The following is a 144,179-nucleotide window of genomic DNA, read 5'->3' as shown; positions in this document are numbered from 1 at the left end:
ATAAGTCGATAGCTTGGCAGAAATAAAGCTGGTGAATTTGGAGGTGGGCTGTAGCAACACTACAACACTTACATAGGCATTACTTCTTTTTCTGGGGGGGTGCTTTCTATTTTGCTTCAGTACACTTATTTTAGCCTCACTAATTAGTTTTTCAAAACATCAATACCTGTAGGTTTTTTTGGTGGGGAGAAAAGGTGTCTTTCTTTTTTTTTATTATTTTTATTTTTTTATATTTTTGGCTGCATTGGGTCTTTGTTGCTGTGCACTGGCTTTCTCTAGTTGTGGCAAGTGGGGGCTACTCCTCATTGTGGTACACGGGCTTCTCATTGTGGTCGCTTCTCTTGTTGTGGAGCACAGGCTCTAGGTGCGCGAGCTTCAGCAGTTGTGGCATGTGGGCTCAGTAGTTGTGGTTTGCGGGCTCTAGAGCACAGGTTCAGTGGTTGTGGCACACGGGCTTAGTTGCTCCACGGCATGTGGGATCTTCCCAGACCAGGGCTTGAACTCCAGTCCCCTGCATTAGCAGGCAGATTCTTAACCACTGTGCCACCAGGGAAGCCCTGAAAAGGTGTCTTTTCACCCTTACCTTTTCTAGGGGTAAAGGCCAATGTGGGACATATATTTGGAAATAAATTTGTACACTTAGACTCGGTTATGTGAGACACTAAAGTAATAAACAAAATTCCAACAAATTACTGTGCATCGAAGTTACAGTTTCAATTTCTAAAAGCAATGTGATATTAGAAATAACAAATGCAGATGTCGTTCGTGATTGACCTACTCAGCCAAGGAAAAAAAATTTAGGTTTTTGGAATCATAGTCAATGTCAAGGAATGGCATTTTCCCCTCTTTTTTTCTTTGTTTTCAGTTAAGGTATAACTGACAAACAACATTATATTAGCTTCAGGTGCATAACATGTACATCAATGATTCAATATTTTGTATATATTAAGTCTAGTTAACATCCATTACCATACATAGTTACAGCTTTTTTTCCTTGTGATAAGAACTTTTAAGATTTACTCTCTTAGCAACTTTCAAATATGCAATACAGTATTGTTATCTATAGTTGCCATGCTGCATGTTACATGCTTATGACTTATTTTATAATCAGAAGTTTGCACATTTTGACCCCCTTCACCCATTTGGCTCACCCTCCAACACCCCAACATTTTAAATTTTATCTTGAGATTTTTTTTTTCCTTTCTCTTAGGAGCAGTTATTTGTCTAACTTTAAAACTAACCAGTTTGCTATTCTTTTTATTTTAAGACTCCTAATGTATTACAATTATTATCAATGCTACTAAATGAGTATATTTTCTAATTAACAAAATGTATTCTCTGTTATGGGGTACATCCAATTTCCTTAAACTCTTGACTTAACAGAAGCTGCTTTATATGGGTTATTTCTGTCCTTTAAAATAAAAAAACTAATCCTGGGTGGCAAAAATAATCACTTATTTTGTAGAATTTTGAGGATTATCATCCAGTAGCAGTAATATTGTATCCTCATTACTTATTCTGTTTGAACTCATAGAATAGATCCTAACACTGCTCCTCTTGAAATTTATATCAATTTCCTCTACATTATGTGATTTATTATGCAGATTTGAGAACATCAGATATACATGTAAGGTTTTCCTCATCTCTATAGTTATTCATGAAAATGGTCTTTCTTTAATAAAGGTAGTATACAGAGTGTCTGTCAGGCTTTTCATATTGATTTATAAGCATTATTCCATTAGTCCTCCAAGCTTACCAATACAGTAGGTAAAATGAACTAGGTGAGACAGAACCATATTAAAGGTAGCTATTTCAGGTTTTGCCAGTGGGTGGCAAGAACAGTAGAGAGATTTAAGTGCCTTAAAATATTCCTAAAATGACAGTATTAGGGTATCTGGAAAATAAAATTTGAAGATAAGGTGAAGTACTAATAGAGTAATGCTCTTACAACTTTTGGTACCATCCTCTGTCTATTAGAGTATTATCTATGTGGAGCCTCTCCAACTTTGCCCATTTCTGTGAAAATGAAGGCATGGCTGTCATATAAGCAATTATGCAAAACTCTGGAACAAAGCTCATAGGTCATACTCATTTTTTAGTTGATATATTTAAAAATGTACTTTGGCAGTGATTATTTTCTGCTTTTGCCACTAAAGATCAAACTTAGTTGTTTAAACTCACATTTTAGAATTTGGAAGCAGAGTGGGCATACAGAATATGTACTAGGGTGTGATGCCCAAAATAACAAATTTGATGCTAATTCTTTCTTATCTGAATTATATATAATAATGCTAACCTATTTATGGTTAATAAATATCACTGTATGACTTATTAGAGAATAAATTTAGGTAAAATCAGTGTTACTAAGAAACAGAGAATATCTGTGACAGAAGATAAACACAACTTGTACTTATTTCTTACTGGTTGAGATCAGTCTTCTACCGTGATATTTATTATTTCAAGATATGTTAATTCAAGATATGTTGTCATATCCTTAATTACTTCCTGGCTAATTTGCTAAAGTAACTGGAAAATTAATTTTGGGTCAGAGTTACAGAAAAGTATTTGAATACTCTATATCTTTTCTGCAATAATTTATGGAGATTTCTCTTAGAGTGAGTAAATTAGCATTTTTAAAAACAGGGGCTGGCTTTTAAAAAAGTTACTAAAACCTAACATTCAATCATGAAACTTTATCAAGTCTGTATTACAAGTTATAATTGATCAAAAAAATTTTCCTGCCAGCTAGAAGTTCTTGCTGAAGCAAGAACTTCAGTAGCAAGTGTTTTCATTTATTAAGGGATTTTCACATTCATTTCTCTGGAATATTTATTTTTAGATGTCCATCTAATAGCGAGTTTACATCCTTCAGCTCCCCCCTTTCACTTAAAGCAAATTCCTGTGTGGTTAATAATTATTAAGAATACAAGGACTTAGAAAGGCCACGGATGCTTCAAGTTGGAGCTATTCCTGGCTAGCAGAGCTGTACTAACTGAATACATCTTCCTTCCAGATCTCCAACTATGTCTTCTCAGTTTCTAACCATGCCTTTCTATTCCACCCTTCCTCAATAGTTTTCATCTTTCCACTCCCACGCCCTTTCTCATTGGCATCTTATCTATTCCCACAACTCTGACGGCCATCTGTTGATATCTTCCTAATCTGTATCTTCAATAAAGACTTCTATTCTGATTCTCAGACTTATAAATTTAATGCTCACAAGCACCTCGGATTCAATGTTCTGTTCCCAAGCTACCACTTACTTTGGCAACTCCCTCTTCCAATACTACCTTTCTTGTACTTTTGCATGTAAGTACCATCTACCCACACAGCCTCCCAATATCCATGTCTAATATCCATTATAAGACCACTTAATTTCTTTTTCTAACAACATTTAATTAGTCATTGAGTTTGATTGATTATATATCCTAAAAATATTTCTGTTTCTACATTCCACATCTTTGGATCAGCCTTCTATTATTTCTTGCATGGACTAATATAGAATTTATCAACCTTGATACTACTGACATTTTGGCCTGAATAATTCCTTGCTGTCACAGGCTGTCTATGCATTGTAGTATGTTTGGAAGCATCTCTGGCCTCTACACAATACATGCTAGAAGCATCCCCCACTTGCCAGTTGTGAAAACCAAAACTGTCTCTAGATGTTGATAACCGTCCCCAGTGGGGAAAATCACTCCCCCCACTGAGAATGACTGGACTAATATACCTGCATCCTAACTTGTTACCGTGTTGTTAGCCTTCTTCAATCCATCTTCCACCAAAGGGAATTTTCCAAAATTAACTTACAACCCAAACTCCCCTGTTTAAAACCCTTTTGTGACTCCACATTGCCTAAGAAAAGTAAAAATATTTTCAAGCCATTTATTGCCTCACTAATCCATTTGCTTTTGGCCTGTAAGTATTTCTGAAAGAGACAAGAGTTAACCCCCAAAGCTTTGTATTTAATATCTTCATGATGTAGACAGACACATTCTAACATTCTCTTTGCTAATATTTAATCATAACTTCTAGGTAGCTTTAAGTACATTTGGAAAGATATTTAATGACCCCAACTCTTCCTGTCCTTGATTTCTCACATTATATTTCTATATAGTTGGACCAGACAGAAAACCTTGTACAGTAAGAAGGCCACACATTCATTTAAATTACTGTTAATGAAGAAGCTTACTCAGAAAAAGGAAATCAAAACATGGGCTGCAAGCTGTTAATTTTAATTTCTATTCTTCTTCCCAAATTATATTGAAAAAACAGAGAAATAAAAACAACTGCCCTACAGAAAGAACAGGATATATTTCAATGCACAATTCAGAAGCACCTGCATTAGTCAGAAATGCCATGGCAATAACCTGACCTATTGTTAGAAATATAGCAAGTACATTTTTCATTGTTCCCCAGTGGGACTTTATGCCAACCAGTATTGATTGTGAGAGTTCCAAACTTCTATTAGACTTTTCTTGTCTTTTAGAAGATAATTATTTTAGCCCAACAATAAGACAATTTGGAATGTGAAAATAAATTGATGTAGGCTGGGTCAAATGGCGCAACACTTGGGCAAACCTTATTTGAGTTACGTTCTTTCTCATTTGATGTCAGAGCATAAAATCTCAATACAGGTATCTATGTAAGACTTTACTTTGCTTGACATGTTATTACATATGATTTCTACTTGGTTTTGGAAGTCATGGGTTTTTTTTTAGAAGTATCATGTTCAATTTACTGTCAGGACTTAATATGACAACACAATTGAATAATATCAAGAGTTCACATGGATATATGTGAAGCAGGATTCAAGGTAGATGCAAAAGAAGGAGCAAACACTGGCAAAGGTTGTATGGGGAGGATTGTAAGTGGGATGTAACTTGGGCTTGATAGAGTTTTATTTCTTTGAGAGAGAGACTAGTATAGACTGTTTTAACTCGTTTCCTCTAATGCAGCATCTGTAAAAAGCTACAGCAAACTATCAGTTTCTCAGAATCTGGAAGCTTCACTAAAACTTTGATAAATATAGTGTAGTAGTTTAAAAGTGGACCCTGGAGTCAGACTGTTTAGGCTCAAGTTCCAGCTATACAACTTGCTAGACATGTGGTGTTGGGTAATCCAATGCCTGAGTTTTCTTATCTGAAAAATGGGCTGGATAAAATGCCACTTAACCCATGAGGCTGTGATATAAAACTTATAACCCATGTAAAGTACTTAGAAAAATGCCTGCCATTGAGTAGCCAACAGTAAACGTTGTCTATTATTATCCAGCACATAATAAACCTCATAAGTCTAAAAGACGAGGATAAAAGTAGGTAGCATCTCAGTAAGTCAATCTCACGTGGTTGAGGAAAACACTACCTAATAAACAAGCTGCAATGATTTTCTTCAAAGAAATGTTGTCTTCCCATCTGTTTTATCTTTTTTAAGACCTGTTTCATCTCCATGTGAAAAGTTCTAGTACTCAGTTCCTTCCCAGTTTACCTATGGTTATGGTGTCTTTAATACTTGGCCTAGTTTAGAGCTTGAAATAAGAGGAAATAAAAGCAGTTACATCTTTTAATTCTGAAAGGTCTTCTGTGATGGTTTTCAAATATGACTAACATGCAACATGTCCACATTTTTCCAGAAAAGTTTGGCCAAAGGAACGTGGATTTGTTTCCTATGAGTACTTACTATTAGCAGATAATTTCTCCTTTTGCTATTTCTATTTTGCTTCGTTCTAAATCATCTCTTTCTCCCTTGTTTCCTATCACAAGCTAATTCTTTTTCACCAGTTTGACATTTTATCATGCTTATTAGGTAAATGCTATTCATAGAATTTGGAAACCCTTGCCTGATGTCCTAAAGATGTCAGGAGAAAGGTACTATGGAAAATAATACTGTTGTTATTATTAACAATAGCAATAATAGCAGACTACAGCTGTGAAGGAATTGGGAGAAAATGGATCCAAGTGTTTTTGCAGATATTTTAAGGTTCACACAGCAAAAGCTTAGAAATATATCTCCTCCTGTATTTTGGGCCAAACCAAACCTGTCTCTTGATTTATGTTAATTGTGTCTGAAAATCCAATCTCCAAGGCCTTGGTCTTTTCATTCTCTCATTTAGAAATCATTCTCTTGCGCTGACTGGTAATTACTGGCCAATGTCCTGACCACCCAAGCTGCGCTCCGGGGATGGTACCTAGCTTTCGCATTCCCATCTTCTGCTGAGGTGAGCACTCCTTCCTGCTGCTTAGTGACCATTAAATCATCTGCAAAGATGCAAATACTCTGCTCCTTAGTGCAGAAAGAGCTAGCAGCGTAAGTTTTTTTTTTTTTTTTTTTGCATGATGCAAGTAAACATGTATGAATAGGAAATGAATTAAACTTCTCTGGATGCTTATTTTTCTAGACTAAATTTTAAGGTCCAGATCAAATGGCCAGGGAAGACATCTCTGCTGCTTTCCACAAATTCTTCTACATAAGGCTCTGAGCAAGTGCTAAATGGCTAAAGGCAGAGATTTCATCTTCCTTAAATAAAATGAATGAGGGATAAAAAGCCAATTATAAGTCACTTTAAGAACCACTTAATGGTAGAGTCTGAAGTTCTGTCTTTGAATTGACACCTTCCCTTCACTCCACCATCTGTAACTTATACACAAGCATTAGGTAGACAACAAATCACTAACGTTCAGCATGACCTACTGGTAACAGGCGTAGTTGTAAAATCGTGCTAAAAGTATGCCTTTAAAGGCCTAACTTCTTCCTTTAATTTATAATTCTTTTTCATCTTTGAAACTTTTTCAAGGAAAAAATTAGTTCTCAGCTAGCCAGAAGATTGGGAATTTAAATGAATGGTTAAGCTCACACAGAGCAAACTATTAATGTCTAAAAATAAAACTTAGGTATCCATGTTTTGAGATTGGTCAGTGGAGCCACTTCTCATGAAATAACATTTTAGCACACAGTAGATATTGTCATTTTTGACATAGTTATTGATGAGAAATTTTGAATAGGAAGAACTTTAAATTCTGCTCTTCAAAGAAAATCACCAAGGGACTGAGCTGCTTCTTATAGCCAAATATGTCTCTGTCTTATGACTCTGGGACCTTGAATTTAATATATTAATATTAATTATAGATATAAAAGATGATAGTATGAGTGAGAAAGTGAAATATCCATTTATATAAAGAATAAAAGTTACATTAAGTGATAATTATTTACTGTTATTTTCCAAGAAATTGTTCAGCTATTTCAACCTACGTAAGTCATAGTTTTGATGGGAACATAATATTTTTTAAGCATCTACCTAAGGTGGAAAGAGGATCCTGGCTCTTTAGAGCTGCATTGTCCAGTATGGTAAAAGTAGTCATGTATGGCTATTGAGCACTTGAAATGTGGCTGGTCCAAACTGAGATGTGCTGGAAGTATAAAAGAGACACCAGGTTTCAAAGATTTAGTAAAAAAAAGTGTAAAACATATCATTAATATTTTTTATATTTTAAAGGTTAAAATAAGACTTTGGATATAATGGATTAAATAAAATATATTATTAAAATTAATTTCATCTGTACCTCTTTACATTTTTAGGGAAAAGTGAACAGTTTAAAAACTAAAATTTCAAACTACATCTCTAACTCACATTCCACGTCTATTGGATTGTGCTGCTTCAGAGAATTAAGCATCATTAGCAGAGGGGGTGCCAGGAGTATGGAATGAAGAGGACACTATGTGGTCTGCTCTCAAAGCTGTCCCCTTTTTCTGATATCTGAGCTGTATGGAGAGAGAACTATGGATAGGAGCAGAAGGTCAAGTTTTCACAAGGAACTTTGAGGACATAGTCATCCTTGCTTGGGAACCACTCTAAAGACAAAATAGGAGTGAGGAGAATTTTCTCATTTCACTTTAGAGCACCTGAGATTCTGGATGGCTTCTTTCAGGTCTTCTGTGCAGCACCTGGGGGAGCCCATTGGGTGTGGTAATCTCCCCAGATGCCTGGAGGAAAATGGGTAATGCTAGTCAGACAAAACAAAGTCCCAGGCACGTGTCAGAGAAGCAGCAGCACCTGGGGGAAGCTGACTTTGTGTATTTACCCAAGAGCCTGCAGAACAGCATCAGACCTTATGGAGGACTGCATGAGTGATTTGGGAGGATGTTATCAAGAGCCAGATTCTTATTACCATTGCACCTTTCCATTTGTACCTGTAAACTGGTGAAGAAGGGGAAAAATTGCATTCCCCAGATTTATTCTTAGTGACCAAAGTTAGGAGAAATATTCAGATTTGAATTTTAATCACCCCCAATTTATAACCGTGTTTTAAACAATTTTGTTCAATTATCATTGTTTTTCACAACTACCAGCTTATATTTTAAAATCAACCTTTAATTTTGGAATACATATCAATGTTTTTCAATGTTGGAAGGTTTATTTTTGTATAAGTGTTTGGGAAAACCCGTTTCTCTCCATGGATTTATTCGACTTCATTACATTTCCCAGTGCTGGGGCTGGTTTGCAGACTTTTATTTTTCTTTGTGTAAGACCCAATTTTTATAATAAATTCCCTACTCTCGAATATTCATGGTGGTTCTGTTTCTGTAATTGAACCCTGACTGTTGTAAGTAGCTCAGTTAAAGCCACTCCATGCAGCCGTTCCAAATGCTGCCTTTCTGAATGAAAGGGAGACAGTAGTTGGAGGTGCTGACTGTCTCTGTGGGTATGGTTGGGAGGAATCAGGAGATGGGGATATGGCCATATTTTTGCGAGTCCTCTAAATCTACAGCTTCAGTTGTGGCTAAGAACTTGGAAGCCACCAAAGGAGACTATATTCTCAAGAACAGAAGTAAAGTTTCCACTGAACTTACAAAGAATAAACCAACAGAATAAATTTACTGAAAAATACAAGTTGTCTACTGTGTTTTTCTTACTTTTGTGTTGTTTAATCGTGTTTATTTGAAAATTGACTATTATGTGACAATCCATTCTGTCGAGTTTATTGTTAAGAAAGCAGGAATGATTAATGACTCTAGTGAAATTATGGATTCCTATTGTTACTAAGCTAATAGGGTAAGTCCCAACTAAACCTTATAATGTATGATACATATGTGTATGGCCTTCTTTGGGATATAAATGCTGATGCTACAAAGTTTGCCTTCTGGACTAAATCAACATCAGCTCACAAAACAAATAAAAAGGTAAATACTTTGAATTTAGTTATGGCCTTTCTCCAAAGGAGAAAAAAGGAATAACTTTAAATATTGCCTCTCATTAAAACAAGAAATGTTGGCTAATTTGCATAAGTTGAGTAGTATTGATTCAATCTGGGCAAAATTACTGCTTTTTAAATAAATATAATTATATTGCTCTGACTTGTTATCATGTATTGACAAGAAATTGCTACTCTACAATCTTTTAAACTTTTAAATAGGTACTTTGTAATGGATATATTTATATTATATGTATATGTATATTATTTATATATCAATCATAATAACAACTAAGAAGTATAAATTCCTTACTAGGTACCTGATATTGGGCTAAGTCTGAAACCTAAGAGATGAGTAATATTATTACCCTGATTTCACAAATGAAGAAATTGAAATACGAAGAAGTTAAGTAATCTATCCATGATGACATGGCTCATACAAGAAAGGGCCAGAATTTGAATGCAAATGGGTTACCTCTTTTTTTCTTTATAAATGTATTTATTATTTATTTATTTTATTGGCTGTGTTGGGTCTTTTTTGCTCTGTGCAGGCTTTCTTTTTGGTTGCAGTGAGTGGGGGCTACTCTTCGTTGTGGTGCATGGGCTCCTCATTGCCGCGGCTTCTCTTGTTGTGGAGCATGGGCTCTAGGCGCATGGGCTTCAGTAGTTGCAGCACATGGGCTCAATAGTTGTGGCTCACGGGCTCTAAAGCGCAGGCTCAGTAGCTATGGCACATGGACTTAGTTTCTCCATGGCATGTGGGATCTTCCTGGAGCAGGGATCGAACCCATGTCCCCTGCATTGGCAGGTGGATTCCCAACCACTGCACCACCTAGGAAGCCCTGGGTTACCTCTTAACTTCTATCTTGCATTGGTAAGTTATGTAGAACTATTTGAAGATAGATGGCTCTGGTTGACATTGGTTGTTTTGGATGATCTGTTTCCTGTTCCCAGGAAAATTTGTTCATTTGGTAAGAGTTCTTTGGCAAATAACTCTTCCATTGTAAACAATCAAGTTGGGACTGTCAATCCAGGTTATTTTCTGCCTTCTCTACAACTAAATGATAGCCAAATGCTCTTTTTTCCAAGAACAGAGTTCTTAAATAGAATGACACACGGCAGAGAAGTGATTGGACCTGAACTATGTCCATGGTAATTCCTTGTAGAAAACCCTCCATTACTTCTCAGGACACATCCTCCTGAGGGTGTCCCTGGTTCATCCTTCCTGAGGACTAATTTTTCAGCTTCTCTTTTGCTGTTTGCTCTTTCATGTTTTTATTTTATCCTTTTGTTTGTTTGTTTTTGCTGTATTTAGTTGTAGTTGCTTTCAGCTAATGAAGAATTCTAACAGAGAGATTTGAATCCATAACTTTGGGTATTCCAGAAGAGTTATGTTCTAAACATTCTGCCTGGCTGTGTCCTTACGTGCTTGAAATCTGCATGTTCCAGTTTTGACAGCTGGATATCCAATTGTATTTCCAATATCATGTTGTACATAAAGAACCAGGGCAATCATTGTACTTGGTTAGACTGCCCTCATTTTTGTTGTTGTTTTGGAAAGTGTGATCACTTTGAGTAGATTGTCCTTGAATCATGAGTAGCCACATTAATTGTATTATATTAATTTATTGGGCTTCATGAGCTTTTGTTTTGGTAAGTTCCCTTTATTGATTCCAGCTCCAAAATTCTCTTCCTGTGACCTGTCCTGCCTTTCACATCTAAGGGCTCCAAATTAATAGAATTTTTGGCATTATTGAAAAAATTGAAATACAATTTACATATCTATGCATTGTTTACCCTTTTAAAGTGTACAATTCAGTGTTTTTTAGTGTATGCAGAAGGTTGTGCAACCATCGTTATTATCTAATTCCAGAATATTTTCCTCACTCCAAAAAGAACACTGCTCCCGTTAGCAGTCACTCCCCAGGCTCCTTTCCCCCCAGCCTCTGGAAATCACTGTTTCATATTCATCTATACTGTTTAAATATCCAAAAGAATTCCTTTCATAAGATAACTTTTTTATTGACTCAATCTATATTAAGTGTTTAGTATTCTCTATTTTTATCCACTGACCTTAAAATAAAAAGAAGACAAAATGTATTTGTGTCCTCATAGCTACTGAGAGAAAATAGCTGTAAGACATTTAACCCATATGTTTTTCAGACTTCCTTAATTCTCTCTTTTTTAGCATTAATTTATTTCTAAGTCTGAGAAATTGCACAGTCTTATGCTTACATTTTATCCATATCTGGGCAAATTATAAAAGGCAATAGATTGAAAGGATATGCAAGGTCAGATTCCATAATCTTCCACAGAATCATTTGTCATTTTTCCATTCTCCAATCACACTTCCTTATCATAAATAGATAAGAAAAATCTCATCTTTAATTAAACAATTTGAAGGAATTTGATATTCCTTTGAATATATACTATTTCTCATGGTCTTCCTAATATATCTGAAAAAAGGAACAGTTTTCTTATTATGTGCTTTGCACTAAAGATACAGTTAAAAACCACTACACAATGATGTCTATTTACCCAAGAACAGATATTAAGTAATAATTAATGTTTTTATCTGTCTTACTCTAGAAAAGATTTTAAGTAGCTATATTTTTCAATTTAGTAATTTTGACTCCAGTGACCATTGTTCTTAGGCAGTATATCAACTCCTGCTTCTCAAAAGACCTCCAGAGGTCTTGGGAAGTAGAAATCTGACTGGTTAAGAACTCAGGCTCTGGAGTCAGGCTACCTGGAGTCAAATCCCATCTTTATTCTTACTAGCCACATGAACACAGGTAAGTCACTTAACTTCTTTGTGTCTGCTTCCTTATGTATAAAATGGGGAGAACACAACCTACCTCAAACATTTTTTTTTTAATCAGAGGATGAGATAATAGAAATAAAGTTCTTAAAAGAGTGAGTGATACATTCTTATGATTCATTTAAAGTTAGCAATTCATATGAACTGGAGCTAGCCTTCCTCATCTCACCAACCGAATTATTGAGACAGCAACAGTTTAATTAAAATACATCCAAGCAGACTCTCTATGAAAGATTAATGAAAGATTATATCATTGAAATTGTAATCATAATAATAACTGCTCTAAATTGTTGAACTATTCAGTGTCAACATGTTACGTCCTTTACTTGTTTGTTTTTCTGTTTAATTTCTCAGCAACCCTCTGCGTTAGGTATTCTTTTCATCTTATACAGGAATAAACCACATTGCAGACTGGCTAAGTAACCTGCTCGTGACTTGTACATTCTTTATATTGTCTTTCTAAAAATTCATCTGTTAAAGTGACACCCAGTGACTTTGTGAGAACTCCAAGAGCTCAAATAAATAAATTTTCTGTAACTTCTGAAGTGTTACTTTTAAGGCAATCTATTATTAATATTTGGCCTTGTCATATCTTCTTGGGATGTTTAATTAAGAAAGCACTGAAGAAACACATGTAGCAGACATACAAAGAACAGAGAATAATCATGGGCAGATTTCACTTGAGTAAACAGAGCTGATGTTTCCAGCAATTTGTCATGGGGCCAGTGGTAGGGTTAAGATCTGAATGAAAGGTCTCTCCTTCAAAATGTTATCTCTATGTCCATTTCCACAGACGGAGAAGAACGGCTCCATGAAGGAGAACCAAAACATGTCCTGGGAGTTGCTTCTGCCAACAGGAAAGTAGTCTTTGAAGCTCCCATGGGAGAACCTCATCTATTCAAGCTTACTTAGGACCGTCAGTGGAATCTGACAGCCAGGGTAACAGTCTCCTGCAGTCCACATATGTATGCCAGGGAAATAAACTTCCCATGATACGCATCACAGATCATCCTAAGGTGGCAATCTTGATAGATATAAACAATTGAGAACACTATTTGTATATATAAAATATATTTAAGTTTTTAAGGTGTACTTTATATTAGACCTTATGAATATCATCAGAGTGCCAGGAAACAGAAGTCACATTCTAAAGTATTTAGCTAAACAATTAACAAAGGGACTGTTTGTCGAGATGTAAGCAGAACAACAAACGATGCCGAAGCAGCCACGAACTAGCAACAGTGGGAGGCCATTACCACAGTCAGAGGAATGATTACTTCTCACTCATCTTTTAGTCTCTGGGGTCTAGCACAGTAATTGCCACAAAGCTGTCATTATGCTTAACATCATTATAGCTGTGTTTCATGAAGGCTTCTCACGTGCTGGCCACTAAACTAAATTCTATACACTACTTAATATGTCCTCAGTCATCTCGTGATTGGAAAACTACTGACTGTATTTTACATAATGAAGAGTGAAATTCCGAAGTCAAAAAATGGGTAGAAGGTCACACAGGTGATAGGTGTGAAGCAGAATTAAAATCATGCCTGACTCAAAATATAGTGTCATCCAAGTTATAGTGAATGAAGGTCCATGTTAGACAGCTAATAAAAGATTTCTACTTTGTTTACTATTAAATTTCTGCTACTTCAAAAACCAGCCAATCAGTAATTTTCCACCTAAACTCCAAGGAATAGTTAATGATACAAACTATGTCATTTATTGCTCTTTTGCCAGAAATGTGTTCATGTTTTGTCCCCCAAACAGATCACAAACTCCTCAAAGGAAGATTCCTTGTGTTATACAGCTTAATGTCTCTCAGAGACTCTGGTGCATTGCAAATACCAGTTCTTTCTTATTTAAATATGTATTTTTTTCTATGCTTATTTCTGTAGTTCTCCACCTGGCTACAAGCCTGGTTCTCACAGGGTTTTTATAATAATTAGGTTCTAGAGCAACAGTTTCCACATCCTGAATGTACAATGTCACTTATGTTTAGTTTTCAGATCAAAATTAACTTTGTTTTCCCACTGCCTCCACCTCTTTTGAAAAATTTGAAGATGTCCAACATGGGCTTTGGAAAACTACGATCGGAAATTATTCTTATAGAGGGCAAATACTGGGCCTGTCTGACTCCTATCTCTTTCATAATGGCTGTCATAATCACATGGATTCCTGGGAAATGTTTCTGACCTTGGTAGCTAAAAGTGAGAGAAGGAATCCTTACTGCCTGCTGACCAGTGTAAGTGACCTTGAAATCAATGAGGCAGATTCGTTCAGGACAGTCTTGCAAACTGCTTAGCAAAGCACTGAAGCTCTTCTGTGACTTGGACTCAATTTAATTTAAACTTGAATTTTCCAGCCTCTCCTCCTATCAATCTCTCCATCCATGCATCAGAGACTCCAGCTGCAGAGAATGTTTAAGGAAAATTCTGTGCCTTTATGAGAGCCCCTACTTTATATTGTTCATTGCCTCTTCCTGGAATGCTTCACACCATATGGGACTATGAAATAAACAAGGATGCAGCTACATTTTGCAATAGAGCCATTGGTTAATAGTACATGTTCTAGAGGCAACCCCATTTTTCTAGTTTTAGCATGTCAACTAGATATCTGACCTTGAACTTGGCACATGATCACTCTGAGAATTAGTTTCTACATCTGTGACATGAGAAAAACAGCACCCACCTCAATACAGCTGTTGTGAAGATTAAAATGAGATTATGAAAGTAAAATGATCCACACAATGTCAAAATCAGCAAAATGATAACACAGTAAATGCTCAACAAGTAGTAGCTACTATAATTTTTATCCAGGTCAAATATTTTCTCTCCATGAAGCCTCATTCTTCCCCAGCTGAGATTACTCACTTTTTCTTTGCTCTCTTACCACATTTTAGTGACCATCATGATGGCACTTTCTTCACTACTAATTTATATGCCTGTATTCCATAATTAGAACATAGGTCTTTAGCGTCTTTATAATTTTAGCATACTTGCTTCCTGCGTGCTTATTAGGTATTGGAATGAAATGAGTGAGTGAATGAATGAATGAATGAATGATGAATGGATGCTAAGATACAAAATACTTTTATATAAAGATGTTGATTATTCTAAAGTGACCAAGTTACTTTAAAGTTGACTAATCTGGGTAATGAGAGACTGTCTTAGGATATACTTGATAAGACGTAGCCAATAGAAAGGCTTGGCAATATGACCGTCACGATTCATTTAATCAATCATTTATTTCCTTCTGAAATTGAAAAGTGGAGAGCCCTTCTCATTTCTGTATTTTAATAATCATGAGACAACAAACCTGTCCCTAGGATCGATGCTTAATACCATTAAAGTGGTGTACATTTCGCAATTCTTAATTAATTTGTGGCAAACACATTGCAGTCTCTATGGCTAGCTTCATCTGCATACAGCAGCATAATCATTTTTCCCCTTATAGTAAAGATTTTTTATGAGTCATAAGGCTTCTCCAGAGGGTGTGGTTATCATCTGATAATCACACCCTTGGGAGATTAAAAACACTTATCTTTGGATCATGACTTGCAATGCCCCTGGGGTGTGATTATATCAGGAAACTCACACTCTCTGTCATCCCTAATTGCTTAATTATTATAACGGCAAGTTCACACTACCATACAGGAGCTAAAGTTGTGTCAGCATTTCCACTACAAATTCTTTTTCCAAGAGTCTATAACTCAGCCATCAAAAAAAAAAAAAAAAAATCTATGTTCCATAGAAGCACTGCACTAAAGGTCTTATTCAAAGAAACATATTTCTTCAATAGATTATTTTTATCTCAAAAATTGGGTCCCTGTCCCCCTAGTGAGTTGACCAAAGAAATAAGTGCTAATTAAATGTCTTTAAATCATATATTTTTCTGGGCAGCTGGGAAAATAATACACATTCTGAAGATATAAATATGATTTCATCTATCTAAATAGCAAGAATGGCTCATGCAATTTCCAGTTTCCTTGGAAATACACTCACACTTTTTAGAATCATTCATAAAAGATTTTTCCCTTTGTAAGTTGAATAAGCTAACCCATAGTTGGAAAATGTCATATATAAGTAAGATCCAAACCTCAGCTAAATATTTTCTTAGGTCACATAACTGTTAACTTTCCAGAGAATTGAGTAAAGGGCTGTTAGGTAGAAAATGGGAAACAAGGAGACGCAGGCAAAATACTGCATAGCTGCTTATAATAAGGCCTCTCGGTCTTCTCGGTGTCTCAAAGGTGACAAGTGTCTCAAAGCCTGGAAGAGGCTGATTCACGTAGATCAAATTCATGAGAGATCAAAGATTATAAGCTACTTTGCTAATGCTTAATGTACAGGATACATATTAAATCTAGTAGCTGTAATTCACCTGAAGTAACACCTTTCCAATAAAAGCATTCCTGAAATATTAATAAAAAATGTCCCTGCAAGTGCATAATTGGATAAAATAGGAGAGTGTTGAGTGGTGTTTCAGACAGGATGTGCTGAGGGCTAAACATTCTTGTTCCTTGCATTAGAGGATACCCTTCCTCTGTTACTGACAGTTACTAAAACTGGATGTAGGATCTTTTCTTGAGGCAGTATTCTAGAATTTGACCTTCAATTTTCTATGTTCTTGGCTAGTATGCCTCAAAGTATATATTTGGAAAACTTATATCTTGAACCATCCCTCCCCACAAAATAGAATCTCTCCATTAAATGTCACAGAACTGATGAACATCTGGCCCTCCAGAAGAAACTATATTTCCTAGAGCATTAAACTGCTCTTAAAAAACAAACAAACTTCAAAACAACAACAACAACAAAACCCACTAATTCTATGGAATCTCAAATGAAATATAAATGTCATATTTTCTTTAAAAAATCAAAACAACATCTCCAGATAATGAAAGTGTGTGTCCACTCCTCTCCACACAAAATAAAAGTGGTTCACCTCATTTCTGGTCAGGATGTCTTACACTGATTAAAAAGAGAGCAATAAATGCAAATATCTTTCCTGGTTTTTCTTAAAATTTTGAAATGTTGAATAATATCTTACTTTCATAAGATATAAAAATGTGTTCCAAATATTTTGTTGTGTTTCTGATAATCAACAATGCGGGCACTAAGTGATCAATCAGTAAAATAAAAGGAAAAATAAAAATCAAAACAGAAACTAAAAACTTTTATGTTTTTTATCATTTCACACACAAATTTCACTGTAACTCCCATGTGGAAAGTTTATAATCATTTTACAGACAGGTGTTAAGAGTATCTACTACACAGTTACCAGTCATGAGGTTACAATAGATGAAATACCTGGTGCTTCATGAATAAGGAGATCAAGATGGCTGATTAAAAGAAGAAAGAGTAACAGTTGCTAAATAGAATGATATTCAACATAGAAGCCAAAATGTATACTCTATTGTGTTAATGCTTTACTTTACATGTTATAAAAATGAAAAAGAAAAAATAGATACGTAGATATCTGAAGATGATTTGGAGATAGACAAATGAGGAAAATGAGGTCCTAAAGGGAAAATACATTGCAGTGTATTACACAACTATTCTACAACAAAAAATTTATGGCTTTTTTTCTATCTTGTTCACAATTCTTATTTATACATACAAACATATCGAGTTGATAACAAAGTTGATAACAGGCATTTGTTAGGTTAAGTACGATAAAAATAGGTTAGTTACTACTAGTCTGTGAGGCTATTAACAGACCTCTACCTTATACCACTCACAAAAATTAACTCAAAATGAATTAAAGACAAACACAGACATGAAATCATAAAACTCCTAGAAGAAAACACAGGAAAAACACTCCTTGACATTGGTCTTGGCAACAATTTTTCGGCTATGACACCAAAAGCAAATGCAACAAAAGCAAAAATCAACAAATAGGACTATGCCAAACTAAGACGCTTCTGATCAGCAAAAGAAATAATAAAAACTTGAAAAGGCAGCCTATGGAATAGGGGAATATATCTGCAAATCATGTATCTGATAGAGCGTTAATATCCAAAATACACAAAAACTCATATAACTCAAAAGCAAAAAAAAAAAAGGTTAAAAAGTGGGCAGAGGAACTGAACAGACTGCCCCCTCCCCTCCAAAAGACATACAGTCGCCAACAGATAAATGAAAAGGTTTCAAACATCACTAACCATCAGGTTAGTGAAATGCAAATCAAAATCACCAGATATCACTTCATACCCGTTAGGATGGCTATCATAAAAAAGATGGTATTACAAGTGTTGGTGAGGAGGTGGAGGAAAGGAAACCCTTGTACACTCTTGGTGGGAAAGTAAATTGTTGTAGCCACTGTGGAAAAAAGTGTGGATGTTCCCAAAAATTAAAAATAGAACTACTGTATGATCCAGAAAGCCTATTTCTGGGTATATACCCAACAGAAATGAAATCAGGATTTCGAAGAGATATCTGTGCTCTCCATGTTCACTGCAGCATTATTCTCAGCAGAAAGATATGGAAACAAACTAAGTGTTCATCAATGAATGAATGAAGATGTATATACATCATATGTCATAAATATATAAATATTATTCAGTCATGAGAAAGAAATGAAATCCTGCCATTTGCAACAATGTGAAAGGACCTTGAGGGTATTTTGTTAAGTAGAAACAGAAGAGTTGAATGGTGGGGGTAGGAGAAATGGGGAGATATTGGTGAGAGTCTAGTTATAAGAAGAAGTTCTGGGGATCTAATGTACAGATGGTGATTATAGTTAATAATACTTTATTAGATACTTGAAAGTTACTAAGACAGTAGATCTTAAATGTTTTCAACACAAAAAGAAACTGGAATTATGTGATGTGAATGAGGTGTTAGCTAATGATATGGTGGTAATCATTCTGAAACATAAGTATCAAATCAGCAAGTTGTGTACCTTAAATATGTTATCAATATACCTCAATAAAACTAGAAGAAATAAATTTCCCTATGAATTTTAATATCACCTCAGGACTCTCTAGAAGAAAAATCCCTGTTGGAATTTTTATTGGAACTTTATTGAATCTATAGATAAGTGCAAATAGAATTGACATCTTAATATTATTGAGTCTTCTGATTCACCATTGAAGATGGTCCTCGGTTATCTTCTGTTTAGAGGTTTTTAATTGCTAATTCATCTCATTTATTATATGTCTGTTCTGCTTTTCTGTCTCATTTTGAGTCAGAATTTGTGTTTCTAGGAAGTTGTTCATTTCACCTATGTCATCTAATTTATTGGTGTATAATTATTCATAGCATTCTCTTATATTACCTTTATTTCTCTAAGGTCTGTATTAATGTAATCACTTTAATTTCTGATTTGACATTTCCGTTTTTGCTTGGTTGGTCTACATAAGAGTTTGTGAATTTTGTTGATTGTTTCAAAGAGCCAAGCTTTGGTTTTGTTGATTCTCTCTGTTGAGAGATAAAATTGAGAAACACTTAGAGAAAAAAAAAAATAGAAGACTCAAAATCAGAAGAAGAAATAAAATCATAAAAGAGAGAAATCAAATCAGATATTTCTTATAATCAGAACTGATGCTGCAGAAACTCTTTGTCTTTATGCCAGCATTATGTATTGATTACTGTAGTTTTGTAATATATTTTGAAATCAGAGAAAATTATGCCTCTAGTTTTGTTCTTTCTCAGCATTGACTTGGCCAACCATGGCCTCTTGTGGTTCCATAAAAATTGTAGAATTTTTCCCTATTTATGCAAAAAAATGCAAGTAGGCTGTTGATGGGAATTGCATTAAATCTGTACATCATTTTGGGCAGTATGGATATTGTAATAATAAGTCTTCTAATCCATGAATAGGGTATATCTTTCCATATACCTGTGTCTTCTTTCATTTCTTTCACAATGTTTTGCAGTTTTCAGTATACACGTCTTTTACATAACTAGTTAGGTTTATTCATAAGTACTTTAGTCTTTTTGGTGCCACTGTAAATGGGATTGATATCCTATTTGTTCTTCAGATGTTTCATTGTTAGTGTATTGAAATACAACAGACTTTTACATGTTTATTTTGAATCCTGCAACTTGTTGCTGTAATTTTTATTAGATTCCAGGGTTCTAAAAAAGTTGATCTTGTCAATTTGTGCCTGCTGAATAGTTGCTTCAGTGAAGAAATGCTTCTTGGAGCACCCTACTCCACCATGTCTGTGACATCATCCCTCCAAAACCATATATTTTGGTGTCATACTTTAATTTTTATCCAATTCAAAATATTTAAAATTTTTCCTTGTATTTTTTTGACCCATGGTTTATTTAGAATTGATATTTACATTTCAAATACTTACTAGTTTCCCAGATATTTTTCTATTATTGGTTCCTAGTTTAATACTGTTTCAGTCAAAGAAAATACTCCATATGAGCGATTTTTAAAACATTTATTGAGACTTGTTTTATGGCCCTGCATATGGTTTATCTCGATGACTGTTTCCTGTGCACTTGTGTATTCTGCTGTTATGAGCCATTGTGTCCAATAAATGCCAATTAGGTCAAGTAGGTTGAATGGATTTATAGGCTTATTTACTTCCAGTTTTTCTGTTTGTTCTGTTAATTATTAGATGAGTGTTGAATCCTCCAAGTATAATTGTGGATTTGTCTAATTCATTTTCATTATGTTTTTGCTTCATGTATTCTGAAGCTCTCTAAGCAGATGTAGACACCTTTAGGATTTCCATGTCTTCTTTATAAATTGATTCTTTTATCATTATGAATTGTCCTTCTTTCTCTCTGGTAATTACACTTGTTATCTTTATAATGTCAACGATCACTATATATTAAATTCAGCTTTTTATAATTAGTGTTTGCTTGGTATGGCCTTTTCCATACTTTTACTTTAATATACTCTATACTATCATCTGTATTCTTATACTTAAAGGTATTTCTCACCAACATATTTAGGTCTTTGAAACAGGATGTTAAATAGTTTATTTTTAATGTAATTATTGAAATGTTTGAGTTTAAGCCTACTGTCTTGATAGTTGTTTTCTATTTTCCCCATCTGTTCCTTCTGTCCTTTTTAACTGCCTATCTTTGGGTTGAGTAATTTCTAGGTTGCTATTTTATATGTATAATATTATTGACCATGGCACAGGCAGCAAGATACTCATAGATAATTTTAACTTTTTTTAAGATTGTTTTTGAACCTGTTTAGGGAAGCTGTAGGGTAACCTTTATTTCATGATAAAATACCACTTTTCAGTGTTTTAAATAGTTTGATACTTTTTTTCCCACTTCCTACTTATTTATGGCAGGATTTTAAGGTTGGTCCCTTTCACTCTATCAAGGTTTGTATTAGTTTTCTAGAGCTGTTATAACAAAATACCACAAACCGAGTGGTTTAAGTAACAGAAATTGATTGTCTCACAGTTCTGGAGGCTAGAAGTCTGAACTCAAGGTATTGGCTGGCCCATGCTGCCTTAGAAGGCACTAGAGAAGGATCTGTTCCAGGTCTCTCTCCTAGTCTCTGGCAGTTCCTTGGTTTGGGCAGCCTAACTACAATCATCACGTGACATTCTCTCTTGGTGCACATCTCTGTATCCAAATTTTCTCTTTGTATAAGGGCATCAGTCATATTGGATTAGGGGCCCATTCTACTCAAGTACGACCTCATATTAACTCGTTACATCTGCAACAACCCTATCTGCAAATAAGGTCACATTCTGGGTTACTCGGATTTAGTACTACAATATATGAATATTGAGGAATGCAATTCAAGTCATAACAAGGACAGAAGCAGAATGCCCCACATGAGTTATTTATGACATCAATCAGAAATTCTGCCATTCATAAGTTAAGAAACATTATACAGACTGCTATTGGATATAACATGATTTCAATTTGAGATTAGCCACTGGAGAAAATTACTGTCACACAGAAAATATTGGGGTGCAATTAACAGGTCTGACAAGATACGTCCTTAAACATGCATTTTCTAATTACTGTTGGCTGATTGTAAACCTTCACTGTAGCTTATTGTGATTTTGTGTTTTTCTTCATTTCCTTATTGCACTTTTATTATCATATATTCTATTATGATAAATATGGTGAAGAAACTTATTTAATTTAACCGGGATTTACATAGTGCCCAGGAGTAGCTAAGTAACTTTGTGTTATTTTTCTATTTTTATGCATAAATTATTCTTGATATGCAATTCCAAACTTTATATATTTAAAAATATCAATCAAAATTTCTACTTGAAAAATAATTAGTATGTGTGACTCTCTGTAGAGTCTAAAACATTTTCTGCCCTTGAAAGAAACATCTTTTCTCTATGTCATACATTTAAAATTTTTTTCTTGATGTGAAGATTTTCTAGAAATAGAAATATATCATTATATATTATTCGACTGCATTCATTTACAAAATGTCTTTATTGATTTTCTTATAATTTTCAATATTTTCTAGTTACGAGTAATTTAAATGGATCAGACTTATTATAACCTTTACTAATAAAGCACTACTACTGATGAGCCTTCTTCTATTTTTTATTTTCATCTGTCAGAATTGAGATGTTTAATAAAGATATGTTAAAATTTTTTTCTTGTATGCTTTTATAATTTCATTCATATTTTTATAGTGTAATTTGAGTATACACTGTTAGATTCATAGGTCCCCCTTTTAAAATGATTATCCATTTTATACTAATTTTAACCTTTATTCCTAAAAACCATTTCTTACTAAATTTTACTTTTGTCTTTTATTAGCACTACTTCAATTGATTTCTGGTATGTATTTTTTAATCTTCCCATTTAAATACGTTCTGTGCCATTTTCCTTTAGGTGTGTCTCCTGTAAGCAGTGTATAGGGACATCTTGCTTAATTCTTCTTTAAGCCTATGGTGCCATGGTTTTCTGAAATTGAAGAGTTTAATATGTTTATGTTAATTTTTATAAACAATATAATTATTCCTGTTCTATGACATTTGGATTTTTAAAAATTTTCCATTTTTTTCCCCTTTTTCTTCTTGCTTTCTATGGAATTAAAAATTTTTAATATTTCTATTATTTTCAAATTCTCTCTTTTGACTAGGAACCTCCATATGTGTTTTTATTCTTATAATGATGACACAACTTGTTTATGTATGTATTAAAAATTTTTTTTATTAATAAAGCACATTTAGTTTGTTTAGAATCTCAGTCTTCCTTTCCCTCCCGTACAAGATTATTAGCATGCTTTCAGTGCATACTGAACAATTCTACTACCTCTACCCCCATGAATCTCCATGAAGGTTATTTTCATATAAAGTTTTATTCCATCCTTAAAAAATAGTTAACATTTTTTAGAATTAACAGTTTTTTCAGTATTTAATTTTTTTATGTGTTGATTAAGGTCACTTTCATACCACTCCTCTAAATTTATGTTTCTTTTTGTTTAAGTATATCCTTTAGTGTTTTTAGATAGGCTCTTTAATTTTTTTTCCTTTTTTTTAAGCTCTTTATTGGAATATAATTGCTTTACACTGTTGTGCCAGTTTTTGCTGTACAACAAAGTGAATCAGCTGTATTTATACATATATCCCCATATCCCCTCCCTCCTGTGACTCCCTCCCACCCTCCCTATCCCAGCCCTCTAAATCATCACCCATCATGAGCTGATCTCCCTATGTTATGCAGCAACTTCCCACTAGCTATCTATTTTACATTTGGTAGTATATATATGTCAATGTTACTCTCTCACTTTGTCCCAGCTTCCCCTTCACCCCCACCACCCTGTGTCCTCAAGTCCGTTCTCTGCATCTGCATCTTTATTCTTGCCCTGTCACTGGGTTCACTAGATAGGATCTTTAAAACTAAATTGTTATTCTTTATATGTCTCAAAATGTTTAATTATTTCTCAAGTTTGAATGTGGTGACCAGAAATTTCTAGATTGACTGTAACTTTATCAGCATTTTAATAAAAGAAATTCATTTTTAAAAAGGGATATAAAGATGGTGGAACAGGTAGAAAAATATTGCAGAATGATAGATAAAATTATAATGTTTCGGGTACTTTCATAAAATGTAAATGGGCTAAATACTTCAATTAAAAGACTAAATTTGTTAGATTGCATAAACACACACACATACACACAATGATATACTACTTACAAGAGATACATAATATGTTCATCTATTCAGAAATGGAGTTTGGTAAAACTGAATATCTTATCTACAAACCTAGAAATGTAGGTTCCAGCCAGTATAACAGGTCATGAAAGATAAATAAAAGACAAAACAATTAGACAAAATAAGTAAAATTTGTATAGAAAAATAATCTAAAAGAATATGTTAAGAATTATAATCAATAAGTGAATTAATCGGGGTATGGGATATGAGTTAAAACTTTTAAAAAAATCATTTGGAATTCCTATGAACTACCAACAAAGATTTAAAACAACCAAAAATTACTTTTTATGAAAGCAACCAAAAATTAGGAATTAATCTTTGAAAAGACCTTCAAAGTCTCTATGCAGAAAACTATAAAACATTACTGAGAGGAATTTAAGACCTAAATTAATGGAATGTTAACATACCATGTCCATAGATTTGAAAAATCAGTCTTATAAATTTGTCAATTTCCCTCAAATTGATTTATCAATTCAGGGCAATTCTAGTTTAAATCCAGTAATTGTGTGTGTGTGTGTGTGTGTGTAACTTTACAGGCCAATTCTTAAATTTACATGGAAATGCAAAGGACCAGGAATAGCCCAGGAGAAGAACAAAGTTAGAAGGAGAGAGAGAGAGAGAAAGAGAGAATATAGTGGGCCTTGATTTATTACAGAAAGATCATTGAATGATCAAAGAAAACAAGGGTAGGCTTTAAAGAAGTAGTGTTAGGTGAGCTAAATCTCCATTTGGAACAAATGGCATAAAAGTCAATTCTAGATTGATATAGACTAAATGTGAAAGATAATATAACACATTTTTTAGAAGATAAAATAGGACAGTATCTTTATGATCTTTGGGGATGGGGTAAAGATTTGTTGCATAAGACACAAAAACATTAAACATAGAAGAAGAGATTGATAAGTTGTACTCTATTTATTAAAAATAAGAAAATTTTTGCTCACCAAATGGCAAGAATAAAATCATGGAAGGCTATATCTATATACCACTAAGTAGTTGCATGCAAAAGGTATATAGAACTTCTGTGAATCAATAAGAGAAAGATAAGTAACTCAAAAACAATTAAAAGAATTGAACAAAAATATCCCAAAAAGGATTACCATTGGCCAATAAGCACATGAAAAGATGCATAACATCATTCATGACCATGGAAGTGCAAATTGAAACATATTGTGATAGCATTACAGGAAAAGATGCTCAACATCACTAATTATCAGAGAAAAGCAAGTCAAAATTACAATGAGGTATCACTTCACACTGGTCGTAATATCCATTATCAAAAAGTCAACAAACAATAAATGCTGGAGAGGGGATGGAGAAAAGGGAACCCTCCTACAATGTTGGCGGGAATGTAAATTGGTACAATTATGGAGAACAGTATGGAGGTTAAGAAACTAAAAATATAGCTACCATATAATTTGGCAATACCACTCCTGGGCATATACCCAGACAAAACTATAATTCAAAAAGTTACATGCACCCCAATGTTCATTGCAGCACTATTTACAAGAGCCAAAACATGGAAGAAACCTAAATGCTCACTGACAGATGAATGGATAAAGACGATATGGTACTTATATATACAATGGGATATTACTCAGTCATAAAAAAGAATGAAATAATGCTATTTGCAGCAACATGGATGGACCTAGAGATGGTCATACTGAGTGAAGAGAGTCAGACAGAGAAAGAAAAATATCATATGATATTGCTTATATGTGAAATCTAAAAAAATGATACAAATGAACTTATTTACAAAACAGAAATAGAGTCACAGATTTAGAAAACAAACTTATGGTTACTGGGGGGAAAGGTGGGGGAGGGATAAACTGGGAGACTGGAATTGACATACACTACTATATGTAAAATAGATAACTAATAAAGACCTACTGTATAGCACAGGGAACTGTACTCAATATTCTGTAATGACCTATATGGGAAAAGAACCTAAAAAAAAGTGGATATATGTATATGTATAACTGATTCACTTTGCTGTACACCTGAAACTAACACAACATGTAAATTAACTGTATTCTAATAAAAGTTAAAGAAAAAAAATATTGTGTAGCATTAACACCCATAAGCTAGACTGAAAAACAAAAATGTTTATTAATAAAATGTATTTAATAGACATGATCACTTAAGCAGATAACATACATTTTTTAATATGCAAATAGTGGTTTATAAAATTTAATAGTATTTCTATATTCTTATCATCTTCCAAAGAAATATAAATAACTACTTTGACCAAATTATCAACTACTTAGAAATTAAGAAACACACAGCAGGACAAGCCTTGTATCTAAGATAACTAATAATAATGATATAAAATACTTTATGCCTATTAACAGACTTGTATAGTAGTGGGTTGGCCAAAAAATTTGTTCAGGTTTTTTCTATAACCGAACAGACTTTTTGGCCCACCCAATACTAACCATAACCCCAGAGGTAGATATAATTATTCCCTGGAAACTGAGGCAACAGGTATATTTAGTGACCTGCCTGATGTTTTCTTCTTGTCCTCCAGAATCTGATGGCTGTTCTGGAGTTAACACAGCAGATCAGTGATCAGTTCACCTTGATATCAGACCTCTACACTCTCTTTCAAATAGGTTCGTTCTGATGATGCTAATGGCATCATCAAATGCTGCAGTGTGTAGTCATCTTTTGTATTTTCTTTGCCTCTATTCTGTTGTCTATCAGTTCTAACCTATTATTCGGCATTTTCTCAAATATCCTATTCCAGGGCTTTTCCCTTGTCTTCTTTATATATCTAGCAAGGTTTTGTTTTTGTTGTTTTCCTTGGGGGAGGGTATATTTTCTGTAATTCTAAGACTTTTGGTGGAAGGTTAGTGATCTGAATATACTCACTCTTTTGTCCTGCATCCAGAGGTGGAAACCCCTAGAAGGATTTTTCTTTTTCCCTAGAAGGATTGTAAGCAGAGATGTATAGGGTACTAATGACCACAAAGACTATTTAGGATTTTTTTTTTAAGCCAGAGTCAAAGCAGCCTTTTTTACCTATGAAGCTGGGAAAATGGTTGTGTCTATAACTGATAGATTTCCTTCTCAATTATAGACTAAGACAAAAAATTCCACATTTTTTTTTTTTGTGTATGACTCTCCAGTCTCCACTTCATCAAAGCAGGTTTAAAAACAACTTATCGGACACTTATGTTTACACTTGCTAAATGAGATAACATTTATGAGAACTCAGGAGTGAAAATACCTACATAGGACAATATAGCCTTAGTTTTTAAGAAAGGCCACTTCAAAGGCTGAAAAACAGCTTACTTCCACCTCCGACTTTTTTTTTTTTTAGTATAACATCTATTCCTTTAATCTTATAGATTCAGCTTCTTTAGTTCATGGCTCATTTCTCATTTAATTAATAGAATTTTGGTGTCCTCCACACATTCTTGGGATACTTTAAAATAATAGGATCCTGGCAAAATATAAAGTACCGTCATATGTACTGATCACTGGTAAATTTAGAGGACACATATAATATTTAATATAATGTAAAGACGAGAAACTAAAATTTGGGGGATTAGGTAATAAGGGTTGTGAAGAGAACTGATGTTTATTTAGTGCCTGCTATTAATACTAACTTTTAACCTTTTTCAAGAAATTACTATTAGTTAGGTACTATGCTAAGCATGTAATGTTTATTAGCTCATTTTCTTTTCACAATAATCCAAAAATGAGTTTCCTCATTTCAGAGGTGATGATACCAAGACTCATAACATGAGGAGTTGAGGGGTCCAAAAAAGATTGTCTAGTCACTAATCGTATGAGAATGAGAGGGCAAATTATTCACACAGATAGAAATGGCAAAATCAGGCAAAATATCATGTCTCTCCGTTTTTTTGCTTTTCTCCACAAATTGTTTTCCTTACAATGCCAATGTCAGAATACTGACTGTGTAAGCTTATTCCCTAGTCTTACTATTTTGATAATAATTTTGGAAAAATGCAAACTGCAGATAGGATATGCAACTTTGTTAAGACACTAGCTAATGTAAAATTGGAATACATGATTCCTGATCTCAGGGGACTGTCATTTGGCCACATGTTCATGATTCAGTTTTAGAAACTTGGCCAATTCAAATTAAAACATTCCAGTTTGCTAATCACCCTCCAGAAATGACTGCCCAAGAGAAGCAAGAGCATATGTTGGTATCTGATTCAGCCTTATCTTTCTTCAGCTACATTTTTTATAAACAAAATAATTTATGTGTGAATTACAATGATCCCACCTACTACTTTCAGAACAGCTTTGCTTCCACTAAATATAAGGAACTTAATCACTTACTTTATCAAAATTACATGTCACTGGTACAGAGCTAATCTCACTTTGTAAACTCACTTGTCAGATAGTTCTCAGGATTAATGTATTCTGAGTGTAGATTGTGCAATCAAATTAACTAAAATTTAAAATGCATTTTTTGCTATTTTAATTTTCTTTACATTAATAATATTGTATTTCCTTATGGCTGATGTACCACAGGCAGTATAAAAATAACTTGTTTTATGAATATTTAACACAAGAATACCTCTTCTTGAATGGTGTAGCCTCTTTTTAATACAAGAAGGAATTAAATTTGTAGAAAGATTTCTTTTGAATTATGTAGAAGTTTTAGACAGATGTTTCACACTGATTTTAAGCATCTTAATATTTGAAGGAAACTTAAGAGAGTATTGTTTCTTTTGAGATATGAATCATGATATATTCTCCCATTTTTGAATAGACTTGCCAACCATCTAAAGGTCAGATAAGCAGTCCGAAGTCATACATGAAGGGTGAGTCACAGAAGGGAGATAAGAATGCAGGTTTTTCTGTTTTCTGGTATATATTTTTGTTATTAAAAAAAATCTGATCAAGTATAGTTCTAGTTATCTGCAACTAGTATGTTTAAGATTAAATTAAAGGGAAGTGGTAACTCTGGCCATTTCCATATCGTCCTTACCCAGTGGTATATAGCATACCACTATACACACACACACACACACACACACACTATATATGTAATTATGAGGAATTGTTGAACATTGGATGATTGATATGAAGGAATATCAGATTTTCAAATACTGAACATTTGGCAAAACTGAAAAAGACATCATTTCTGCATGCCAGATGAAACTTACTGGCTTCTCATATACATCAAAATGTTTTTCTAGGAACAAAAATTATCTCAACCAAAAATTAGAACTCCATGTGTCTTTAAAACACATATAAAGTTTTTATACAATATTCTTCAATAAGTTCTATTTTAAATTCTCTACGCCAAGCGTTTTCACAGCCATTTGGTCCTTACAACATCCCTTTGAATAGATAGGAAAGTATTACCATCATTTTAAAATTTATTTTATTTCACCATTTCCATTTTAATAGTTAAAAGAAAAACTGAGGGTAACTGATTTAAATTATTTCCCTAAAGTCACATGCATTGGAAGTGATGGATTTGGAACATCTCCTAGGTCTTAATTCACATTATGGTTATAATCCACCATCTTCTTATGTTAATATTCTTGGTATACAATGTCCTACTTGCAAGTCAGCTGCCCTTGCCTAAAATTTTCTACCTCTAGCAGTGAAATACATGTAAATTAAATTGCCTCCAAAAATAGTGAAGCTGGAACTTACTATCAGTGGGTTTTCAGTGAACCACTGGACTTCAAGCAGACATAATTTCCAAATAATAGTTGGCAATGATTTATACTTAAGCTGTTAATATTTTAAAAAGAGTAAATAAGAAGACAATAAGTAATAAATAAATACATAACATAAATTGTGATACGGTGATACAGTGAACTTAATATTACTTAAGAAAGAATTGGTAAATATTTAAATTCATAATCTTGATGAAGAAAATGGTGGTTTTAAAGGCTGTTTGAAATCTGTGAAGAGTTCTGACTTATATGATCTTGTTTGAATAGCACAGCTGTTTGATATAATTTTAGAAGACAGTTATTTTTCTAGGATGTAGTCTTCTTACATTTTATCAAGGTAAAAATGCCAATTGGCGTTTAAGTAAGAACTTTGAAATTTCATTCACATATAGTGTCACTCCAAAATTCTAAGTAGTTCTTCTAATTGTTTTAAACTTTTGCTTTAAAAAGGTATTGGGAAGGTAAGAGAGTATGGAGAGGCTGGAGTAATTTTATTTTAAAAATAAATCAGCACTCTGGCATCCAGGTGATTCATATATTGGTTCACATTTTTTTCACTGCAATAGTAGTAAAGACCCAGTGTTTTTTATTTTTCAGGAAGCTTTATAAATATTTTATTCTAAATTAAAAGAAATGAAAAGTATCCCTAAAATCTCAATACCTTAGAATCCACTCTTCCAAATGTAAACTGAATATCTGGATATACAAATGTTTTCATCCTACTTGTTTATTTTCAAAAAAGTAAAAAATGTATTGTGTGTAATTTTTAAAATGCCATTGAATGAGTGAAGCTAGTCTTTTCATTCACAAAAGCTTGGTTTTTCACAACTTTGGACAGTGTATGAACTCTATTAAATTAATACTAGACTCTGGAAATCTATTAGGCCTCTACCTTGCCAGTTCTGTCCAAAGCAGCACAGGTGGCCATTTCAATAAGTGGCTGTCACTATCTATTTGTGACATATCATTCTTATTCCCTATTTTCCAATCCATGTTATTATGAACTGAATTCCCTCAACCCCCAAATTCATATATTGAAGCCCAAAACCCAATGTGACTATAAATCAAGATAAAGTCTTTAAGGAAGTAATTAAGGTTAAATGAGGTTAAATGAGGTCATATGGAGCTGTAATCCAATAGGACTGGTGTCCTTATAAGAAAAGAAGAGACATGAGCCAACTCCCTCTTTCTTCAGGCACAGAAGAAAGGCCATGTGAGGACACAGCAAGATGCAAATCAGGACGACGGACCCACCAGAAACCAGTCCTGAAGATGCCTTGATCTTGAACCTCTGCTCTCTAGAAGTATGAGAAGATACATTTCTGTTGTTTAAGCCATCCCCTCTGTGATATTTTGTGATATAGCCTGAGCAGACATATACACATTTATACCTACTTTTTCCTAACTTGTGTGACTTGTATACCAAGTCTTTTATTTTTCTCCTTATGCTATCCTTGTCAGAAGTGCTACTTCTTGCTGCATGGCAATATCTTTATCACTCTACTGCCCACTGAGAAATAATACCCAAACTAATAAAATTAGAAATGACTGTAATTCCTAACAAGTATATCGGAAAATAAAGACTAGAATAACTATCCATTAAAAAAAAGATAGTTATGCAATCTCTATCAAAATACCATGGTTTATTTTGGCAGAAGTAGAAATATTTATACTAAAATTCAATGAATCTCAGGGAACCTCAAATAACTAAGAAATCTTAAAAAATAAGAACAAAGTTGAAATTCTCACACATCCTGATTTCAAAACTTTTTACAAAGCTATAGTAATTAAATCAGTATGGTACTGGAGTAAAGATAGACATATGGATCAATGGAATAGAAAAGAGAGCCCAGAAATAGATTCTCCTATATAAGGTCAAATGATCTTCAATAAAAGTGCCATGACCATTCAATGGGGAAATGAAAGTCTTTTCAACAAATAGTGTTAGGAAAACTGAATATTCCCATGCAAAAGAATAAGATTGAACACTTACCTTACATGATATACAAAAATTAACTCAAAATGGATCAAAGGCTTAAATGTAAGAGCTAAAACGATTAAAACTTTTAGAAGAAAACATAGGGGAAAAACTTCATGACAGACATTGAAATGGCTTCTCTAATATGACATCAAAAGAATAGGTAACAAAAATTAAAATAAATTAGATTACATCAAAGTAAAAAAATATGCACCTCAAAGGACACAATCAGTGGAATGAAAGATAAGAAAATATTTGCATATGATTTATCTGATGAGTTAATATTTGGAATACAGAAAGAACTCCTACAACTCAACAGCAAAAAAATCCAGTTAAACAATGGGCAAAGGACTTGATTAGATATTTCTACAAAGAGGGTATACAAATGGCCTACAAGTGCATAAAGAGATGCTCAACATTAGGAAAATGCAAATCAAAACCACAAGGAGATGCCACCTCACACCCATTAGGATGTCTACTATTAAAAACCAAATATAACAAGTGTCATCAAGGATGTGGAGAAAAGAGAACACTTGTGCACTGTTGGTGGGGATGCAAAATGATGCAGATGCTATGAAAAATATAGAGAGTTTCTTAAAAAAAATTAAAAATATAATTACCATATGATCCAGCAATTCTACCTCTGGTTTACACCTATTATGGACTAAATTGTGTTTCTCCAAATTCTTATGTTGAATTCCTAACCTCCAGTACCTTAGAATGTGATTGTGTTTGGATATAGTGTCTTTAATTTAAACTCGTTTTAAATTAAAATTTAAACTCATTTTAATTTAAAATGAGTTTGGCCCTAATCTAGTATGACTGGTGTTTTTGAAAGAAGAGGAAATTAGGACACAGATCTACCCAAAGGAAAAGGCCATGTGAAGACACAGGGTAAAAATGGCCATCTACAAGCCAAGGAGAATAGCCTCAGAAGAAAGCAATCACTATGGTTTGAGTTTTTTGGTCCTTCCAATATTCATACATTACAATCCTAATGCCTAGTGTGATGGTGTTAGGAGGTGGAGCCTGAGATAGATAGGTTGTGGGTAGAATCCTCATGAATGGGATTAGTGATCTTATAAAAGAGACCTCACAGAGCTCCTCAGCTTCTTTCACCATGTGAGAAGACGATGAAAAGTCGGCAACCTGGAAGAGGGCCCTCGCGTGAACATGCTGGTACCCTGACCTCAGACATCCCACCTCCAGAACTGTGAAAAATATATTTCTGTTGTTTATAGGCTACCTGGTCTAGGGTATTGTGTCATAGCAGCCTGAAGGGACTAAGACACCAATCCTACAGCATTATCTGCAATAGCCAAAAGGTGGAAGCAACCCGTGTGTCCCTCGACAGATGAGTGGAGAAATAAAAAGGGAATATTCCTTTAAAAACTTAGGAAATTCTGAGGAGACTATGCTAAGTGAAACAAGCCAGTCACAAAAAGACAAATACTGTATGATTCCACTTATATGAGGTACCTAAAGTGATCAAATCTATAAAGACAGAAAATAGACAGGTGGTTGACAGGGGCTGGATGGAGGCAGGAATGGTGAGTTGCTCAAAGGGAATAGAATTTCAGTTTTGCAAGTTGAGAAGAGTTCTGGAGATTGGTTGCACAAGAATGTGAACATACTTAACACTACGGAACTGTATACTTAAAAATGGTTATGACGATAAATGTTATGTGTGTTTTACCACAATTTAAAAAATAGGCTTCTGCAATGTAATGATGCTGTTTAGATGTTAGTGGTTGCCATTGTTTTGAACATCAGTATGCGTATTGTTTTAGCTGTAGTATTAGAGATATAGAAATTGGAGTTGCCAGATAAAACACAAGATGCCCAGTTAAATTTGAATTAAATAAAAAAAAAGAATACTTGTTATTATACGTGTGTCTGAAATACTGCATGGCACATCCTTATATTAAAATAATATTTCTTGTTTCTCTGAAATTTAAATTTAATTGGGCACTGTTTTTTTATTTGCTAAATTTGGCAACTCCAATAAAAATATGCATTTTCATGATACTTTGCCATAGAAGAGTGTATGCTATTCTGTATAAAAGAAATGTAGTACCTTATATTTGAGTATGTGGAATTGTAAAGTGAGAAACCACCTGAGATGTCAAATTACCAGGAACAGTGACATTTTGAGAGCTATAGGTGGCCCTGGTAAAGGCGTTCCTTCCATAAATAGCAATTCTAACTTCCAGTTTTTATTCTAGTTTCTTACCCTCTATGGCACTTTAAATATTTCTACATTTAAACCAATTTGACCTCTTTCTGAAATATAATTTTTTTCTTTATTGGGGGCAACATCTTAGAAGTATTTGCTGAGATGTAAAATAATTGTTTTACACTCATGCACACACATTTATTTCTGTGACCAAATAAATCTATTAAATGTTGACTCAAATCAGTTAAATTCTGCATTAATTGATTCTTAATCATTATCATCTTAACTTAGACATATGCAAGATAGTCATATACGAATAAGGGACAGCATAAAGCACAGGTAATTTGTAATCAGAAAGTCTGTGTTTAAATCCTGAATCTGATATTTTTTTGGTTTAGTGATCTTGGACGAGTCATAAGCCTCCTTTGTAACTTTGATATAATAATAATACCTACTTCTCAGGATTATTGTGAAAACTTAAAATGAGTGTAAAAACTTTATATCAATTTTTTGATATGAAAACATGTAGAAAGCTATGAGGACATGAGGAATTTGAGAGGAGTAAATGAAAATGGGCTTGACCAGAGTCTGAGTGCTGCTGTTGGCAAGTGGGAAGAAGTAGAGATTGGGTACTCTGGAAGAAAAAAAGAGAAATAGACACTGAAAGGTATAAATGCATTAAAGTAGCAATGAAGGCAAATCACGGACCTTCTATGTATTTCTTGATTTTTCTCACTTTGGACAAAACAAGTAAGCAGAGAAACAGAATCAACTATTTTTAGAGTGAAAGAGTTAAGTAGAAGAGAGATTGGGGGTTATATCCCTCTTCTAAATTTATAGATTAATATACTGAATATACTCTGGAACAAAAGGGAGAAAAAGGAAATAGTATATATTGAACAACTAATAGAAGCCAGGTACTTTATTAAATTTCTAACACACAGACACTTATTCAATACTTATCTCTTTCTTACAAGTGAGAAAATTTAGATGTAATGCAGTTAAGGAGCCTAAGATCACACAGCTCATTAAGTAGCACAACACAGATCCAAACCCAGACTATCTAAATTCAAAGCTTTAATGTATGACATATGTAGCCTTCCTGAATGTTCTTTCTCCCTATTTGACCCATAGAATTAGTAGGTATACACATTGTATATGAGTCAAAGTATCACAAATCTCATTTGTGCCTAGTGTTGGGAGACACAGTATATTAAATATACAGACACACACACAAAAATATTGGGTTGGCCAAAAAGTAACACAGAAAACCTGAATGAACTTTTTGTCCAACTCAATATGTCAAAATATATATGTTTATATAATATATACATAGACATAAAGATATATGTTCTCGTATATGTATATATGTGACAAAAATAATTAAAATGCTTGTAAAAATGAATGATTTTCATGGTTGACAAGGGCTGAAATACTAACCTTATAGAAATACTGTTTGTTTACTATACACATCAATTTCAGAAGAATTGTACTCATGTGGCAAGGAGATGGAATTTTGAATCCCATCTTCACACTTACCAACTTGCATTAGTACATTAAAGGACAAGCAATATTAAATAAACAAATACTTTTTGAAAAAACAGTTTTAAACACTGTGTTTTTGGATGCTATATTATACTGAATACCTTATCAAAATAATGATGTTAATACAAATGTATAGATGCACTCAATGAGAAAAAGTATGGTCTATTTAATAAGCAGTGCTTGAAACAGCAATGTATCAACCTGGAAAAATGGATTTAAAATGGATCTCTGTCTCACGCTATTTATAAAAATTAACACCAGTTGAGTAAAAAAACCCGAATCTTTTCTTGCAATACAGCAAGAAAATCTAAATAGTTAATGTATAATAATAGAAACCTAGAGTATCTGGAAACTCAGAGTTTTACTAAATAAAATTTAAGCCATTTGTATGGCAAAAACAAAATAACACACAAGATCAATAGACACATGATATATCTGAAAAAAACAGCAACGCAAATAGCAGGCAATGAGTTTCAGTAATACACAAAGAGTTTTAAAAAATTGACAAGAAAAAAGACAAAACATACAATATAGAAATAGAAGATATGAATACACAATGTACCAAGAGCAAATCCAAATGACTAACACTGGGAAAAAGGAAATTCACTAGTAACCAGGGAAATAGAAATCAATATAAGAACAATTTAACCTGAGAACATTTTAAAATGCTCTAAAACTTAATGCTGGTATGGATATGAGGTATAAGATACTGTCTTAGATTGCTGGTTGAATGGTAATGTGATTTACCTTTTTAGCCTTCTGTTCCAGAGGTCTCTATATTAATATGTAATATGGGAATCTGATTATATCTACTAAAATTTTAAAAAGCTATTCCCTTCCTAGAAAGCTATTCTGTAGAGGAAAAAAAAAAAGAAAACTCCAACCCAAAGACAATTTGTAAGAGCTTATCCATAAAGATACATATGGCAGAGGTATTCAGGGTAGTGAAAAACAAAAGTAAAAACAGTATGAAAAATTCAACTCTGAATACATGTGTGTGAGTATATATATTAATATATATGATCTATAAAGACATACATTAAGTTGTTAATATGGATTGTCTAAAGGGAAGGTTAAATAAATAAAATTTAAAAATAAATAAATAAATAAATAAATAAAATTAAAGGGAAGGGGTTAGAATGGGCTCCTGCAATTAGGAAAAAGAAAGTGACAGATGAGAGAAATGTGTCCATGCTGAAACAGTGTGTATAATTCTACTTACAAGAAAGAAAGAAAAAAAAAGGATAAGGTAAAATATGCCCTTCGTTATAGCAGTGGAAATTAAAAGGTGATTTTTGTTTTGTTTTGTTTTAACCTATTTTGGATCAAATAGAAGGATTATATATTGGTATTTAGAGAATTCCTATTTATGACAAGAAAACTAAAAATCAAATTAATTAAACCGCATCATAAACTAAGTTATTTTTTTAAATACAGCTGCATGTAGAAGCAATAACTAGATTTTTTTAAAGCTTATTAAAAATAAGCCCAACAATATAGAATAAAATAAATGAAATAATGATTCTGGAAATTAAGTAAGCCACTCATATTTTCTCATAGTGAAGCTTTTACATTAGTTGAAGTAGGATGAAAGCCAGGAAACTTGTTTCGAGCTAATAATTAGCTAACTGATAGTGAAGAGTCTAGGAATTTGTTCATTTAAATTAGGCTGTGGTAAGTCTTAAAACTAGAAATTTTGAGTAAGCTGTTAAGCAAATTTTTAAGTTCAACTGTCCTTTTTTTTTTTTTTTTTTGGTAGTTTGCTTGACTTCACTTTAAACTGCTAGAAGCTGACCCTTTTTATGTTCATATTTAAGGAAGTGCTGAAGGTCACATCACTCAAAGCCAACCCCATCAGGCATCCTACCAAGATAATCTGTGAAGAGGTCAGAGGTGGGAATGACACAGAGAAGAGGCAGATTTTACCAGTCCAGTTCAAGGAATTTCTCACTCTCCTCATAGAGGACCTCTTTTCAATGGAAAAGGAAAGGGCCGCACTATGAAGAGAATGGAATTCCCTCTATTTTATGTAGATTTATTTTTTCATGAGATAAAAGTAACAAAGCATTTATATTCTTTACACAAAATATAATGTTTTATTGAGAGCAACTTATTTATTTGGGGTTTACTAGTGCTCAACTGAACTGTGTCCCCTCCAAATTCTTGTTTTGAGGTCTTAACCCCCAATGTGACTGTATTTGGAGACAGGGCATGTGAGGAGGTGATAAAGATTAAATATCATAAGAGTGAGGCCCTTTCCAATAGAGATGGTGGCCTTATAAGAAGAGGAAGATTTACTGAAACAGGAGGGAAGGGGGCAGGGCACAACCTTTAAAAGAATGGCATAGCCTGAGGACATGACATAAACTGATTAGAACCAAATCAGTCCAAAATGGCAGACAAGTCAACTGCCACTAGACCTTGGGCCTCAGCGTATGCTCATTGCAACATGTCCACAAGCTAAATGACACACCCACAGGCACCATGACAGTTCCAAGGCTGACCATAAAGGTCAAAAGTGGGCAGTAGCCCAATTCCTGGAAACCCCCAACCTTTCCCCAAAATAGCTGGAATCCTCCTCCCACTCACTAGCCTATGAAATTGCCCACCCCTATAAAAACTGACAACTCCATACCCTGAGACCACTCTCACCTTCAGAGATGGTTCACACTCTGTCTGTGGACTGTGTTTCTCTCTAAATAAATCCACTTCTTACCTATCACTTTGTCTCTCACTGAATTCTTTTTGTGATGAAACATCAAGAACCTGAGCTTCATTAAGTCCTGAGACCAGGTATGTGATTTCAGATAAAAGACTGTGGGCTCAGGTCCCAATCTGAGTTGCATGATTTCAATACCAGAGCTCTCTCTCTCTCGCTCTCTACCTTGTAAGGACATGGAGAGAAGTTGGCCACATGGAAGCCAGGATGAGAGCTCTCACCAGAAACCGAACACTGCCAGAAGCTTGTATTGGACTTTCCAGCCACCAGAACTGTGAGAAAATAAATTATGTTTAAGCTATCCAGTCTATGGTAATGACAGCCTGAACGGACTAAGACAACTAGTGAAACAATGTGTCTGTCTGTTTTCATTTGTGGTTGCTTTGATTCCTTTGATATCTAAAAAGGATGATAACTATTCATTGAAACAACAGTTTCATTATAGTCACTATTTTTCTAATTTAATGAGTACATTTAATATCAAATTCACCATGTGTGAAAACTACTATGATTTTATATTACAATTTCTTTTTAAATTTTTAGTGAATATTTGGAAAGTAAGAATTTGGCATTTTCTATTTTTTATATTTAAAAATCACATTTATGCAATTTTTCCAGTGTGGTGTTTGAGATGATGATAGTTAAAGCTGAGTGGACACAAAATCTAACTGCTCCTTTATGTCTAAAGACAGATGCTTAAAAGTTAGTCTCTAGACTTCAGTATTTCAAACTCAGAAGTATAAGGAGTTTGTTGAACGTCAGCTCCAAGATTTTTCTTTTATAAACCAAAGTATTGATTCAAGGGGATTTAAATGACTTACATTCAGTTATAAATTTTGTCAGTGGTGAGAAAAAGGAAAATTTGCTGGCATAGTGGCTGTGGAGGAATAAATGAGAATTGAAACAGAAACCACAAGTTGAATTTGTATCCTGAATCACAAAATAGATAAAGGGTGCCAGAGAAAATTACGATGTTTATCACGCACTGCCAAACTCATTCTTTTAGCACTGGTTATTTAGACCCTTCTAGTTTAGATAAGACCACAAGTAAACTGATCAACAATAATTCCACATGGATTTGTAAATCCTAAAGATAAAGACCTCCAATAGTGTCAGCAACTTCCTAGGTTACACAATCTGATCAATTTCGCTCAAGGTCACCCTATGAACCCAGCATCTAACACTCTACTAACTTCACCTTCTTCCCTCTGAGGCATTGTAAGCAGATAGGGCAGTGGGTCCCCAGAGAAAGAGAACCAGGCATGGGCTTTCTTGACATAAGAGAAGCCATTTTTGGCCTAAGTTATTTTGTAATCTAAGTTTGGCCACAATGCTTGCCCTTGAAAGAGTCTCAGTAATTAATGATCTTAAGAGAAGTGAGGGAAGGCAGAAACAAAGTAAAAGCAGTCAAGAAACAACAGCTCAGGGATAGAACACTTCTAGTTCCTCCTCAAGGGATATATGTAACAATTGGATACATATCTTTGAGTTCTGCAGGAACTAAGGCCCCCACAAAGGTGTAGGATGGAATGATAATGAGACCCTTTCTGACTTCAATCAACTGAGGTTTGGACTCTGTCCATCTTTGCCCCAAATCTATGCTGAATTTTTCTCTGCTCAAGCCCCTTCATGAACATGCATGCATTGCTCAAGCCCCTTTATACTAAGTATGCATGTACGCTTAGCTTAAAAATTCCAAAATTTTGCTATTTGGGGAGACACTGGTTTGGGAAAGATCCCTGGTGTTCTCCTTACTTGCTGTAAGTAATAAATCTTTCCTTCTCCCACTCTTTGGCTTGGCTGTATCTTTTGGCTCCACACCCACCAAGAGACAGACCCAGTTTTCAGGTAACATTTTGTATAGATAAACTTATTTAATATAATAAATTATACCTGAGATAATTATATATCATTATAATATAATGCATGAAACATGGTACATTGTACATATTCATGTTATAGTTTGATAGGTCCATTTAAATGGTTATTCTTTTTCTATTTTTCTTTTTATATTCAGTTAAAATTAGAAGTTCTAAAATCATAGAACAAAGTAAGTAATACATTTTTAGAAGTTAAAATGTTACATGGTAAAAGTATCTTTCTCATGAAAATAAATACTTTTTGTCATGTAACTATCATGTCAGATTAAAAATTGCTTGACAAGATATAATGAAAAACACATCTTTGTCACGCAGAGATTAAATGATTTTAGTAAAATAACTTCACCTCCCTGAGTCTTAGTTTTCTCATTTGGAAGTTTGGGATAGAGAAGAAGAGAGCAGAAAATTGTAATCAGGTGAGGTTATTGATCTTAATGTCTGAGATGGTAAAACAGTACCTGATCCCTTCTACTGTTTCTTCAATTGTCTGGTGTGAAATAAAATTCATATTTTATGACAAGGTAAAGAAAAATTTAAACATAAAAATTTCTTCTCTGTCCTTTGGCCTCCTCTCTCCCCACACCGAGCACCATGTATCTGTATTATGTATGGCCCAAACCTCCCTCATCAGCAGGAAAACCTGCTCGACCGTAAAGCTCAACATTTTCCTTGCATCAACTAGACAATTTCTTAAAAGATAATATTCCTTCTTGACCTTGTAAGAGGTTACATGACCTACCACGGTAACACTTAGATCTGGATTATGTAAACTGTCAATAATACGTCATTTGATGTACAGCCTTCTGTCTCAAAAAACTTATGAGGGTGAGTCAAAAATATCTGCACTCTGGTTATATTCAAACTTCCATAAATTCTACAGCCAGAATGTGGATAAGTTTTGACTCACTCTTCTACATAACTGTGCCTTGGACTTCTAAGGGGCAGAACCGTTCTAAGAGCTTTCTGAGATACTCTTCCCAGGTTATAATCCTCAAATTTGGCTCAAATAATATCTTCCATTTCTTTCTTAGGTCAACTGATTAATTTTTCATTGATACTAGTTGGTCAGTGTTTCCCTATTCTGTTTCTGCACCTCCCCTTTTCTCCCCATGAATCATTTCCCAAGGCTAGAAAACGAAACTAAACAAAAAAATCAAGTTACTTCCTAGGCCTCTAGGCAAATTCTCCTTACTCTTTCAATATAGTTCAGGTTAGGCATACTTACCTTCCTATGACAGGCTCTACCTGATAAAGAATTATCATCAGCTTTTCCTTGCTATGCAAACAAATTAAAGGTATAAAAACAGAGAACATAAAGAGATAGCTTAACTCTAAAAAATATTATCTTCCCTAGATTTTTAATACATGCCTTCTCACCAAATGTTCTTGTTTATTATTTGGAAGATTACAAAACACTGCAACTATATATTTTCACAATAAACTTGTTATCCATTTTCATTCAAATGAGACTTCTTTACTACTCAATGTAATATTGACTTCTGGAAGCCCACCAAAAGTGATAAACCAGGGTTAGCATATATTATGTTGTTCCCTTACCTGAGAATCAAATGAATCTTCTGCATTGCTGTTGATAGAATGAATATTCTTACATTGCCATGTTTTACTCAGAAATCAGATGCATTATTATCACACATGACAAAATATCCTTTGCTACTCTTCAGTATTTGGTCTGAAATGATAAATTATAAAAACATTCTTTTTAGGTTTTTAAAAATCATGGCTAGTATGCATTACTTTTGCATTTTTCAACAAACTTTGATAGAAAAGGCTTAAAAAAAGTCTTCATAACTTATCTATTTTAAAAGATAGGAAAACACACCCAATTAAGTAAAAATTAAGAGCATAAGCACTGAGTTGACAATGATAAAGCCAGATATTTAATTATGTGATAAATTCAGATTATGCAGGCAATATTGGAAATTATGAGAAAAAAATTTCAAAATATTTTCCCACTTTTGGTGACAATTTTTAAGTTGTGAATTAATGAGATTGTGTTTTTATCTTTCCACTTCTTATTGCCTTCTTTTAAATTTCCATAAATCATGTCTAATTTTCTCTAGCCAAAAATGAATGAAATGACAAAGCTTTTAATAATTTATAAACCAGTAAAGGAACGAACCTAAAATTGTATTCAGTCAGCAGAGGCAGAAACTCTGATTTATTTTTTTGATTGACATTCACATTTTTATAGTAATTATAAAATAAAACATATGTCTAGTTCAAATGGATTATTTAGTTTTAAGTATTTTATAGAGGCTCTGAGTTTGTGCAGACATGTAGAACTATAATTCAGATTTATGTTGGAAAAAATCTTATTATGCCAAATGTTTTGATTGGAATGAGTAGTTCAGTTTAAATAAATGTAGTTTATTTATATTTATATTCTATCACAAATGAAGATTTCTTTAGAATTCATTTATTCCTTATTCTCAAATGAAACTCCATAGATAACTGCACAATCATTACCTTTGAATCTTAACAATAGGCTATGTCATATTTGGCTCCAAGCCTACTGGAAGGCAATCAAGAAGTTCTACTGATTTTAAGGAAAACTGTATGAAAGTTTCAGATGTCACTCTCCTAATTTAGGTTTTCATGTCAATGGCTTCCTAGTTCTAACTGAAATGAGTCCCAAATTCTCAGCCTGCACTGAAAAATTTTCACTTTGGGGACTGTTATGAACTGAATTGTGTCCCTTTAAAATTTGTATGTTGAAGCCCTAAGCCCAAAGTGACTATATTTATAGGTAAGACCTTAAAAGAGGTAATTAAGGTTAAATGATGTCATAATATTGGGGGCCTAATCCTGTAAGACTGGTATCCCTATATGAAAAGAAAGGGACACCAGAGCTCACTCTCTCTCCCTCCACATGGACACAGAGGAAAGGTCATGTAAGGACACAGGAAGAATGTATACATTAACAAGCCAGGAAAAGAGGATTCACCAGAAAACAAATGTGGAGGCAAACTTGATCTTGCATTTCTAGCCTTTGGAACTGTGTAAAAAAATTTTTTGTTGTTGTTTAAGCTACCCAGTCTGTGGTATTTTGTTATGGCAATCCAAGATGACTAATTCAGAGACCTAGTCTCCCTGTGAGTCTTATTGCTTCCTTCTGTTGTAATGACATTCATATTAGTACTTTTCACTTATAGTCTTGCTTCTTACTTATCTCCCACATTTTTTTATTATATAAATTTCAGGTGTACAGCATCATAATTATACATCTGTATGCACTAGAAAGCGATCACCACCACCAGTCTATTTGCCATCCATCACCATATAGTTGATCCTCTTTATCGACTTCATCCATTACCCAAGCCCCTTCCCCTCTGGTAACCACTAATTTGTTCTCTGTATCTAAGAGTTTTATTTATTTATTTATTTATTTATTTATTTATTTATCTGTTTATTTTATTTTTTAAGATTCCACATATGAGTGAAATCATACAATATTTGTCTTTCTTGACTTATTTCACTTAGCATAATACCTTCAAGGTCCATCCATGTTGTCACAGATGGCAGGGTTTCATCTTTTTTTATGGCTAAGTATTTCATTGCATAAAGACCACAACTTTATGCATTGATCCATCGATGGACATACCTTAGTTATTATAAATAAAGCTGCACTGAACATAGAGGAACATATATCTTTTTGAATTAGTGTTCTGTTTTTCAGATAAATATCCAGATGTGGAATAGTTGGGGCATATGGTAGTTCTATTCTTAATTTCTTGAGAATTTCTATACTGTTTTTCACACTGGCTGTACTATTACAGTCCTAATAACAGTGTATGAGGGTTCCTTTTTCTCCACAAGCTCTCCAACAGTTGCTATTTCTTTTCTTCTCAATAATAGTCATTTTAACAGGTGTGAAGTGATATCTCATTGTAGTTCTGACTCATTTTCCTACTAATTTGTGCCATTGAACATCTTTTTAAGTATCTGTTGACTGTATGTCTTCTTTTGGAGAAATGTCTGTTCAGATCCATTGTCCATTTTTAAATCTAGTTGTTGTTGTTTTTCTTGTGAGTTGTATGAGTTCTTTATATATTTTGAATATTGACCTCTTTTCAAACATATGATTTGCAAACTTCTTCTCCCATTCAGTAGGTTATCTTTTCATTTTGATAATGGTTTCCTTCTCTGTGCAGAAAATAGTCTCATTTGCTTTTGTTTCCTTTGCCTTTGGAGTCAGAGCCACAAAAAAGTCTTTAGGTCCAATGTTAACTAAGTTACTATTTATGTTTTTGTCTAGGAATTTTATGGTATCAGGTCTTACACTCAAGTCTCTAATCCATTTTGAGTTAATTGTTATGTATGGTGTAAGATAGCGGTCTAGCTTCTTTCCTTTTTTTTAAATTTTTTTCCACATGTGGCTATCTAGTTTTCCCTGCACCATTTATTGAAGAGACTATCTTGTATTCATTGTATACTCTTTGCTCCTTTGTTGTAATTTAATTGTCCATGTACATGTGAGGTTATTTCTAGGATCTCTATTCTGTTCCATTGATCTGTGTGTTTTTGTGCCAGTACCATACTGTGATGATTACTGTAGCTTTGTAGTACAGCATGACATCAGGAAGCATGATACCTCCAGCTTTGTTCTTTCTCAAGATTGTTTTGGCTATTCAGGATCTTTTGTGATTCCACACAAACTTTAGAATCATTTGTTCTAGCTCTGTGAAATATACCATTGGAATTTTGATAAGAATTGCACTGATTCTGTAGATTTCCTTGGGTAATATGGACATTTTAACAATATTAATTCTTCCAATCCATAAACATGGAATAGCTCTCCATATATTTGTGTCATCTTCAATTTCTTTCATCAGTGTCTTATAATTTTCAGGGCACAGGTCTTTCATCTCCTTGATTAAGTTCATTCCTAGGCATGTTAGTCTTTTTAAAGCAATTATAAATGGGAATGTTTTCTAAATTCTGATGGTTCATTACTAGTGTACAGAAATATCACACATTTCTGTATATTGATTTTGTATCCTGGAACTTTACTGAATTCATTTATTAGTTCTAACAGTTTTGTGGTGGAGTCTTTATGTTTCTTTATATATAGTATTATGTCATCTGCAAATAGTGACAGTTTTACTTCTTTTCCAATTTGGATGACTTTTATTTCTTTTCTTGCCTAATTTCTATTGGTAGGACTTCCAATACTACGTCGAATAAAAGTGGCAATAGTGGTCATCCTTGTCTGGTTCCTGATCTTAGAGTAAAAGGTTCCAACTTTTTACTGTTGAGTATGACATTAGCTGTGGTTTGTTATATATGGCTTTTATTATGTTGAGGTATGTTTCCTCTATATCCACTTTGTTGAGAGTTTTTATCATAAACGGATGTTGAATTTTGGCAAATGCTTTTTCTGCATCTATTAAGATGATCATATGATTTTTGTACTTCATTTTGTTAATGTGTCATATTGATTGATTTGCAGATGTTGACCCATCATTGCATCCCCTCAATAAATCCCACTTGACTGTGATATATAATCCTTTGAATGTTTTGTTAAATTTGGTTTGCTAATATTTTGTTGAGGATTTTGTATCTATATTCATCAAGGATATTGGTCTGTAATTTGTGTATGTGTGTGGTGTCCTTGTCTGTTATTTTTTTTTTAATCAGGGTAATGCTGGTTTCATTAAATGTGTTTGGAAGGTTTCCTTCCTCTTCAGTTTTTTAGAAGAGTTTGAGAAAGATATGTACTAGCTCTTTTTTGAATGTTTTGGAGAACTCACCAATGAAGCCATTTTAATAATAATATGTCTTAGGCTGTGTCTCTTTGGGTTCATTTTATTTGGAACTTTCTGGGCTTCCTATACCTTAATGTCTATTTTATTCCCCAAATTAGGGAAGTTTTCAGCTACTGTTTCTTCAGACAATTTTTTTCTGGCCTTTTCTCTCTTTCTTCTCCTTCTGGAACCCCTATAGTGCAAGTCTTATTTTGCAGATGTTTTCCCAAAAGATCCTTAAGGTATCTTCCCCCTTTTAAATTCTTTTTTCATCTTTCTGTTCTGTCTGGGTGAGTTCCATCATTTTGTCTTCCAGATCACTGATTCATTCTTTTATTTCATCCAGTCTGCTGTTGAACCCATTCAGTATTTTTTTTCAGTTCATTTATAACTTCTTTTTGGTACTTTCTCATATTTTCTGTCTCTTTGTTGAAAATCTCACTGTGTTAATCCATTCCTCTCCTGAGTTTGGTGAGAAAATTTATGACTGTTACTTCAAACTCTATGTCCAGTAGATTGCTTATCTCCACTTTGTCTAGTTCCTTTTCTGAAGTTTTGTCTTGTTCTTTCAATTGAAACACATTCCTTTGGCTCTTCATTTTGCCTGATTCTCTACATTTGTTTCCATGTATTAAGCATATCACTTATCTCTCCCAGTCTTGAAGAAGTGGCCTTATTTAGGGGACAAACTGTGGGGCTCAGAGGCACAATTCTGCCTGGCTACCAGAGCCAGGCGCGCAAGAGGTGTCCCCTATGTGAGTTGCTTGTGCCCTCCTATTATGGTGGAGCTGCAGCTGCTGTGGGCACTTGTGGGGAGGGTTGGGCCCTGGGCTTGCTGTAGGACCTAGTGGGGGCTCCCATGGGGTACTATTGGGCAGAGCTGTCACTGGGCCAGCTGTGAGGCCCAGCTAAAGTGTAGCAGGGTATGCCCACTTGTGCCAACAGTGGAGAATTCCAAAATAGTCTCCTCCTATGCTAGTATTAGTAAGGTAGCCTGACATTGCATAAATAGCACCAGCCAGTGACTCAGTTCTTAAAGAGTGTCTCAATTGTTTTCTGCCTCAAGTTTAGTAAGTAGGCTCCTTTCACCTATGGTCCATGCATTTTTCAATCACGTATTTCTGTGCTGGTTTTTGGGTTGTGAGATCTGCTCATGAGCTCATTAAGAGCAGGTTTTCTCTTCCCTGCAGTTCTACTGTTTTCCTGGGCATATTCCCCAGTGGTTTTTCAAAGTCAGGTGTTTGGGGAGCTCATTTCTCCTGTGCAGGATATAGTGCCTGGGGTACCTGATGTGGAATTCAAATCCCTTGCTCCTCAGGGAAAAGATCCATACCTTTCTGATGTCTCCTGATTGTGGACTGCCACAGCTGGGGTGTGGGTTTTTCCTTGGCAAGATCATATCCTACCCATCTCAGCTCTGTTCTTATATCCTTTGTTTTGGAGCTTCTGTTCAGTTTTCAGGTTCTTTTGTGGGGGGAGGGAGTTATTCCATATGTAGTTGTAGACTTGTGTCTGTGGGAGGAGGTGAGTTCAGGATCTTCCTACACACCACCATCTTAAATCCTCCTTCCACTTATCTCCCACCTTTAACTGCTAGAATTGTCCCTAAACTTTAAAGCCTATGTCAGCTCTGCCTCGAAAATATTTTTGTTTCCTCTTTTCCACATATTCCTCTCCCCGTGAAGCATATAATCTCTCCTGCTTGGAGCTCCATTAATGCTTCCCATATCTCTAGTATAGATATAATATATTGACCAACATTTTATTTATTTGGACATCTGTCTCATCTTCTCTATTAGATTAATTACACAGTATATAAATTTGTTAACTCTTTTTTGAGGGTGTACTATATGCCAATTTATGATTACCTGTTAGTTATTTTTCTTTTCAATTACTGTCTACAGAACATTGAATACAGAAAGTATTAAGTAATATTGAGTTCTATTTATTTGAGTTGGTTTTGTATCAGGCTAGGTAACTAGTATAATCCACCTGCAATTATAAGAAAATATCAATATATGTAACTAAACAAAGGTAAGCAACACAAACTAATTTACTTCTCACTACACTGTATGGCTTCTTCTATGTTGAAATCCTTTATGTGGAACTCATGTGAGCTCACTATTGAATTTTTGGGGACAAGAATCAATTCTTTCATTTAGAAAGAAGAAGCTATGTAAAATTTTGCCCCAGATTCTTTACTTAAAATAGTTCCCAGTAGAGAACATTTTCTTTCTAATTTTTCTTCTCACTCCAGCTGCCTAAAAATCCTTTTTTTCTCTTGCTATCATTTTATGAATTATTCTGTGTCTGGCCTTAATACAAAATTTCATGAAACAATAGGATATATAGACATATCTAGATATATCTCTGTCTCTTATAGATGTACCTATATTCTAATGGAGATTTAGAAATGGAAAGTAAAACATTAGTAGGCTGAAAAGTACAAGCCTGAAGATAGTTTTATAATATTTATTTTAAAAATTTAAGTTGATAACTAACATATATTTCAGGTAACTTAGTTAACACACCATTTTAAGTTAATTACTGGTTACTTTTATCTTTTAAAGCATATGTGAAAAATTTTACAACATATTATAAAGCTATTTTTTGCCTAGATGAGGTTTGCATCTTTAGTAAAAAATATTTTTGATACATTCTGTATTTTAGAATGTATATGAAATCAATTTGCCTACCTCCTATGAAAGTAGTATACTTCTCCACCCAGTTGGTTTTAGGTTTGGTCATGTGACTTACTTTCCCAGTAAACTGTGAGCAAAAGGAACAGTGTACCAGTTCTGAGCAGAAGCTGTAATAGTCATTGTGTATGTCTGTCAATGTCTTATTTTTGCCCTTGCCATAAAAGAGTAGCATATACTGAGAGAGGCTGCTCCTTTAACCTTGAACCCAGAGTGAAAAAACATGAGGAGCAGATCCACAGTCCCAAATAAGAAAACCTAAGTCTAACACAGTTTAAGTAGAACCAAACACACATGAGAACCATTTTGTAAGTGAGACAGAAGTTTGCTCTTGTAAGCCACTGAGATTTGGGATTATTTGACTAAGAATTTAGATATTATAATGCCCATTATTATATATCTACCAAACACAATCCTTATTATTTAAAACCTGACAAATAATTGACTGGGATTCAAGAGACATCCAGGTCTAGCTCATATTTACATATTTATCTCTGGTTAGAATGTTTAAGAATTTAACAAACTATATGTTTTAGGCTTACATCCTTTAAAATTTGTACCAGAGACTTCTACTTGGTAAGATGAAGCAGGCATACTTTTAAAATTCTTACAGCGAAGTTCATCTAAAAGTCAGGACATACTACATAAAACAAATATGAGAAGACTTTGAAACATGCAGAGAAGATGATAAGTTTTTCAGGGACCTCAGAAACTGAGGAACAACAGTGATTAGTACCCTGGGTTTTCTTTTCATCTCATATATCCCAGACTTGAAGCTGAAGAAACAGGCAACAAAGAAATACCAAAGAGCACAGACAAAAATTTCACAACAAAAGCATATTCTCTTTCATCAAAGGAGGAGCGTACCAAGACGCAACTTTTAGACAATAACTGCTTTTCTTTGGCTGAACATCACAGGAAAAACCGTGGCCCCATTCCAATGACACCAGCAAAGGCTGAATGAGGAACCTCAACTTCCATATCTGAAAGGCTGCCATGAGGCAACTCAACATCTCCACTAGGATGATGTCAGAATGCCAAACAGAGAATGCCATCCCTGCTAGATGGTAACAAAGTAACCCCCTTGCCCCCTCTCCACTATAATAGTGTCAAAGGAGGCCTAGACGAGAGTTGGAATGTTTTCCATGGACATTCTCACCATAATGCCAATGGAGCCCAAACAGGATCTGAAATTCCCACCCCACACAGTAGTAATGAAGAACCCTCCTTGCCCTTGAATATTACTTTAAGTACAACAGTATAGACTGACTGAAAGTAAAATGATGGAAGAAAGATATTCAATGCAAACATTTATTAAAAGAAAGCAAGAATGGCCATATTAATATGAGATAATGTAGACTTCAGAGCAAAGAAAATTACCAGAGACAGAGAGGAACATTATATGATGATAAAAGGATCAATCCACTCCACCCAGAAAACACAGCCATCACAATTGTGTATGTACCAAATTGTTATTAAGTTGCAAAATATGTAAAACAAAAACTGAGAGAACTGAAAGAAAAAAATGAACAAACTCACAATTATAATTGGTTACCTCAACACCCCTTTTTTAACTACAGCAAGAAAGAAAATCAGCAATTATTTAGAAGAGACAAACAACACTATCAATCAACAGGATCTTATTGACATTTATAGAACATTACAAGTCCCAATAACAGTAGAAAACACATTTTTTTCATGTGCTTATGGAACATATACCAAAATAGAACATATCTTAGGCCATAAAATGAACCTTAACAAATTTCAAAACTTGAAATCATACAGAGTGTGCACTCTGACCACAATGGAATCAAACTAGAAATCAATAATGGAAAAATAAGAAAATCTTTGAACACTTGAAAATTAAGTCACATACTTCTAAGTAATCAGCAAATAAAAAAACAAGCGTTAGAAGAAAAAAAATACATTAAACAATGAAATATCAAACATTTCATATCAAGTTTGATAAACAAATTTTGTTGATCATAGCTAAAGCAGTGCTCAGAGGAACTTTATAGCACTAAATGCATTCATTAGAAAAGAACAAAAGTCTCAATACAACAATCTAAGCATTTACCTCAAGAACAGAGAAAAAGAAGAGCAAAATAAACCTGATGAAAACAGAGAAATGAAATGATAAAGAGAAGAAATCAATTAAATTAAAAACAGGAACACAGTTGAGAAAATCAATGAAACTATGAGCTAGTTCTTTGTAAAGTCCAACAAAATTGACAAATCTCTAGCAACAATGACAAAGAAAAAATAGAGATGACACACATTAAATATCAGAAATTACATGGGATATTATTACAGATGCTGTGGACTTCAAAAAAGAAAATAAGGACATGTTCCAAAGAATTCTACTTACATAAGGTACATAATATACATAATTCTATTTACTTACACAAAATAGACCAATTCCTCAAAGAACACAAATAACCATAACCCACCTGATATGAATTAGATAAACTGAATATCCCTATGACTACTAAGGAAATTTAATTTGTAATTTTAAAACTTGTAGAAAAGAAACTTTAGGGTCCAGATGATTTCACTGGAAAATCCTACATAACATTAAAGAAGAATTAACACCAATTCTGTAATCTCCTTGCAGAAAACAAAAGAGAAGGGAACATTCTCTATTCATTTTATGAAGTTTTGCTCCCTGATACCAAAACCAGACAAAGAAAGTATCTTCCCTCCATTTCCCACCCCCACCCCCCAAAAAAAGAAAGAAAAAAAAAAGAAGAAGATCAGTAGCTCTCCCAAATATGGACATAAAAATCTTTAAAATATTAGCAAATAGAAGTCTGCAAAATATAAAACTATTATACACCATGACAAAGTATCCTGGGATAGCAGTCTAGTTCAATATTTTAAAATCAATCAAATATAATCCACCATATTAATAGGCTAAAGAAAAATAATTGCATCATGTTCAATCCAAAAAAAAAAAAAAAGCTGACAAAGTTTAATACTCATTCATGATAAAAGCTCTCAAAAAAGTAGAAATAGAGGGGAAAATCCCTCAATTGATCTAAAAAAAATACAGCTATTATTATCCTTAATAGTGAAAGAGTGAGTACTTCCTTCCTAAGATTGGGAACAAGGCAAGGAAGTCTACTCTCACCACACTCATTCAACATAGTGCTGAAAGTTTTAACAAGTGCCATAAGGCATGAAAATGAAAATAAAAGGCATAAAAACAAAAGGAAAGAAATTTGACCCTATTTGCAGATGACATAATTTTCTACATAAAAATCATAAGTCCAACAATTACTCCATATTGAATCCTTTATTGTCATCTTATAGGTCTTATTCCAACAGGTTTCTTGAGAACATGATATGAGAGTGCTAACAAAAGACATGGCACTTCAGAGTTTTCAATTATCTTCATCTGTTTCGTTCCTAGCATATTCAACTTTATTTGGATAGGATATTTAGTTTTACAATGCTTTGAAGTTAGAATAAGAGATTATTTAGATCTCTCTACTGTTGTTGTTTAAGATAGTTGCAGGGTCAAGCCTAAAGAAAAGGAGGGGGTGGTGGTAGACTAGAGAGAAACTCATGGAGAGGGGAAGAAAAAGAAAGATAGATGAAGTCAAGATAATTTTAAAGACACATCGAGGCCAGCTTCCTAAGAATTGAAAGGCCACCCAATGAGAGGTGTATGGAAATGTTAGACTGCCTTTGGAAATTTGAGCATCCTTTGGAATCCAAGCCTGTTTATGATTAGCCATAAGGCTTACCTGATAATTGATTATCTCTGCATAACTTTCTAGATGCTCATTGAGAACAATGAAAAGTTATAAAGTACAACTTTAAGAAATATTGAAATGAGGATTAAATTTTGCTGCTTCCCATCCTTTTATTTCAAAGAAACCTTTCATCTCATAGCTTTAAACTCGGACAATCTAACTTAGCGTCTTTCTTTTGAGTGAAGTCATGACATTCTCTTGAATTGTATGCCTGAAAGTTAGACTGGTATTTTTTCCTTTCAGCTAAACATTATTCTGGGCCAAAGGCATACTGTGCAAATAAAACTGTTCTGACTAAGTCTGGAATGTCCATTTCTCTCTTCTTGTAAAATTGCATCCAGAGAGCAACTTAGATTCTTGGTATGATCTGAAAATATTCAGAAATCACATTTATAAATCCTCACTGTAATTTGTATGCCGATTGATTGGGTGTAAGTTCAAGCTGGGGAGCAAAATTATTTAGTATGCTACATCAATTATCTAAGGCAAATAAGAGAAATATATGTTTGTTTTAGATAAAATAGGAAAATGATGACTTGTTAAATGGTGTCCCCTTGGAGTCTTAAAAAATTCTTTTCATTAAAGAGCTATTTTGGATTATACATTTATATAAGGTGAGAAAGTGAGAGAAAGAGAGCGAGCCAACAAACAAATGTAAAATGATATCATTAAAAGGAGACTGATGAAATCTTGGTGAAGGGTATATGGAAATTCCCTTGTGTTATATTTGCAACTTTTCTTTAGTTGTTTAAAATTATTTACAAATTTTAAAAAGTGATATTTTGGAAATGAAACTTCATGAAAACTCTTCCAAATTAAGATTTATTCTGGGGCAAAGGAGATGGTATCTCCAGTGGTGTATAGATATATAAGTAGAAAAATGCTTATGATATTAATATTTATTAATACTTAAACATAGCTCCATGAAGATGAAAATTTCTAGCATTTGAATGGTAGGGACAGTCTTGCATATAAATTACAGAAAACAGCAGAATTACTTAGCAGAGTAGAAATGTCATGCTTAAAGGATAATATTCATATAACAAAGACAGCATATCATTGGCAGTTTATCCTTCTTATCCATCCAAGACCAGCAACAACATGAATCACTTTGACATAACATCGAGTCTTTTTCTCTTCTTGCAATGACTTTCTCATGTGCCTGTAAGTAATACTATTTTTGGAGGGATAAAATGGATATCCCAATAAATAAAAACAAGGTTATAAACTGCCTACTATATAACTGACATTGATTTAAAGAAACCAGGTAACTATAACATACTTTCTGAAAATGAGAAAGCTCATTTCCTAAGCCAATTTAGGAAAATTAAAAGTGAAAATGATTAATTCTGGTGGATTTGTCCATTTTAAAATCCAAGTAAAATCCAAATAAGGAAAACACATTTAAGGGTTAGGCTTCTTTAGTAGATTCCAATTTTTAAGGAAAATTTATGAACTAGTAAATGAATGAAATTTGATAATGTTTCTCCAACTTGAACATAGGCCACCAATTTCATTTTTGGATCCTGGAGAGAAATGAAAGAAATGTTTCTTATTTATTTTAGTTTGTTTACTTTTTATCACAACTCCCTACTCTATTCAGAAAATTAAGACCTTTAAACTTTGAGTTCAAAATATAGTAGAATTAAATAAATTATCAGTAGTAAATAAATATTTTCCATAGAACAGTTACTCCATTATGTAAAGTTTAGACTCTGGAACAGATAGAAAAGCAAACTGAAATCTATAAGTACTAACCATTTTAATAATGTTTCAGTCTCTTACATATCAATTGACTTTAGGGAATATTGCTTTAATTTTTAACAATATTCTTTTTCTAGAATTTATCTCACAAGCAATTAAATCTATCCCTTTTTATCTTTATCAGAAGCCATTTCCATGTTAAACAGCTTAAATTATTTTCATTCCAGACTTTACGTGTAGTTTTGTACTTACCTTAAAAAAAATCCTAACCTAAAACAAACTGGACCACCACTCCAGCCTTGATTTATGTTTAGAGCTTTAAACAAAAAAGTTTACATCTGTTACCCTCAAAGTCTGTAATTAGTAGTTGAACCACACAAAGAATCAGCATGATGTCATGTCTAGACAACATGTAAATTAATATGAAAGCAATTGATTTACAAACTCTATACTAATACAAATTAATCTGAATTAAGTTTAATCCTCAGTTATTAACTGATTAAGTGTTGCTGTTGGTAGCTACAGAATGGTGATTTCCATCTGTGATTTTTAGGGACACAACTTAATCACTGACTCGTATGGAGAAATAGTGAAAGCATACACCATACACAATGATGCTCCATCACTGTTCCCTGCACAGAAGAGCTAGAGAAGTAAAACTGAAATACACAATTTAAAAACATATAGGAAGCTTTTCTCAAGTGTCATAATTAACTTTTGGCAAAGGGGATGTTTCAGGCGTGTTGACTCTGGCTGTGACTGGCACACCATCCCTCTTAGAAAGTGCATTCATCTGTTCTGAGGGAGAATTTGCTCTTGCTTTGAGCAAACATGAAATCAAAATTGCCAATATGTTCTTTCTTTTTCAGTAGAATTATTACAATTTACTGTGGACAGGAAAACACATCATTATTAAGTACTGACCTCTGTGAAAGACCCTTGGACTTTGTGGTAACAATATACTCAAGTCTTCAGAGCAAATCAACAGGTGCATACTCTTAACCTAGAGCAGGTTATTATTCTACTATCTCACACATACTGGGGGTGCTAGAAATGTCATGTTTATCTCATTTACTAAAATATATATTCATTTGTTTTTAAATATTATGGGTCTTCCTCAAGTTTTTTTTTAAGTATCATTTTTGTTTTGTTTTGCTTTCTTTTCAGGAATATTTGTTCAAGTAAAATTAGCTTTTGCTCATTTTACAGTACTAAAAACTCAGCAAGAGTATCATCAGACTATAAGAAAATATAAGAAAAATGTTAGTTTTGCTTCCATTAGCTAGTTTCCACAATTACATAGTATTTTTTTTTGAATAACTAGAAATCAAGAACAGTCCTATCAAATTATGAAAAATGTTTTACGCTTTTTAATTTGGTGGTCATGTTCACTTAGTTTGCCAGAAAACTCTACACCTTATGTTGGAACAAAATTCAGGAGTGTTTTGTGACTATAATATGCATAAGTTTGATAATTAAAAAGCAACTACGTTATATCAAAACGAGGGTCATTGTATTTATATAGACTCTTTTATAGACATCCTACTCATTGTCATAATAACTGAAGCTGTCATGACCATGGTCTGCGCCTCACATGAAGCCCTAAACAATTCTGACAGGCTGCAGCTCATTAAGGGACAGTCATTTTGTTGAAATGTCTATCAGCTCGCAGGGATGCACTAAGATGAATAGGCCCAAAACAATAGGCCCATTTGTTAGAGCAGTAGCTTCTCTAATACATGATGAGACAATCAAGCCAAGCTGCCTTCGGCACAAAGACATAATTAATCAAATGGACAAATGGTTCAAAAATTGCTCTAGTATATTCTGTAGTGGACAGAGGTTTCCATGGAAACATTGGCGTTTGCATCACAGTTAATGACCATTCTGTACAATGAAGTCTCCCCCTTTGCACACACTTCTTCACTCCCTCTCCACTATGCCTGCTCTCCCCACTCCTCCAGCCATTAAAAAACACAACCTGGATTAAAACAAACAAAATAGGGAGAAGAAGGAAGCAGTAAAGAGAACCCTGAGTGTCTGATTTCCCTAACAGAAAATCTAATAGTTCTATATCATTCTTTATAAAACTAATTGCAAATTCTTTATTGTGTTTTCAATACTTAAAAAGTGCATATGTAGAAAACCAACCTTAAATTGTGACTTTTCATGCTATTAAATAATTACAGTGACTTCACTGAAGTATTTAAAAATACAAATTAGGTTACTGTAATGATTTAAAATGTATTCAAAAAAATTAAATTGTAACGTGTCTAAAATATTAAATGAAAATTTATTACAGCCTTGTGTAAAGGGAGACTTTAAATTTGTCTTCAGTCTCTGGAAAAGGATACATAAATATTTCTTCAGTATGACTGCTTTTTACCTTGAGTTCTAAAGCATCACTGATTAATATTTAATCAAGTTAAGGGCTATCCCTACTTTGGCACCTAATAAAACATATTCCCTATAGGTAACTGCATCTGCTCTTTGAAGGTAGTTTCCTGTTACTATATGATGGCTTTTGAGTTTGAAACATTGCTGTCTACTCTCCCTCCAAAATGAAGCTTATCAGAGTGTTCTTTTCAATCACAAGAAGGACAATTGTTCAGAGGTGTCCTGACAAACGAAATATGCTCCATCTTGGTAGTTTAACAACCAAAAAAAAAAAAGTTCTTTCATGCCTATTAAGCAGTCTTCTGTAGTACTTAAAACAAGAGTTTGATTCTTTGGGAAAGATACGTCAGGGTAGTTTACTGAAATATTTGTTTTTTCCCCCCTTCTAGTTGTTTTTTTCTCTTTTCACTTTCTCCAAAAATCTTCTTTTATGTCTTTGTATGATTAGCTGGATTGCTTTGTAGTGTCCCTTGGAAACATGTTTCCATATTGGTCTTCAAATATTTTTAAAAGCCTGTGTCAGTGGAGTCTTTTGCAGGTGGGAAGCATGAGGAGGAGAGAATCCTGAGGCTTTGGAGTCAGGGTAGGCTGGGGGACAAATGAAGCAAGGGAGCTGGTGGCAGTTTTCAAAAACTGGAAAGGAGGGAAAGGCCTGCTAGTTCTGAAAAAATGAAGGGCCCAGACCACTGCCCTGGGTGTGAGAGAGTTTTATGTGTCAACTTCACTGGACATTATTTGTGAGTGTGTCTGTGAGGGGGTTCCTGGAAGAGATTAGCATTTGAATTGGTAGGCTGAGTCAAGAAGCTCACTCTCACCTATGCAGGTGGGCATCATCCCATCTATTGCGTGACTGCACAGAACAAAAAGGCAGCAGAAGGGCAGATTTGCCTTCTTTGTTTAAGCTGGGAAATCCATCTTCTCCAGCCCTCAGACATTAGCACTCCTGGTTCTCAGTCCTTTGGACTTGGTATGAATTACAACCACTGGCTTTCCCGGTTTTCCAGCTTACAGATAGAAGGTCATAGAACTTTTCATTTCACTCTTTTCTTGCTTGCATTTATTTAAAAAAATGGGAAGTCCGCTGTAATTCTATGCACATTCTTCTGTATGGAAAGTGTTCAATTCCTAGATTACTGCAATATTTTCTCTTTATCTTTGGTTTTCTGCAATTTGACTATAATTTGTCTGTGTAGTGTTTTGAGTTATCACCCTGCTGCTCTTCTCTAAAATTCCTGGTTATGTGGTTTGGTATCCATCATTAACTCCAAAAGTTCTCAGCTATTATTTCTGCAAATATTCTGACTGTTTCATTGCCTTGTTCTTTTCTTTTTTACTCCAATTATATGTATGTTGCAGCTTTTGATCTTGTTCCACAGTTCTTAGATATTCTGTTCTATTCTATTCTATCTTATGCTTTTCTTTCTTTGTCTTTATTTTCCTCTTTGCATTTCAATTTGAGAAGTTCCTATATACTTATGTTCAATCTCACTGATTTTTTCCTCAGCCATGTCAACCTACTGATGTGCCCATCGAAGGCAGTTTTCATTTCAAATACTGTCTTTTATTTCTAGCATTTCTTTTTCATTTTTTTCCTTAAGTTTCTATCTCTCAGCTCACATTCCATCTGGTCTTGCATGTTGTCTACTTTTTCCTTGAAAGCCTTTATCGTGTTAGTCATTGTTATTTAAAATTTGCTGTGAGATAATTTCAACATCTTTTTTATATTTGTGTCTGGTTCTGATGCTTGCTTTGTCTCTTTAGACAGTATTTATTATTGCCTTTTGGCATGCCTGGTAAATTTTGTTGAGATCAGCCATATTGTATAGGGTAATAGCTACTGAGGTAAACAGTCCATCAGTATGAGATTTATATTAATTTGCCTAAGAGTTGGGGTACATTTAATATTATTTTAGTTATAGGCACTAGAGGCTTTGACTTACTCTGGTGATCTTGTTTTTTCTCTCCTCTTGGCTTTCAGTTTCCTTGTGTACTCTTCTCTACAGAGTGTCTGTGCCTTACAGTTTTAAGCTTTAATCCATTGTCATTATTTTTGGATGCTTGTCAGTTTGTGACAGGTTATGGTAGAAAAGAGGGTGTGCTTTAATCTTCATATTAAGCCTCAGTCTTTTAAGGGACCTGTGTCTCAGGGGTTTGGCCTATGAAATATTTCTGCTCCTCCTCCAGGAGTAAAGCTTTTGTCTCTCCTGGCCCCCAATTCCCTCTTCAATACCAGTGTTTCCAGTATATTTCCTTGAAACCGTCTTCCATGTTAACTGTAGCTCCCTCCCCCCCCAACCCCCCACCTCCTTACATGAGATGTGAAGGCAGGATCAAGTGAGAGTTAAGGTGGATTTCCTTTCTCCAAACTGAGATAAATTCTCAGAATTGCCCTCTGGTGTTGTCCTTTATCCTGGAGATTAGGTCTTATCTAGGAGGGCTTCACAAGGACCACTTTTTTCTTCTCCCTGTCAGGGCCAATTGAGGAGCCTTCTCAGCTCTTCCAATGAAAACCTGTTGGTATTGCTGGAGGAAAAGTTGTGAAAGTTGGGGGTCCCCTCTGCAGCCTCTGGTAATTCCTAATTCTTACTAGATAAGTGATCCTTAACAACAGTTTCTGCTTCAGGTAAGCAAATATCAAGTACTTTTCCTCTCTGGACTTGGGAATGCAATTTGTTCTGTGCACTTAGTTCTCTGATGGGTCTAAGTCATTGATTTTCCTTCTCTAGCATTTTTCTTATTGTAAGGGTAAGAGTAATGATTTCCAACCAGTTTACATGTTGGGCTGAAAGCTGAAGTCCTCAGATATATGGATATTTATTTTATTTGTGGGTTAAAATCCAATACTACTATTATTTATTTTGTTGCTCAAATTATTTCAGCCTTTGTCATTGAGAGCTCTTTTAAAATGTGGATTCTGTGTCCTTTCAACATGCACCCCCATTTTTCTCCACTAGTGAGATATCCGCAATTTATTTATTTGTTCAAGCCTAGTATTCACATAAAGCAGTTTGATAATATGTCCCATACACATGTAAAACAAGTTTCCCAACTAGACTACAATGTTTCTTTACAGTTTGTTGTGTCTTAAGCCTTAAATTATCCAGCCAAAATGCAGTTTTCCAGAATTACTTAGGTTGGCTTTTTCTTCCTCACTCACATCAGTTGTTTATTTCACTGATCTGTAGGTTCCTTAGCCATAGTCAGCATTCCATTTTGGGTGATTTCTATAGACCTATCTTCAAGTACACATATTCTTTCCTTGGCTGTACCCAGTTTGCTATTAAGCCTATTGAAAATATTTTTTTTCATCTCTATCACTGTATTTTGGATTTTTGGTGTTTCTATTTAAATCTTTCCTTTATTTATTTATTTGTTATTTTTTTGGGGGGTACACCAAGTTCAATCACCTGCTTTTATACACATATCCCTGTATTCCTGCCCTCCCTCAAATCCCCCCCACCCTCCCGGCCCCAGTCCTCTAAGGCATCTTCCATCCTCAAGTTGAAGTCCCTTTGTTATACAGCAACTTCCCACTGGCTATCTATTTTACAGTTGGTAGTATATATATGTCTGTGCTACTCTCTAATTTCATCTCAGCTTCCCATTCACCCCCCGCCCCCCCAAACCTCGAGTTCTCCAGTTCATTCTGGGCATCTGCATCCTTGTTCTTGTCTTGTCACTGAGTTCATCAGTACCGTTTTTAGATTCTGTATATATGAGTTAGCATACAATATTTGTTTTTCTCTTTCTGACTTACTTCACTCTGTATGACAGACTGTAGGTCTATTCACCTCATTACATATAGCTCCATCTCATCCCTTTTTATAGCTGAGTAATATTCCATTGTATATATATGCCACATCTTCTTTATCCATTCATTTGTTGATGGGCATTTAGGTTGCTTCCATGTCCTGGCTATTGTAAATAGTGCTGCAATAAACATTATGGTACATGTTTCTTTGGGGATTATGGTTTTCTTTGGGTATATGCCCAGTAGTGGGATTACTGGATCATATGGTAATTCTATTTGTAGTTTTTTAAGGAATCTCCAAACTGTTTTCCATAGTGGCTGTACCAACTTACAGTCCCACCAACAGTGTAGGAGGATTCCCTTTTCTCCACACCCTCTCCAACATTTGTTGTTTGCAGATTTTGTGATGATGGCCATTCTGGTTGGTGTGAGGTGATACCTCATTGTGGCTTTGACTTGCATTTCTCTGATGATGAGTGATGTTGAGCATCTTTTCATGTGTTTGTTGGCCATCTGTATGTCTTCTTTGGAGAAATGTCTATTTAGGTCTTCTGCGCATTTGTGGATTGGGTTATTTGCTTTTTTGGTATTAAGCTTCATGAGCTGCTTGTATATTTTGGAGGTTAATCCTTTGTCCATTGTTTCATAGGCAACTATTTTTTCCCACTCTGAGGGTTGCCTTCTAGTCTTGTTTATGGCTTCTTTCGCTGTGCAAAAGCTTTTAAGTTTCATGAGGTCCCATTTGTTTATTCTTGATTTTATTTCCATGATTCTAGGAGGTGGGTCCAAAAGGATCTTGCTTTGATGTCCTAGAGTGTTCTGGCTGTGTTTTCCTCTAGGAGTTTTATAATGTCTGGCCGTACATTTAGGCTGTTAATCCATTTGGAGTTTATTTTTGTGGATAGTGTTAGAAAGTGTTCTAATTTCATTCTTTTACATGTAGCTGTCCAATCTTCCCAGCACCACTTATTGAAGAGGCTGTCTTTTTTCCATTGTATACTCGTGCCTCCTTTGTCAAAGATAAGGTGCCCATATGTGTTTGGGCTTACTTCTGAGTTCTCTATTCTATTCCATTGATCTTCCTTTCTATTTTTGTGGCAGTACCATACTATCTTGATCACTACGACCTTGTAGTATAGTTTGAAGTCAGGAAGTCTGATTCCACCAACTCCATTTTTCCTTCTCAAGATTGCTTTGGCTATTTGGGGTCTTTTGCATTTCCATATGCATTGTAAGATTTCTTGATCTAGTTCTGTGAAAAATGCCATTGGTAATTTGATGGGGATTGCATTGAATCTGTAAATTGCTTTGGGTAGTACAGTCATTTTCACGATGTTGATTCTTCCAATCCAAGAACATGGTATGTCCCTCCATCTGTTTGTGTTGTCTTTGATTTCTTTCATCAGTGTCTTAAAGTTTTCTGCATACAGATCTTTTGCCTCCTTAGGCAGGTTTATTCCTAGATATTTTATTCTTTTGGTTGCAATGGTGACTGGGAGAGTTTCCTTAATTTCTCTTTCTGCTCTTCCATTGTTAGTGTATAGGAATGCAAGAGATTTCTGTGCATTAATTTTGTATCCTGCTACTTTACTAAACTCATCAATGAGTGCTAGCGGTTTTCTGGTAGAGTCTTTAGGGTTTTCTATATATAATATCATGTCATCTGCAAAGAGTGACAATTTTACTTCTTCTTTTCCAATTTGGATTCCTTTGATTTCTTTTTCTTTTCTGATTGCTGTGGCTAAAACTTCCAAAACTATGTTGAATAATAATGGTGAGAGTGGGCACCCTTGTCTTGTTCCTGTTCTTAGAGGGAATTCTTTCAGTTTTTCTCCATTGAGAACGATGTTGTCTTTTGGTTTCTCATATATGGCTTTTATTATGTTGAGGTAATTTCCTTCTATGCCCATTTTCTGGAGAGCTTTTATCATAAATAGATGTTGAACTTTGTCAAAAGATTTTTCTGCATCTATTGAGATGATCATATAGTTTTTATCCTTCAATTTGTTGATATGATGTATCATGTTGATTGATTTATATATATTGAAGAATCCTTGCATTCCAGGGATAAACCCCACTTGATCATGGTGTATTTTTTTAATGTGCTGTTGGAGTCTGTTAGCTAGTATTTTGTTGAGGATTTTTGCATCTATATTCATCAGTGATATTGGCCTGTAATTTTCTTTTTTGGTGACATCTTTGCCTGGTTTTGGTATCAGGGTGATTGTGGCCTCGTAGAATGAGTTTGGGAGTGCTCCTCCTTCTGCAATATTTTGGAAGAGTTTGAGAAGGATAGGTGTTAGCTCTTCTCTAAATGTGTGATAGAATTCCCCCATGAATCCATCTGGACCTGGGCTTTTGTGTGTTGGGAGATTTTTAATCACAGTCCCAATTTCCGTACTTGTGTTTGGTCTGTTCATATTTTCTATTTCTTCTTGGTTCAGTCTTGGAAGATTGTATTTTTCTAAGAATGTATCCATTTCTTCCAGGTTATCCAATTTATTGGCATAGAGTTGCTTATATTAGTCTCTCATGATCTTTTGTATTTCTGAGGTGTCCGTTGTTACTTCTCCTTTTTCATTTCTAATTCTGTTGATTTGCATCTTCTCCCTTTTTTTCTTGATGAGTCTGGCTAATGGTTTATCAATTTTGTTAATCTTCTCAAAGAACCAGCTTTTAGTTTCATTAATTTTTGCTATTGCTTCCTTCCTTTCTTTTTCATTTATTTCTGCTCTGATCTTTATGATTTCTTTCCTTCTGCTCACTTTGGGGTTTCTTTGTTCTTCTTTCTCTAATTGTTTTAGGTGTAAGGTTAGGTTGTTTAATCGATATTTTTCCTGTATCTTAAGGTAGGAACTTGCTGTAAACTTCCCTCTTAGAAGTGCTTTTGCTGCTTCCCATAGGTTTTGGGATGTTGTGTTTTCATTGTCATTTGTTTCTAGTATTTTTTGATTTCCTTTTTGATTTCTTTAATGACTTCTTGGCTGTTTAATAGTGAATTGTTAACCTCCATGTGTTTGTATTTTTTGCAGTTTTTTTCCTGTAATTGATATCTAGTCTCATGGCATTGTGGTCTGAGAAGATACTTGATATGATTTCAATTTTCTTGAATTTGCTGAGGTTTGATCTGTGACCCAAGATGTGATCTATCCTGGAAAATGTTCCGTGTGCACTTGAGAAGAAAGTGTATTCTGTCGTTTTTGGATGGAATGTCCTATAAATATCAATTAAGTCGAGGTGGTCTAATGTGTCATTTAAAGCTGTGTGTCTTTATTTATTTTCTGTTTGGATGATCTGTCCATTGATGTAAGTGGGGTGTTCAAGTCTCCCACTATTATTGTGTTGCTGTCGATGTCCCCTTTTATGGCTGTTAGCATTTGCCTTATGTATTGAGGTGCTCCTATGTTGGGGGCATAGATATTTATCATTGTGATATATTCTTCTTGGATGGATCCCTTGATCATTATGTAGTGTCCTTCCTTGTCTCTTGTAATAGTCTTTACTTTAAAGTCTAATTTGTCTGATATGAGTATTGCTACTCCAGCTTTCTTTTGACTTCCATTTGCATGGAATATCTTTTTCCATCCCTTTACTTTCAGTCTATATGTGTCCCTTGGTCTGAAGTGGGTTTCTTGTAGGCAGCATATAGAAGAGTCTTGTTTTTGTATCCATTCAGCCAGTCTGTGTCTTTTGGTTGGAGCACTTAATCCATTTACATTTAAGGTGATTATTGACATGTGTGTTCCAATTACCATTTTCTCAATTGTTTTGGGTTTGTATTTGTAGGTGTTTTCCTTTTCTTGTGTTTCCTACTTAGAGAAGTTCCTTTAGCACTTGTTGTAAGGCTGGTTTGGTGGTGCTGAATTCTCTTAACTTTTGCTTGTCTGTAAAACTTTTGATTTCTCCCTCAAATCTGAATGAGATTCTTGCTGGGTAGAGTATTCTTGGCTGTAGGTTTCTCTCTTTCAGGACTTTTAGTATATCCTGCCATTCCCTTCTGGCCTGCAGAGTTTTTGTAGAAAGGTCAGCTGTTATCCTTATGGGTTTTCCTTTATATGTTATTTGCTGCTTTTCTCTTGCTGCTTTTAATATTTTTTCTTTGTGTTTAATTGTCATTAGTTTGATTAATATGTGCCTTGGTGTATTTCTCCTTGGGTTTATTCTGTATGGGACTCTCTGTGCTTCTTGGACTTGGTTAATTATTTCATTTCCCATGTTAGGGAAGTTTTCCACTATAACCTCTTCAAATATTTTCTCTGACCCTTTCTTTTTGAAATCTTTCTTATAATTTCCATATCTCTGCTGAATTTGACCACCTATCTTGCATGTTGTCCACTTTTCCGCTTAGAGCCTTTTACATATTAATCATATGTATTTTAAATTCCCTCTCAGATACTTCCAGCACCTGTGTCATATAACAATTTGGTTCTAATGATTGCTCTGTTTCTTAGGAATGTGCTTTTTTTTCTTGACTCTTTAAATTTATTACTAGAAGATACATACCTTGTGTAGGACAGAGGAGATTAAGTTTTTATGCTTGGAAATAGGCATGATTTTCTTTCTGTCAGGACTTTGGGGGGAAGAAATTTATTTCACCTATTGAAACCTGGTTTTCAGGCTTGTTGTTGCTATGGTTACTCTCAGGGTACTATAGGTCTCAAATTCCTCTAATGATATTTGTGTTTCAGGTAGGGGCTTGCAGAGGGCTTTCTATTTCATTTCCTATTCCTTGCTAATCTTTTGTTTTGTCTTCTCTCTACACTGGGCCTTGCTGAAGATCTGTTTTTTGCAAATTGTTACTTGATGTTTCCTTTCCTGGGGTGCGTGCTTTGGGCAGGGCATTGGGATGGGCATGGTTGTTCTTGATTAAGTCTTTGTTTTAGGCACTGTGTTCCTGGTTCTCAGTTCTGTAACTTGCTTTGTAGTTTTGAGCCCAGTACTTCTTTATGTCCTTTCTCCAGAGTGTGACGTTTCTTTTTTTCCTGTTTCCTTCTCCTAGCTGCAGTGGTTTATCACCAGAGCCCTAAGAGCACCCGTGGGTGCTCACCTTCCCCCTCCCACCCCAGGCACAGGGTAAGGTTTTTGGTTTTGTAAGGAAGATAGAGAGGAAATATCTCCGTTGCGCTTTGTGACACTTCCATAGCAGCTGCTATTTTCTTCCTTTAGTTCTGTATCACAAGGGAGACTTTCTCTGAAATCTGTCAAAATTTTCTGAGTCCTCAGTTGACAGACTCCCCTAGTATTTGCAGTTCCCAGGGCCTTCAGTTTCTTGCCAGTGCACATTCAATCTCCACTTATTTGGCCACAACCCCAGCTTAACCCTTCTTGTCCAGCTGCATCCCATCTTGGTAAGCCACTGCTCATATCATATGTTTTCCTGCAAGCTCCAGAATTTTTTTAGATTTTTGGGCTAGTTAGCTGCCTTGCAAGCTCCACACTCCAATGGGTTCAAGAAACGTTGTGAACTTGCTATTGTGTATATACCGTTTTATATCACTGTGAATTCTGAACCATGCAAATGTATTATATATTCACAATTTTTAAAAAAGAAAGAAATGCAAGACAAAGTGGTACCTACTCAAAACTCTTGCATGTAAGAATCAATCTGCTCAAAAAAGGTAAACTAATAGGTTTTCATAGTTTATTAATCTATGTGACTTTATAGGAAAAGCTAATACTAAAATTCCCCATGTCTGAGTTTAAACTCTAAAAACCTCACTTTTGCTAAAAATAAAAACTACAAATAATCAGTAGAACACATATTCAGATAAAAAATGATGCAAGGATACAATTGTTTCCATGTGCTAATGGAATTTTATGATGCTCTTTGCTTTCAAAATTTGAATTAAGCTTCACTTCTGTACTGCAACTTCACTTTTATTTATTACATAGTTATGCACTAACAGCCTTCCTGCCTTTGGTGGTAATCTTATTTGCCTGGCCATATAAATTGTTCTGTTTATTTTTGATTTTTATTACTTTGAAGATTCTTTCATTGAACTTTGTAACTAATTTATAACAAATTTGCTTTCCTTCTAGGAATTTATTCTTTTCTATATATATATTCACACACATATGAGGCCTTTATTGAAACCAGTTCATAGGTATGTGTATACATAATATTTATATATATGTCTAATACATTGCATGTTTCTCCTACTTGTGGTACATTTTAGCCACTCTAAAATGATCATACATATATTTTTTATATATTTATATATCCTTAATAACATTTATCATGTGCAGAACCTCACTGTAGATGCTGGAAATTTGGCAGATTTCTCTTATTTTACAAATGAAAAATGTAAATAAACAAACTAGACATAAAGGAAGTGCTTTGTGCCTTATTTACTAATGGATTGCTTGAGAGCTAAAATTTGAATGCCAACTTTGATAAATAAACTTTTCTGCAGTTTTCCTCTCATTGGGGATCCAATTGACGTGTATTCTGATCACTTTCTGTCTTAGACTAATGCATTTAATTTGGAATAATATACTTTTGGTTAGCACTGTGATGCCCATGATAATACTGTTTTGTTCCTGAAAGAAAGAAAGAAAGGAATGCACAGGCTAGCTAGAATAATAAGCAGTACCTGCCTGCCAAGAGCTTGCAGTCAAGTGGGCCAACCTTAAATAGCAACATCCTGTGAATTAGATCTGTTTGTGATTCCTCATGATTTTCTGACTTCTAAAATCTTTTCAATGGGCTAAAGAAATACATACTTAGAACTCTTAGATAAGTTAAGAGCTGTGAATTTGCATTAGTGTCATTAAGAAGAAGGTGAGCCTGCCTATTTCCAGATGCCATGGAATATTCTATGGTCTCCTTCATCCTGGCTTTCAGACATCAAGCACAGACAAGTCACAGGGCTTGTCAGCTGATGAGGAAATAGCCATCTAGACCTTTTCACAATGGGGTTCCTTTGCATCCAAGCCAGAAACTGAGTTCAACTTTACTGAGAGATAGTATGAAAATAAAATTCAAGAAGTGCGAGCACTGTTTTAGTGAATACTTAGATTTTGTGAGGTATAAGAATAAAGCAACGAAACAAAACAGAAAGAAGCAATATTCACAGAGGGCTAGAGAGAGGACAAAACCAGCTCAGGGATATAAAGAAGAAAAAACTTTCAATCGGAAAACAATATTCAACATTGCAAATGGAGCAGAACTGCTAGGATAGATGAGAATGAGTGTTAGAAAAGGGCCTTTACATTTTAGTAACATGGTATAGATTCCAATATTTAAATAAGATTATAGAGTTCTCTTTCAGTTAATGAAAAGGGGGAAGGTGCAGTTTATCTTAGGTTGAGTAGGGGCAACAAAACGTATTCCCTCCCCCCTCCCCCCACGGGTTATTGAATGAACTGTGAAGAGCAGTAAAAAGTGTGAGCTTTGGATCCAGGGTGCCTTAGTTAAACTCCAGTTCTGCTGCTTACAAGCTGTGTGACCTTAGGTTAGTTTATTTAACCTCTGCCACTCACTTTTCTCATTTGTTAAATAAGAATATTATTAGTATTTATTTCATAGTATTGTTGCAAGGATTGTATAATAAAACATATTATTGTTTAGTGTTTGCTTTAACAAGTCCTTTACAAACCCTCAGAGTCATAGGTACCATGGAATTCAGAATTTGAAGTAATAAGGATCATATATTATATGTCACCTAAAACCCCTCATGGGTTCTGGGAAAGTCCACATGAATATTTCTGCAGCAAAATGTATCAATCTTAATACTAAATGGAAAAAAGAATATAAACAGCTTCTTATAAGTTCATTTTAGGTGTTGATAGCAAAAAAAATTCTGGTCAAGAGAGGATTTGACCACCAATTGAAGTTCCAAAAAATGTTCAGTTTTCAGAGCTTTTTGGATGTAAGATTTGTCTATAAAGAATCATCATTATCAATCATCTAAAACTATGCATGAAGGAATGGTATTAGGCCTCAAGTTTACCTTTGAGAAGGAGAAGAGCCACTTCTCAGATACCTTGATGCACTTTGAGCAGTTACAATGATGCAGAGCCCCTTGTTTTGGTAAGCATTGTTTTCTTGTCTTATAATGCTAGTCAAGACCTCTGGTAAAAGGTTAATAAGTATTTGTAATAGCAGAATCTTTGTCTTATTCCAGATCTTAAAGGTAATGTTTTTTTTTTTAAGATTTATTTATTACTTTATTTATTTATTTTTGGCTGCATTGGGTCTTTATTGCTGTGCACGGGCTTTCTCTAGTTGTGGTGAGTGGGGGCTACTCTTCATTGCGGTGCACGGGCTTCTCAGTGTGGTGGCTTCTCTTGGTGTGGAGCACTGGGCTCTAGGCGTGCGAACTTCAGTAGTTGTGGCACATGGGCTCAGCAGCTGTGGCTTGGGGGCTCTAGAGAGCAGGCTCAGTAGTTGTGGCACATGGGCTTAGTTGCTCCGTGGCATGTGGGATCTTCCTGGACCAGGGCTCAAACCTGTGTACCCTGCATTAACAGGCAGATTCTTAACCACTGTGCTACCAGGGAAGTCCCTAAATTTCTTTATTAAATATATTACATAGCAATGTAATTTCCCTAGTTAAAGTACCAGAAAGCTTGATGGAAATTTAGTATGTTGGTTAATTGTTTTATATGACACATGACATAGTCATTTATGTAGCTTTCTTCTGTAAGTGGCTCCATATAATTTTGGACTTACAAATGATTTCTATGTTTTCTGAATTATTCTATACAAAAAACTAAGTGGACTTCTGGTTTCCAGTTCTGCATGTAAGGAGCTCAGAAGTTGCTTCTCCATCCTAACAGCAAATAAAAAGCTGAATAGACTGAAAAATCAACAAATCTTCTTGGATCCATAAGAGAGGGAAGGACAGAGACTGGAGAGACAGACAGGTAGATACAGGGAGCAGATACTGGAGCAGAGATTCAGAAGAGGAATAACCACAGGAACTAGGGCTGTGGTAGGAAAATCTAAACTGTAATTGAGGAATTGCTAGAGGCTCAGTGTGGACAAGTATGAGAATTTAAATCTCCAGGAGAATAGTCATGGGGGGGGGGGGCACAATTTTGTGAGACTGGCCAGAATTCTGCAGCAAGTATCAGAGAAGATTCCCCTTGTGTTTTTGGCAGAGTAGGTGGGAGGCAGGGGGAGCAACCGTTTTGAAATAGTCCAGAACACTCTGTTCTTCTTAACAAGTCCTGCCCTCAGGGGAAACCAGCTAAGCAAAGCGCGAGCTGCCTGCCTATTAACAAAGCCTAACTAACCTGGGGATGGGAAATACCCAAATCCAGCTAACTCTAGCCATCCTCTCCTACCTAAGTGGTGAAAAAATCTCTAAGAAACACTTGTGAAGTTCACAGTTCAGAGGCATAGGCTCACTAAAGGACTGGAACCTAATTAAAGGACTATAGAGCATTTTCCCTCTCTGCATATCTTACCACCACATTACTAAAGACCTATCACAGCAGTTCCTTTCACTTGCTACATCATGGATCGTTATCAAGAAAAAAACTACAAGGGATACCATAATTTGAAGAGACAGAGCAAGCATCACAACCAGACATGGCAGGGATGTTGTAATTATCAGACTGGGAATTTAAGACAACTATAAATTAACATGCTAGGGGCTCTATCCATATGTAAACAACAGGCAAGAACAGATGGACAATGTAAACAGAGATGGAAATTCTAAGAAAAAATCAAAAAGAAATACTAGAGATAAAAGGCAGTATAACAGGGATTTCCCTGGTGGTGCAGTGGTTAAGAATCTGCCTGCCAATGCAGGGGACACGGGTTCCATCCCTGCTCCAGGAAGATCCCACATGCCATGGAGCAACTAAGCCCGTGTGCCACAACTATTGAACCTGAGCTCTAGAGATCGTGAGCCACAACTATTGAGCCCACGTGCCACAACTACTGAAGCCCACATGCCTAGAGCCCATGCTCTGCAACAAAAGTCACTGCAATGAGAAGCCTGTGCACCACAACGAAGAGTAGCCCCCACTTGCCATGACTAGAGGAAGCCTGTGTGCAGCAGTGAAGACCCAACACAGCCAATAAAAAATAAATTAAAAAAAAAGCAATATAACAGAAATGAAGAGGGCCTTTGATGAGCTTATCAGAAGAATGAACACAGCTGAGGAAAGAGGCTATCTGAGCTTGAGGATATCTCGATAGAAACCTTCAGAGCTGAAAAATGAAGAGAAAAATACTGAAAAACAAACAGAATATCCATGGACTGTGGAACAACTACAAGAGGTGTATAACATATCGGTAATGGGAATATCAGAAAGAGAAGAAAGAGAGAGAAACAGAAGAAATATTTGAAACAACATGACTGAGAATTTCCCCCAATTAACATCAGACACCCAATCACAATCTAAGAAGCTCAAAGGATGTGAAGTGGGACAGATGCCAAAAACTACACCCAGGCATATTCTATTCAAACTACAAACAATCAAAGATATATTTTAAAAATTCTGAAAGAAGCCAAAGGAAAAAAGACATCTCACCTATAAAGAACAAAGATAAGAATTACATTCAACTTCTCAGAAACCATGCAAACAAGAGAGTATAGTGAAATATTTAAAGTATTGAGAGAAAATGCCCACCAACCTATAATTCTGTACCTTACAAAATTATCTATCAAAAGTGAAGGACAAAGATTTTCTCAGATGCACAAAAATTAAAGGAATTTGTTGCCAGCAGACCTGCCTTCACAGTGAAATTTCAATAAATCTCGTTTGTTAAATTATAGCAATATCAAGTAAAAATCAGTAAGAATATTAAAGATGAGAAAAATTATTAATCAAATTGATATTTTAGAACATTATGCTCAATAACAACAAAATACACATTCTATTTAAGTGGACATAGAATGTTCACTAATTGTGGACGCATTAGCAATAAATTTAAATGGATGAAAATCAGACAGTATTTCCTAACCACAGTGGAATTAAATAGGAATGTACAATGTAAAGATATTTGAAAAAATCTCCAACAATTTGAGAATTAAAAAAACACTTCTAAATAACTTTAAAAGTTAAGACAAAATCATAGGGCATATTAGAAAATATTTTTAACTGAATGAATATAAAAACTTGCCATGTCAAAATGTGTGAGATGTAGCTCAAACACTCTTCATGGGGAAGTGTATTACTTTTAAATATTCACATTACAAAGGAACAAATAATCTAATGTTCTTGGATTTCTCTTTTGGTAATGGTTGATTAGCTCTTATTGGACCAATACTTCCACAAATAACAGCTATAGACTAAAGGGGAATATGTAAAAAGAAACAACTATCTAAGTTCACTGGAGACTGAGAAAATTAGTTCGGTATTTTAGGTGAGTTTCAACACTTGGTAGAAGGGAATGATAATGGGTAAGCTTCCTGGTTTCACCACTTATAGCCTGAGGGCCAACACCAATAGTGCAATGTGAATATGGTGCAGCTAAAATATGAAAGGGAGAAGACTTTCTTATTGGATTGATAAGCCAAAGGGCAGGGTTTGGGACAACTACACAGCTGAAAAGTTAAGAGGGGGTGAAGTGGGTTGGAAAGAAGATTTCTAAAAAGAGAGATAAGGTTGAAACACCATGGCATATTAAATATCTGGCTGAACTCTAACCAAAATACATGGATAAACAGCATATTACATATAGAAGAATAAAATTTACTTGAGTTCAGTCAAGTATTATATAATAATATGTATTATATAATAATATTTCATGTTTTAAGATACACTTTAATTTATGCAAAGAAAGGTCATATTTCATGTGTTGTTTGTCTATACAGATGGTTTATAGACTAAAAAGAATTGCCCAACCTAAAGGCAAATAACCCTCTGACATCCAGAAAATGACTTAAATCTTGTCCATATATCCTCTTGATTTCTAGCATGGTGATAGGAATTTTAGTGTAATGCTTCCAGTTACTGATCATTTATAACTGGCCATCTACCAGACTTTCCTTAAATAGACTTTTAAAAATATTTGTTAAGATTTCTACTAAATAAATTGAATTTAAATAATTTTCTTCAATTTCTTTTCCCATTCAATTATAGTTGACTTACATTACTTTCAGGTGTACAACAGAGTAATTCAATATTTTTAGAGATTACACTTCAAAAAAAGTTATTATAGAACACTGACTACATTCCCTGTGCTGTATATTACATTCTTGTAACTTATTTTATATCTAGTAGTTTGTAGCTCTTAATCTCCTTCACCTATTTGTCCCTCCTCTCACTCCTCTCCTCTCTAGTAACCAGTAGTTCATTCTCTGTACCTGTGAGTTGTTTCTGTTTTGTTACATTTGTTTATTTTTTAGATTCCACATGTAAGTGAAAATATGCAGAATTTGTCTTTCTGTGTCTAACTTATTTCACTAAGCATAATACCCTCCAGATCCAACTATGTTGTCACAAATAGCAAAATTTCATTCTCTTTCATGGCTGAGTAATATTCCATTAGATAAATATATCCCATCTTCTTTATCCATTCATCCATCGATGGACACTTAGGTTGCTTCCATATCTTGACTATTGTGAATAATGCTGCTATGAACATTGGGGTGCATATATATTTTTGAATTAGTGTTTTTTGTCTTTGTTTTTTGGATATATACCTAGGAGTGGAATTGCTACATCATATGGTAGTTCTATTTTTAGTTTATTGAGACACCTCCATGCTGTGGCTGCACCACTTTACATTTCCACCAATAGTGTATGAAGGTTCCCTTTTCTCCACATCCTCACCAGCATATGCTATTTGTATTCTTTTTTGAGAATAGCCATTCTGACAGGTTTGAGGTAATATCTCATTGCAGTTTTGATTTGCATTTCCCTGATGATTAGTGATGCTGAGCATCTTTTCATGTGCCTGTTGGCCATCTGCATTTCCTCTTAGGAAAAACGTCTATTCATTTCTTCTGCCCATTTTTAAATTGCATTGCTTGTTTGATATTGAGTTGTAAACTGTTTAATTTAAATTTTCCAAATTAATTTAAATATTTTCATTTCTTATATGAGATGGGCTAAAAATATTATGACATATGTTGTTAATTATTGTATTAAAGATTTATGATTGACTCCCTCTTGCAAGAGCACCAGAATTACAACTAACTACTGAGCAATCATCGACAGAAAGACGCTGGAACTCACCAAAAAAGACACCCCACATCCAGGGACAAGGGAGAAGCTGCAATGAGACGGTAGGAGGGGTGCAATCGCGTTAAAATCAAATCCCATAAATGCTGGGTGGGTGACTCACAAACTGCTGAACAGTTATACTGCAGAAGTCCACCCACTAAAGTGACGGTTCTGACCCCCACATCAGTCTTCCCAACCTGGGAGTCCAGCAACAGGAGGAGGAATCCCCAGAGAATCAGACCTTGAAAGCCAGCAGAATTTGATTGCAGGACCTCCACAGGACTGGGGAAAACAGAGACTCTGCTCTTGGAGGGCACACAAAAAAGTGTGCTTACCAGGACGCAGGGGGAAGGAGCAGTGACCCCATAGGAGACTGAATCAGACCTACATGCTGGTGTTGGAGGGTTGCCTGCAGAGGTGGGGGGGCAGCTGTGGCTCACCAAGGAGGCAGGGGCACTGGCAGCAGGGGTTTTGGGAAGTGCTTATTGGTGTGAGCCCTCCCAGAGTCCGCCATTAGCCCCACCAAAGAGCGTGTGGGCTCCAGCACTAGGTGGCCTCAGGCCAAACAACCAACAAGGTGTGAACACAGCCCCACCTATTAGCAGACAAGCAGATTAAAGCTTTACTGAGCTCCACCCACCCAGCCCTACCCACCATCAGTCCCTCCCATCAGGAAGCACACAGGAGGCTCCTAGATACCTTCCTCCACAAGAGGGCAGACAGCAGTATCAAGCAGTATCAGCAGTATTTCTTCTTGTGGAACTGAAAACCACAGCCACAGAAAGACAGAGAAAATGAAAAAACAGAGGACTTTGTACCAGATGAAGGGACAGGATAAAACCCCAGAAAAACAACTAAATGAAGAGGAGATAGGCACCCTTACAGAAAAGGAGTTCAGAATAATGATAGTGAAGATGATCCAGGACTTTGAAAAAAGACTGGATGCAAAGATCAAAAAGTTTACCAAAGACCTAGAAGAATTAAAGAGCAAACAAACAGGGATATGCAACACAATAACTGAAATGAAAAATACACTAGAAGGAACCAATAGCAGATTAACTGAGGCAGAAGGGCGAATAAGTGACCTGGAAGGCAGAATGGTGATCACTGATGCAGAAAAGAATAAAGAAAAAGAATGAAAAGAACTGAAGACAGCCTAAGAGACCTCTGGGACAATGTTAAACACACCAACATTCGCATTATAGGGGTCCCAGAAGGAGACGAGAGAGAGAAAGGACCTGAGAAAATATTGGAAGAGATTATAGTTGAAAAATTCCCTAACATGGGAAAGGAAATAGCTACCCAAGTGCAGGAAGCACAGAAAGTCCCAGGCAGGATAAACCCAAGGAGAAACACGCCAAGATATAGTCATGTTGACAAAAATTAAAGACAGAGAAATGTTATTAAAAGCAACAAGGGAAAAACAACAAATCACATACAAGGGAACTCCCATCAGGTTAACAGCTGATCTCTCAGCAGAAACTCTGCAAGCCAGAAGGGAGTGGCACGATATATTTCAAGTGATGAAAGGGAGGAACCTACAACCAAGAATACTCTACCCAGCAAGGATCTCATTCAGATTCGATGGAGAAATCAAAAGCTTTACAGACAAGCAAGAGCTCAGAGAATTCAGCACCACCAAATCAGCCCTACAACAAATGCTAAAGGAATTTCTCTAAGTGGGAGACATAAGAGAAGAAAAGGACCTACAAAAACAACAACAAAACAATTAAGAAAGTGGTAATAGGAACATACATGTCGACAATTACCTTGAATGTAAATGGACTAAATGCACCAACCAGAAGACACAGACTGGCTGAATGGATACAAAAACAAGACCCATATACATGCTGTCTACAAGAGACCCACTTCAGACCTAGGGACACATACAGACTGAAAGTGAGGGGATGGAAAAAGATATTCCATGCAAATGGCAATCAAAAGAAAGCTGGAGTAGCAATACTCTTATCAGATAAAATAGACTTTAAAATAAAAAATGTTACAAGAGACAAGAAAGGACATTACATAAAGATCAAGGGATCCATCCAAGAAGAGGAGATAACAATTATAAATATATATGGACCCGATATAGGAGCACCTCAATACATAAGGCAAATGCTAACAACTATGAAAGAGGAAATGCAAGGCAGAAATAGAGACAGAGATGTAGAGAACAAACACAAGAACACCAAGTGGGGAAAGTGGGGAGGGTTGGGGGGGATGAACTGGGAGATTGGGATGCCAAATTGTACACTCTAAATATATGCTGTTTATTGTCTGTTAACTGTATCTCAATAAAAGTTCTAAAAAAAAAAAAAGATCTATGATTGTAGATAATAAATTTTTTGCTCTATATTACATTGTGAGAGATTATATTAAGCCAAGTTGATGATGTAATCTTTAATACTAGAAATAGAAACAGGATATTTTCTCAGTGCTAAGGTACTTTTTCTCTTTCACATTTTAACTTTTTCGAAATTGGGATGCAAATTTCTCTGTGTCTTCTTGGAAAAATGCCTATTCAGGTCCCCTGCCCATTTTTTCAATTGGGTTCTGTTTTTTGATTATTGAGTTGAATGAGTTTTGTACATATTTTGGATATTAATTCCTTATCAGACATATCATTTGCAAATATCTTCTCCTATTCAGTAGGCTGCCTTTTCATTTTGTTGATCATTTCCAACACTATGTAAAAGCTTTTTACTTTTGATTAGATCCCATTTGTTTGTTTTTGCTTTTGTTTCCCTTGGCTGTGGAGACAGATCCAAAACATATTGCTAAGACAAATGTCAAAGAGCATACTGTATATGTTTTGTTTTAAGAGTTTTATGTTTTCAGGTCTTATATTCAGGACTTTATTTTGAGTTTATTTTTGTATGTAGTGTGAGAAAATGATCTAGGTTCCTGTAGCTGTCCAATTTTCCCAAAATCATTTGTTAAAGACATTATCTTTTCCCCATTGTATATTCTTGCTTCCTTTGTTGTAGATAAATTGACTATATGTGTAGCTTTATTTCTGCACTTTTTACTCTGTTCCATTGATCTCGGTGTCTGTTAGTGTCCAGTACCATTCCATTTTAATTACTATAGCTTTGTACTACACTCTGAAGTCAGGGAGCACACAACCTTCATAATACCTTTTTTCTGAAGATTGCTTGAGAGATTTGGGGTCTTTTCATGATTCTGTACAATTTTAGGATTATTTGTTCTAGTTCCGTGAAAAATGTCATGGGTATTTTGATAGGGATTACATTCAAATTGTAGATTGCTTTGGGTAGTATGAACATTTTAACAATATTAATTTTTCCAATCCATGAACATGGAATATCTTTTCATTTAGTTGTATCGTTTTCAATTTCCCTCCTCAGTGTCTTATAGTTTTCAGATGTCCATTCTTGTCACTTCTATTTAACATAGTATTGGAAGTCCTAGTCACAACAACCAAACAAAAAAAAAGAAGTGGAAGGCATCCAAATGGGAAGGGAAGAAGTAAAACTGTCACTATTTGCAGATGACCAACTGCATATGGAAAACCCTAAAGTCTCCAAAAAACTATTAGAACTAATAAAAAATTCAGTAAAGTTGCCGGATACAAGATTAATGTACAGAAATATGTTGCATTTCTATACACTAATATTGAACTATCAGAAAGAGAAATCAGGGGAAAAAATCCCATTACAATCAAATAAAAAAGAATAAAATATCTAGGAATAAATTTAACCAAGTAGGTGAAAGATGTGTACTCTTTAAAATTCTTTATGAGAATTTTTTTTTCTTTTTACCATCTCATCTCATGAAATATTATGAGATCTACCTCCAAAGAGCTGCTAATAATTTTGACATTTGTACCACAATAAAGTTTGGTATTAAAGTGATGTAATAGTTTTAAAGATAAATTGCAATGCTTAGCTCCACTTCCATTGTATTCATAATTAGGATTTATTTAAGTATATCAAATATACACAAATGTAAATTATTTGTCTGGTAAAAAACAAACTTACCAGAGATAAGCTGATAGCAATAATTTAAAAAATATTTTAACACAAAAAACAAAGAAAATGTTTTCTGTGATATTAAAGGCAAACATATAGGAATGTGCTTTTCTTTTTCTATAGATTAACATTTCCAAAAAAGATTTATCATTTGACAATGAGATATAAACTATGACCTCCTATAAAATGAAGTGGTCAAAAGACAAACTATTACTAAATAATTAATAACACTATGTTTTCATGGAATCTGGAGATTTAAAAAACACATATGCTGTACTCTAAGCCATGTTAGGTTGGAATTATTATCTTAATACTGTGAAGACAAATTTTTTTAAGTCATGGATTTTTATGTGTGAAGTACAAGGAATTATCTTTATAAAATGGGGGAAAATTGCAACTACTTTTCAAATGTAACCTTGACATTTTGAAAAGTGCAGTAATGGATCTGTCCCCATGGAGACAAATATTTTACCCTTAATTTCTGCAACCAAAATTCAACACATTATACCCAGCTCTGATCCAGTCTCTAGTCTGCCTTAGGGGTTTATATGATTACAAGGATATGTCCAAGTATTGATAAACAGTAAAGATTCACAATGAATGTTTTCATTCTCCACACCTCCTATTGATACTATATATTTTCTGTTTAAAACCTTGGGTTTTTCAAAATAAAATCTGTTTTTCTTCCATAAAATTTCAGAATTTGGTAAAAAGGAAAGTTTGTGAGAACTCAAAAGCAATCATAAGCTCTGGGACTAACAACTAGGTCCCATGCCCTCATTCTCCCAGTAGGACACATTTATAGAAATAAACATCACTTAACAAATGTTCAGAGTTTCTATTTTTTCCATGAAGAATAAATGAAAGAAATGTTTAGATTCACAAAAATTTACATGTTATGCCACTGATATGTGCCATTGTTTTCCCCTCTTCTCCTATTTATAATATTAACTGAAATAACACATGCAAATGTGTTTTACCCAGTGCCTAAAATAAATTAGTACTCCTACATACATTTGATTGATTTTTTATTGGTTCATTTGTTTCATTAATTCACTCACTTTTTCCTTTATACTTTGAAAAGATATTAATTTAAAAAATCTAATCTAATCTAATAAATAATACTATAACATTATTATAATAAAAATAATATTATATAATGTTATATATTATATGTACTAATAATATATAATAAATATATTTAAATTAATAATAAATTAATAATAAATATATAAAATTACAAAATAGTAATAAAATATATAAAAATAAATAAATATAATAAAAAAGCAGATCTCATGTTTATTATTCACAGAACTTTCTAAATCTCTAGAACAAAAACAAACCTTTTTAGTGAGTCTCATCATTGGTCTATTTTCTTTGGTAATTTCATACATGTGACTCATCAAAATTCTGCCTCTGTGTGTTTGTATGTGTGTGTGTTGAGGGATAGGAGAACTTAGATTTTTGTCATCACCATGCCAGTATACTTGACTTTAGCATTATCTCTTTTTCTTATAGTTCAATATTGTCTTTCTGTGTGTCTGAGGACCTGGCCTTTTAAGGCAAAATTACATAGTTAACCCAATCTACTTCAATAGCTTACTCCGTTCAGAGTTTAGTTTTTGCTTAATTACTTCATATTTTTATTCTCCACGTGGAATTTTGCCTGTGTGCAGCTTCACTTCCATAGTAGGCATATCAAACATCATGAACACAGTTCACTTACACAGGAAAATCTTTATAATAATTCACTTGATGCATTGTTGTTTTTAACCTAATTTATTTTTTCTCATGGGATTTTTTTAATACCTAAAATTATATAATCATTTGCTTGTTTATTTACTTGCTGCCTCTCTTCTACATGAAAATACAAGGTTTATGAGACCAGGAACTGTATTTCTTTGCTGCTCTATCCTCACTCAAAACAGTATCCAGAACATACTGGATGCACAATAAATATCCCATATTTCGAGTACAATTTGTTGAAAAGATTATCTTTACTCACTGACTATGTCAAAAGCCAATTGGCTATGTGCACATGGTTCTATTTCTGGTCTCTCTATTTTGTTCCATTCACATATGTCTTATCTTTATGCCAATGCTATATTGTCATGATTACTGACCTTTATAATGAATCTTAAATTTACGTGGTGAAAATCCTCCACATTTGCTCCTATTTTTCAAAATTATTTTTGCTATTTTAAGTTCTTCACATTTCCACATGTATTTAAAATGTACTTTTTAATTTCCATGAAGCATCTGCTGGGGAGTCGATTAATATTGATTTAATCTATAGATAAATTGGGGAATATTTGTTTTACTAACCTTACTTTTCTTTTATTCCAATTTCCTTTGGCTACCTTTATATTGTTGAAATGATTTCATTGCATAGGCTACTTCAAGTCATTTTTCAGAATCAAGTGGTAGATAAATAATGACACTTACAGCACCGAAATATAAACAGAAGAGAAACTTTGATTATTGTGCTTCCCTCATCCAGATAATAGTTAATGTTTATATCCATAGGAGATGCTACTATCACTATATTGAGCAGTGATTCTCAACTACTCCTTTCAGGCATGCTTCTCTATTCTATTGATGTGACTGATGATTATGTACTAAGAACATGAAAAACAAGGAGGCACGAAACAGAGTTGAGAAGCACTGGCATAATGGGAATTGCTCTTCAAGACTGATGTGAATAGCAAGAAGAAATCTGGATTTAGTGCAAAGGAGGTAGAAGTTGACTGGCTATGTTCTTCAGTTCTCCCTAATGATATGCACAATGGAGTTTAGTATAATTTCTAGTTCAAGTTTAGTTTCTAAATGCTATCTTTATTAAAATATCAAACAATTAGGGTAACACAAAAAGTAAATTAATAGTTTAGAGACTTAGTCATGTTTTAACTTCTATACGTATATATTTCTGCTTCTGAAGGTTCTAGCCTATATTTCTTCAGTATATGAAGAGGGAGAGAAAAGAAACATCAGTTTAACACCAGAATCAGAGAATAGCTATGTTATTAAGTAAAAGTGTACAGGAATAATCTTAATTGAGAATATCTTCTAGCCTTCTACTGTCTAGTTGGAGTAGAGGGCCCCAAATATCAGCCTAAACTCTTAAGGTACATAATATCAAATAATTTTGATGATTGTATAATTTTTCTATTTTTTATGGCTGTCAAACAGGAAAATATTTCCCTAGCTTATCAGTACATCTTAACACAGATTAAATTTCTGACCCGGAGATGAGGTAAATGATTAACCCAACTGACTCAAGAGAAGTATCAATTTTTATCTTAACAGCCATAGACTTGTGTGTGCACACGGAAGGGGATAGTATCTGCTTAAATTGTTCTATATTCTTTGTTGTGGGTTGAATTGTGTCCTCCCCCACCACCCCAAATATCTTGGAGTCATAATGCCCAGTACTTCAGTATGTGATTCTATTTGGAGGTAGGGTCTTTACGGAATTAATCAAGTTAAATTGAGGTCACTAGGGTGGGCCCTAATCCAACATAACTGGTGTCCATATAAAAAGGGGAGATATACACAGAGACCCACACACATAGAGGGAAGATGATGTGAAGAGACATGGGGAGAAGATAACCATCAACAAGCCAAGGAGAGAGGTCTAGAACAGGTTCTTTGTTCACAGACCTCAGAAAGAACCAATCCTGCCAACACCTTGATTTCAGACTTCAAGCTGGAGCTGTGAGATAGCACATCCCCTCGTTTAAGCCATGCAATCTGTGGTACTTTGTTATGGCAGCCCTAGCAAACTAATACACCCTTTTATTGATACAAAAGGGGATTATCAAACAGTACAGGAAGTCCAAATTGAGTCCATGCAGTCTTTCCTACTCCCGTTTGATGCAGGAACACTTACATTCATGACCCTTGATATGGCAAGTGATGGCTTTGGGTGTGGGAGTAGGCACAATGGATGAAATTTCATGCCCTCAGCCACTGAGATAGCTTGCCTATATACTTCTTAATTATCTAAATACTTTCCAGTGAAGTAGTCTATGTCTGAGTATAGGCTCTGGGGTGATCTACTTGAGGCAGTTAGAAATTGCAAAGGCATAAGTCTCAGTATATTCCAAAGAATTAAGCCACTAGAATGGCCAAATCTGAGTAGTACACCCAGGGAAGTAGGTCACTGAGTATTGGCAGCTCTCAAAGTCATGCAGGTCTACGTGATGGAGGGGATGAGAGCTGGGTGTCAATGAGGAGCACAGTAACTGATCTGTTTTGTCTCCTTGGGTGAACTTTGATTACGAAATACATTGTTGTGTGTCAGGTTAAATTTGAAAAGCACAGGAAAGTTTAGAGATTCTCCTCCCAATAAAACACTAGAGAAATACAAAGATAATATTGAATCTGTTGCAAAGAACATAAAAATGAGAATTGAGAGGGTTGAGATTACAATTTATATGATTTGGGACTGCCAATTTAAGAGTCAATCAGGGGCTTCCTAGGTGGCGCAGTGGTTGAGAATCCCCCTGCCAATGCAGGGGACACAGGTTCGACCCCTGCTCCAGGAAGATCCCACATGCCATGGAGCAACTAAGCCCGTTTGCCCAAAAAAAAAAAAAAAAAAAGAAAGAGTCAATCAGACCCAGACTGATAGCCACAAGAAAAGCATTCCACCATCACCAAGAAGAGTAGCATTGAGAGATGCTATTAAGTATTACTCAGGCTTAGGATATGTATTGTATCTTTTTCGCAGGCAATGCTAGCCAGAAAACCCTAGTGTGTAAAAGAATGTGGGAAAAACATCTATGATTCCTGATCATATTCACTCAAATATATTAAAAAATATTATAAACTTTCAAACTTGAAGATGCCATAAATGCACAAGAGACTGTACCAACCCAGTGATCGCCAGAACTCACTGAATGAGGTCCAGAGAAGCTGCAGTCTTGAGGCGGATGAACAACTCTCTAGGACCCTCTTAACGTCTTCTCTGAGACAGAGCATCTAATGTCCTGAAAAATATCTCATGGCTCATATTCTGGTTAAATTTTGATCTAAGCAGAAAGCATTTATGAACTAGTTTGAAGTGTCAAAATATAGATGTGAAGAAGATAGTGGAATGGATCTAAATCTTCTTCCATTTCTACAGTTTCTTCCATAATATCAGAAGCCATTGTGAGCTATAAATGGACATTGCAATACTACAGCTACAGGACCAAAGGCTGAGTAGCAGACACAAGATACTGGACTATAGTCAAGATTGTTTGGAAATGAGAGCAAGCAGAGTGGGTACAAAGAAACTGAGGCAAATCTATAGAATTGTAATCAACCAGAAATATCCACCTTTTGCTTTTGTAATATATTAACTATGTATATTTTGGGTTTCCTTAAAGAATCAGGGGGCTCCCCTGGTGGTACAGTGGTTAAGAATCTGCCTGCCAATACAGGGGACATGGGTTCGAGCCCTGGTCTGGGAAGATCCCACATGCTGCAGAACAACTAAGCCTGTGTGCCACAACTACTGAGCCTGTGCTCTAGAGCCCATGAGCCACAACTACTGAGCTCACGTGCCTAGTGTCTGTGCTCCACAACAAGAGAAGCCACCTCAATAAGAAGTCTGCTCACTGCAATGAAGAGTAGCCCCTACTCTGCAACTACAGAAAGCCTGCGCACAGCAACAAAGACCCAATGCAGCTAATAAATAAAAAATAAAATAAACAAATAATTTTTTAAAAAAAGAATGTATCTTTAAAAAAAAAGAATCAGGGAAAGAACAGACATGTAGATGGGATACAATTTCATATTACATGCAGCGTTCTTCACAGCCACTGTGGTTGTATGAAAAGATAGTTGGAAGGGATGCTTTGCTAAAGACTGGTGAGTTCTGGTGGAGGAGAGTTGTTAATAATAAATACTCTCATCCATGTGTATACTCCCAGATTTGAGAGCTTAGGAGTTTTGTGAAAGACATAGAAGTATATCACAGGAAGCACTCTTCCAGGATTGAGTTCATTGATTCAGTCTGGTTACCATTGTGCAGGTGACAGATGGAAGTTGTATGGAGACAACTTTCCTAACAATTCTCTCTTTTCAAACATGCATACCCTAATGACAGAATTGTTGCCTACACTCCTCTGATCAAGTTCCACTCAACTGTCTAAGTTTCATTTTTTAAAATGCCAGCCCCTGATGCAGTTTTTATAGGAAGTTTCTAGTTCTGACTGTTCCTCAGTCTTCACTTTGCCGAGCCCATTGTGGCTAGATGTTTTTCCGGTTGCTGTCGATGTTTTTAACTGTGCCCTGGCTAGCATCTGAGAACCTCAAGTCCAGGACCACAGCTCATTCAAATACTTTAGCATGGGTAGGCAGAGTAGATAACACATAGTGGATGATAAATACTACTAGAAGATACAAAAATAATTGAACATATACCTCAATTTATATTGTCTGTTATTTAAGCGTTGTTTCCACTATTATAATTAAACAAATATTTTTCCTGTCTTTCTCCTATGTTTTCACTGCACATAGGGCCCACTATTTAATCATTATTTTTAAAAATTAATACTCTGTTGACTAGTTATTGATATGTATGTGTGGAAGGTGAGGTGTTAGCATCAAGGTATATATTTCTGTTAGAGATCCTTTCATGTGATAAAATGTTTTTTTCAGCTTCATGGTGTGCTGTTTAGGCTAAGTTTTATGACATCTCCTCACTCATTCAAATATTGGTTTTTAGTCATCTGGTCTGTTACTACCATCTAAGCCCTTTTTATTATATATATTACCAAGGTTACTATATTTGTGATTTAAATACAAGGAATATATCAATGTCATTTTCAATCGAACTCATCCAGGTATTTGATTTAGTTAAGACCTGTAGTGAGTATATGGTATCAGGGATAGATCTGAAATTGAAATTGACAGGAGTAAAATAAAGTTCTCCCATTTCCTCCAGAATCCCAAATGAGAGCAAAAAATAAGGTCTCAGATTATCTGAAAATATATAAATAAATAGTCCATTGTTTTCTTCTGGATAATCAATTAAGAAGATTTAATAAATAAACAAATAGTTATTGTATGGCAGAAAGCAATGATTATGGAATTAAGTACATGTGCAGCAAGCTAGGATCTTTGTTCTGTCAATACTTTTAGAATGAATCAATATTATTTGTTGGTATTTACCAGTTTAAGATAAAGGAATATACTAAACTCAGTCTTTCTGTAAAGAACAATAAATATACTGACTGAGAAATCATGCGTCCTTAGCATTTGCTTTTGAAAGTGTGAAAATTTGATATAACTTTTGTCCCTAAAAGACCCATTTATGAACTTAATATCTTTTTTTTTGAGGTAAAGAATATGACTTTATTCAGAAAGCTGGCAGACTGAGAAGATGGCAGATTAGTGTCTCAAAAGAAGTATCTTCTTGTGGTTTGGATGCCAGTTTCTTTTATAGAGCAGAGAGGGGGGAGGAGATGAGGGAGTAAAGTTAAAAGGCCATATTTTTATGCAAATATCCCCTGGAATGGCCAACCTCAGGAAGGGTAGGTGTTAATTTCTTCTTTCTTGCAGCCATCCACAGGTGGACAGGGTCTGGATGTTTCCCTGAACAAAGGCACTTTGGTTTAACATTCAGGCAGAGGGGCAGGATTCCCTGAGGCAGGCCATTGTATATAGACAGTATCCTTTAAGTGAACAAAAGCAATGGGAAGCAAAGGTTAAAGTAAAAGAAACAGATCCAACATGGAGTCAGGATTGGCTCTTCCCTGTTACACCATAAATCACTGAGACTTGGAATTGGGTGGTTACTGCAGCATACCCCAGCCCATCCTGACTGGTATGGAAGCAGTATTAACATTGGTATGCCTGATGTATTTAACCTCTGAAATTAGAAATCAACTAAAGTGAAAAGATTGCTGTTAGGAATTAATCACAATAAAAGAAAATAGTTATATATTTCAGCTGTTACACAACCCTTGATTAAAGATACTGTAACTTTTCTTTTTTAAGAACTTTTATTGAGATACAGTTAACAGACAATAAACAGCATATATTTAGAGTGTACAATTTGGTATCCCAATCTCCCAGTTCATCCCCCCCAACCCTCCCTGCTTTCCCCACTTGGTGTCCATGTGTTTGTTCTCTACATCTCTGTCTCTATTTCTGCCTTGCATTTCCTCTTTCATAGTTGTTAGCATTTGCCTTATGTATTGAGGTGCTCCTATATCGGGTCCATATATATTTATAATTGTTATCTCCTCTTCTTGGATGGATCCCTTGATCTTTATGTAATGTCCTTTCTTGTCTCTTGTAACATTTTTTATTTTAAACTCTATTTTATCTGATGTGACTATTGCTATTCCAGCTTTCTTTTGATTTTCATTTGCATGGAATATCTTTTTCCATCCCCTCACTTTCAGTCTGTATGTGTCCCTAGGTCTGAAGTGGGTCTCTTGTGGACAGCATATATATGGGTCTTATTTTTGTATCCATTCAGCCAGTAAGTGTCTTCTGGTTGGTGCATTTAGTCCATTTACATTCAAGGTAGTTATTAATATGTATGTTCCTATTATCATTTTCTTAATTCTTTTTGTAGGTCCTTTTCTTCTCTTATGTTTCCCGCTTAGAGAAATTCCTTTAGCATTTGTTGTAGGGCTGGTTTGGTGGTGCTGAATTCTCTGAGCTCTTGCTTGTCTGTAAAGCTTTTGATTTCTCCCTCAAATCTGAATGAGATCCTTGCTGGGTAGAGTATTCTTGGTTGTAGGTTCTTCCCTTTCATCACTTGAAATATATCGTGCCACTCCCTTCTGGCTTGCAGAGTTTCTGCTGAGAGATCAGCTGTTAACCTGATGGGAGTTCCCTTGTATGTGATTTGGCGTTTTTCCCTTGTTGCTTTTAATAACATTTCTCTGTCTTTAATTTTTGTCAATTTGACTATGTCTTGGCGTGTTTCTCCTTGGGTTTATCCTGCCTGGGACTTTCTGTGCTTCCTGCACTTGGGTAGCTATTTCCTTTCCCATGTTAGGGAAGTTTTCAACTATAATCTCTTCCAATATTTTCTCAGGTCCTTTCTCTCTCTCGTCTCCTTCTGGGACCCCTATAATGCAAATGTTGGTGTGTTTAACATTGTCCCAGAGGTCTCTTAGGCTGTCTTCAGTTCTTTTCATTCTTTTTCTTTATTCTTTTCCGCATCAGTGATTATCACCATTCTGTCTTCCAGGTCACTTATACACCCTTCTGCCTCAGTTAATCTGCTATTGGTTCCTTCTAGTGTATTTTTCATTTCAGTTATTGTGTTGCATATCCCTGTTTGTTTGCTCTTTAATTCTTCTAGGTCTTTGGTAAACTTTTTGATCTTTGCATCCAGTCTTTTTTCAAAGTCCTGGATCATCTTCACTATCATTATTCTGAACTCCTTTTCTGTAAGGGTGCCTATCTCCTCTTCATTTAGTTGTTTTTCTGGGGTTTTATCCTGTCCCTTCATCTGGTACAAAGTCCTCTGCTTTTTCATTTTCTCTGTCTTTCTGTGGCTGTGGTTTTCAGTTCCACAGGACAAAATACTGCTCATATTGCTTGATACTGCTGTCTGCCCTCTTGTGGAGGAAGGTATCTAGGAGGCTCATGAGTGCTTCCTGATGGGAGGGACTGATGGTGGGTAGAGCTGGGTGGGCAGAGCTCAGTAAGACTTTAATCCAATTCAGTGGGCAGAGCTCAATAAAACTTTAATCTGCTTGTCTGCTAATGGGTGGGGCTGTGTTCACACCTTGTTGGTTGTTTGGCCTGAGGCAACCTAGCACTGGAGCTTACAGGCTCTTTGGTGGGGCTAATGGTGGACTCTGGGAGGGCTCATGCCAATGAACATTTCCCAGAACCCCTGCTGCCAGTGCCCCCATCTCCTCAGTGAGCCACAGCTGCCCCCCCACCTCTGCAGGCAACCCTCCAACACCAGCAGGTAGGTCTGGTTCAGTCTCCTATGGGGTCACTGCTCCTTCCCCCTGCATCCTGGTGAGCACACTTTTTTGTGTGCCCTCCAAGAGCAGAGTCTCAGTTTTCCCCAGTCCTGTGGAGGTCCTGCAATCAAATTCCGCTGGCTTTCAAGGTCTGATTCTCTGGGGATTCCTCCTCCCGTTGCTGGACTCCCAGGTTGGGAAGCCTGACATGGGGCTCAGAACCCTCACTTTAGTGGGTGGACTTCTGCAGTATAACTGTTCAGCAGTTTGTGAGTCACCCACCCAGCATTTATGGGATTTGATTTTAACACGATTGTGCCCCTCCTACCGTCTCATTGTGGCTTCTCCTTTGTCTCTGGATGTGGGGTGTCTTTTTTGGTGAGTTCCAGTGTCTTTCTGTCGATGATTGTTCAGCATTTAGTTGTAATTCCGGTGCTCTTGCAAGAGGGAGTGAGTGCACATCCTCTTACCCCGCCATCTTAATCCTATCTCCAATATCATTTTATATTAATTTGAAGGTTGGTAAAGATTAATTTTCTGTGCTTGAATGTTCTTTTTATTGCTTCAAGTATTATTTTAACAACTATAAATACCAAAGATTTTGAGAAAAGCATTTTTGCACAATCCATTGGGGAAAAAACGGATTCACTATCACATGAAGCAAATTCTAAACTTCACGTTTTTAAGGATGTATCTTCATAGACATATACCTTGGTTTTTATTTTCCTCTTCAAAATATTGATAACGATCCCTATCTGCTATCTTCACAAAGTTAAGACTCAGGTGATATGGTTATGAGAGCAAATTTTAAAATATAAGAGATTTGAAATTAAGAACTTTCATGCTAGAGAGCACTCCAATAGTCTTTGAAGAGTTTACATAATTAAACCAAGTGCTTAATTTTCTAAATCATGGCAATACCCATGTGGAGAATAAGCACAATGCCTAACCTGCGCTGAGTTTCTACAGGGCAAATGGGATAAGAAGCGGCAATTTTGTAGGGTACTCCAAAAGTTTTCATTCCATTCTAACACGTTAAAATGAATCAGTATCTATATATAACGTTTCACTTGTCTTTTGTGTGGTTTTTTGTCTGTTTGTTTGGATGTTTCTTTGGTTTGGAGAAGTTTCTGTCTTGGGTGTGACTGGCTATTCCTTCATCTGTAATCTAAGAAATGCCCCTTTGTCAAATTCAGGAGTAGTTTAGGAAACAAAGATGGCATTTCTGGGTGAACTATAATCCACTTACTAAATAATATCTGCTCTTAAAAATGCTTTTTGGTTAAATCATATGCACCTGAATATCTAAGATACACTTTTCTAAGAGTTGAAATGTTAGTTCAGGCAATACTGATTAACACATCAGGCATATAAACATATCTACATGTACTATGTGGATAGATAGGCAGATAAATAGGTGCAAATTATATGCATACATGTACATAAAGTATGTATATTCACACATACGTACATGTCTGAACAACAGTTTAACCTTGTCTTATTGAAGTGTATTTTTAAAACAACACTGATCATGCATGGTCAATAACATAAAGCCTAGTGACTTTGTTTTATCATCTCACATAGCTGTGGAAATATTCTCTTTGTATAAACTTTTCTCATTTAGCTGGGTTTTTGTCTGCAAATCATCTATCATGTTTTTGGCATAAGTAGCCAAATGTGAATTTCTCTTTCTCTCAGTTATGTCTTTGAAGGGACATTACTGGGCTCTCAGCTGTATATAAATGGTGTCCAACATAAAGACTGCTCTTAGAATGTTAAAGAGAAGCTCTATGACTTATGGCAGAAATATTCATATTTTTTTCTCTTTTCTGTTGCTTGAGAGTGCAAGAGCAACATGGTACAGTGGAAGGAGCATGAACATATATATCACCATATATGTATATGTACATATATATATAGCTCATTATTTTATTACTTATCTTTATAAATATAGATTATAACACTTATCTAGAGAAGACAAGAAATCAAACTGATCTAGAATCCCTATTCTCAAAATGGTGTCATTGTGTTATCTTCTGGACAGCAAATGATGTTGGCTTGGGGGAGCCTGGGTGCAGTGACATTGCTTATCTCTTGGCTAAATATGTAAATTCATGACCTTCCAGCTCAAAATATGTGCTGGCCATCTGTTTCTTGATGCCAGAGATTCAAGGTAGCAAGGCAGAATCACAAGGTTTTAAACCTTGAGATATTTTCCAACATCTCTCATTTCCTTTAGTTTTATAAATCTGTATGGAATTTGGCTTTAAGTCATTCACACTTTAGTCAAAATTCACTCAATTATCATTTAATGAATAACTCTTACATTCTAGACATTAGGTGAGAGAAACAGCATCTTGGAAATAGATCAAAACATTCCTCAAAGTTTTAATTTTTAGGTTTGAGACAACTTAAAAGGAGGAAACAGGATAAAAAGTATTTTCATACAAATTTTTTAAGCAGTACTCTCTACCTTTCCACCACTGTGAGGAAGCAGATAAAGTTTGTTGATAAATTTCTGAACCAACAAAAACAACTACTCTGTGAGTCTTCTATTCTCTCATGTCTTGTCCACAAACTCTGCTACTATTTTCTCCTTTTAAATCTATGCTTCATCTTTTAAATTTGATCTGTATTGTTGCTTCCCATTAGTCACTTGCAGAAAGCCCCTGCTCTCTTTAACCTTACACTTGGGAATTTACACTTACATTTACTAATCCTCTTTGCCATTTTGAATTCACAAGTAAGATTTGCACTGCCAAGAAAAAGCTACAGAACTGAGAGACTGGGGTTCCTGAGTTTCAGATTTTTAGACAAAGAGAATTAGTCTGCCTCACTTTGCCATCATTACAAAGCCATATTATATACAACTCAAGGATCCTGTCTTGTACCCAGTGTGGAAGGCCTGTAACATGTACATTTTGTTGTTCAGTTTTGTATTTTCTTTTTGTAACAAATGGTATTAGAACACTCAAGAAAGGATATTTCACATATGGCAGTCATCATTATTCTGAAATTATGATCATAGCACTAAATCCATGATAGGCTAGCTCTAGTTTCAAGTTATAATAAATGTATGTCTTGGAAGATGTCCATTTTAAAAAAACTTCTGTGTAACTTTTCAAGCCTTAAATGTTACCATGTTATGCTCCATTCCTTAAACTAATCACTTCCTGATTATCCAAGATCTTTTTTTTAATCCCAATGGTAACCCACTTCTCTAATTTTAAAATATTTTATGAAAATTACTTTAATCTTTGCATAACAATATTAAGAGAAAGAGAAAATATAAATGATTTCCACAAAGTCTTACATTGGGTCTCAACAGCATAAGAGTATAGATCTTATGAGTAAAACTGCAACTTTGGCAAGCCAAAGCAAATATTTGCAAAGCAAAGAATACCCTCTGAGCCACACAACTCCTGGGATATGATTCAAAGCTGGGTCATAATAGAAGAAAATAATGAAATCTTGTCTCTCTCCGGAATAGTCAGCTTCCATTTTGTTCTGGGGGAGCTGACATGTAGAGAGCATCATTCTAGTTTAATTATTCCATGTTAGCCATTTTACAACTATAAACATACTATCCTCAAACTTTCAACCCTACATTGGATTAATTAAATCATAATTAAGACTGAAAATTGAAAATTAAAATCTGGAAAACTTACTCCACTTATATTTTTATTCATGCTCATGGACACACTGTGGTTTGTACATGTGATGGCCACTGAACATCTGTAAAAATAGTAAGGTAGATTTGTACATTTTAATGTACAAAAAGTTATCTAAACCACATTATCAATTAGTAAACAAGACATGGGACACTGTTTATGTGTTATAATGCTATTACTAAAGAAAAAAAAATTTGTATACACCCTGTATTAGTCAGAGTTTACCAGAGAGACAGAACCAATAGGGTACGTGTAAAGGGAAGAAATTTACTTTAAGGAATTAGCTCATGTGATTGTGGGGGGTGGCAAGCCTGAAATCTACAGGGCAGGTTAGCAAGAAGCTCAGAAGTTGACACTTCAGTCTTCAGACAGAATTTCTTCTTCTTTGGGAAATCTCAGTTTTTTAGCTCAAGGCCTTCATCTGATTAGATGAGGCTCATACACATTTTTGAAGGTAAATTTCATTCAAAGTCAACTGACTGTGGATGTTAACCACATCTACAAAATACCCTAACAGCAACTTCTAGATTAATGTTCACCTAAATAATGGAGTACCATAGCCTAGGCAAGTTGACACCTAAATCTAACCACCACAGGGAAAGAATTATACAAAGGAGTGAATACCAAGAGCTGGGAAGTCAGTAGGCACTCCTTGTCAACTATCCATCACAGAAGGTGTTTAGTTTTGTGTTTAAGTAGTTTTTCACAGGATAAGAAATGTGTGGAATCCACTGGTGGGCAACATTTTTTCTCAGATAATTTCTACTGAAAAATTAGTATATACTGCTTCTAGATAATACACTGGCAATTCTGAGGATAAACTGGGAATCTATAAACTATTTTTTTCATTTTAACATTCAGATGAATCAAGTTAGATGTCTACTTTCAGGGCTTCCTAGGTGGCGTAGTGGTTAAGAATCTGCCTGCTAATGCAGGGGACAAGGGTTCGATCCCTGCTCCAGGAAGATCCCACATGCCACGGAGCAACTAAGCCAGGGCACCACAACCATGAAGCCTGCACTTTAGAGCTAGTGAGCCACAACTATTGAGCCGATGTGCTGCAACTACTGAAGCCCACGTGCCTAGAGCCCGTGCTCCACAACAGGAGAAGCCACGGCAATGAGGAACCCGTGCACCACAAAGGAAGAGTAGCCCCCACTCACCGCAACTAAAGAAAGCCCGCGCACAGCAAAAAAGACCCAACACAGCCAAATAAATAAATAAATAAATAAATAAATAAATAAATAAATAAAATAAAGTGTAAAAGACAATGAACCTAAAAAAAAAAAAGAAAAGAAGTCTACTTTCATACCACCATCCTTCAGGACAAGGTGAAAAGCACAAAAGTAACCAAAGAACATTCTTTCAAGCCACACTCATTTCCCAAGGCTTTCATTCATTCTATGCCAAGACTGATTTGGGCATGTTTAAGTGTGTGTGTGGGGTGTGTGTGTGTACGTGTGTGTGTGTGTGTGTAAGTGCTTATGACAGAATAGCCACTTGTGACACAGTAGCAGGTGAAATGGTTCACAAAAGTTGTGTATGCCTGAAGTCAGAGTCAATGAGGAAACCTCAATTCCTTGTTCTTAGTCCAATGTCAGAGTCTGTAGCCCAAGGTTACAGTACATGAGCAGGGCTGTAAGATCACAGAAAAGTTGTTCCTGAGATTAATGGCAGGACTGAGACAAAGATGACTGAAAGGGCACCCTCTGGCATGCTCATTTATCAGGGATTTACTTGTTGGCTAATGATAGCAATAACAGTTTGTATCTGACAAAAACAACTGGATATGTGCAGCAAGAAACTGTATATTTAAAGTTGGTTTATACTGGATTCCTCTTCTATTGCTCGGGCTGTCATCTCAGTCTCTGTCAGTGAAGTTTGTGCTTCTTAGTTTATTTTTTAGAAAAGGTAACTATTTTTATTTAAAAAAAAGATAACACAATTGAAGATCATATTAAATTAACTTAATTTTTCTGCATTCTTTAGAAAGATATTTTTCAAATACATATGTAATTTCTAGATTGCTATAATCATAGCAGAAGTAGAATTAAATTTTTCACTTAAATTCTTACTGTTAACACTATTTTGTGGTCTGCTATTTCTGAATAGTGTTTTTTGATTGTTTTTGTTACTACAAAAATACATTCTCATAGAAAATGTATAAAATACTGGTCAGACAAATACTGTATGCTAACTCATGTATACGGAATCTAAAAATGGTACTGATGAACTCAGTGACAAGAACAAGGACACAGATGCAAAGAATGGACTGGAGAACTCGAGGTTTGGGCGGGGTGGGGGGTGAAGGGGAAGCTGAGACGAAGCGAGAGAGTAGCACAGACATATATATAGTATCAACTGTAAAATAGATAGCCAATGGGAAATTGTTGTATAACAAAGGGAGTCCAACTCGAGGATGGAAGATGCCTTAGAGGACTGGGGCGGGGAGGGTGGGGGGGACTCGAGGGAGGGTGGGGGGGAAGTTGAGGGAGGGAGGGAATATGTGTATCAAAACAGATGATTGAACTTGGTGTACCCCCCAAAAAATAATTTTAAAAAATAAATAAATAAATCAAAAAAACAAAACAAACAAAAAAACACTTTAAAATTTAAAATAAATAAATAAATAAATAAATAAATAAATAAATAAATAAAATACTGGTCAACAGAAGAAACTCTGTCACTCTTGATCTTATGACCATGCTACAACTACTATTAACAATATTTTTTCTATGATCTTTATATTACAGATGAACATATGCACACATGCAAATTCACATATGCACATATGGAGATTCACATATGCATATATGGAAATTCACATATGCATATATACATGATCATGCATCCACATGCAATGAAATTTACTGCGTTTTCCTTTCCTTTTTTGTTAATGCTGTATTGTAAGTTATTTCATTATTTATCCTTTAAAAATATAATTGTAAATGGCTGAATATTATTTCCTTGCAGTTTTATTTTACTAACCACCTGATATCAGATATTTAAACTTTTTTTTCAATTTTTTTATCCCATTAAACAGTACTGTGATGAAGACTTTATTATTATATATTTTGTTTATTCTTGGAAATAAATTATGAATAATAAGATGCTGAGCCAAAGAATATGTGTATTCATTATGGCCTGAATGTTTGTGTCCCCCCAAAATTTATGTGTTGAAATTTCATGCATGATGTTACAATACTGGGAGGTGGGGCCTTTGGGAGGTAATTAGGTCATGAGGCAGAGTCCTCATGGATGGGATTAGTGACTTTATAAAAGAGACTCAGAGAAAGTTGCCTTGTCCCTTCTACCATGTGAGATTACAGCAAAAAGGCAGCCTCCATTTATCAATGGAAGCAGGTTTTTCCCCACACACAGAACCTGACCATGCTGACACCTTAATCTCAGACTTCCAGCCTCCAGAAGTGTGAGAAATAAAGCTGTTGTTCATAAGCTACCTAGTCTGTTATATTTTGTTACAGCAGCCTGAATGGACTATGACTTTGATAATTTAATTACGTATTGCAATTTCAGGGGTAATCACTAAAATAGCAGATAAAGAATATATAAATTCCAAATGAAAGAGGAAAATAGAATTATAATCAACCATAAATAAGAATTAATAGAAAAGTAAACTAGAATAGATGTACTAAAATGCACAACAAATAAGTAGGCAGATATGAGTTTAAGTGTATTAGAAATTACCTTGAGGACTTCCCTGGTGGCGCAGTGGTTGGGAATTCTCCTGCCAATGCAGGACACACAGGTTTGAGCACTGGTCCAGGAGGATCCCATATGCTGCAGAGCAACTAAGCCTGTGTGCACAACTACTGAGCCTGCACTCTAGAGCCCGAAAGCCACAACTACTGAGCCTGTGCTCTAGAGCCCATGAGCAACAACTACTGAACCCATGTGCCACAACTACTGAAACCCATGCACCTAGAGCCCATGTTCCACAACAAGAAGCCACCGCAATGAGAAGCTGTGCACCACAACGAAGAGTAGTCCCCACTTGCTGCAACTAGAGAAAGCCCACGCACAGGAACGAAGACCCAATGCAGTCAATAAATAAATAAATTAATAAATTTATGTAAAAAAAAGAAATTACATTGAATGTAAAAGGCCTAAATTATCCAGTTAAATGAAATGATTAGCAGATTGGAAATAAAATAAAACTCAAATATATGCCATCTCAGCAAGACATTTAAAACAGAATAGTAGAAATTAAAAGGATAGAAATATATATCATATAAACCCTAATTTAATAATTCTAACGCAGATATAGCAATATCAAACCAAAAAATCTTTAAAGTAAAAAAATAAAACTGCTAGAGATAAGAAGGATTGTTTCCTAATGAGAAAAGATTCTAATCGCCAGGTAGCCATACAATTTTATATTTGTATGGCACAATAACATTGCCTAACACATGAAAAGAAAAAAAATATTATTTCTCTCAGTAACTGACAGAAAAGGCAACAAGTAAAAAATTAAATAGGACCTTGATCTACATAATTTAAAAAACTGATCCAATGAAAGACATATATATCCCTGTATTAAACATTTACGTATACACATTCTTTCAATATACACAGATTATTTGAAACTATTGATGATATACTATTATCAATATACATCATAAAGTGTCTCCATCAATTCTAATGAACTGATTTCATTATAAAATATTCCTCTGAGCACAGTTCAATTAAGCCAGTAAAAAATAGATAACTAAAAACATCCCAATATATTTGAGTTGAGAAATAAATGTTTTAATTAAATTTTAAAAATCATCTTGAAGTAAAATTGACTTTTTTGCCCTTGTGCAAAACTTTTCTTTTCCCTGTTAGTGTATAGTTCTATGCATTTTAACACATGTATAGATTCATGTCAGCACCATCAAAAACATGTATAGGGTAGTTCCATCAGCCCTCAAAAATCTCCCTTGAACTACTGTATCTTTAAAATCACACCCTCTTATTTCTCATAATCCCTGGCAGTCACTCATCACTTCTGTATCCCTATAGATTTGACTTTTCTAGAATGTTGTAATAATGGAATCACATCTTTTGAAACTGACTTTTTGTACTCAGCGTAAAGATTTGAGATACATCCAACGTCTTGTATATTTCAAAAGTTCATTCCCTTTTCTTATTGAATAGTAATCTATTATATGGATAAACAAACCATAATATGTTTCTCTATTCATTCCTTGAAGGACATTTGGGTTGCTGATAGATTTTGTCAATTATCAATAGAGCCACTGCGAATATTTGTATTCAGGTTATTGCACGAACATAAGTTTTTATTTTTCTAGAGTAGATACTCAGCAGTGATACTGCTGGGTCACATGGTAAGTGTATGTTTAACACTCTCAGAAACTGCCAAACCTTTTCGTATTCCTACCATAAACGCTGTGAGAGTTCCAGTTGCTCTGAATACTAACTAACACTTTGTTCCTTTGTTTCTTAAGCTATTCTAATAGTTGTACAGTGGAATCTAATCATGGTTTCATTTTGCATTTCCCCAATGGCCATTAATGTTGAACATCTTTGTCATTCTTATATCTTCTTTGGTAAAGTGCCTGTTCCTGCCTTTTGCTAATTTTTAAAATGAATTGTGTTTTCTTATTTTTGAGTTTCAAGTGTACTTTATTTACACTGGATGCCTGTTCTTTGTGGATATGTAATATAAAAATATTTTCTCTCATTTTGTGGCTTTCCATTTCATTCTCTTAGCAACGTCTTTCACAGTGTATTTTTTTAGGTGAAGTCCAGTTTATCATTTTTGTCTTTTATGAGTTATGCTTTTGGTACTGTGTCTAAGAACTCACCACCAAACCCAAGATCACATAGATTTTCTCCCATGTCCCTTCTAAAAGTTTTATATTTACATACATGATTCATTTTGAGTTAATTTCTGTATAAGGTATAAAATTTACAAGTTTCATTTCTTTTGCCTATGAATCTCTAGTTGTTCCAGTACAACTTGCTGAAAAGAGTAGCCTTTATTCATTGAATTGCTCTTGCACCTTTGTGAAAAATCAGTTGGTCATATTTGCGTGGATCTATTTCTAGAATCTCTGTTCTATTCCTTTATCTATGTGTCTATTCCTTCATCAATACCATACTGACTTGATTACTGTAGATTTATATTAAATCTTAAAACTGGCAGTATAATTTCTCCAAATTTATTCTTGTCTTTCAGAATCCTTTTAGCTATTCTAGTTCCTTTGTTTTTCCCTATAAATTTTAGAGTTAGCTGCTTTATATCTGAAAAGAAAATCTTGCATAGATTTTGATAGGAGTTGCATTAAAATCTATAGAACAATGTGGGAAGAATTAGCATCTTTAATAAGTTGAGTCAACCAATGAAAATGCTAAGGTCATTTATTTAGAACTTCATTTATTTCATTCATCACATTTTTACATTTTCAATATATAGATCCTACTCCTGCTTCGTTATATTTATAGCTAAGTATTTCCATTTTTGGAGCTTATTGCCTTTTTATGGTATTTTATGGATTTCATTTTTTTTTAAGTTTTTATATTCTAAGTTTGCAAAGCTAGTGTATAGAAATAAGATTAGTCTTCCATGTGTTGACCTTGTAATTTAGGGCCTTGCTAAACCCATTAGTTCTATAATTGCTTATAGATTCTTGGGGATTTTCTACTTAGATGCTGTCTGTGGATAGGGGCAGTTTTATTTCTTGTTTCCGCCCTCCCACCCTCAATCTACATGCTTTTTATTTCTCTTTTTGTCTTATTACCTTCACAAAGGCAAGAAATACATTTTATAAAACAATGTATTTGAACTTTCATTTCGAGGACAAAGTAGACTAGTACACTTTTTCCAATTTCTCCTACTAGTACAACTAAAACCTATGGACATCATATATATAAAACAAACTTAAGAAGATTCTGAAAGTTAGAGAGAAGGTAAGCTAGTTAAAGAACCTTGGAACCTGAAGAATGACCTGTCAGAAGATTTCCTGGTGCTAATATATCCAAGGTGCTAGAAAAACTGGAAATCTGGAAATACAAATAGGCACAGACAAAACTTCAGGGAAAGCCTGCTCTCCCTAGCCAAAGGGCCAGGAAAAGGGAAAGCTTAACAAAAGGAAAATTTTTAGACAATTGCCCTGCTATTGCAAATACCATGGATTCTACCCCCACCTTCACAGCTAACTGAGGAGCATAGATTTTTACCCTTGTCCCACTATAATATGGTATCCCTTTCCTTCACTCAGAGTGATCATAAAAGGCCCAGTGGGGATGTAAGACTTTCATCCCAGCCTGGAGGTAAGATACTACCTCTGCTACCCACCGACACAAACATGGTGGTATCAGTGCTTATTATGTCAGGAGCAGTAATGAAGTGCCCTCCCCAGCTAGGGTGGTGTAAGCAGAGGTCTCATAGGGAGTCTGAACTTTCATCACTGCACCTTTCACCCCAGCAGACTCAAAGGAGGCCAAGTAAGGAACCTGAGTATCTACCCCTCCAGGGATTGGGAAGGTTGCCCACTGCTTTCTCTCAATATTATATTTGAAGGTGTCTGCTAAAACAAAAGATTGAAGTAAGAGCCAGAGTCTCAGAACACAATACCCAAACTGGCTGGGATACAATCTCTTAACATACTAATGGTTAAACAAACTATGGTGCATCTATACCAGGGGATACTATTCAACAATACAAAGGAACAAATTATCGATACATGAACAACTTGGATGGATTGCAGGGAATTATGCTAAGTAAAAAAAATGTTAATCTCAAAAGGCCACATATTGCATGATTCCTTTTATGTAACATTCTCAAAAGATGAAATTACAGAGAAAGGAAACAGATCACTGGTTGTCAAGGTTACAGATAGCGGGGGACAAGGGGTGGGTATGTTTATACAAGAGTAGACCCAGGGAGAACTTTTTTTGTGAAGGAATACTCAATTCCCCGTATACCACTGTATCTTGATTACAATGGTAATTATACAAATAGATATACAGATATATAGATATGGGATATAAAGAGCACAGAACTAATCACATATTGTATCAACATCAGTTTCCTGGTTTTCATATGGTTCCAAAGTTACATTAGATATGATCACTGAGAGAAACTGGGTGAAGGGTACATGGTACCTCTCCACTTTCTTTGCAACTTTCGGTGAATCTACACTTATTTCAAAATAAAAAGTTTTAACTATCATACAAGTAAAAACCCAACGTATCTAGGAATGAATGTTAGTGAAAAATAGGAAATATTTTGCAGTCAAAGATAATAAAAACTAATCAAAATTATATGATGCAGGTAAAGCAATACATAGAGAAATCTATAGCCTGAAATGCATATGAAAGAAAAAAAGAATGGTTAAAAACTGATAAATATATGTCTCAGGAAGTTATAAAAAGATGAGTAAGATAAATCCAAAGAAAAGTTGAGGAAAGATAACATAATAAATGAAATAAAGAAATATATAGTAAAAAAAGGATCAACTGTATATGATCACCTGTATAGGGTTTGTTAAAAGATTGCTGGATAGCACCCCAAAATTTCTATTTGAGTAGCTCTGGAGTGCCAAATTATGGTTCTTTTAAACAAATAACACAATTGAGAAAATTCTGGAGAGACTGAGGAAGAAAGAGCAGGAATCATTAAAAATCACATCAATAATGAAAAAGGAAACATTGGTACAGATGCCATAGACATTAAACAGATAATAAGGATATTATTATAAGCAAGTTTTACCAAAATTTTTGAAGGTTTTAAATAACATGGATGTTTTCCAAAACCTGTAATTTACTAAATCTAGCTTTAGAAAATTAGAAAATCTGAGTAGTTCAAAGCCATTTAAAAATTTAATTGGTATCAAATATCTTCTCATAACAATAGATGAAAAAATATGTATTATAGAAAGCACGATGATATTTTAAAGGTAATAGGGTGTCCATCGAAAATTTTTTCTATTTTGCTATGTGTTTGATGTTTATTATAATTAAAATGTGGGGATAAAAATCTTTGTATAAACACACACACAAATATACACACTAATGTCCCTTTTTTGAGAAATCAACCAAGTATTAAGGAAAACACATTTCCAATCTTATTCAAAGTTTTCCAAAGGATAGAAACCTAAAGTTCCCCAACTTATTTTTTACTACAGCTGCATATCCTTGATACAAAAATCTCACAAATATAATATTTAAACTAAAATTGTTGACCAAATTTACTCATTCATGAATTGAGATGTATAATCATTGATATATTAGTCAACTGAAACTGAATTGTGTATGTGTGTCTATAGATAGATAGATAAACAGATAGATAAATGATAGGTAGATAAATCTGGTTATCAAGCTTGATTTGACATTAAAAAGTCAACTAGTGTATTTCACTGCTTTAAATAGACTAAAAATAGAAGCATATAATCATCTTAAGTGCTACAAAAAAGCACTTGATCAAATTCAACACCGATTCATAGTTTTAAAAAGTGGTAGAAAACCAAAATTGAAATGTACTATCTCAATCTAAAAAATATACCTATAAAAAGAAACCAACCAGCCAACCAAAAAGAAAAATAGAAAAAAATTAAAAACCTGCTAAAATCATTGTACTTAATTGTTAAACATAAATATTGTTCTTGAGATCAGGAACAAAACCATAATATCTGTTATAACCACTTCCACTCAACATATTATTGGATATTAGAGTCAGTACGATCAAGGGAAAAACTACATCAGTGATAAAAAGAAACAAAAATGTCTTTATGCCCAGATGATATAGTTGGTATGTTAAAAATATTAAAGATTATACAGTAAATGAATTAAAATTAATGAGAGTTTAACAAGATTATTGGATACAAAATTTATATATGTTTATATATATATTTATAAATATATAGCAATTATTTTCCTATATACCAGAAACAAACAAAATCAAATTTAAATTTTGGCAGCATTTACAATTACATTAAAAGCGACCTATCTATCCACTATCTAGGAATAAATATAACAAATGTGTGCAAAATAATTAGGGATTTATTGTGATACATTAAAGATGACCTAAATGAATGAGGTCTTAACTGTATAGGGCAGTAGTTCCCATACAATTATCATCAACAGGTAACTTGTTAGAAATGAAAATTCTTGGGCCCCACTCCAGAACTACTTAAACAGAATTTTGGGGAGTGAGGTCCAGCAATCTATTTTAACCAGCCCTATAAAGATGATTCCCATTCATGCTGCAATCTGAGCACTACTGATTTGGAGGTGTGAAGATCCATGTGCACCACAATATATGATTAGAAAGTTTATGGCAGCATTATTTGTCATCCCAAACTGAAGACCATGCAGATGCTGGTCAGTAGCAGATTGTGGTATACTATTAAATAGTAGCCTAAAGTAATAAAAATGAATGAATGACAGATACACACAACAATAGGAATGAATATAACATACATAGTATTAAATGAATAAAGGAAAACAGAAAATAACATATTTAGTTTGTTTCTTTCCATATAAAGTTTTAAAAGAGGCAAACCAAGCTATTAAAGATGCACACACAGGTGACAGAAATAAAAAAAAAAAAAAAAAAAAAAAAGGACATGAGGTTCTTTTTCAACTTTTTCTATGTGTTATTTTTAACAATAAAATATCTGAAATTAAAACTAAGAAATATGGAAGGTAGACAAGAAAATTCTAATGCTTACTTAAGAGAGACATTCTGAGGTTTTTATTTTATTCTTTCATTTGAAACCTATGCCTTTGTTTCTTCATTTTGCTTGACTCTCTATGTTGGTTTCTTTTTTTTTTTTTTTTAGCTCTTTATTGGAATATAATTGCTTTACACTCTTGTACCAGCTTTTGAGTTATACCAAAATGAATCAGCTGTATTTATACATATGTCCCCATATCCCCTCCCTCCCGTGGCTCCCTCCCACCCTCCCTGTCCTGGCCTTCTAAGGCATCACCTATCATCGAGTTGATACCCCTTTGTTATACAGCAAATTCCCACTAGCTACCTATTTTACAGTTGGTAGTGTATCTATGTCTATGCTACTCTCTCATTTCATTCCAGCTTCCCCTTCACCCCCCCACCCCTCGCCATGTCCTCAAGTCCATTCTCTGCATCTGCATCCTTATTCTTGCCCTGTCACTGGGTTCATCAGTACCATTTTTTTAGATTCCATATATATGAGTTAGCATACAATATTTGTTTTTCTCTTTCTGACTTACTCCACTCTGTATGACAGTCTCTAGGTCTATCCACCTCATTACATATAGCTCCATCTCATTCCTTTTTATGGCTGAGTAATATTCCATTGTATATATGTGCCACATCTGTTGATGGGCATTTCGGTTGCTTCCATGTCCCGGCTATTGTAAATAGTGCTGCAATGAACATTGTGGTACTTGTTTCTTTTGGGATTATGGTTTTCTTTGGGTACATGCCCAGGAGTGGGATTACTGGATCATATGGTAGTTCTATTTTTAGTTTTTTAAGGCATCTCCAAACTGTTTTCCATAGTGGCTGCACTAAGTTACATTCCCACCAACAGTGCAGGAAGGTTCCCTTTTCTCCACACTATCTCCAACATTTATTGTTTCTAGATGTTTTGATGATGGCCATTCTGACCAGTGTGAGGAGATACCTCATTGTGGCTTTGACTTGCATTTCTCTGATGATTAGTGATGTTGAGCATCTCTTCATGTGTTTGTTGACCATGTGTATGTCTTCTTTGGAGAAACGTCTATTTAGGTCTTCCGCCCATTTGTGGATTGGGTTATTTGCTTTTTTGGTATTAAGCTTCATGAGCTGCTTGTATATTTTGGAGATTAATCCTTTGTCTGTTGCTTCGTTGGCAAGTATTTTCTCCTATTCTGAGGTTTGTCTTCTTGTTTTGTTTATGGTTTCTTTTGCTGTGCAAAAGCTTTTAAGTTTCATGAGGTCCCATTTGTTTATTCTTGATTTTATTTCCATGATTCTAGGAGGTGTGTCAAAAAGGATCTTGCTTTAATGTATATCATGGTTTCTTTGTATTAGGTGAAACAATGCCTCTCCTTGTCTTGAAGGAGTGGCCTTGTGTAGGAAACAAAACTTGTCTTTTAACCCTCCCCTAGCTCTTGGTTGTCTCTCAAATTTTTGTGACTATGCAGGCTATTATGTTTTTAATAGCTCCCAGAAATTGAGGGTGTGCCAAGATCTGTCCATGTCCTAAAGGGAAGGATCTCAGTCTGCACCTAGATTCACGCTGATTGGAAGCCAGACCCTCAGGGAGCAGCTCTTAAAGTATGCAAATATACACAGTCCTGTGGGATCAAAGGGGGCACCAATTATACCATAAGTGTATAAGCTCTTTTCTTGGAGATACCAGTGAGCTGTAGTGAGGTAAAGGGAGAGCACAAAGATGGTGCCCCATGGCCTAAGTTCCCTGCATCTTAGGTCTATAGGCGTGTGCCAAACCTGAAGGCTCCCCTCAGGCTGAAGCTCCAGGACAAGCAAACAGGCCTCTTTCACAGAAAGACTGGGTGTGTATTTCAGTCTGCAGGCTATGCAGTGCCCTGGGGGTGGTAGCCTGTCAAGAGCTGTCTCTCAGATTGTTAGAGTCCCATGGGACCAGGAGTGCAAACCCCCCTGGCCACTAGAGCCCCATGGACAAGGAGGGTTCCCTGAGAAGTAGTCACAGAAATCTGGGGGAACAAGCATGTATAAAAACTCTCTTTGGTGAGATCCTGATACCCTGGAGCTCAGCAGAGGGAGAGTGCAAAGATGGCACCTCTTGGCTGTAGCAAGGCTGAGGGGGAGCTTAAAGATGGTGCCCATTGGAAAAAGAAAAAAGATGGTGCCCATTGGTTAGAGCAAGCCAGAGAAGGAGAGTAAAATGGCCACCAGTCTGTCCCACAGAGTGTTCACCAAGCTCCCATGTGTGTGTTAAATTAGATACCTGCCCTTAAGGCCAATGCTTTAATACAAGCCACAAGCCTCTCTCATTGTAGTCATTGCTCAGCCAGCCTTTAGCTTTTTTCAGAGGAAAGTGTTCCATATGTAGAATTAGTGTGTCCGTGGGAGGAGGTGAGTTCAGGATCTTCCTATATCACCATCTTGAACTTTAAGAGACATTGTAAAAGGAGAGAATAAAACAAATGGAGGAGACAAAAAGATTCAAAGAAATAGTAGAAAATTCCATAGTATACTAGAATTAGAGACCAACCTTAGTTGGACGGAAATTAGTCATGAAGAGTGTAACAGGATAAAAAGTCTCACTTACAGAAAAAAATTGGTGGTGAAAACTAAGAACAAGAAAAACAGAAAACCCTAAAAGCTTCCAGAAAGAGAGGGTAAAAGTAGCTGCAAATGGACAAGAATCAGAATTCTGCCAGAATTATTACTGACAACTCAGATACGTAAAGGCAATAGACCAATTTTCTCAATGTTCTAAGGAAAAATAACTTTGAATCTGGATATATCAAAAGCATCATTCAATTCTGAGTGAGAAATAAGATAGTGTCAGACATGCAGAACACAGAGTATTCACTGCCCACAGGTGACAGGAAAGATGCCCTAAACAATGATTCAGACGTCCTCTAAAAAATAAGGGAATGAATGAAGAAGTGAGTGAATCAATGAATGAATAATGCCAAGAGCTTCAGTTTAAGCAAACATTTAGCTTCATGTACTTCTCAGAGGAAGAGTGTTACAAGCAGTCCAGTTGTTCAGAATGAAGTTTCTAGCGAAATTCTGCAGTGTTTGCTTTTGAGCACCCCTTTCATTGCATATACTGACTATGAGCTTTGTGTTCTTATCTGTGCAATTTACTTCTGCGTGTTTTCAGCTATGAAATTCTCTGGTCTGATTATTGTCTCTATTTTATATCTTGTGAGAATTTCTCTAAATTTCACATATTCTGATTTTGATTTGGGTACTTTTTATTATTTTTTATGTATATTTACCATTCCATATTTTTTCTGAAATTTTGGGTGGAGGAGGCGGAAGAAAATACATGTGCTCAGCTCATTATCTCATGCACTATCCTAACTGCATGTAGTACAGTCCCACAAAAAGTCGTATTCAAAAACATGGATTCAAGGTCAGCGGCTCATCCAACCTTGTACAATAACTTCAATGTAAGGTTGAGGAAATTGGAGCCAAGGCAGATAGATGGTTTGCTCTGGTAGATGCAGTAAACTGAGGCAGAATCATTATGAAACTTTAGTTCTAGAAAGTGCTTTTGTCAAAAACTTTCCACTGGATCATACTGGATATTTGGTTAAATTAATACTATATATTTAAATGGTTTATACACGGTGTTTACAAAATAAAAAGGTAACTGTGAATATGGAATTAAGTATTAGGAAAGCAAATGTGAGTTTTCTACAAATATAAAAACCCTACTGTCTATAATTTTTTCAAACAGTGCAATTAGCTTCTCCCTATATTTGGCTGCTAAGGCATACAATTTTATATAAATAAATAACTCAATTATAAAGAACATAATTTGTCTATTTTGCCAGATCTCTTGAATATAAAACTAAATCCACTACAGCCCATTCTATAATTCATTGTTATATTTCGTGGCTGACAGTGATTACAATTAGCATTTACTGGTCACTTAAAGCTCTGATCCAGACAAAGTTGTTAAGTATCTGTTAAATGCTTAAGAGATATTTGTAAACCATCTTACAGATGAAAAGACTGAGGCAACCACACATAAAGAAAAATTATACGAGAGCACACAGATATTAATGGGCCAAGGCAGAGGTTACATTTCATCCGTGTTCTGAGTTAATCAGTGGGGTGCTGATAAATGTTTAGCAACAGGCACCTCTGGGATGGAGGTGGATATAAAACCCTGCATTGTAGCTTGAGTTGATTTCTGTGTTGTAACTATCCCCATCATGGTTGATTTTAAGGTACCAACTGAAGGAAGAGATGTATAACAGCACACCCCGCTGTATAGTGTTTCCACCATGCAGGTTTTAAAAGACAAAAATCACTCAAGCTGATACTGATGATATAGCAAAATAAATAGGAAATTATGAGTTTTGAGTTATTACCTTTGTTTTTGATATATTATTTAATTGTAAGTTTCTTCAATTTACTTTTTAATAATGGCTGTATTTAACACCAGCTCCCAAAATTTCTGAGAATGTAACAGTAATCTTCGTAAGCTGGTATGAGTCAGCTTTAGTATACTACGAGTTAATCATGAGTGTTTTTGCTCTACCTGTCTTTCTGAGGTGCAAAAAATACTCTTAAATTGGCTTTGCGTATCAAAATACTTGCACATTCTATTGCTTAATTTTTTGGGGGGGATTAGGGTTGATGTTTATATTGTAAAAAAAAATTGCTTGGTTTTAGGCATAATGGGTTACCTTGCTAATTCTCTAAAGACAAGAACCATAGCCCACTGCAGTGCACTGCAAGTACAGTCACTTAATGGTACTGAAGTGGTTTGTATCACCATGTATACACATACACAAACATACATGAAATGGATCTCCCCATCTTTCTACATGTGTGTTTGTATTTAGACATAGAAAATAATACATTTGGGGGAATAAGTTAAAATAAAAATGTAATAGTTCTATAAAGAGTATTATTAGAAAGTACTTGAAGGCTTTGTATTTATGATACTGTATGTATCAGTATTAGCTAAAGAGTAAAATCTGATACACTCAAAGTTAAATTTGACTCCTTATACATGGAAAGTTTAGCAGTGACAATACATGAAAGATGGTCTCTGGTTGAAGCCTCTGCTAAGAATGCTTCCCTTTCAGACACAGAATTCAAGACAAGGTCATTGATTGTGTTGCATAAACATCCTTTTCTATTATGTATGGCTTCTGCATTTTTGCCTTGAGATGTTTTCCATTTAAGCTAGCACTTATCACTCATCCATCTGTACCTTCTGTAGAATATCTTATTCTACCATTGAACAGTCAAAGATAAATGATTGTTTTACTAGAAGGTAAATAATACTCCTGAATTTTTCTTACATTGAAGAAATTATTTATTTAACTTTTTTTGGTTCAAGAGTATTAAAGGTAGGTGACACTGTACTATAAGGAAAGAACCTTAGCTATAGATCCAAATTGCTACTGCTACTCTTAACTTTTTGCTAAATTTGACTATATATATATATTCCAGGTTATCATGCAAGACTGATAAAGTATCTAATGCATTTGCCACACTTAACAGTTGAAAAGTTGAAGATCATTTTAATTCTTTTCTTGGGTTTGCATGTTTCATTATAAAGGATGGTAGATTCTTTGACCTTATATCTGATTCTGATATATTTTTCCACTATAGAAGAGCAAATAAATCTACGCATCAAGTGGTTATCATCATGTCACTATCCAATCTACAAGTCTGCTTCTGCAAGGAAAGAACTTGCAAGGAAATTGATTTGGGTTAAGTCAGATGAAATGCATGACTCTGAAATAGTATATCCTCCATCACCAGAGGTATTCAAGTATAATGTGGATGATTACATATTAATTCTATAATAGAATTATTTAGGGGGGATTTAATAGAGGGCATTTAAGCATCTGATGAGGGATTAGAGAGCCAAGTGCTCTAAGTTCTCTTTAATATCTCTTACCTGTTTGTCACTGGGACTGCCTCCTTTTCTCCTGATTTCCATACAATAAAACAGCATAATTATTCAGTAACCCTCTCTCATAACAAAGTAGTGCCATTTCCCCCTCCTCTGCCATTGGTCTATGTTTCCCAATCATATATTTTTTACATCTGCCTTAATTATATTAAATCAGGGCCTGAAAGAAAAGAGCTTGATGAAGTAGAAAACACATAGGACCAGCAGTTGGAATGCCTGAGCTGTGCCAACTACAGATAGAAACTGATGGTGAGAAAGCTATCAGGTTTCAGTGTCCTTGACAACAAGAGAGGACTGGTCTTGTGAAATCTAAGTTTTCTAGGAGCTCTAAAGGTATATGATTATAATATCTGCTCTCTATCTCAGTTATCTTTAAGATATACAACAGGTTATACTTTCTCAACCCTACTTTCACCTCTTACCAATGAGACTCGTATAAAGAAAAGGGTTCCTTATGTGAACCTCATTTGCTAAATTTTGGGTTGAAGTTAAATATCCTGGTTTATTGATTTGGCATACTAGCCGATCTGAGTACTAGAATCACCCTCCTAGAAAAGATTATCAAGAACAGCTTACAGCCAAGTGTGTCCTGCTAATTTGTTTTCCAAAGTGTTAGAGATGTAGTTGCAGGGATAATGTTTTGTGCATTGTGCTATCCATCCTCTCTATTTTGCTGATGTCACACTAAGGTGTCAATTAAAGATGATATGTGCAAATCATTTAAAGCCCTAAAGAGAAAAAGGAAAAGGTTACAAAATATAAGGTCATGCCCAGGCAATTAAGGAAGCAATAAATGGAAGTTATAAATGGCAGGCAAACCAAGCCCATAAGAAATCGTATGGGCATCCAATTTCAGAGAGTTTTTTTTACTGGTGGGCTGCCTGTATCTCGGCCTTCGTGTAAAACATGTCATAAGCTGATCAATGTCTTTTGGAAACACGAGCATCAGATTCTGTGTGTTTCCTGCTATATCATTTGGTGTTGATAACATTTATTAGCCTGGAAGTATCATTTTTGAGGATGTTCTATTATGCAAAAAAATAAGAGACTTTGCTATTCACAGAGTTTTTTTTTCAATAATCAAGCATATTATATACAGGATATATAGTAAGCACAAATGCATACTTCTTTTGTAAGATATGTGCTCATACTTGACATTGTAATTTTCTGAGCTATATTATTGATATCAAAACAATACAAATATATGTTTAAAGAAATAATATCAGAATATAAATTCACATTGCTTCAAAGTATAACTTTATCTAGCTTTACATTATAAGAATCTCAAGATATCAGATACCTGATATCTACATATGAAAAAGAGACATGGGTAGAAAAGTATCAGGTATATTATTTTCAGAGGGCCAGAGGAAAATCAGAATGCAGGTGACCATTCAACCACTGCTGGGTTTTACATTGTTACCAGTAATTTAATGTAGTATTTGCCAGATTAAACCAGATGATCCTGACAATGTCATGATTTTAGTTAGGTGACTTTCTTGCTAAACTTCTCATCTCTGCCCAAAACACACTGTGACTCCTGGAGGGGTTCAGAGCATTAGAGCAGCATGGAGATTTGTATTGCCTGTTAACATAGTGGTGTGGTGGTGATCTGTACATCTTGAAAAGGGAAGCAATTTACCTTCATTGCTGCTTAAAAAGCAAGTCGGAACTCAAAGCAGGTATCATCTAAGGGGACCAGAGCAGAACTTAATGTAATAGTGGAATGTTGAAGGCTGTATGTTTTGGTGGAGGTTTCAGTGCTTTCTCTTCTGCCTGGAACATACGCCTTCTCACTCCTCACTGGACATCCTTCTGTTCCCAGCCTCTATGTCACTTTTGATAACTCTTCTGACTCTCTATTCCAGCTTCTTCTACAGGTTCTCAGAGCATTCTGTTCTTCCCTGCCATATTGCTGATAACTGTTTTACTGCATGTCTAGGTTTTCATTTCCTGACTAAATTCAAATTTCCAAGAGGATATGGTTCCAGTCCATGTATCTCCTGTGCTTGGCAAAATGCCTGGCTTATTAAAGGCATGGTACAAATTGTCACTCCCCCCGCCCCCAACCCTGGCCCCAAATGAATAGCCAAAAATACATGTTTGTTAGCATATGTGGGGGTATTGGGTGGTTTCCCATAAATAGTAGGGCTGATATTCTGAAAAAGAAAGAGGACTATAGGCATACCTCATTCTACTGTGCTTCACTTTATTGTGCTTTGCAGATATTGTGTTTCCTACAAATTCAAGTTTTGTGACAACTCTGGGTCAAGCAACTCTATTGGTACCTTTTTTCCCAACAGAATTTGCTCACTTCATGTCCCTGTGTCACATTTTGGTAATTCTTGAAGTATTTCAAACTTTTCCATTATTATATTTGTTATGACAATCTGTGATCTGTGGTGCTGTGAGCCACATCTATACAAGATGGCAAACTTAATTGATAAACGTTGTGTATGTTCTGACTGTTCCACCAACTGGCTGTTCCCCCAACTCTCTCCCTGTCCTTGACCCTCCCTATTCCCTGAAACACAATAATATTGAAATTAGGCCAATTAACAACTTCACAATGGCCTCTAAGTGTTCACGTGGAAGGGAGAATTGCACATCTCTCACTTTAAATCAAAAGCTTGAAATAATTAAGCTTAGTGAGGAAGGTAAAAATCTAGGCCTCTTGCATCAAACAGCCTAGTTAGGAATAAATGCAAAGGAAAAATTCTTGAAGGAAATTGAAAGTGCTACTTCATTAAATTCAAAAGTGATAAGAAAGCAAAACAGTCTTATTGCTGATATGGAGAAAATTTAAGTGGTCTGGATGGAACACCAAACCAGTCACAACATTCCCTTAAATCAAAGCTTAATCCAGAGCAAGGCCCTAACTCTTTTTAATTCTATGAAGTCTGAGAGAGGTGAGGAGGCTGCAGAAGAAAAGTTTGAAGCCTGTAGAAGTTGGTTCATAAGGTTTAAGGAAAGAAGCTGTCTCCATAAAACATAAAAATGCAAGATGAAGCAGCAAGTGCTGATGGAGAAGTTACAAGGTACTGCAGCAAGTTATCCAGAAGATCTAAGCTGAGAAAATGAAGGTTGTTGCACTAAACAACAGATTTTCAGTGTAGAGAAAACAGTCTTACATTGAAAGAAGATGCCAATTAGCACTTTCATAGCTAGAGAGGGTAAGTCAATGTCTGGCTTCAAAGCTTCGAAGGACAAGCTGAGTCTCTTGTTAGGGGCTTATGTAGCTGGTAACTTTAAGCTGAAGTCAACGCTCACTTACCATTGTGAAAATCCTTCAGCCCTTAAGAATCATTCTCATTCTACTCTTCCTGTGTTCTAAAAAATTGAACAACAAAGCCTGGATGACAGCACATCTGTTTACAACATAGTTGAATGAAAATTTTAAGCCCACTGTTGAGACTTGCTGCTCAGAAAAAAAAATATTACTTTCAAAATATTACTGCCCACTGACAACGTACCTGGTCACCCAAGAGCTGTGATGGAGCTGTACAACAAGATTAATGTTGTGTTCATGCCTGCTAACATAGCATCCATTCTGTAGCCTGTGGATCATGGAGTCATTTCAACTTTCAAGTCTTATTATTGAAGAAATACATTTTGTAAGGTTATGGCTTCCATAGATGGTGATTCCTCTGATGGATCTGGGCAAAGTAAATTGAAAATCTACTGGAAAGGATTCACCATTCTAGATACCATTAAGAATATTCGTGACTCATGGGAAGAGGTCAAAATATCAACATTAACAGGAGTTTGGAAGAAGTTGATTCCAACCCTCATGGATGACTTTGAGGAATTCAAGACTTCAGTGATGGAAGTAACTGCAGATGTGGTGGAAACAGCAAGAGAATTGGAATTAGAAGTGGAGCCTGAAGATGCAACTCATTTGCTGTAATCCCATAATGAAATTATTGAACAGGGAATTGCTTCCTATGTATGAGCAAAGGAAGTGGTTTCTTGAGATGGAATCTACTCCTAGTTGAGATGCTGTGAAGACTGTTGAAATGACAACATAGGATTTAGAATATTACATAAACATTTGATAATGCAGCTGCAGTGTTTGAGAGGACTGACTCCTCTTAAACAAGTTCAACTTTGGGAAACAGCATTGAATGCTATCAAGAAATTGTTCATGAAAGAAAAAACATCAATTGATGCAGCAAACTGCACTATTGTCTTCTTTCAAGAAATTGCCACAGCCACCCCAACATTCAGCAATCACCACCCTAATCAGTCAGCAGCCATCAACATCGAGGCAAGACCCTCCACTAGCAAAAATGATGACTCATTGAAAGCTCAGATGATGCTTAGCTTTTTTAGCAATACAGTATTTTTAATTAAGGTATGTGCATTTCTTTAGACATAATGCTATTGCACATTTAATAGACTATAGTATATTATAACATAACTTTTATATGCACAAAAAAATTCACGCAGCTCACTTTATTGCAATATTCACTTTATTGTGGTGGTCTGGAACCAAACCCACAGTATCTTTGATGTATATGCTATACTACTAATGTAAACTGATTTTAAATTCCAGATGTGGAGCTAGGAAAACACATGTGATTATGTTAACAAATAATTTATATTTTTTTACATATTACAGATTGCAAAACACATTTATAAATGGTGAGACACTGAAACATGTACATATCTTGAGCACGGACCATTTGTGGGGAAGAGGGTGAGAAGGAGTAGGCTAGTCTTCTGATTGCTGCTAACAGTTGAATTTAGATGATTCAGGTAACTCCCTTCCAGGACAGCTTAAATGTTTATGATAACTTACGTTAAGTATAAATATGTTTAATACAGCAAAGCTGAATTCTATGATTTGATTGTGGTATTAACTTCATTTCTGTTTTACTGGAAATTTGGAAAATTTGGGGTTATAAAGAGGATCATTGAGGATCATTGGAGATGGCAATGATTAATTCAAAATAATATGTCTCTAATTTTTTTTTTTAATTTGTGAAATAGCATAAAGATGTTAAAAATAGTTTTACTTATACAACTGTTTTTAATGTCTTCAGAGTATGTTGCTGTGGTTGGCTTTTGGTTAGGGTCTGGATTGATGAGTTTCTGACTGTATTATTGACATTCAATTTTATAAACTACTTTGAACTTGAGAGGACACTCAGGAATTAACTTCCATCATATTTTAGAAGTGAAATATACTGAGATTCCTGTTGGACTATAATGTAAAATCCACACTAAATGATCTTTCACATTATTTAAAATTCTTTCAAAGAGAAATTCTTTAAAATCCTTAAGAAGAAATTATTTTTTCCCCAAAATTTCTGCCTACGAGAGTAACCAGGTGTGATCATTCAGTGCCCCTTGAGGTTAAAATGGGCCTTGGCCAAGAGTACTCTTTAAATTTGCTTTCAGAAATTCGAGCCTTCCATCTGGCTATCATACACAGCTAAAAAGATATCTGATTTTGTTAATGTCGTTTGTTTGTTTTGCTTTTAACCCCACCAGGTGTATGAGGTGACTCAGATGCTTCAGGGTATTTCAGTCACTTCCATAGTTTTAGAGGGATTAAGGAACTCTGAAGGGTCTGATTTAAGCCTCAGGTACATGAAAAAGCAGTGTAGAGTGGAAATCAGGAAGAGTGGGATCAGCCCTGGTTCTGCCACTTCCTTCTTGGATGACTCTGGACAAGTCAATTAACCTTTCTGAACTTCATTTTCTCTCTTTGCAAAATGGGTATAAAGTGGCTGCTGTATATGCATCAATCAAATGTCATATATATTAAAGTGCTCTGGAGGTTTCAAGTAGGATACACGTTTAAGGCTGATTACTGTCATTATTACAATGAAAGCATAGAAAACTGGCATAAGAACAGAAGAAGAGAAAAGCATCAAGGAAGTGGGAGTCAATGAGTGTGGGAAACATGATAAACATACAATTGCAGAAATGATAGAATGGAAATTTCAAAGTATTCAACAGGAGGGTTGGCTCGTCTCTTGGTTCTGTCTCAGAATCATAGTTGCATGAACCAATGGCATTCATCATTGTAAAATGTGGGGAACAAAGTCTGGGGGATTTGCAGGTTCCAATGCTAACTAGCTGGAGCTCTGAATCATGGCAGCCCCAACACTATGGCTTAAGAACAGGAAAAACGAAACAAAATGAAACAAAACAGATGTGCCACTGTTGAATATACCAAAATTCCCTCCTTGACACAGTTGAAAGTGTAAAGATTTTTGAGTCAGATCTGGTTGAATAATCTCGAACAAGTTATATAATCTTATTGAGTATAAATTTCCTCAATTTTAAAATGACTCTAACATCTACATTTTATAGAACTAATAGAGGATTAAATGATAAATGTAGGTCCTAGCAGAGTATCAGCATAGTAAATATTCTCAGTTTTGTGTTTCTTCCCTGTCACAAAGACCCATTGGTATTCTCATGACCTCTCTCGCTTGTGCCCTTATCTCATCATCCTTCCGTTTATCTCTCAATATAGAATCCTGCATATCTCACTCCTGTCCCTCTCTTCCTGGTGAGTCTTCCATTAATAGATTTTGCATGTAGTTCAACTTCCGTAAAACTTAAGTTCCCTATTTATAAGTCAAATGGAAACAGATGTTTGACCTCAGAGAGCCAATAAAGCTTCCAATCTAATATTTGCAAAATACCATTTCCCCAGAAATTTAAAAACTCCAATTTAAAGACTCATAAGGAAATCATTAATGCACCCATGACCTCTCAAACACAAAATTCAAGTTCTCATTTGCTATTAAATTGTTGTCTTAGTTGTGTGCCTCTTTTTCCAAAGTACTGTCAGACTACAAACAGTTATTTTAGTGGAAGCATTTTCCCAAAGCAAGAATGTCCAGCTTCTCTCCCAGTAAAATGTTTCACTCTTTTCCAGACAAGTTTTGCAAAGTGAAAAATCAATTGTGTTAACACTGATCTTTAGTCTTCATCTATCAAGACCTTTAATCCTCTAGTCCTGTGTGCTGAAGACAGAGTTATTGAATAACAATAACCTGCAAACATATACATAATGCTAGAAGACTATGACATAGACAAAGAAATGATGATCTGTATCTATTAGAGAGACATTTCAGGGTGGAGGGATTGATTGCTTAATATAGCACTCTGGAACTAGTGATTTACAATGGGATGATGGATCACTGATTTATCTAACGTGACTTTCATCACCAGAGAATGGCCAGCATTATTGCTGCAGGGGAAAGAAAGCCATGTACCTGAATCTTCCTACTGTGCCCTGTGCCCATCAGTTGTTAACTGTATTTTGTTATGATGCTTTATGGAACCAGGATCACTGCTTTCAACCAACTATCCTCATGCTTTTTGTTTATGTATTTCTTTATTCCCTTGACCACCAACATACTTGTTCATCCAATAATTATTCATTGAGGTCTCTGTGTGGCAAGTGCTCTGAAGGATAGTAATATCCCTAGATGCAGGAAGAAGGGGTTGCTTGCTAGTACACCAAGGGGCAAGGAATCTGTGCGGTCAAAGAAATGTGCCTTCCCCTTCCAGACCATAAAATCTGGGTACCCAGAAGACTTAATTCCTTGTTCAAGCAACTTCCAGAACCATGTAATCAACTTTGTCCTTTTTAGGGCTGACAGGGAAGCAATGTGCATATCTTTATGCCTGAGGGGTGGCCAAGTCATAGCTTCTTGGGAAGGGTAGTTACTGTGAAAAAGGTTGGATTTGCATTTTGGAATCTTCTGCAGAAGCCTTCATTTGTATACTTTCCCCAAGTCCTGCCAACAGTAGGAACAGGCCTGGTAAGAGCTCCTGCTAATACAAAGGTGGATGGAATACAATTTTCTACGTAAATAGATTATAACACGTGAGAAATCTTACTCCTTACTCTTCACATCTTGATGTTGGAAGACTATTACATAAGGCAGCCAAAAATGGCCTCTATATTTGTTGTTAATTTCTTCAAAGCAGGCTGAGGCCCAAGAGCTCAAAAGCCTGCTGGAGCCAAACTCAAATTTTTACACATTTAGTTGTTTCAAATATAGCCTCAAAAAGCAGATTTACAGCCATTTGTAACCTGCTGCATACATACCCCAGGAAACTGAACTTAATATCTGATAGCCACAGATAAAACCACAGGTCTATTAAAAAAGCAAAAACAAAAACAAAGCAAACAAACAAGCAAACAAACAAAAACAAAACAAGATGAAACTGCCCTTTGAAGCTCTCTGACCCAGAGATTCCCCACAGTGCAGCTGAGTGATACCACCTAAACACCTCTTCAATCTCTCTCTCCCATAGGAGTTTCCTAGTCCTCCTCCCCTTCTGGCTAGTGGACCCAAGGCAATAACCTTGGAGGCGCGCCTGCTCTGAGGGACTTCCCCTCCTTCAAACCTGTCAGTGTTACTCAAATAAAGCCTGTACATGCCACTGTTACCTCATGGTAAGATCGTTTCCTTGATCAGTTCCAAAATTCTCCAACTCATATCTTACAAGGGAAAAACATTGTTTCTTTTTAGGTATAGAATGACTTGGCAAAACTGCCTAATTTTACCTGGGAAAATTTAAGAGAACAGACCTAATTCTATAAAGGATGTTTGTTATATTTGGGTTAATATTAATTAATTATAGGATCCACATTTTAGGCCACATTTTGTACAGAGTAATGTTCAACCTGTTTAATACTTCTGTTTACAAAAGTATAGACAAATGACTGGAGAGTGAGTAGGCACAATGAAAACATATAAAAACATTATTAGATTTATTTTAAAAAGCAAACAAACATAAAAAACCTTTTCTACAGCAAATTTTCATCTACTCTAAAGCAGAAGTATTACAATCCCCTTGACCTATTGTATCCCTACCTGAAAATTTGGTTTTGACTCACGACGCTGAAGACCAGAGAAAGCTGTTTACAATACCTGAGAGAGGTAGCACTGTTCTATTGTTTAGAAAGATTCATATAGTTCATTCATACATCTTCCCAATATTTTATCTTGTTAATAAGGCTTGATGGAGTTCCCATGTGTGCCAAAAACTGGATGGGAATTGAGAATACAAGGAAACGGGAGACCATTATTTTTCTTGAGGGTTTGGCAGTGTTTTTATTTTTCCTCCTTTCTATAGGAAATGTCAGTTAAATTTATTTTATTAGAAGGACTTTCCCTTCCATTCTATATTGCAAGGAAAAAACTAACAGTGGGTTTGTAACATACTTTCTCCTTCTCTGGACAGCTGAGGTCTTGTTGATCTCCACTAGACATCATTGTAAAATGTCACTGGCATTTACTCATGAGAGTTCTTACATAGGAATGTTTTACCAGAGTACACCTGGTCTGATTAGGATGGTTATTGTAAATTACTGGTAATTTTTAGATTTATTAAATGCAGCTGACTGGAGAGTTGATGTTGGTATTATAAATTCTCCATCTCCATAACAAATAGGATATAAAAATTAAGAAACTTCAAACCTAAAGGGTTTCCTCTGAGATAACATTTAATTCATTCTTTGTAAGCATTCTCTGTTACTCCCAAACCAAAGTACATAACAGCAGGGGAAAGTCCTAGGCATGATCTTCTTATATTTTGTTTAATCAGTTCCCTCCCCACCGCCTTTGGTGTGTATAATTTTTTTACATATATGGGATAGTTATCCTTTTCCAATTACAAGTGTCTCAAATATCTTCTCCAGATCTGTACTCTAGTATCACTTCCTTTAACATATTTTTGATTAACAGCAGTTCTTTGTTTAATCCCTTCCCCTTGAGTATGAGCCAGATTTAGTGACTGATTTCTAGTAAACAGAATGTGGCAGAAGTGATAGGATGTTGCTTCTAGAATAGATTATAAAAAGACTGTGGCTTCTGTCTTGAGTGATTTTTCTTGCTCTCTTGCTTGCTCCCACAGAGGTAAACCAGTTGGCATGTTATAAGTCACATTATAGAGAGGCTCACATGGCAAGGAGGAAAGAGAGCCTTCAGCCTATGGCCAGTGAGTAACTGAGGCCTTCAGGAAACAGCCTGTGAGGAACCTTGTGTATGAGTTTGGAAACAGATTGCTTCTCATCAAACCTTTAAATGAGATTGCAGCTCCAATCTGCTACAAACTCCTGACAGACCTTAAGCCAGAGGTCTTAAGCTGTACCTGTGTTACACAGATACTGTGAGAAAATAGGATAATTCTTTTACAGAGCAATGCAATAAGGAATTTAGAAATTTCTAGGTACCCATAAGATAATGATGGTCTCTAAAGTGGAATCTTCCCATACATTCTCAAACAAAACAAAACAAACAAAAAAACAGGTTAACAAAATGACTAAATAAAACTATTTGTAACCTATGCTTACAACCTCATTAGGAAACAAAGAATACTATGAACATCAAATTTCATCTAAATAGCAAAAAGAATATTAATTTCAGTAAAATCAGAATGGCGCTGAGAATAGAATGAGATGGTTCAGAAAGGAGTCAGGGAAGCAGACAGACTATACATGATGGGATAAGGATACAAACACTCCAAGAAAGAGAAAGTATGACTCTGGTAACAGAATACTTACCGAGAACGCTAGCTATAGGTGAACTGGAATGAAGGGGCTACACAGTGCAAGGGAACAGAGATAGGAGTCCTGGGATGGTACCAGTCCTGAGAGACCAGTGTTTGTGACAGAAAGTGGAGATGTTTCTTGGACACTTACTCGTAAAAAAGGCTGGAGGGGAGCAAAAGGTAGAAATTAAGGATATGCAGAACTAAAAGACTGTCAAAAATCAGAAGATATTGTAATCTTTAATCCATGAGAATTAGCATTGTTGAGTAAAGAAACTGCATTGACTATACAGAGAAAGGTGAATGCAGAGCATGTACCCACATAAAAGAGAAACTACAGGAGAGACAAGGAGAAATTAAAAGGAGTACACTAGAAATAGGAGATTCTAACACACCAAGACAGATCCAAATGAGTCCAGAGGATTAAAGATAAGTGAGTATATAGAAAAATTTTAAATCATATTAAAAAATATAGGGTTATGTATTCTGAGTTCTAACCCTATAACAGAAAATATATGTTTTTCTTATGGGTATGGCAGCATTCACAAAAACTGTCTATACATTAATCACAAAGAAAATACAGGCAATTTCAATCTAGTAGAGATCATACAAATAAAACTCACTTATGATAAGAGAATCACGATAGATACTATTAAGAAAAATTTTTTAAATGCCTATTTGAAAAATCTTTAATAAACAACTCTTTGGTAAACAGAAAAAAGCAGATCAAAATTAGAAAATTTCTAAAAAATATAATCACAATGATAATGCTACATAATAAAATCTATTTAAGGCAGTGATCAAAGGAAGATTTAGTATTTGTATTTATAAAATATATTTTTAAAGAATTGAATACAAATGAACTAGAATAAAACACAATTAAGGACATAATTTGAAAATCAGAAAATTAATAATGTGGAAAAGAATAAAAGAAAACAATTAAAGAGAAAAAAGGAAGCTATTGAAAAAAAAATACCCATGTAGACAGGTCATAAGGTAATCTAAATAAGGAAAAAAATGTGAGAAAGCACAAATTTTCATATTTAAAAACAAATCAAATGCCAAAGGTAAAATAAGAAGTGAAACCTATGAATTAATTCTAAAGCTTATAAAAATGTAATAATCATAAACATGTATTTTAAAAAAATTTCATTGAATAATGTCCAAGATAATATAATTTACTAAAATATCTCCCATTTGAAATAGAAATCTTAAATTATTTTTAATTATTTAAGAATTAATCCACAAAATAATAAACCCAAATGACTTCACATGCATTTCTGCAAAATTTTCCAAGAAGAAAGTATCAAAATAATACAAAATGATTCTAGACCATGAAAAGTAAAGGAAAACATCCAGATGATTTATACAATGCAAGAATAATATTGCTATCTACCATTGATAAATGTAGCTCTTATATTCGCTCAAGAAAACTAAACTCGTTGGGAAATATTGATGCAAAAATCTTGAATAAAATACTAGAAAACAGAGCTAAAGAAATAGTACATCATGACAAAGAAGAATACATTTTAGTGAATGCAAGAATGGTTTACTTCTTGGGAAAATCATTAGGAAAATCACCAAGTTAATTCACTGTATTAACAAATCTGAGGGGAAAAATCATATAATTATCTCTTGGGTGTTGAAAAGTAATGTGAAAAAAAATTAATATTTGATCATTATTTTAAAAGTTTACAAGAATTAATAGATACTTTCTTAACCTTGTAAAATATAGAAACTTTCAATCTAAAGTTGAATTGTCAAAAAATAGAAGTATTTCCTCTAAGGTCAGGAATAAGACAAGCATGCACATTTTTCCCCACAGTATTTTGTGTTCAAAGAAACATAAATTTGTCTTTAAAACTAGTAAGGTGGTTTGAATCTATAGGAAAGGATCCTAGAGAGGAAGGACCCTCAAAAGAAGGAGCCCTAGAAATCTACATAGAGTTAGAGAATTCTTAGGAATTTGACTCAATCATAAACTGTGTATGTGCAGAGAGACACTTAGAGAGGCCTAACAGAGATCAGCTCTTAGGGGAGTGGGACTGAGACTAGAACAGAGATTTCACAGGTAACATTTTTTATAGGAGATGTGGCATTTCAGTGCATCCATAGCAGAAAGACTTGGGTGAATATCCTAAAACTTCAGTTCAGACTGGAGAGTATCTACAACATAGGGGTAAGAAACTGTACTATAGGACTAAAAGGACTATTGTAATGGGTCTGCCTTAAGAAAGCCTAAAAGCAAGTGTTGACAAGATCACAGTGATCTGCCAATAATTTCACCGTCTGCCATAATGAGGAGGAAACACTTCACTACTCAATTTATGAGGCTGGCATTGCACTGATATGCTGATACAGTTTACTCCATACAAATTATATCTCAATAAAATGTATAAGGAAGGTATAATTATAATAAGCATATACTTTATACAAATATTTAAATATATATTTACTATACATATATTAAATATTTGTCCCTGCTTTATACATATAATGTTTATATATATAACTGTGTTTTGTATATATGTGGAGCACAAGGAAAAAAGAGGCTCTTAAACATTCTCTGGACATATACCAATGGAACAGAATGGAGAGTACAGAAATAAACCTACCGTCAACTAATTTTTTTTTTTTTTTCCCCGTCAACTAATTTTTGACAAGAGCACCAAGAATATACAATCAGGAAAGGATAATCTCTTCAATAAATGGTGGTGGGAAAACTGGATATCCGTTTTCAAAAAAATGAAGTTTGACCCTTATCTAACATCATGCACAAAAATCAACTCAAAACAGATTAAAGACGTAAACATAAAATCTGAAACTATAAAACTCCAAAAGAAAATATATGGAAAAAGCTTGATATTAATTCTTGGCAATGTTTTTGGATATTATACCAAAAAGCACAGGCAACAAAATAAAAAAAAAATAAGTAGGACTACCATCAAACTGAAAGGCTTCTATGTAGCAAAAAATACAATCAACAAAATACAAACGCAACCTATGGAAAGGGGAAAAAATATTTGCAGACTGTATCTGATAAGGGATTAGTGTCTATCTGCAAAGAAGGCATACAAATGACCAAAACGTCCCTTAAAATGTGCTCAACATCATTAATCATCAGAAGATGCAAATGAAAACCACAATGAGATATCACCATACACAGAATGACTATTATCAAATGTAAGATAACAAATGGCAGGGAAGATGTGGAGAAAAGAGAAAACTTGTACATTGTGGTTAGGAATGTAAATTGGTGCAGCCACTATGGAAAACATTGCAGAAGTTCTTCAAAAAATTAAAAATAGAACTACCATATGATCCAGTAACTGAATTTATGGGTATATATCCAAAGGAAATGAAATTATTATCTTTAAGAGATATATCACCCTTATGTTCATTTCAGCTTATTCAAAATAGCCAATACATGGAAACAACCTAAGTGACCAACAACAGGTGAATGGATAAAGAAAATGCTTTATTTTATATATACATACATACATATATATAGAATATATATTCTACTGTGTATTTATATACACAATAGACTACTATTCAGTCATAAGAAAAGAGAAGAAAATCCTGACATTTGTGACAACATGCACGGGCTTTAGGTCAAGTACAATAATGGAAATAAGTCAGACAGAAAAAGACAAATACTAAATGATTTCTCTTATATGTGGAATCTTAAAAAAAACCTGAACTTACAGAGAGTAAAAATGGTGATTTTCAGGGGCTAGGGTGCCTATAGCTAACAATATTCTTTGTATGCTTAAATTTGCTAAGAGGGTAGGTCTTATGTTAACTGTTCTTACACACACACACAAAATAACAACAACAAGAAGAAGAAGAAGATAGGAAACTTTGGAATGTGATAGATATGTCTACGGCTTTGGTGGTGGTGATGATTTCATGCGTATACACTTATCCCCAAATTCATAGAGCTGTAAACACTAAAATTTCAGCTTTTATACGTCAATCATACCTCAATAAATTGGTTTTAAAAAAATTCCCTACACCAAATTTATTTCTTCCCATATCCAAGAACACAACCCTAACTAGGCTCCTATTGTTATTTCACGAGGAATCAAAATTTCTCCTTTGAGACATCCAACATGGCAGATCCTGTATTTGGTGGCAGCCTCTGTGGATTGATTTAAAAATTCTATCTCAGTGTCTATAGGAAAGGGATTCTTTCTGGTAGAAATGTTGTACTTTGGGTGTAAATATGTTATTAGTTAAGGATGGTACTTTAAAATAGTGTCACTCATCTGTATGTCATTATGTTAGAGTCTTAAGAAATGGAACACAAAATAAGTATGTTTTAATTGTGTATTGTTTAGAAAGTGTTCTTCCTAAGAGTAAGTATAGAATAGGGTGTCCTCCCTGAGAGATTTCAGACAGTTATTTAGTCACTTGCTACTCAATGTGTGACCTGAGAACTAGTATTATCCGCTTTGGCATCACAAAAGGGCTTGTTTGTAATGCAGAATCTCAGGCTCAACCTGACCTAATGAGTCAGATGTTTATGTTAACAGGATCTCCAGGTAAGTAATGTGCACAATGATTTTGAAAAGCACTGATGTAACCTACCATGATAGAAAGAGAAGTGACAGCAAGAAGCAAACCCAGATTCCGGAATGTTCTCAGTTGCCAACGACTATTACCTTTAACATCTACTCCCTCCTCTCTATTCCAATTCTGCTTTACAAAATTTAGCTTGTATTCACTCTTGCCAGGAATCTTGCAGTAACTTCTTAATTATTCACTTTAAAAAAAACTGCCCCCACTCTTGGATTTGAAATCATCCAATATGTCAACTTAGCCTGTCTAGGAATGTGGTATGTGTAAAGCAGAATTGTATCTGACTCACTTTGAAAACTTTTAGAGACTTGAGATGTGTTAATTATTGCTAAGGGAAAATAGAAATGAATTAATGGATTCAAGGAGAGATCTAATATTTCCAAATGCTGTAAATTAAGTATACCGGCAATGAACATAAATAATGTTTTTTCAGGGGTGAAGTGTAAAAATGAAGAAAAACTACAGCAGCTGAAGGAAAGATCAATGGAACCCAAATTAAAAAAAAATACAAATAATGAGATAGCTTTTTAGTGAAACAAATACCTCAGAAAAAAATATAAAAAAGAAAAAGATATGTTAATAACATCCAATGGGGCTTTCAAAGAAATAAATAAGGATTATATATATAAATATATATATACACAAATATATATACACATACTAATTAATGAGGAGAAAATAATGAAATCCACAAAGACTTTGAAATGACTAGGATATTGACCTGCTTTCTAAAATCATCTTTAACAAAAGCTAAATAAATAAATAAATAAGTAAATAAATAAATAAATAGAGCAGAGGTAGGGAGTTGAAGCAATTAGCATGCAATGAAGATCTTGTTAAACACACAGAAGGTAGGGTCACTTCAGATATCAACCATTTTGTTTTTCTACTATATAATCCAGAATATTGATAATACATACATATGTACATAAATACATAAATGTGTGTATGCACATATGTATATTTTGTGCCACTTTTTCAGGACAGAATGGAAAATAAGGAGACATAATCTGTTCAGCGAGCTTGCTTCTCAATGATGAGCGCAGCTTTGTTTACTTTCACAGGTAACTCGAGACTATGAAAGAGAAAAGCTATGAGCAAACAAGGCTCTGTTTCTTAAAAGGAGAGCAGCAGTCATCTCAACTCTTAGTAAAATAAGAAGACAAATCCTAAGATAAACATTGGAAGACATCTAGAGGATAAATGAATTATGAAAAGCAAGCAGTATGATTTTACAAAGAAAAAAATCATGCAGGCAAATTTAATTGCTTTTTTTTCCTTGTGGATCAAGTTATGAGATTAATAGATGAAAGCAGCAATAGATGTGGTATATCTTGATTCCAGCAAAGCAAAAGGATAGTGTATCTTATAAAATTTTACTCAAAGAATTAGTTTAAATTAGCTTGGATATGAACACTTTTACATAAAGTAAAAATTGGTTGAAGTATCACATAAAAGGGCTCATAATAAATGGCACTTTTTTCTGGAAAGGAGGAGGTGTCTAGAGGACTGCTACAAGGGTTAGTGGTAGGTCCAGTTCTTTTAAACAGGCTCATTAATGATGGGAATGATGAAGTAAACAGCATGCTAATTAAAATCACAGACACTGCTAAGTTGGGAAATATTGCACACATCCCCGAGATTGGAAAAGCAATAATGAGCCCTGAGGAGGTTTGATATATGGTTAAAACTTCATTTTGATTTATCCAACTTGGAAAATTCATTGGGGAAAAAATCCTAGGCCACACAGGAGACTCAAGAGCAAGGTACCCCCAAAAGCTGCTGTGCTAATTGATATCTATTCAGGAAGCAACCAAATCTCAGAGGCCTCAGAGTTCAAGTCAAGATATCACAAAGTCTAGCTAGTTTGGACGTGTGTTACCTAAATCCCTTATACTCTAATGGTCAAAGCAAGGCTTAATATTTATTTTGTGTGTTGGTCTTTTACGACACAGAAATTTGTTTTAGGAGTCTCATCTCCATAAAAAAGTTAAGGAAAATAAAGGTGGTCCAGAACACAATAAGAAAAATATTGACAAAAAGTCAGCAATGGAGAAACCTTGCTAGGAAGGTTTACCTAACATGTTACCTCTGTTGGAAGTTTGCTTCATTTGTTTATAAAACTCCATTCCTTTCAACTGACCAATTTTATGTATAGTACCAGCCTTTAAGAAAATGTTAGGGGACTTATGAATAAAGATGTTTGCCAAACTATTACTTATCATAAAAAATACTAGAAATTACAATGTCAAAAATAAATAACATTACAACAACATAAAGGATAATTTTGCAGCCATAGGAAATATTTTGAAAGGATTGTTAAAACACTGAAATGAAATAGCAAATGAAAATAAAGACACCAATAAACAAGATGCAAAATTACACATACAGCATCTTACCAATCTTACAGTAGTATATGACCTGAAAAAAAATATTGAGGGAGATTCACCAAAGTATTGAAAAATGATTATTTCTGGTGGTTGTTAATGATTACCAGAAATTTTAATTTTATTTTCATATTTCTTTGAGCTCTCAAAGGCTATCTTACTGTAATTTAATTATTAATACAAGAATGCAAATTAGGACTTCCTAGGTGGCGCAGTGGCTAAGAATCCGCCTGCCAGTGCAGGGGACACAGGTTTGATCCCTGCCCCAGGAAGATACCACATGCTGTGAGCGCCACAACTATTGAGACTGTGCTCTAGAGCCCTTGAGCCACAACTGTTGAGCCTATGTGCCGCAACTACTGAAGCCCACGCGCTTGGAGCCCATGCTCTGCAACAAGAGAGGCCACTGCAATGAGAAGCCCGCACACCACAAGGAAGAGTAGCCCCTGCTCGCCGCAACTAGAGAAAGCCCGTGTGCAGCAACGAAGACCCAACACAGCCAATAAAATAAATAAGTTAATTAAGTAAATAAATAAATAAATAAATAAATAAATAAATTTTAAAAGAATGCAAATTATAGGATGTAGACATGTAAATAAAGAAAAAATGAAAGCAGCAAGACTCATACATTAAATTACGAGTACTAAAGAAAACCAAAGTCATAGAGACTACCCCCCTTATAGTTGTTTTTAAGCCAGATTCAAAGAATAGAATGGAAACATAGATGCATTAGGAGTCCATTATGTAAAACCATTTTGATGGCATGCAACAACAGTAACTTTATAAGACGTATATATGCATATAAGAGGTGATAAATTTGAGCTCAAACATATTTGTTCTATAGTCTCTTTGGAATGCCATTAGAAGTTCCAGATTTCTCCCCAATCATAGAACTCTTTTTGAAAATATATAGAAAGAACAGTGTTTCCACACATGGTACTTAGAATGGATAAATACTTCTGAGGTTAAAGAGATTTATGACCAAACTTATTGATACATTCTTTCTTAATATTATAAGTTATATAGATCAGTTTTTTAAAAAGTAGATAAAAATTTTTTCACTGTGTTCTAATCCAGCATTAGTTTAAAATACAGTCAGTTTCTTTGTTGATTGAAGGAATGCTCACTTAACCTATATTGTTATTTCACACAATTTGATTTATCTTTCAAAAGTGAGGTGTTGTCCATGATTCATACAAAGGCATTGTACTTAAAATGTGAAGAACACATTACACGTAGCAAAATTAAGGATTTGAGTCTGGAGATCAAAATGTCTTTGTACTTCTTCTATGATCCTTTCTTTATCAAACTATACAAAATAGTACTGCTCATCTACCACACAGTGTGGGGATGTTCATCTTGTTTTACCAAAGGGGATCTTGATCTTTTCTCCAGTTTGTCCACATCTCTTATAAGAATGTCAGCAGGAACTGTACTGTTTCTAGACTAATGGCATAAGAACTAGAAACATTATAACTGCTACTCTGGGTGTGGTAATCATTTTGAAAAACTGCAGTTTAGATGCTCACATTGAACTTTCATTGCAATCCACAGTGTATCAAACAATAAGAACATCTTTAGGGCTGCATTAACTTCTCAAAAAAAAAGTGCAGTAAAAATAAAGGAAATGGTTTGATTTATTCTCCTACACTAGGAGGTGTGGTGTGTATGGAGTAGATGTTTATTCTCATATTTAACATATTTCTATTTAACAGAATTAGTCCCAACTATCCTGAAGATGTTTACTCCTTTTCTAGATTTCTCCAGGTTTTTGACACTTTTTGATCAGCATCTAGGACCCACCCACTGGTTTCAATCAATTAACAAATAACAGCATAAAGTCACTTGTTCAATTCTTTAAATACTGCAATCAGATAGTTTTAGGAAACTTCCAATGTTTTCTTGCCCTGATGGCTCTCTGAAGGACCTAACTGTATGTGTTTATTAGCTTATTTGATGTATTATCATCAAACAATCGATCTAGCCTAGAAAGCATTTTCTGTTTACATTTCTGATTATTCAGTTTATGTACACGAACTTTATAATAAATTGGTTTGATCTCTGTCAATAGTTGATGTTTTAGTAAAGACCACACATAATTTCATGATAAGTTAAAACACCTTAATTCCATTTTCACAAATTCTACTCATTTAAATACAAAGTAAGATTAATGTAATTCCGGAACTCATTTTAATGAAAATTAAAAATGACTTGTTTATTCAAAGATTGCTCATAACTTCAGAAGAGTAATTTTAAAAAAGGAATAGCATTTACTTACAAACTAGACTCAACTTCTTTTTTAAAAAAAAATAGAACTATAAATGAATGAAGTAAAGTAAAATGATTCATGTCTTTTAGCCCGTTGATAAATGAAAATATTGAATATAATTGTATTTTATGTACTAGACTAAAGGTGAGGACAGATATTAATATTACTTTTATCTTCTATTATTGAGTAATTATCAATGAAAATTTTGAAATATAAATAAAATGCTAATATTCAATATAATAAATACATATAATTATACAAAGAATGGACATTACTCGAATTCCAAATTGATGTCCCATAACATATTCCAACAGAACACAATGTTTCTTTTATTAAAACAGAGAGCTTTCCTTAGAATGTATTTCCAATGGAATGTTCTACAGACATGTAATGGAATACATAAAGAATGATTTACATATTCTGCTATCCCTAATCTCTTCTCATATTCTTTATGTAGAGAGTAATGCCATACTTTGAACAAATTTAGCATTCTTATTTAACACTGTCTTTTGTTTCTTTAGTGCTAGCTCACTAACAAATTATACAATTTTGACCCATCCATGTTTTTCTGAGTTAAAGCTTTAATCTAGTAACATTTATTTTAATAGCACAATTTTCTTATTTTACAGCAAAATTTCTTTAATACAATGCTCTCTGTAGGGTAAATAGAATCAGCTCACTACAGTTGACAAACATATACCAACTAGCTCGAAGTCCTTGCAATAGTATCTTAATATTCATCTATAGCACCATTATAATCACCATCCTCAATATTTTCATTACTGTTTACTGAGTACTTACTATCTTCTAGAAATTGCCATTACTGTTTAAGATTCTTTATCTCATTTATTTCTCACAATACATAATGCAATTACTGTGATTGTCTTCAGTTAGAATATTGAAAAAAATATGATCAAATAAATGAACATTTATCATCAATGATTATGGTCACTTGGAGAATAATTTGTGAGCTAAGAACTGAGAAAAGCCCATACTACTAACTGCTTAGTTATCCTGACTTGTAATCAGACTATCCACACCAGTTTCTTCAAAACAAAGGTACTAATAAATCAAATGATCACTATGTAGCATTCCATAATAAATGAATGGTATTAGAAGTATAGCTAAGCTCTATTCCATTTGCATCACTACTTACATGATAGCTGTAATTGGAGAAAGGTCGAGAATTTACTTGTATGAAGGAATTTGTGCACATACAATACTTCACTTAGGCACATACCCAAAATTAAAGACCTAAGGGGAAAATTAACAATTAAATAAAGTTCTTTAGGTTTAAAATCATAGTAATAATTAAAAGTATCTGAAATTTATGATAAAATAGTTATTTCTCTAATGAAATTACTAGTAATTTTTAAATCATATTTACAATAATCCTCCACTATCATTACATTTAAATAACTATATATTGACAGTCTATGGATAGTATTTTCCTAGCTTATAAATTATATATTTATTTTAAATCTATTTAACAGTATACATTAAAAATCTGTTTAATATTATATAAAATCAAAATATCCTTCAGTTAAACTATAATCCCTAACATAATGTGCTTATAACTATTTAACAATAATTGCTAATGGTCCATGTAATTTATTTCCCCATATTTTATTTTATTCTTTTATTTTATTTCTTTTAAGTCTCAACTATTTATTTATTTATTTATTTATTTATTTATTTATTTATTTACTGGCTGTGTGGGGTCTTTGTTGCTGTGCGCGGGCTTTCTCTAGTTGCGGAGAGTGGGGGCTACTCTTTGTTGCGGTGTGCAGGCTTCTCATTGCAGTGGCTTCTTTTGCTGCAGAGCACGGGCTCTAGGCACGTGGGCTTCAGTAGTTATGGCACACAGGCTCAACAGTTGTGGCTCGTGAGCTCTAGCGAGCAGGCTCAGTAGTTGGCACACATGGGTTTAGTTGCTCCGTGGCATGTGGGATCTTCCCGGACCAGGGCTCGAAGCTCGAACCCGTGTCCCCTGTGTTGGCATGCGGATTCTTAACCACCGCGCCACCAGGGAAGTCCTGTATTTCCCCATAGTTTAAATAAGAAAATGTTTGTTTTGATTTGACTAGCATAAGATTCAATTTTATTATTTTGGCATACTACAGTATCAACTATAGAAATAAAATTTATTTGTGGGCATACAAAATTACAATTTCTTAGCTTTTTAAAAAATAACATCTTTATTGAGATATTATTCATATACCATGAAGTTCACACTTTCAAAGTCTATAATTCAGTGGTTTTCATATCACTAGACAAAGTTGTGCAGCTGTCACCACTAATTCCAGAACATTCTCATCACCACAAAGTGAAAGCCTGTAACTAACCGTTAGTAGTCAGTCTCCATTGTCCCTTCTTCCTAGCCCTTGAGAACCACTAATCTACTTTCTATCTCTATAGATTTGCCTGTTCTGGACAATTTATGTAAATGGAATCATGTGGCCTTCTGGGACCAGCTTCTTTCATCCATGTTGTGGTATGTAACAGTACATCATTCCTTTTTATGGCCAAATAATAACCCGTTCTGTGGATAAACCACATTTTATTCATCAGTAGATGGACATGGGTTATTTCCACTTTTCAGCTTTAATGAATATCCATGTACAAGTTTTTGTGTGGACATGTGTTTTCAATTCTCTTGGGTATGTACTTCAGAGTGGGTCATATGGTAACTTCATGTTTAACTTCTAAAGAATTGCCAGACTGTTTTCCAAAGTGATTGTACCATTTTACACTCCCATCAACAATGTATGAGGGTTCCAATTCTTCTAACATGCTCACCAACACTTGTTATAGTCATTCTAGTAGGCATGAAGTGGTATCTCACAGTTTTTATTTGCATTTTCCTAATGACTAATAATGTTAAGCATCATATTGCATCTTATTGACCATTCATAGCCAATATTTTATAATAACTATAAATGGAGTATAACCTTTAAAAATTGTGAATCACTATATTGTACACCTGTAAGTTATATAATACTGTACATCAACTATACATCAATAAAAAAAAGCTAAAAATAACCTACAGAATGAAAGAAAATATTTGCAAATCATATATCTGATAAAGGTCTAGTATTCAGAATATATAAAGAATTCCTACAACTCAATAATAAAAAGACACATTTTAAAATGGGCAAAAGATTTGAATAGCTTTTTCTCCAAATAAAATTAACATATTTTAATTTCAATTCAGTTGTGGATATCAAATTAGGCCATTCTTATATGTATAAATAAATAAAACATGAAATATATTGGTATTTTCATATCACAGATTATGAAGCCAAGGTAATTTATTAATCACAGATATGTGGGGAAGGCATTACTCTAAAAGTCATATACTCAGGGGCTCATTCATTGAAGAAAATTGGATATGATCAGAAATGAATGCAGATTTGACCCAATAATTAAATGTTTATGAATATCTGAGAAAGCTAACTTTTAAATCTGGAATATGTTGGCTGCTATGGCTAGGCATAGTTAAATTATGAGACTCAATCTTTAATGGAAGTATTTCTAAGAACTGCTTAAAGACTCACACTGAAAATATAATAGCATTTGAGCTATGAGAAAACACCTCATTATTATTATTATTATTATTATTATTGCATAATTATTAGAGCTGACATTTTTATGTGTTTAGTGCCAGGCACTTTGCTAACAATTTAAAAATATTTCTTCAAGTCTTTCTTTGTACAATGCTACAAGTAATACTATCATCTTATCTATAAATGAGAAAATAGGGCTTAGAGATATTAAGGAATTTGCCCAAAGGCACATAGTTAGTCATATGTTGTAAAGTAGGTTATAAATCTAAACCAGTAAGAATAAAAATTCTATAATTTCCCTATTCGTTTAAAAAGTTTTTAACTTTGTAATGGAAGTTAATGGATGAATTTAAAGAATAACAATGCTCCCATATATCTTACATCCAGGTCAATCAAATTTTTTGCCACATTCACTTTAGTTCATTGACTTTGCCCCTAAATATTTGTGTTTTTCTTAAGGACAAGGGCAAAAATATTTTTTAAACAAAAATATAGTACAATTATCAAATTCAGGATATTTTATATTTATACAATACAATTATTTAATATGCAATAATGTGGGAATTCATTTATATTCCCATTACTGTCAGTTATAGCCATTATAATTTTCATTGAGCAGCTGTGATCTAACATAGGGCCACACACAGCAGTTACATGTTGTGCTTCTTTATTGTTCTTTAATCTGGAAGACTTTATGATATAAATATTTTTGAAAAGTACACCTCACACTGGTCAGAATGGCCATTATCAAAAGATCTAGAAACAATAAATGTTGGAGAGGGTGTGGAGAAAAGGGAACCTTCCTGCACTTTTGGTGGGAATGTAAGCTGGTATAGCCACTATGGAAAACAGTTTGGAGGTTCCTTAAAAAACTAAAAATGGAACTACCATATGATCCAGTAATCCCACTACTGAGCATATACTCAGAGAAAACCATAATCCAAAAAGAAACATGCACCATAATGTTCATTGCAGCACTATTTACAACAGCCAGGACATGGAAGCAACAGATGAATGGATAAAGAAGATGTGGCACATATATACAATGGAATGTTACTCGGCCATAAAAAGGAATGAAATTGAACTATATGTAATGAGGTGGATAGACCTAGAGACTGTCATACAGAGAGAAATAAGGCAGAAAGAGAAAAACGAACACCGTATGCTAACTCATATATGTGGAATCTAAAAAAATGGTACTGATGAACCCAGTGACAGGGGAAGAATAAAGATGCAGATGTAGAAAGAGGACTTGAAGACATGGGGTTGGGGGAGGGGTGCGAAGGGGAAGCTGGAATGAAGTCAGAGAGTAGCATAGACATAGATACACTACCAAAAGTAAAATAGATAGCTAATGGGAAGTTGCTGTATAACAAAGGGGGATCAAGTCAATGATGGGTGATGTCTTAGAGGGCCAGGACAAGGAGGGTGGGAGGGAGTTGCGGGAGGGAGGGGTTATGGGGATATATGTATAAATACAGCTGATTCACTTTGATGTACCTCAAAACTGGTACAAGAGTGTAAAGCAATTATATTCCAATAAAGAGCTTTAAAAAATATACAGGCACATGGTTTTGTAGAATGTCTAATTTGGGTTTTCTAATGTTTCTTAAAGATTATATTCAGAGTATCTATTTTTGGCAGGAATACTCCCTAAGTGATGCTGCGTCCTTTTCAATTTATCATAATTAGGGGGTTCCAAATGCTAGTTTGAGCATTATATGTCATGCTTATTTTGATTACTTGGTTAAACTGGTTTTTATCATGTTTTTTTACTATAAAGTTACCATATTCCCATTTGTAATTAAAAATAATATATAAAATTATTCTGTTCCTTTTCAAACTCTCACCTAATTTTTGATTATCTTTGCCCCCTTAGATGATTCCTGCTTCAATAAATTATTATATTTGTTTCATAGAATTGTTTCAAAAAAGGTGACCTTGTATTATTCCTTCTACATTTACTAACTGACATTCTTTATGAAAGGAGCAGTCCCTTTTTCACATATAAATTATCAGTATGGACTCAAGGATTCTTATTTTATTCAATGGTTTAAAATTCATTTGTTGTCATTACTTATTTTAAATGCTTAAATTTTCCCATATTTGACCACCATGAGTCCATTCAAGGGACTCCAATTTTTGATCTGTCTGCCATTTAAAAAAAGAAATAAATGCTGTCTTACTTTCTAATATAATAAGATGGTCCAGCTTCATTCCATATTTCCTCAAACCCAGCCTTGCATTCAGCTGTTTCTCCAAGGTGCACTGATTCATTTTATTTGGAAAAGATATTTAGAAACCAAGGTTTGGATGCTAAGTATGCTAATTGCTGGCAGGGTATTACAGCCCCAGCGTCCAAACTCTTAACCTAAGATATACAACCAACTCTGGGCAAAACAGAAAAGGAGTGTAAAATAAAGTTTGTGTGCTTACAATTATAGTATATTCACTCAACAAATATTTATAGGCATTGGACAAAGCATGAAACAGATCATAAAACGGGATTCCAGATAGAAAACAATTTCTTACGGCTCCTCATGTCAGAATCTTGGAAGTCGCCACTCATCCTAAAAACAAGTAAAAGGCTAAACACTATGAAAAATCAACAAATCTTCTTGGATCTATAAGACAGGAGAGGACACAGGCAAACCACTCCTGTCAAGTTTGGAGAGACAGACATGTGAATACAGAGAGTTGAGGCTTACCAGAGCAGAAACTTAAGGAGCAAAAACTGCTACAAATACAAAAATATCTTGATATTTTTATTTTGAAAATAGTGTAACCATTTAGTCATAAGGGAATAAATATCTAATTGTGCTAGAGTAGTTGGTAAATATATAATAGGGAAGATGGGACAGAACTGATTCTTAAAGAAAAAGTTTTGATTTTCATTATTGGAGTGAAAAAGTATTATTTTACGTTGAGAGACACATGCAAAGGCAGATGAAATGGCATGTCTATAGAGTGTAAACTTTATTTTATAAAAAATTGAATACGTTCTGTCTAATTAATTTAGGTAGATTGAGTCCAATTTTCAGATTATGAAGTAGCCTAAAAACCCAAAGTTATTACTTAGGGCAAGAAGAATCTATTATAAATTCTTTAGTAGACGAGTAATATAGTGCAACTATTAGGACATCAGACACATTTATCTTTTGTTGTTCTGTGTTTATTTTCATAACCCTCCTTTTTCAAATGTGAATATAGTCTTGACTTGCTTTTTATTATTCAGCTGGAAAAAGGTAAAGCTAGAGGAAAACTGACTGCTTGACTTTCAAGTTCCTGGTTTTAATCACTGTGGTGATTAAACCTCTCCACCAGAATCCCTTCTCACTCCCATCCATGCTGGTTCCATGACTGTCCAGCTACACTGTATTTCCCAGCCTTCCTTGCAATTAGGACAGAACATGTAACCATGTGAGAACCATGTTCTCACCAATATGTTGTGAATGGTTTATGTCAACTGGGGCCAGAACATGAAGGCTTCTACTGTACAAAGGACTATAGGCTACAGAGAGGCAAAGAAACAACTTAGAGGGAAAGTGGATCCCAGAATGATACTATGGAGCAGAGCCATTGTGATCTCTTTGCCATTGCTGCCTAACCTTACTTACTATGCTATATGAAACCTTCTCTTCTTGAAGGGTATCTATCCTTCATCATTCGTTATGATGACAAATGAGTTGTGCCAGACAGAAGCCACACTGATCTGAGAATTTTTAATTTAGATCTTTAATTTATACTGCAAAATTTACTCATTTTAAATGTACAATTTAAAGATTTTTAATACATTTACCAAGTTGTACAATCAACATTTTATAATGTTAGAACGTATCTCTTACTCCAAAATATCCACCTACTCCAGACATGGATTTGCTTTCCCTATTCAAAGTGATTCTATCAGAACCATCATCTGAAGCTTTCATAAATGCCTGGCATAACGGCATTCTATCCTGCTTAACATTACCTCAAACCAGGGGGCCCCATTTATGGCAGAGGTATGACAATGGATGCATAAAAGTAGAATCCACTGGTCTTTATATCTCAGTTTGGAATCATCAAGCCTAAAAGAATAAGAGAAATAGTTTGTTAAAATTTCAGCTAAGGTGCCAGCTTGGGATGACATCATACATGGTTGGAGTCCTGTCCTCCAGGATGTAGTATTTGTGTTGAACTAAAGGCCAATGTGCACTGTCCTTTCTCTAATAACTAGAACATGGATCTAGAAACACGGAGGCAGGAACGAGGGTGGCTTCTTTCACCTTCTCATCATCACTTCCAAGGAATCACTTGTAGCATATGTCCTCTATAACACTCAACTCTAGAATCTGCTACTAGGTATACAGCTTGTTTGTTGGTTTTTTGTTTATTTGTTTGTTTTTTCAGTTGGGGGAGAAAGGAGAGAGAGCAGTGGGCAAGAGGAACACATCTACCAGAGGACACAGTAAAGTTCCCATTGATCTTGAAGCTCCAGCTACTATCTGATTGCTTTGGCACTTAGTGCCACTGGAACAGAAAGCAAATAGGAGTTACTACACTGACAGAGATGATAAACTAATTACTATAAAAAGCTATGGATATGCTATATACTATGGGCAAGGAGAAATGTCAGAAACCTAGATGATTGCCTGGATGATCTGAATATTTCTTTATCTAATGACAATAGTATATGGGTAATATTCCCAAGAAGGGTAAGTTAAACTAGAATTCAGACCCCTTGGATGGATAAAGGTGTGAGCCACATTATTGTTCATGGACTCTATATCTACCAAAGTACTTGCTGGAGATAAAGAATGCCTAGTGTGGCTGGTTGAAAAAGAAAATGAAAAATATCAATTAAGGTTCTGAATCAATTCAGCTACAGTGGCTGCAACCATAGCTTGTTTTATTACCTCAAATTGAATATATGTAAAAAGATTCCTGCTTATTACCTTGAAAGGGATTTAGATGAATTGAATTTAATGAAGAGCACATGGGATTTGAGTAGTGCAAGGAGTTGGCTGTATTGGATGAATACCTCTTACACTTTCCTTCAAATACTCTCTCCCAATCTTATTACAATTTCTGCTGTGGTGACCTCTTTATTTTGTCCAGTCAGCTTCACACAATGAAATGTGACAGTGTTTTAGTGTAGACTTGGGCTGTGCACCTGCATCCTGTTCTAGGACTGGGCAGTTACATATGTGTAATCCAGAAGTGCAGAGGAGCAAATACCCTCCACAGCATCTCTCAGTCAGTAAATGCGGGAGCTGACTGATAATCTGTCTCTAGGCAAGAAGTCCCTGAAGATACATTGCAGACTGTCAATAGCCTACAGCATCCAGTTGCTGACAGAGATGGCTGATTATTACATTGGTCAATGTAATAAGGCTTGTTTACAATGGCTCCCTGCTTTGTTCCTTCTGTCCCAGGTGCCTATATTCTGGATTGTACTCCTAAAGAAAGTACTGGAATTTAACCTTTGGCTCAAGCCTTGCTTTTTCAGAAAAACAAGTTGTCAATTATCACAGGCTGAAGTGGGTGCCCAGGTAAATGTGCATGAGAGTTTTCTCACAGAGTGCAGAACTGATTGAAGAAAGCGGCTAAGAGTTCTTGAGTTTCCCAAGATGAGAAAGCTGAGCAGCCTCTCAAGGGATAGAAGTACTAAGAAGGCTAGCAGGAGTGTGAAGATTGGAAAGAGAATGGAACATTTCTATGCACCAGACAACTGAAGACCATGGGTAAGCTATGAGTATTGAGTGTATGCAGCACAAAGCAAGGACCAAGAAAAACAAGTTACTCCTAGAGTGACCAGAAAGAACAGAGACTAGAATATAGATCAGACACTACTCTACCTATGTGTTCCAGATCCACCCCAAAGGACGTTTTTAAAATCAGTTCTAGGAAAGTATGCAAACTGGATGGAAGAATACTAATTTTTCTCTTTGCATTTTACCAAATACGGAGACTTAAGCCAGTAAGTTACCGTAAGTTAGTAAGACCTAATTCTGTCATCAGTGGAAATAACTGTTCAAAAGCACGATTAATTTCAGATAACTATTGTTGTAAATTCTATACAGGGATTTATACACTGTTTGGAAATATAAATTTCCTCTCCCTAAACGCAAATAAAATGGTCCATTTTTAGAGCAGATTTTTTTCAGTGTTCTAGACAAAGATATGCTACCAAAATAGCATTCTATCTGTGTATATAAGCTCTATTTAAGGAAATATAGTATTATATATCATGTGTTTCATTTGTTTTGTCAGGTGAAGAAACCATGGAGGTATATAGAAGACTTTAGTTTTTTTCTTATTACTCTAATGTATAGTTTTAGTAATACAGTTATTTTTGTATCCATTGGAAAGAAAACCCCTGGGCTGACCAGTGCTACTTGTCAACTTAGTTAAAATGGAAACCATGTATTTCAGAATTCCCCTCCCTTAAGTTTAGAATTAGAGCTGACCAACAGAAGAACCTCTATGAGATCTGAAGGTGGCGGGAAGTAAAGGCCGTTACTAAGAGAAGTTCATGGGTTATCTCGAGTGACAAGCAGACACAGAAGTCTCTGGTGGTCCCAGCTTGCCCTCATACTTCTCTGCTGCTTCTCCAGCTCCGATTCCTGACTGACAGCCCCACTGCCTACCAGGTCCCCAGGCCCAACAAGAGATGCTTCCCTGCGGAGCCAGAGAGACAAGCAGCTGCGCACAGAAAAGGGCTTCCCAGATGTCTTACAATAAATACCTTTATAGTCCCATTTTGAAGGCTGGATGTGCTTAGCTCCTCAGATTTCCCTGTAGGTTCTGATTTGTTCACTCATGGCAGGACTTCCGTAGGAATGATTATTGGTTCTGTCTCTGATCTTCTGATTTCCTCCCTCCATACCTTCATACATTTCCCAGCTTCTCACACATTTTGTAGATGGCTAATCTATACAATAAATTCTCCATTCACATAATACTCCTTATGCCTCTGCTTCCCTGAATGAACCCTGACTCATACAAATCCATACTAATCTCATTTTCAAAGAAACATACATTTGTTGGGCACCTATCTTGACCTAGGCACTGGCTTAAATACTGATAATTCAAAGATCTTCACGATTAGTAGGGATAACTCAATCATGACTAAATAGTGACTATACTTTTAAATAAGTGACTTCAATCCAAAATTCATTTCAGAACTTAAAGACATTGATGGTCCAAATCTTATCCAATTCTGATAAGCATAATAATGTTTCTGTGTTCCTAGCAGTACCCCTAGCAGTGAGTCTGCTTCCCAAGTCCACTGGGCTACAGCTTTGGGGAGTACAAAGAGTCGTGACCGTAAGTCTGAGCCGGCTTTTACTGGTAGAACAACTCTCACTATTTTATCTGCATCTGTTATGAAGAAAAATATATTACCATGGATCTCTTAAACCCAGACCAGACATTTGAACTGTCATTTTCACCTCTGATTTCCATCAAGGTTCACAAAGCTTTTAAAGGCACTCAGTAATGTATCCTGTATATCAAGATCCACAAAAGGCGACGTTTCTGTTCTACAGGGGTGAGAGGCAGAGAGCTGGACTCTTTGTAGTCCACGACCAGGGAGTTCAAAAGCACCAACAAAGGACTTTTATGCAGCCAAGGACTTTTTTCTATGACTTTTATTCTGAGCAAAATGTATTCAGCCAAGAAAGAATGGGAAATAGTGGTCTTAAAATAATTTCTGCAGCAGAAACTGGATTTCAAATGATATAATGAACTAATGTGCAGTAAAGGGATAGAAATAATTAGCTCAGACAAGGCATTTGATAGAGTTAGCAGAAAAATAATTGATCTATATTTTATGTGATTCTTTTAGAAAAGGACTATATGGATAAATTAATAAAGTCTTTGATAGCTATATTCTGAAATACAGATATGTGATAAATATTGGCATATCATTTGTGATATATCATATAGACTTGATTAGAATTCAGATATTTGTTCTTTTTATGAGTCCCAGACTATGCTCTTTTTCATAATGAAAATTTCCATTTTCCATTTAGACTTGCAATTTTAGTACACGCATCTTGTTTATCTATTGGTTATTTATAATTTTTACAATTTCATAGAGATGTTGACAAAATTTACAGAATATAGTCACAATGGAATTGTAGCATGCATAAAACATTGGAATGAGAACTAAAGTAGACCAAGACTGGAAAACTTGAAAGAATATGTTCACCTGCTTTGTCAAAAGTTGGAGCTACTCTTTGCACACTCAGTTTACACATTCAGATCATTTATTTAGCTGTAGTATGGAATTGTGCTGATCTATCCATTCTCTGAATTAGGAATAGAGTTATTGGTTATGAAATTTGTATTTCCTCAGTACTAAGGTGAATCGCCTACAGAGGATGGCAGTCAATTGCCTAAGAAACCACGTAGTTCACTATTACTGTCCCATCTCAGGCTACTTTCTGAGGGCCCTTTACATCCTGGTGGTACAACCACTAGCTTTGGGCTACTACTTCTGCTTCAGACAGAATACACCTTTTAACCCAATGACTTCACACATCTTAAGTGACTGAGTTCAGTACTCTAAACACTCACAGTTTTAAATTGTCTTTTGCCTGGAGCTTTGCCCTAATTTTGGTATCCATTTGATCTAGTGCCCTAAATGTAGCTTCGTTGGGACTTCACAACCTATCTCTCTAGGATTCTATCTGATGTTTGTGTCCAACCCTTGTTCTGATGTACGCCCCTGTCCTTAAATGTGACTATCTGCTTCCCTGAATTGCAGAGTTGCAAAGAATAACTGTTCACTCATGTTCACCTTCTTCACAGGAGTTTATCCTTTGCTGTCCTCAACTTGGCCTAAATATATTATTTCCAATTTTCCAACCAAGTTATTCTTCTAAGTACTGGTATTATAAAATGTTTACATAGTTTTAAAAAGGTATTCAGTAATGTATCCTGTATATTAAGAGATATACTTTTATTATCAACATTATCATCTTTAATAGTAACAGGTACGATTATTACTTCAATTTTTAAGCCGAAGTATAAGCCAGCGCTGTGATATTAGGGACTGAGTCATGTTGTACAACCCCTGGAGCTGTGTAGTACACTCCATGCAGCAGCCACAGTGAGAGCTAGACACTTATAATTCCTTATTTCATCTTTACAAGAGCAATACGAGATGGTTGTTATTACTCTTATTTTATGAAGGTAAAATTTAGTCATATGCTCAAAGTCACACAGCTAATAAGTTGTAATATGGAGTTTTAATTTCAGGCTTGACTCCAAACCTCACGCTTTTGTCATTACACAGTGACTTCGCATTAATTTTTAAAAATCACAAACAGTATGCATGCTTTAATATATAAAGGACAGAGCTACTGGCTTATGCCAAGTCTTCCTTGTGACTATGTCCTATATTTCACATTTTCCTTCAATCATTACATATTAAAAGGAAGAGTAGTAAGAGAACACAGCAATCTACCAAACTTTATTCAAGGCAGGAAGTTTTGGGGGTTTGTCTCTAAAGGCAACTTGTTTAGTCCTTAGATTTAGGAAATGCTGAAATTATCTCTATTATAATGTCACCATCACTGTTAAGAGAGGAATATTTTCAAGGTTATAGTCATATGGAATGAACTAATCAGCAATTGATTATACTGGTTGTTCGTAGACACCCTTCTTTAGCCTTCCAGAAATGGTAAAGAACACATTCCATGGCCGCAGTTGACACCTTCATTCACTGGCTGCTCACAGAGATGAGGGACATAGTGTCAAAAATATTTTGAGGCTTTTCACTCTTTTTTGGGAGATACTCATTTTAACAAAAATTGAATCCATTCCCACTTAAAAAATCTTTTGAAGACCAATCTGTTAAATCCAAATGAAATAAAATAAAAAAGTAAGACATTTAAATAAGTCTTTTGCAATGTACTATGGCTATGTGAGATGTTATCATTGGGGGAAGTTGGATGAAAGGCACAAGGGAACTCTGTAAAAATTTTTGTAACTCTTATGTCTTAAAACTACTAAACAAAAGTTATAAAAATGTGAAAATTGATAAAAAGTCATTTGTACTCATTGTTTTAATTCATTTTCTTTTTGAAGTCAGATACACAGTTTTTTCTAGGTCTCCACTAATTGAAATGCCATTCATTGACAACACAATTAATTCTGTAATGGCAGTCACATTTACCCATCTAGATGTTAATTCTGGGACAGTGGGGGATTAGTGTAGAGAGGAGGAATGAAAAAGGAAAACAGAAAGATAAAATAACAGAGGGTTTCTAATTGTGAGAGAGGACCATGAGGAACCACGAACAACATGGAAAAACATATTTTTGAATGTCTGAATTTTTGAAATTATGAAATCACTTTTATTCCCCAACAACTGTTTACAGACATCTATGTAACAACATGAAGAAAAAAGTCTAGGAATACAATCTAAGCTTCAGCTGGGATGAAATTATGGGGCTGAAAGGCACTTGTTTTCTTCTTTCTTCTTCTTCTTCTTCTTCTTCTTCTTCTTCTTCTTCCTCTTCCTCTTCCTCCCCCTCCTCCTCCTCCTCCTCCTCCTCTTCCTCCTCCTCCTCCTCCTCCTTCTTCTTCTTCATCACCTTCACTCTTGTTACTATTTGCCAAATACCTATGTTTTGTCAGGCACTATTCTAGATATTTACATATTTTATATTAGAAGCCCTCAGATTCTAGCTAGAACTACACATGTTTGATAAAAATATTTCTTGTACTTTCCTACAGGATAATAGAAACAATTTAACTGATTGGAAACTCATTAATGTAGTTAGTACCTGTAGCATTGTAATTTAGAAATATCTTTCTAAAATAATCATATTTTCACACTTACAGCATACTGTAAAGTGATATGATAACACTAAAGCTTTCACTCATTTGTTTTTGAGTTTCAGTTTGTTCTTGGTAGTCTATTAAAATACAGTGGTGACAAAACAGACCCACTGAAGCTTACAGCTTAGTAGGAGGAAAAAGAGTAGTAAAAATATAATTTAAAACAAAGAGTTACAGCTATAATAAGAATTATAAATGTAAAAAGGACAAAGCTATCTAAGTCAAGAAATTTGGGTTCTATTCTGAGCTCTGCCATTAACTAGAAGTGAAACATTTGGACCAACAATTTCTCACCTGAAAATCCTATTTTGCAAACATTTTGATACGTTATGTTTAAGCAGATTTCTTATCTATATTTGACTTTAATAGATAATTCAAGGAAACAACTAAATTATAATGAATTATTTGGAAAAGACCAGGGCTTACCTGGTGGTGCAGTGGTTAAGAATCTGCCTGCCAATGCAGAGGACACTGGTTTGAGCCCTGGTCTGGGAAGATCCCACAAGCCATGGAGCAACTAAGCCTGTGTGCCACAACTACTGAGCCTGACTCTAGAGCCCACGAGCCACAACTACTAGCCTGACTCTAGAGCCTGTGAGCCACAACTATTGAGCCCACGTGCCACAATTACCGAAGCCTGTGCACCTAGAGCCTGTGCTCTGCAACAAGAGAAGCCACCACAACGAGAAGCCCATGCACTGCAACAAAGAGTATCCGCCCTCACCGCAACTAGAAAGTCCACACGCAGCAACAAAGACCCAACACAGCTAATAAATAAATAAATAATTAAGTAAATATTAAAAAAAGAAAAAAAAAGGCCAGGGTTAACATTTATTATTAAATAACTTTCGGTATAGTATAAAAAGGATCATAAGACTTTGGTATGGATGCAATCCTACAGCCATATTTTAAAGGAAAATGTGTTAACCAAAATTTTGTCCCACTACATTATATTTTCACAGCATTTTTAGAGTTAAAATGCAATTTTCTTTTTAGGGTCTGAAATAAATTGTATTATTGATTGATTTTAAAATATTTCTTTATGCTATTTTGAGGATTGCACTGTATATGCTCAACCAAATTTTAGGAAAATTTGCTTAAAATGAGCTTGAAGTGAATTTTTTTTTTCCTGCTAATTATAAGGTCATAGCTAACATATTAATTGCTTTGTTTCTGGATACAATGCATTATTTTTTATACATCTGTACTATATGGTGCTTTTTATGAACCCCGATTTACAGGGGTGTTAACTTCCCTGCTCAAGATGTCAGTTAGTAAGGGAGAGGGCAAAACTTGAACCCAGGCAACCTGCCTTCAGAGTTTGCACAGCTGCCACCAGGCAACTCTGCCTTTCTTAGTAAACATCTAAGAATGGCCTTACCTTTTGGATACTAACTAATGTAGACCTTTCCTTCACTAACCTGGTACTAAGTTTGAAATGCACTTTTCTGACAGTTTTAATGTGCTAAAATGTACTGACCTGCCTTCCAGCATTTTCAAATCTTTGTCTTTTTCGTTAGTATAAGAATGGGATTATCATGGACTTGTTAAAATGGCAGGGAAACCTATAGGATTCTTTTAAAGAGCTCTGACCTAGTTTTATAAGTGTGCAATGTGCTGTTAAGGTTTAAGGTCAAGATAAGGGTTTCTTTGCCTTAAATTTGCAAATCTCTGTTAATGAACCTCAATTATGGCCTTTACTTGGTTGCTTCTCTATCTACCAGAGCCTTACTGAAACTCTTAGTCCTGAAAAATTTAGAGTTGGAGGAGTCTTTAGTCCTTTGGTTCAACTCCCTGCTTCATAATAATTGAGTTGAAACCCATCAATTCAAATAACTTGCCAGCATAATTACAATATCATGAAAATTAGAGTGAAATGTGCTAATAGAAAACATTGTTCTTTAAAAAAAAAGTTTTATGAGTACCCTTGAATACTGCTAAGTTCTAGGAAGTGTATGCTGTAAATGCAGCATTTGAAGTTTTAATTGCATAAAGACAAACCTCTAAAAAGGAACACTTTCACTGTCTTAAAATCTCATACAAAATATTTGTTATCTAATAAGATTGTACAAAGGGAAAAATGATGTTTGTAATTTTTCAACATGTTTTTAATAAAGTCACTTTAAATGCATCCCAACAGTTTATTAAATTGTATCATTTTAGGGAAATAGATTTTTCTCTTAACATTTTTAGGATTGGACACAATAACAGTCAACTTGCTCTCAGTCCTGGCTATACATTAGGGTCACATGGAAGATTTAAAGAAAAACAAATATTGATGCTATGATCTCATCCTAGGCAAAATAAATCAGAATCTCTTGGGTAAAACTCTGTTAATGCTCATGTTTGTATGCACCTTCCTCCTACCTAGGTGACTTTAAGAATCATACCTTCTCTTTTCTCATTTACTGACCTCCAACTGTGATGTCTTTCTATGCTTGTGGATTCTCCCAATGGCCTTTGCTTTTTGAAATTTTTATCTTTGTGCATTTAAATATACTTATA

The sequence above is a fragment of the Hippopotamus amphibius genome, chromosome 2 (genome assembly GCF_030028045.1).
Source record: "Hippopotamus amphibius kiboko isolate mHipAmp2 chromosome 2, mHipAmp2.hap2, whole genome shotgun sequence".
NCBI lineage: Eukaryota > Metazoa > Chordata > Mammalia > Artiodactyla > Hippopotamidae > Hippopotamus > Hippopotamus amphibius.
The sequence above is the reverse complement of the archived record's forward strand: the minus strand, read 5'-3'. Positions refer to the sequence as shown.